At 35.6% G+C, this 144,179-nt stretch overlaps 4 protein-coding genes across 5 annotated transcripts; 2 read left to right on the forward strand and 2 right to left on the reverse strand.

The window, feature by feature from the left end:
• Positions 1 to 13,920: 13,920 nt before the first annotated feature.
• On the forward strand, positions 13,921 to 25,373 carry LOC126818768 (ceroid-lipofuscinosis neuronal protein 6 homolog). The gene is made up of 7 exons (XM_050546328.2): positions 13,921 to 14,052; positions 21,189 to 21,291; positions 22,326 to 22,424; positions 22,850 to 23,038; positions 23,431 to 23,486; positions 23,765 to 23,890; positions 25,100 to 25,373. Exons 1-7 carry the CDS (start codon positions 13,988 to 13,990, stop codon positions 25,371 to 25,373), a joined length of 912 nt encoding a protein of 303 aa, XP_050402285.1. The 5' UTR covers positions 13,921 to 13,987.
• Positions 25,374 to 26,271: 898 nt separating this feature from the next.
• LOC126818763 (cys-loop ligand-gated ion channel) lies at positions 26,272 to 67,131 on the reverse strand. 2 transcript variants are annotated; one of them, XM_050546315.2, is made up of 9 exons: positions 67,005 to 67,131; positions 47,867 to 48,038; positions 38,857 to 38,988; positions 37,894 to 38,085; positions 37,139 to 37,396; positions 35,840 to 35,995; positions 29,531 to 29,716; positions 28,711 to 28,758; positions 26,272 to 28,347 (listed from the first exon to the last, which is right to left on the reverse strand). In XM_050546315.2, the coding sequence occupies exons 2-9, from the start codon at positions 48,035 to 48,037 to the stop codon at positions 28,228 to 28,230; spliced, it is 1,263 nt and encodes a 420-aa protein (XP_050402272.1). In that variant the 5' UTR covers position 48,038; positions 67,005 to 67,131; the 3' UTR covers positions 26,272 to 28,227. The 2 variants fall into 2 exon arrangements, with proteins under 2 accessions (XP_050402272.1, XP_050402273.1); XM_050546316.2 differs by lacking the exons at positions 47,867 to 48,038; positions 67,005 to 67,131 and adding an exon at positions 40,691 to 41,121.
• LOC126818754 (uncharacterized) lies at positions 59,969 to 71,002 on the forward strand. The gene is made up of 6 exons (XM_050546303.1): positions 59,969 to 60,014; positions 61,962 to 63,625; positions 65,374 to 65,787; positions 66,519 to 67,010; positions 68,245 to 68,988; positions 69,916 to 71,002. The coding sequence occupies exons 2-6, from the start codon at positions 61,999 to 62,001 to the stop codon at positions 70,827 to 70,829; spliced, it is 4,191 nt and encodes a 1,396-aa protein (XP_050402260.1). The 5' UTR covers positions 59,969 to 60,014; positions 61,962 to 61,998; the 3' UTR covers positions 70,830 to 71,002.
• Positions 71,003 to 71,943: 941 nt separating this feature from the next.
• LOC126818753 (probable E3 ubiquitin-protein ligase HERC1) lies at positions 71,944 to 108,229 on the reverse strand. The gene is made up of 48 exons (XM_050546302.2): positions 107,983 to 108,229; positions 107,532 to 107,662; positions 107,104 to 107,271; positions 106,539 to 106,645; positions 105,969 to 106,280; positions 105,392 to 105,631; positions 104,871 to 104,954; positions 103,717 to 103,963; positions 103,268 to 103,431; positions 102,698 to 102,861; positions 101,582 to 102,579; positions 100,991 to 101,177; positions 100,697 to 100,890; positions 100,302 to 100,449; positions 99,903 to 100,060; positions 99,603 to 99,778; positions 99,102 to 99,204; positions 98,706 to 98,942; positions 98,323 to 98,514; positions 97,945 to 98,119; positions 97,224 to 97,446; positions 96,748 to 96,919; positions 96,145 to 96,442; positions 94,983 to 95,185; positions 94,479 to 94,682; positions 92,696 to 92,820; positions 90,689 to 90,891; positions 89,925 to 90,183; positions 89,535 to 89,633; positions 88,819 to 88,992; positions 88,426 to 88,561; positions 87,923 to 88,080; positions 87,169 to 87,360; positions 86,823 to 86,961; positions 86,018 to 86,199; positions 85,688 to 85,843; positions 85,332 to 85,557; positions 84,826 to 85,073; positions 83,332 to 83,559; positions 82,263 to 82,435; positions 81,298 to 81,463; positions 80,058 to 80,134; positions 79,619 to 79,799; positions 78,433 to 78,513; positions 76,933 to 77,085; positions 75,954 to 76,087; positions 74,857 to 75,028; positions 71,944 to 73,809 (listed from the first exon to the last, which is right to left on the reverse strand). The coding sequence occupies exons 1-48, from the start codon at positions 108,219 to 108,221 to the stop codon at positions 73,621 to 73,623; spliced, it is 9,375 nt and encodes a 3,124-aa protein (XP_050402259.2). The 5' UTR covers positions 108,222 to 108,229; the 3' UTR covers positions 71,944 to 73,620.
• Between the last annotated feature and the right edge of the window lie 35,950 nt (positions 108,230 to 144,179).

A 144,179-nucleotide genomic window follows, 5' to 3' on the forward strand; every position in this document is an offset into this window, starting at 1 on the left:
CCTCGGTTTTTCGTCTCATCCGAAGGACTAGACAGCTGTCCTTGTCAGGCCCTCCGTCCTGCATCACTGACAAGGGGGAACCACGCCGGGGATATATAATATTCCAAAATTGTGCTGAAAGGATTTCTGTCCAAATAATCTCAAAGGAACACAAAAAATGTTTGCGCAAGCGGATCGTATTATTTAACCAGGATGGTTAAATAATAGCGCTGATAAGGCAATGTGGGGGGGGGGGGGTAGTGGAAGTGAAATTCTATGAGAACGATGTTATAGGTAAAATTGTCTAGGTGTAGTGACACGGACAGTAGTAGTCATAATCCACCGCAGTCTGTGGACTTGTTCTTTTGCAAATTACCAAACAGACTGTTTCCACTGCGGAGAAAAGGTGTTTCATGGTTTTTGATTTACCATAGTTATAGTTATCATTGCAGAACACTATTTCATTGTATTGCAGAGTGAATCTTTCTCATATGAGCTAATTTACTAGAAAATTGTACAAATTAACGAATAGCATCAATAGGCCACAGTACATACCTTACCCCCTAGTAATAATATTCCAAATAATATTCGTAAGCTAAACGTAAACGCCTTAAGAGAGGGGGGGACGTCCACTCGACACAAACTAGGTCATTTCGAGACTAACACATGGTTCAATTTCATTTTAATAATTCGCTTGCGTGTAAGGGGCCAGGTGAAAACCCACGAGGTTGGACAGGCGACCTTACACCTTGTCACGTACAACCGGGGAATCAAAACCATGCCAGTTGACTCAATGACAGACCTTATGATACAGCGCGCACGTGCTACCCATTCGCCCCCCCCCCCCATCTACGCCTCAAACACTGAAGCCACGCTAGTTGGAACTACCAGTAACGTGACTAATGGCTATGTTCTCAAGATCCGTATCGGAGAGTCAAACATTGAATTATCCCAGAATGTGAAATATCTGCGCATTTACCTAAATTCTAATGTATCAATAGAACTACTTTTCACCAACATTGATAACCATGTTGGTCATTTTCAATGGTCTGTTTGGTAATTTGCAAATGGTCAAGTCCACAGACTGCAACGGATTATGGCTACTCTTGTCAGTGTCACTTAAACTAGACTACTGCAGCTATAACTTCGTTTCTTATAGAACTTCGTGTTCACTAGACGCTCATTTGAAATTTAAATTCCTCTCACTGTCTCATCTGTGCTATCATCAAACCATCTTGGTTGAATAATACGATCGGTTGGCCAAAACTTATTTCGTGTTCTGAAAGCTAAACTGGGATTATCTTGACAGAGATCCTTTCAGCACAATTTTGAAATACACCCATGAGATGTTAAAGAATCGCAAACCTAATTTCACGCCAAGTATTAATAACAGATTTATGTAAATAGTGTTTTGAGACATAAAAATTATCAGAGCATATAAACTATTTCATCTTCAATAGAGGTCTTAACTCCGTACATCTTATCAAGGCCTTCACGTAATATCATACATTTTTCGGGACTAATTTCGATTGGTTTTTGACCCAGCTGGGGACCTCGCAGATTCCTCGATAGAAAATACGTGCGCTTTCCAACTGAAATGTCAAGCTGTTCCTGGCCCAGCTGGGAACACCCAGGTCCTTTCAACTGAAATTTCTAGCTGTGATAATCGAGTTGCAAAGTTCAAGGTTCGTTCAATGTAAAGTTGCTGTAATTTTCCGCTTTTCGGCCATAATCCATCTTAGTCCAAACTTTTTTTTCTTCCATTATGCTAGTAAGGTTGCTTTACTTTGGCTGTAAACGAATCTATTGCTTTACATGTTTCTATCACGTGTTTGATGTAAAAGGAGATAACTACCTAAACGTTTTGAAATTCAAACTAAGGTAGCAATGGCTAGATGCTGTAAAACTCGTTTGAGGAACATGAAATTATTGTAGAGAGAGAGAGAGAGAAAATGGGGTTTAACGTCCACTCGACACAAACTAGGTCATTTCGGGACTAACATATGTTTTTAAATTTTGTATTTTAATATAGCAGTGGGAGGAAACCGGGGGAGGTTGGACAGGCCACCCTTTTCCTCGTCACGTACAACCGGGGATTCGAAACCATGCCTCGTATTGTACGTGCAAAACTACATTAGACCTCCCATATGTTTGTCTAAAAATAGAACCGATGTATTATATTGACGATACATAAACTCTAGTTCAATTCTTTATGAATCCCACTAAATGAATTGTCAGAATTGCCATTTTATATAAAAAGATAAAATCGGAATAAAACACAAAGGAAAACAGGGATATTAAACCCACAAACGCTCAAGGCACTTTATAACATCTTTTATGAATAATGTGTCATAATAAAATGACAACCTGGGTATTGGTCGAACCATAAATAATACCGTATAACATAGTTATCTGTCTGATTAAAATGCTGAAAACGTACCGACTTTGAAAGGAGAACGTTAAAACGATAAGAAACCCTTCGAATACCAATTCAAAATGATGATCAACCAACACTGGAAGATGGGTTAACAGAATTATTCTTGGCGATAGATCACAAGGAGTATGTTGAACAAATATATGTATATTTTATCATACGAATTAAAAACACGACAGAGGAGGAATATGTTGTCGACATTTCAATAAGGTAAAATAATGCTACCTGTTCACTTAATTGCCCCTTGGGTCTGTTTAATATGGCGTGTCTGATTTGTTCTGATCGATATTATATTTCTCACTGTACAATGATGGTAAATTAAAAGTATAGTCTTGTCTGGAAACAGTCAGTTGTAAAAGAAATTAAGTGTTAAGATCTGAATAAAGCGGAAGACCAGTGAACTCGTAGCCTAGTCACACAAACGGCTGAAACCGATTGACTACTTTGTGTAAATAGGTATGTTTGAACGAATTTGTTTAATGTAGAAAGTGATATTTAATTGGATTCCTTTTTGCGCAATGCTTGGTATAATTATCTATTATTGTGTTAGCGATGCGTTAAATACACCAGACAAGAAAGTGGGATATAAATGTCTAATAAGTCAGTGACACGTGTTACAAGCTGCGTGTTAATATCCTAGGCCAGGTATTATACTCAGAATCAGTGTTGAGTTAAAAGTTTCAGAAATTATAGCATCCATAAAGAACACGTGTTTGTCTATAGAGCGGTGCGGTAGTACCAGGTTATCCAGCTATCGTTCGTTATACTGAACCCGGAGTGAAACCGATAACAACAGAGGAAGTGACGTATAGTGATCGAATGCGGATACGCTGACTGGAAAACAACACGAGTCAATATTATAAATAACTTGTAATGGTTTGGACACTTTGAGGTGATGTGAGATATCCGAGTATTCACACCAGCAATTACTTTAACACACTGATACGTTATGCTTTACTACGTAAAAACATGAATACTGTAAATGAGAATCGTGAAACCATTAGCACTTCAAACGGGTTGACAGCAAACTCCGTATCATGTGTTAGATACACTACTTACTGTCAGATACCATTCTCGTTTCAGGGGTTGACATAGTTAACACATTTCGCGGGAATATTAATACAACAGAAGTTTACTTTCTTTTAATGCCCATTTTTACCTTATCTTTTCAGACGTTTCAAGGAACCATGGATCCAGAATGGCTAAACCACACCCAAGCCAACATCACAGAAGTCACCAATATCAACAAATTCATTGAAGTCATGGAATATCATGTTCCCTTTGCTATTCGTATTAACAAGTGTCTAACACCTATTTGGTATTTAGTAGGTGGTATTGGGAATGTTGTTTCAGCAAGAATTTGGCTTCATCCCAGGATGAAGGCATGTAATATATCAGCTAATTATCTGGCAGCTCTAGCTATAGCAGATTTTATATATTTATTTCTACATGTGTTTTATGAGTTAGAAAATCCTTGGTTAGTGGGAACATTGGATTTACCTATTTGGTGTGAAGTGTGGAACATGCTTTATATGTCCATTCAATATTTATGTGTGTTACTTGTGTTGGCTTTTACGACCGAGCGATTTTTATCCGTGTGTCATCCGTTTAAATCGGAACGTTTCAGTGGGAAAGCCCGATCGCTTAAAGTAATTATACTGCTTGTGTTTGTTGCCTTTCTTTTCGGACTTCCGCAAACGTATTTTTGGGAAGTTTCGGATGATGAATGTTTCGTAAGAAGCTCTCAATTAGAGCCAGGAGAATACACATTTTATTCCATATACACCTGGACGTCAGAGATGGTTATGTTTGGAGTTGTGCCCCTTGTTGTTCTAGCCCTTAACACTTGTGTTTTAAAGAAAATAAAAACTGTTGGGAAACTAAACATCAACGAGAGTAGAATTAGTTATGTGAGATATAATATGGTGGCAACCACGATAACGTTAATGTGGGTTTCTTTTTATTTAATAGTGACAACATTACCTGTGACGATTACCTTTGCCATTCAGAACAATATGGTGTTAGGACCGCCAATGCCTATATCACAGATGGGAGATAACCCTGTGTGGAGATCGTATTTTACTTATTATACAGCTCGAGTCATTATTCGTGAAATCTGTATGTCACATCATGTGTGTAATATATTTATATACTGTTCGACAAATCGACGATTTTTGAAACATACCAAAGACTCTATATTGGGCCCACTATTGTGCTATTTTAAAGAAGATGACAGTAGTACGAGACAGTACCCCACCCCTTTACTTAAAAACAAAAACCTTTTCATGAATCAAAGTTCACGCTCACAATCGCGATCACAGTCACGTTCATAAGACAACTATGTCAGGTAAACTTTTTATAGAATACGCACGTCATGCCTATTGCAAGATACTAAAAAGTCATTAGCTTCCACATGGGGATGAAATAAGTATTAGTGCTGCTATGGCACTAACCCTTGGTTGTTCAGCAACATAATATATTTGTGGTTAAGAATTTATTTTTATAATCTCGGCTAAGAGTTAAGCCTTCTTAATCGGAAGCTCAATGAATCTTTACCGCTATGATGCCAAATACGTAATTTCTATAATTCTGCATCATTGTGTATGTTTATTGTCCCCTGCCTATCGAAGAAAGCAGGGGACTATTAAAATGGGTTCGTCTGTCTGTCTGTCTGTCTGTCTGTCCGTCACACTTTTTGGGACACAATAACTCTCTTTCTAATTGAGCTAGAATTTTCAAACTTGGTGAAGGTGTTTATTAGGTCAATGCCTTGATGGAGTTCGAAGATGAGCATTTTCTGCTTAGGGTAAGCAGAGATAAGCAATTTGATTGGTTGATGCTTTGGGACACGATAACTTTAGTTCTTATTAAGTGAGTGATGAAATTTGGTGTATAGTTTCATTACATCAATACCTTGACTAAGTTCGATAATGAGCATTTTCTGCTCAGGGTAAGCAGAGCGATAAGCAATTTGATTGATCCATATTTTGGAACACAATAACTCCCATTCTAATTGAGTTAGAATGTTAACACTTGGCGTGGGTGTCTATTAGGTGAATGTCTTGATTGAGTTCGAAGATGAGAATTTTCTGCTTATGGTAAGCAGAGATAAGCAATTTGATTGGTTGATGCTTTGGGACACGATAACTTTAGTTCTAATTAAGTGAGAGTGAGGACACACGGTGTATAGCTTTATTACATCTATACCTTGACTAAGGTCGATAATTGCCATTTTCAGCTGAGGGTAAGCAGAGCGATAAGCAATTTGATTGGTCGAGACTTTGGAACACAAAAATTCTCCTTCTAATTGAGGTAGAATTGTTAAACCTTGGTCAAGACTTTGGAACATAACAACTCTGCTTTTAATTGAGGTAGAATGATTAAACTTGATATAGATGTTCATTAGGTGAATGTCTTGACTGAGTTGAATGATTAACATTTCGTGCTGAAGCTAAGCAGAGATAATCAATTTCATTGGTTGATGCTTTGGGGCAAGATAATCTTGATTCTATCTGATAGAGAGTGATGTAACTTAGTGTATAGTTTGATTGATCGATATTTTTGAAAAAAATAAATGTGCGATTAATTAATATGTGTCATCTATTTATTTTAGGATTTCGGCGGGGAGACATCAACCTCGCTGTTGGCTTGTGTTTCTTACATTTCAAGCGTTGTAGATACACGTCTAGTTTGTTACATTCCATTCAGTGAAATGTATATTGAATATTAAAAGAGGCTAAAATTTGTAGCAAAATCTTCAAAAAGGTTACTCGTTTCAAAACACATAATAGTTCCCTGTTCATCGAAAACCCTTTTTATGCTTCATAACCCTCGAACAGTCCACGTGCAAATACACTAAATTGTCTATTTGTATTTGACGTCTTCGGGGGTGACGACTGCACTTCAGGGTTGACGGTGTATCCCATTCTTTGTAAATAAGACAGTTTACAAGGAATTAAATTATTTTCTGGTAATCGCCCACGTGATAAGTATATATAACTTGTATATGTAATGAAATGGGGTTTAACGTCCTACTGTTCCGTACCGACTTGGCTATGAAAGACGCAATCTGATTCAAATGCAGATCAATATTTCGTTTCGTTTTTTTTTATACTTTAGATGACCTCTACTACATGAAAATCTGACCGGTTGTAGTGGAAGGTCGTGTCAGGGGTCATACGAGCGACTTTTGTCCCTATGACGCCAGACATTTGATTAACCAATCAGCGTTGATGTTTATAGTGGGTTACCCACAGTTCCGTGCACCTGACGCCAAAAACTCGCCGTAACAGACCGTTTCATTGGCCAATCCCTCACGTCATCCAGAACGCGGGTTATATAACAACTCTTCAAGATCCAAGTGTAGTAAAGACAAGTAAAACGAAATTTTGAAGTATAAAAACGAAACGAAATAGGATCTGTGTTTTAATCAAACTGTTGATTACGGAACTTATGACTAGCCGGGAGGTCTCGGGTTCGGTCCCAGTATTGGGCGATAAGGTTCCTCTGATTTTCCCACGTGGTTTCCCCTACCACCAGTGCAGGACAAAGGACTGGGAAGGAACAGCGGCTGGTCGTTTGGATGGGCCGACAAACTGAGGTCCAGTGTCTAATTAGCGTGCGTGTAAAAGAACCCTTGACAGTTGGAAATAAAATCAGGTCGTAGCGCCGCTGCCCGGACACACATTCCCTCGCAGCACATTACATGGCGTATGGCCATCGTCATTAGACCGGTCGGTACAGCAAAATAGGACGTTGAACTCCATTTTATTTCTTTTCATTTCATTATATTCTATTCGTTGTAAATCAGACGTGTTGAGATTCCTTTTTAAATCACAATATTGGTGTCAGCCATTATCATATTTGTGATAGAACTGGTTAAACACGTTCTAAATATGATTTTAAGACAGAGATCATTGCTTCGATAGATGCGTATCACGATGATTTAAAAATAAAATGGAGTGACTTAAACAATGGAAAACAAGAGTTATCCTTCTAAATAACTGACTGAAGGAAAACGGAGAAAATAGAAAAAGTCTGTGCATCACAATGTTTTTATTATGTAGTGAATGTGAGTGATTTTTCTCGTTTTCTATTATCTAGTGACATTCAATTCTTTTTTGAATTGTTAGATATCCCCTCGTAGTCTCGTATAACAATTTTTCGTGTTCGAAGAAATTATCAGTGAGCAGAAATTCGACCGTGTATCTGTTATCGCTCGTTACTTCTGGCAGTTATATAGAAGTACAACTCTTGTTTTCCATCTATTGCGTTACTTCTGGGGTTTTTTTTTCAAATCTTCGTTACGCATCTAGTACGGTAGCAATGATCTGTGTGTGAATGTTTTTATACGTCTACATGAAAATGTGGGCGTAAAAAAATGTGGGCGTATATCGTCGCCAGGCCCGTAACTAGAACTGTCAGACAAAATGACCGCCCCTCGTACGCAAATAGTGTAAAAATATGGTATATCAAGATTGTAGACCCCCCAAAGGTCACAATTTTTATCCGATTTTGATGAAACTTGACATATATGTTTATAACCAAGAGATCTTGACTTCCGACGATATTCGCGCATATCGGATCGTAACTTCCTGAATTATGGCCCTTGATCTTACGAGAAAATCGCGTTTTTAGCTTGTGGTCCCTCTAGAAATTCCAATTTTTCTCCGATTTAAAAAAAACCACTTGCATATATTACCGTTTCAAATTTCATGAAATCGTGTAAATATGTGGTATATCAAGGTTGTGGACCCTTTTGAGGTCACAATTCTTAAATTATGGCCCCTTATTGTTCGAAAAATCGCATTTTGTTGATCGTGGAGCCGCTAAAAGTCTCAATTTGTATTCAATTTTAAAAACGCTTAAATATATCACCGTTACACATCAATGAAGGTTGTACGCAAATAGTGTAAACTTATGTAATACCAAGGTTGTGGACACTCTAGAAGTCAGAATTTTTTTCCGATTTTGATGAAACTTGAAATATATGAATGTAATCCAACGATGTTGGTTCCTGTCGATACTTGCGCATATCGGACCGTAACTTCCTCGATTATGGCCCCTGATTGTACGAAAAATAAGGTTTTTAACTTGTGGACCAGAGGTCACAATTTTTATCCGATTTTAAAAAGCGTTTAAATGTATCACCGTTACACCCTAATAACGGTTGGACCGAAACTGCCTGACAAAATGTCCGCTCCTTGTACGCAAATAGTATAAAAGTATGTAATACTAAGGTTGTGGACTTTCTAGAATATTCTTAATTTTTATCCGATTTTGATGAAACTTAAAATTTATCTTTATATCCAAAATATCTCAGACCATTTCGATAGATGCCCATTTTAAACCATAATTTCCTGCATTATGGCCTCTGATTGTGCGAAAAATCGCTTCTTTTTTTTTAGCTTGTTCTCTATCTATTCTATCTCATGGAAAATGTGGGTGTATCTTCCCTGGCAACCGCTGGCTAACCAGTTCTATCACATATGTGATAATGGCTGAAACCAATATTCATCCCAAAAGCATACGACAGTCCTATCCAGTAATATACCCTTCCGTTTATTTTCCCACTATATTAAAGCGATAATTTCATATTTTTAAGTCATATTTTTAAAATGTATTTAAATAAAGCCTTAAAATAGATGGTATCTATAAATAGTCCTACCTTGTTCAAGAATAATCCTATTAATCCTATAATTCATTATTGCCAGTTGAGAAATTGGCAAAAATATCATTTTCAACTTCAAATTCAGACGTTTGAAGATAGCTATTCCATGGGGGGGGGGGGGTAGAAATCAAGGGAGGCAATTATGTTATTATTTCCGGGGTGAATGATTTTTAAGTGTAGGAATGATACATATGATCGTATAATAGTGAGTTGACAATAATTATGTTTTGACTTTCTTAGAAAATATGAAATTCTCGCTGTAATGCTTTGTTTCATCATTACTAAGACTCGGCCCCTGGTAACTATAATTCTTATAGAGTTTGATACACATTATAATAATTTTTTATATTTCATGGATGTAGTATCGTTTAAATATGTTCTTAATGTGTATGAATGTTTTTTTTTATACAATCTTCTTTAAAAATAGTTTACAATTTCACAATTTCACATTGATACTGGGATTTTTTATTTAATGTACTTTTATGTTTATGTATATCCATTCTTAAAAAAAACCATCTTTTAAATACTTCATTGATTCAATACCGGATAATCTTATGTTATTTTTACATATAGTGCCGCTGTCCGGGCAAAATTTCCCTCATAGCATACTGTATGGCGTATGTCCGTCTTCATTAGCCCAGTTCGGAGCAGAACAGTAGGACGTTAAACCCCATTTCATTTCATTTTGTCTACACTAATCATGGTCTCTTATTGGGTTCCGCCTATGTAAGCATATCCACCGCTCAATCTAGCTGTCTTTATTATCATGTTGTCTTTGTACATAGTTCATTACTACCCAACCCGTATGGCTTCTAAATGATTATCTCTGATTGTATATACATGTTTGTCTTTAATTTGTTCCATAATTTGTATGGTTGTCATTCTTTGCTTGATAAAGACGAGAGAACCCTCGTCGAAACGTCGCTGAAATAAATCCGTCAAGTAACTTGTATTCCATATAATTGTGTCATGTGTTATTCTCATCCAGTTACTAAATACTGCTAAAACAATTTGCCCGTCCGAATTACTTCTGATTTCGTTTTTTTGTGTGTGTGTTCTTCTTGCAGACAGAAATGTATATTTTTTAGCAGTTTAGTTTAGCGGTTTCGGCTAACGAGCATAAAATTATGTCGGTTATAAAGATGACATGCACTCTTCCATGATTTCGAACCAATTTAATTGGTTTATTGTCGTTTTATACGTCCTCATTATGTGGACGTATTGCGTCACCCATGTCTGTGTGTGTGTGTGTGGGTGTGTGTGTGTGTGTGTGTGTATGGGTGTGTGGGTATGTCTCTGTGGGTCGCCTGCCAGGCGCATTTCTTAATGGATTGTCTTGACACTGTGTATACCTATCCTTTATACCCTAAGGATGATTCCCATTGTTTTTGGTGCATGCTTGCTCCCCAGGGTCAGTGCCACACCCATTTTTTGTATTTGTTTGTTGGTCATATATAGGAGGTATTTCTTAACGGATCATCTTTAAACTTTGCATACGTATTCCTTATACTCTAAGAATCACTCCTATTACTTTTTGATGCATGCCCAACCCCAAAAGACATAGCCATGCCCATTTTCTCTTTGTGTATGAAAACTGTTCATACGTATTCCTTATACCCTAAAGATGACCTCTATTAATTTAGATGCATGCCCGACCCCGTGGGGCAGAGCCACGCCAAATTTTGTGTGTGTCTTTGTGTCGGCTATGGACTACAATTATTAACAGATCCTTTTGAAACATTGCATACCTATTCCATATACCCAAAGGATGATCCCTATCGTTTTTGGTAAATACCTGACTACAGGCCACAATTTTTAATGGATCGTTTTGAAAATTGGTATATGTATTCCTTATAGCCTTAGGGACGCCACGACTCCCAGGGGCAGAGCCACACCCAATTTTTGTGTTTAGCGTCTGGAGGCTACAATTCTGAATGGATTATCTTGGAACGTGGTATACTTACTCTTTATACTCTAAGGACGGCAACTATTGATTTTGGTGCATGATCTGCCCCCCTCCACCACACACACACACACACGCACGCACGCACACACACACACACTCACTTTTTTTAAATATTTTGTCTGTAAATATTCTACAGGTTGCAATTATTAACAGACTTGGAACCAATTCAGTATGATCCATCATAGGGTTGTACCTGTTTATATTGGCCCATGTCCAACCCCTAGGGGCAAAGCTAAGCCCAATTGTTTGTGTTTTTTGACTATAAGCTGGAATTCTGAATGGATCAACTGGGAACTTGGCATATCTATTCCTTATACCGTAATTGGCAACTAGTTATTTTGGTGTGTGGTAGAAAATACCATATCAATCAAAACAGGAATGTGGACGTATATTGCAGCGGTTGCGATGCTCTTGTTCTCATAGACTGGACCGCAAGAAACGGAAATCAGACCTGCGTGGTACTAATGGAGGTGAGTGGCATTTCAAACCAGGGAAAAACGAAAGTTTTCCATAGCAACGACTTGCAATAATTACGGTAAAGATTGCCTTCTGTCATTAATTCAAAATCAACTCACGGCATACTTTCGACCAAATAAGGACGATGGATCCCACCACTGCACAAACGGTACAATCATTGCCGTTGTACGATAAAGTTAGACTTGTATACAGTCTATGACACTGGTGAAACATAATTGGATTTGTTTGAAAATAGTAAAGATGTCAATCGTGCCCACTGTATATATAAGACAGGACAAAGTAACCTGATTAATGACGTTATAAGTGCCTAAACTCATTACTACGTGGAAGAAATTCGACTGCGGGTGACAGTAATGAGATTTCTCTTGTTTCCCCACCAGGAGATCGGATAAGTCTTACAGCAATAATTGTCCCCTTTAATGAAAAAGCAATTAAGATGGGTCGAGGTGCTGATGCTGAGAAAATATTGGCTTTATAAAGGCGTGGGGGAGATTGGGGTTCGACGGACCGATTTTTTTTTATTTTACAGATAACTTTAGTTACAAATCAACGTGGTTAACTAATCTTTGCTACTTCATTCGTCAGACACTAACCTATAAACATACAGCGTTTCAATGCTATACCTTAAAGAAAAGTGGAATTATACCTATTTTTCTGATATCAATCAGGATGGCCCATCGGTCCTACTGGTGTGGGTCCGATGGACCCCTCATGGGGACCAATGGACCGTTCAATGGTTACAATAAGATATACAAACATTTAAGAGCTTTCACTTAATTTAATTAAAGAATAAACAAAATATATATTTTTTGTTGAAGTAAGATCATAATAACCGTCCTATTCAATATCATAGTCATCAATGGAAACATCAAAGCGAATAATTCCTTGAGGTCTTTTTGTGGTATTTATTTTTATTGGTTCGGGGGAAGCATGGCCACTATATTTGAGCGTGTTACAGTGTCAGTATCTTCAGCTATTGTCTCGATGAATAATGCATAGATGGTGTGCTTTTTAGCTCTTATGAAAAAAAATTTTCAAAGCCACCATTTTTATCACCATTCTTGATAATAGCAACATAGTCAGGGGATGGGGGGGGGGGGCTAAGGAGGAGAGGTGTGCAAAGGGTAAACATGCGCGTTAGATTCATAAGATCTGTCATTAATTCAAGTACAGTAGCGTGTTTCGATTCCCCACTTAAACGTGACAAGTAGGGTCGTCTGTCCAACCTTGTGGGTACTATGTAGGATTTTGTTCTCTTTCTATTTCTCGACATTATAAAACTCTAGATTATAAATTAGAAACCTATCATATGCACAATTTTCATAAAAAATATGACCAGGTTGTCCATCGGTCCCCACAGCATTTAAATATATATTTAGCTCTATTAACTGTAGAGTCAGTCACTGTGGCATTTGATTTTAAGCGCAAAGGCTATACTAGGCATATGTGTTGGTGTAAAGCACCACTTGATGACACTCAATTACTTTGGGACATGAAGAATATTGCAAAATATGAAAACAATACTTTTACTAAGGTTAAATGTACCTGTGGGGCTGTAAGGCAATGTATTGATAGCATTCTAGGCAAATCAGCAATGTATTCCAGGTTAGGTCAGGGCTAAATAATGAAGGCCGATAGAATTCGATTTTGCCATTCACATGTCTGATACAAGGGGTGGTCCATCAGTCCCATATGCCCATTGGTACCCACTCTCCCCTACTTGTACAATTTGGCTATTCAGATGAATTAGAGTATTATTAGACTCAAGTTGATCTATTAACTATACAATCCGTGTACTATCTATCAAAAACATCCGTACCGATAACCTATAAATAAAACCAAAAAAAATGGTTGACTATGCAATGGCTTATATCAAATCTGCACTGACTTCCATATTCATAGAAAAGTAATCAGTTTGTGTAATATTTTAGTAATAGAATAAATGACGCTATAAATATTTACAAAAACATGGTATACATATAAAACAAATCAAATCTATCTAAACCATGAGTGTAGTGTTTGTTTGTTTTTCTCGTTTCAAATATTGTCGTCTTGTATATACATGTGAAGGTAGTTTTTCAGATAAATATTGAACTTTAAACCTTGTATCAAGACTACCTGTAATCACGTGATGTAATTAGATAACAGCTGTGACATTACCTAATTTACATATTGTCTGGTAACAGAATTGGCACGCGGTTATCAAGTTCATTTGATCAGGGTATAACACAATGCAAGCAGAGGCATTTCACCATACCATATTATCAACGAATGTCCTAACGTACGTGTCTAAAGGTTTTAAATACATGTACCTACTCATGTTTACATATTGATATGATGTTATTAATCTATTATTAGTAGTTACAGATGTGTTATGCTATATACCTCTGATGTACATATGAAAACGAAGGCTAGTTCTATGGTTTCTAGACGGGGCAGCAACACGTAACGCGCAAGCACGATGGAAGCCAGAAAACGTATAAAGCATAAGAAAAATCCAGAGAAAAAGGTAGAAAACTCATCCCAGTAAGTGTACAAATAACAACCATATTTAAAATCAATTGAACTCGTGGATTGTGATACATATATATCATGTCCGTTGAACAGCACGTGTCCGGGTTATTCCGACTAATCAGTTGTTTTTGACACACGACAGCCAGGGAAGCCTAGTTAAAACCAGTTTTTATTCTTCGTATAAAGGTCAGACCGACTAAATTGACAAAATCAAACAAATTATGTTAGATTCGGGCGAGCGTCACATTAACAGGACTACTCACCTAACAAAGATTTGTATTTTAAACTACATTCAGTTCAGGACATGTCTGTAACTTGACATCAAATTTTAATCTTGCCGTTTATCTCTTTGACCAGACTAGATTTAAAATCAAGTCATTTCGAGACTGACATCATATGTTTAATATTTTTTTTTTAAATTATTTTATTTAAATCTAGGATTGGGAAACAGGCAAATCCTATATAACCCCTCACCCCAAAATTGTACATGTACTGAAACAAGATACAGAGATTCACTTATGCACAGGATTATTTAAACATACATTATGCAAGAGCTAAATCTGCCTATTTCAGGTCTTTCTTTAGGCCTGAAATGTTATCTAAATTATTATTAATTAACCTATCCAGGCCGTTATCAACTCTAGATGGCAGCGCTAGCCTGCGATCTTTAGTGGATTGTAAGCCGATTTACTGCATAACTTTCCTTCTCGATTAAACGATTAAATGGATAATCGAGACTATGCTGTTTATCGTACTGACTTTAGTAATGATGACCGAGGCTTATGGGAATTTCAGTCGCTTAGTTCTCGGTTCATAGTGGACCAATTTGAATGAAATTTTCACCAAATTGCCTTTACATTATCTAGTTTTTAACTATTATAGTGAGAACTGCCAACCCGTTACCGATCTCCCATAATGTATCTTTAACAGTTAAGGGGTGATGCGAAGCCGGAATAGTCACGAACTTTAACGAGCGTCTTTAGCCATTGGCATGTGTAGGTGGGGATAGAACTCGTGACTTTGCATAATAGATGTCTGACCTGATTTACAGTTCACACAATGGACCACTGGTTCCTCCCCCCCCCCCAATATTTCAAACTCAGCTCCCCTTGACAAGGAAAGTTTTACTATCGTCAGTATGATAGGATCAACGGAAGCCCTATAAGTACAAGCCATCAAAGAAACGAAAAGTAAATTCCATAAGTTATGGGAGATAAGATAAAGAGATGGCAGTTCTCGCTATAACAGTTAAAAACTAGATAGTGTAAAGGTAATTTGCTGAAAATTTCAGTCAAATTGATCCACTATGAGCCGAGAAAGAAGCGGGTGAAATATTTGCATAGTCTCGGTCATCATTACTAAAATCATTAATATAAACAGCATAGTCTCGATTATCCACTTTTTTGATTTAATTATCAATGGCCGTTAGCGGCATATAGGAATCTAATCCAGCCAACATCGAAGGCCAGCCTTGACATCGAGAGTTTATTATGATCTGGATAAGTTAATTAATGTCTAAATGATAATTTAGATAACATTTCAGGCCTAAAGAAAGACTTGTAATAAGCAGATTTTGCTCTTGCATAATGCATGTTTAAAATGGTCGTTTTTCTTGGAACGTTAAATCATATTCAGTAATTGTGTCAGTGATTGAGGATTTGGTTTACCAGTACCCTGAATGCCCTTGCACGCCTATACTTAATGGAAGTTATTGACCTCAAGCTCATGAATGTATAATATTTTTTGTGATTATCGGTGAAGATTATTACAGGTTACAAAAATTGCATTATAATCTCGTTTCGCTTTGAACTGATCGCTTGATAATTGGGTTGAGGTCCTCATCAATTGGATTCACGTCCTGACCATTCATCACAGGTACAACACATTCAAATATTCAAATATCAAGTTATATTTTCCTCTCCTGTTTAAAATAATGAAGTAAAAAAGGATGTAACCTTTTCTGCTCCAACCCTGCTAATGAAGAAGCACATACGTCATAAAATTTTAATTGTCAGAGGTTGTTCTGCAGGTACGTCAGTTTGTATACGGGGCCTACACTTTCTTAAATTACAACTGTCAAGGATTCTTTTGCGTGCATCCCAAAGTGCATACGGGACCACTTAGTACGACTAACCGACGTTCCGCGTCAGACCGTACAGGACGCACCACAAACATGGGAATACCACGTTGTAATTTCCCGAAAGGGGATTGGGGATGAGTCGTACAATAAGGTCTCTTATTGATTCAAGTTGAGTGGTTTCGATTCCATGCCTTTACATGACAACCCAACGTAATGGGTTTGCTCCTTGTCCTCTCTGGTTTCCCCCTACTGCTAAAGACCCTCACGCGGATGCGAATAATTGAAATAAGATTTACTATTTTTAGCTGACTTAAGCCACCATTTCTAGTATGTCTAAAGCGGACAATCTATCAGAATACAGAACTGGTTACGAGACTGGATAATATTAGTCTTTTGGGATTATTTTTTGTCTTTTTTGCAAGGTTTATTTTGACCGAAATAAAAGGAAACAATGTATTGATAATGTCCCGGTATGCAGTCTATCCAGACCGTAAATCGAATTGGGCGTCAACTATCTGGGCATATTATGTTCATTACCTAGCAAGAAGGCTATGTTTTAACTAGGACGCTTTTACATACATTCTCTTGATATGATCCAGGGAGCCGCGTTGACTCGGTGAGTAACACACAAACTCGCTAAACAGAAGTCCTCGGATATTTTCTCTCGGGGTTGGGGTTGAACATGCCCGTCTTCATATAGCCCAGTCGGTGAAGAACAGTAGAACGTTAAACCCATTTCATTTCGATTCATTTGATATGCTTCACGCTGTCACTCACACATAACAATGTAGTAAAACAGAAAACAACAAATATTAGATCTATTTATGCTTTTTTTAAAACAATATTTTTATTCATTAAATCTGAATTTGGATTGGGGAACAGGCTAAGCCTATGTGTAACCCCTCTCTCTGATTTAGATACATGTACACATTATAAATATATACATACATAATTACATGAATATAGAGCATATGATACATAATGGATAATATAAAGACTTAGATGAATGTACAGTGTTCGGGACTTGAGATAACTTAAGGGTTGTTTTATGGAGATTTAAATCTTTTTGATAAAAGAATAAATTGTTGGACTTCTTGGAAAATGAGTGTGTTTATCTAAGGACTAAATTTTGTTGACCCATGCAAAGATTGTTTTATGATTATGTTGAAGGTTATGGATTGTCTGTTTTCTTGCATCTGAATATAAGTGGCATACGAGTAAATAGTGTTCGGGATCTTCGAAGTTGTGACCGCAGAGGCAAGCAGGGCTATCATCGACGTGTCTGACGAATTTATGACCTTGTCGATTTGAGCAGCATAATCTTAGTTTAGGATGAATTATTTGTAATTTTCTTTTCCCTAGATTTTAATATGATGCCACGATGGTATCTAATGTATTTAGTGAATTTCCAAAGATAGCAAGGGATCGAGAGTTTCTAATTTCGGTTCTGTATCTGGTTTCCTTTAGTTTATCTTTGTTTCTAAGAGTATAATTGAGAGGAGTAGAGGAAAGTTCTAATAGGTCAGAGAGATATGATGGCGCGAGGTTGTTAATAATTTTATACATTAAATTTAATTTATGACGTCGACGTCTTTCCGAGAGTGGAACAAACCCAGTCTCTTTAGAGTAAGGCATGGCTGGTACCTCTAACCGCCCCACAGATAGTGCGTAGTACTAACAAATCCCGTATTGTTTTAACAAATAGATATTTATTTAAACCTTAAACATCAGGGGTAATATCTATAAAACTACACTTCGTATAAACATTACTTTATTTCTGATTGAAAAAAAAAGAAATAAATATACAATATTTATCTTTTGGCAACAGACATAATGATTTTCAGGCCATCATAATTAAACATACATTATGCAAGAGCTAAATCAGCCTATTTCAGGTCTTTTTTTAGGCCTGAAATGTTATCTAAATTATTAATTAGACATTAATTAACCTATCCAGGCCATAATCAACTCTAGATGGCAGCACTAGCCTGCGATCTTTAGTGGATTGTAAGCCGATTTACTGCATAACTTTCCTTCTCGATTAAACGATTAAATGGATAATCGAGACTATGCTGTTTATCCTACTGACTTTAGTAATGATGACCGAGGCTTATGGGAATTTCAGTCGCTTAGTTCTCGGTTCATAGTGGATCAATTTGAATGAAATTTTCACCAAATTGCCTTTACATTATCTAGTTTTTAACTATTATAGTGAGAACTGCCAACTCGTTACCGAATCTCCCATAATGTATCTTTAATCATTTGGGAACCGAATGGACCTTTTTCTGCAAAACAAAAACAGGAAAAAGAAATGGAATCGTATAGAATATATAATGTCATTTTTCATTACAAAACGTAATTTGGTCTGCGTTCTAAAAGGGCAATTGGGAGATCTTTATTTGTCAAATATCGCTTTTATTTTCACTTCTCTGAGGAAATACCGTACCCATGAAAACGAAAATTACAAAGAGGGCTTAAACATGTACAAATCAAGCCTGAAATACAATTTGCTTAAAGCGACAGGTAACAGCCAGCTAGAGCTCGAAGCGCGACACTAGACATCTAGGCCATCATAACTCTCCAGATATATGGAACACTCTAAACATTAATATACATCGGTGTGTAATCATCATTAAGGGCGGGTTGAGTAGTAATAAACTATATAAGAAAACATGAGAGTAATAAAACCTTTTATCAAGTGTTTAATGGATATTGATCTGACATTTACTTGAAATTATAGTGAACAACATAATATGGCTTGTCTTGAATTGACAGCTCCCTGTCAATGTTACAAGATGTCGGAATAAAAGTTAAAGATACATTATGAAAGATTAGATAAAGAGCTGGCAGTTCTCACTATAATAGTTAAAAACTAGATAATGTAAAGGGAGTTTGCTGAAAATTTCAGTCAAATTGATCCACCCTGAACCGAGTATTATGGAAGATTAGATAAAGAGCTGGTAGTTCGCATTATAATAGTTAAAAACTAGATAATGTTAAGGCAATTTGCTGAAAATTTCAGTCAAATTGATCCACCCTGAACCGAGTATTTAGCGATTGAATTTTGGGCCTAGCCTCGATCATCATTACCAAAGTCGGGACGATAAAAACAAAGTCCCGATTATCCATTTTTTGATTTAATCAGAAGCAGCATACCGGTTTCTAATCGAGTAAATATCGCAGGCTAGTGATGCAATCGAGAGTTGATCATGGTCTGGATAAGTTAATTAATGTGTAATTAATAATTTAGATAACATTTCAGGCCTAAATACATACATGTAGCTAAAGACCATACAATCAAACGTACTTAACGTACTATATGGACAAGGAACCGAGCATGAGGTCACCGCAGCAATCTTGGAATTGTGAATTAAAGCATGAAGTCAGTCTATCGATGCGCAACAGTTCGGGGACAACCATACCAAGTTTCATGTCGATCTTACCCAAATTCGCAGATGCTCAGACTTTATTCCAAGAGCGTCGCACCCAAAAGCAGAATACCAACCACAAGATGGGCAGATAGGGCACAGTTTCTGGTTCTAAAACATTTTGGTCTATGTACTATTCAAATTTTAAAATCTAACGTACATTGTGGCCGTTTTAAGTATATATTGTTTCCACTCCGCCATCTTTATCTCTCGAAGAGAAAATATAATGCTGCTACAAGCCAAATGATTCATCACGAAGATGTTGATACACTCAGATGTACGTTTAAGCATTAAAAATAACATAATAACAATTAATGTATTTCTTTTACAGTTGTACACAATTATTTATTTTAATTTTTTTATTTTTGGGATCTATGCGAACGATCTGGCTTGTTCAGCTTTTAACTACTGATATTTCCTGCATAAACATTAACAAAGATTAGAATGGAATATAGATATGAACTTTGATTATCACAAAAAATCATGACATTCTCATAATCCTTTGGTGATTGTTTTCCTATATAACCGTGTAAGTTCTGATATTCTCATAAATAGTAATACGGGAATATTGATTTCCGGACATCTAATGTTTAGTTTTGAAATATCAATATATGTTTAATAATGACATCTCTGTTTTTGTTGTGCATTTAAAAATCATTGAGTGTGTTTTGTCAATAAACCAAACTCCATATGGACATGTCATCGAAGTCATTAGTTTTCACATTAACTCGATTTTCAAAGGTTATGTAAGTAATCCATGTAAACGAATAAATTTTGTTCACTTATTCTCACCTCGCGTCTCAATTAAAGGGACTATCCCGATTTGAACAGAGTCCCAGAAATAAAAGTCTGAGTACGTTTGAAATTTAAGCCCTAAAATATAGAGGAATGGTGTATTTACATTGTATGAAAATTTCAACTCAGAATATTGAGTCGTTTGGACGTGAACGCCAAAACTGCTTATCCGGACACGTTACCCTTTTAAGATTTTAGGTCAGTTTTTTCGTTGGGTGACCTGATAATTGATTCCCGTTCCTTTAGAGGTCTATACAATGAATAACCGATGTGCTGTACTTGATAACGAAAGGTACATTTCACCTACACATTATTGTTATAAAATAAAAGTCTAGTTTTATCAAGACACCGCATAATATAGCTTGGGACACCGGTCTCCATTTCCAGACGAAGATTGGCGGGTTTAAGTTTTTTGAAAACGTATCACATATATTGAGTTAGTTGCTCGGGCCTAGGGTAGAGGATTTTAACACAAAATTAGACAGTTTTATTCTCGAAAATATTATCGGGATTGGCCCTTTAAGTAAGGTGACGTGATTATAGTAAATATTCAAAATAACATTAACAGGGGCGGTGGATCTAGAGGAGAGGTTGGGGCGGGCGTGGGTGGTGGGGGACGGTCTAACAGGGTGTGGATTTTCTCTCTTTATGTATGTATGCCTACGTAATTTGGAGGCGATGATGGCATCATGCATTGTAAACTGTCAAATTTCCTTAACAGGAACCTGGCAAACCCCCTTCTGTAACAATTCCTGGATCCGCCCCTGGTTAAGGTTTTCTTTCTGTGCAGATCTAATGGAAAAGGTAACATTCCAAAATAACACTTATGTTTTCTTTCTTTTCAGATCTAATGGAAAAGGTAATTCAGCAGATAATTTCCATTTTGAGATTTGGTTGTTGTTGGCTTTGGAGAACTGGATATTTGATTTCGGAAGGCCGATAGCAGCAGTGAGTAAGAATGAAATGATCTGTCCATTTTGTGGTCTGGCCTATAGTCCGAAGGTCCCCTAGTTGGAATTTCCGCTTTTCCCAAGGTCCGTTGGTCAGTGATATTGCTAAAAGGCTTCCATAGTATTTGGACTTTTAACAGAATATTGTCGGACCTTACGACAATAGCTATGCACACTTACATTATTTCATAATCAACTAGTTTTCGGGACAAACCTTCGGTTACTATGTGAGTTGATCGTCTGTGTTTAAAACATACGGGGGGTGGATGGCTGAATGGTTAGCGTGCGCGTGCTGTATCATAAAGTCTGCCATTGAGTCGACCGGCGTGGTTTCGAATCCCCGGTGGTACGTGGCAAGGAGTAGGTCACAAACTAGGTCATTTCGGGACTAACATATGGTTTAATTTTATTTACATAATTCGCTTGCGCGCAGGGGTCTTTAGCAGTGGGAGGAAACCGGAGGACCCGGAGAAAACCCACGAGGTTGGACAGGCGAGGTCAGAGAAGATAAAGGAACCAACTGGTTATGGGTAGGGCAAGGGTTGGATTTTTGAAAAAGTCTGTAGCCGAAACATTATACATTCACCTCTTTGTGAGCCGCGGTGGCTCAGTGAGTAAAACGTTGGCTCGCTAACCTGCGACGAGAACGTTCATCGGGGTTTTCCGGCGTGGTTCCCCTTGTCAGTGCAGGACAGATGACTTAGCAAGAGACGAAAAACGGAGGTCCCGAGTACACATTGGCGTGCAAGGACATAATTTCCGTCACAGCACACTGTAACCTATGGTGTATGGTGTATGTCCTCATTAGCTGATTCTGAGCAGAACAGTGGGACGTTAATTAAACCCAATTTCATTTCATTTCATTTACTTTGTTGATATAAGACCTTCCTGTCAAACACACAATGGGGTATCCCTCGTTCCTCTATATTAAACATAACCGGGTTATTGCTGCTTATGACAGTTCATTGATTGGATTTGTAGATTTTTTTATTAGATTATATATAAATATAATATGATGATGGTTATTTTCAGTCATATGTTCCTCTGGAATGGTCTCCCTTGAATCGTATGAGTGTTGGTGATTATTTTCATATGGCGTATAATGTAATAACACCTTTCTGTTTATTAAAGGTAAACTACTTTACACTATTTTATACATTTAACCCTCGAAAATATACTTTTATATAACAGGTCTACGCCCCACCCCGCGTTCCCCGTTTTTTTTTAAATTCTTTTTCTTTTGTGTGCGTTTTATCTTCTATGGCATCCCTTGTCAGTGATGCATGACGGAGGGTCTGGCAAGGAACAACCTACATGTATAGTCGTTCGGATCGTACTAAATGCCGAGGTCCGGTGTACACATTGGCGTGCATGTAAAAGAGACCTTGACAGTTGGAGACCGTAGTGCCGCTGTCCAGATAAAATATCCCTAATAGTACTCTGCATGGCGCATGTCCGTCTTCATTAGCCCATTCGGCTCAGAACAGTCGCACTTTAAACCCCATTTCATCTCTTGCATACATGATTATAATTTTTTAAAATGTATTTTTAAATAGTTATTAGAAAAGAGTCCTAAAAAGATATCTTCAACAGTAACGTATCTAACAGTTATAACATTTGTGATGGGTGCCAGTATTCATTTGGTTGGAGACTCGATTAATCATAGACTAGGTCATGTAGGATACCTGCATCATCTTTCAGTCCGGGATAATCCCATCATGAAAACTCTTCAACCTCCAGGTTTGGTAAGTTTAAGTTTCTGCTATTGTTGGTATTGTTATGGTATAATCTTTTATATTTTCGACATCAAATTCATGTCACAAAAAACATCACGAATAGCAGGTACCTACTCTACACGCTATAAAAGCATTCGGCGCAATCTTTTTTGAAATAACGACGGGGTTATAATGAGAGGCCATATTGCCCATATTTGAATAAATCGGATTGGCCGAGAGCATGTTACTTTTAATTGGATCCAATTTTATCCAAGTATGTCATATAAGTCTAGTTTAACTAAACATATCCGACTACAAGTTGTAACTGTAAAAGATTCCGAAGGAATATTAAACTACTCTAACCCGGTCTGTGTATTGTTTTAATTAAATTTCGGTATAGATATAATTTACATCTGTTACAGGTAAATTGTTTTGAATTACTTTATTCATTTGATGAAGAGATCGGACATCTAATGTGGTAAGTGATGTATTCTGTATTAGGCTTCACATGTACATATATAACATGTAATTAAATCTGTATATGATAAACTTCGATTTAGACAAGAACCACCTACAGGCATAACTACCTGAAAACCATTCTAAACAATAATAATTAAGACCGTAGACATCTAAAGTAGATTGAGTTGGGTGGGTGGAAAATTCACGATTAGGATCATGGGACATAACTCGACATTATGAATTATCAAACTCTATTAAAGTAAATTCGCGAATTTTCTGATTTTGCTTTTCTTGCAGGTACATTCCCTTCTTCTTCAGTTTATTTCTGTATTTCATGGGGTCGTTTTTGCCATCAAGTAAAGCCAGGAGTAGTCTAGGAGTCCGTCATTGGTTATTGTTAATATTTAGTGCTGTATATTATTGGTATGTATACATAGTTTTGTTTTATTTTTTCGATCTATAATCAGCATAGTCCCGTAGGTCGCTTTCACGTTAATGACTATACTTATGCCTTGATATATGGGGAAGGCTCATTGGACCTCGCGTAAAAAAAAGTTGCCCCAGTTGACCGAGTTAACATCCTATATCCTTGCCTAAAGAAATATTTTCTGACGCCATCAAGACTATCAGATTTGTCAATATGTTGTTCCCAGGCTTACAAATTGTGATGTTTTTTAAGACGTTGGTTAAATTTGTATATTTTGTGTTTCAAAATATTCTGTTTCTTCCATTTCTAAATGTCAGTGGTTCCTCTAGTGACGCCACGAACACAATCTTTAATTTATTGGGAAGTTTTTACGGAGGCATATTATAGAAAGTCTCTGAAAGTTAATTATAGTAACTGTCATAGTTGTCTATTTAACTTTAGAATATATAAATAATCAGTTAAAGTAGGTCACACAGTAGACAAAGTAGGTCACCCTAAACATGTATCCTTGGTGAATAAAGCGCTGAATCGCTAACCTAGAGGTTCGATCCCGATGTTGACCAAGAAAGTACTTTCGAAGTTTCCATTGTAGTAAAGTTCGGTGTCTTGTCGTTAGTATGTGACGAGAACCCGAGGTCCCGTGTACATTTTGCTGTGCACATAAAAGAACAATTGGCACTTGGAGATCGAATCAAGAGTAGTCCGCAATGCCGCTGCCCGGGCAAAATTGCCTTCATAGCACTTTGTATGGTGTGTGTCCGTCTTTATTAGCCCCATTGGTGCAGAGCAGTAGAGAGAGAGAGAAATGGGGTTTAACGTCCACTCGACACAAACTAGGTCATTTCGGGACTAACATATGGTTTAATTTTATTTACATAATTCGCTTGCGCGTAGGGGTCTTTAGCAGTGGGAGGAAACCGGAGGACCCGGAGAAAACCCACGAGGTTGGACAGGCAACCCTACTCCTTGTCACGTACAACCGGGGATTCGAAACCACGCCAGTCGACTCAATGACAGACTTTATGATACAGCGCGCGCACGCTAACCATTCAGCCATCCAACCCCCGCAGAGCAGTAGGACATTAAACCTCTATTATGTTTCAATTATATATATAATCCAGAATCCCTCTTGCCCCACCCACTCAACCATAGTTCTATGCATGTAAACAAGACTAATTTGACCTGTTTTCTTTTTATGTTGACAGGTATTTGGTAACCGAAGGACAAATATTTTCAGTTTATATTTTAACGTTTGTTGCTATGGTCATAGCAGTTTTAGTGAATTTTTCACAAGGCAAGAAACCAGATATTAATGGACGATTTTTATTTTACACATTTAGTATGTCTCTTGTACTAATAGCAGTCTGGGTGATGTTTCTCTGGGACGATGAGGTCATGAGAAATAAATACCCAGGCGTAATATATATTCCGGAACCGTGGTCATTTTATACGTATTATTATAAAGACTATATATTTTAACTATTCGTGAATCCAATGTTTTGGGGATGTTTTTATTATAAGTGTAATTTAAATATACTTGTCATCCTTGCTCCATCTTGCGTTAAATTATTGACTTTGAATAGTCACATCCCATATTTGTCATCTTAACGCTACGGATTCAGCCAATTTGCGTTGTACGGTCAATACAGGCTGATATTTGCAATTATTTTCTCCATTCTTCCATTTTGAATGTAAATATACAGGTTATTTGGGTGTACAGAGTTGCTTGATTGATGCTTATTGTCGGAGACGTTGAGACGGCATAAATTTAAACGAAATTGGGTTTAACGTCCCACTGTTGTGCACCAACAGTTGTATAATGAAGACAGGCCGTAGAGTAATTTTTGCCCGGACAGCAGCACTTCGGCCTACTCTTATATCGTATTTCAACTTTCAAGGGTTCTTTTACGTGCAAGCCAATGTGTACACGGGCTTCAGTTTTTCGTACCATCTGAAAGAATATACGTTGTCCCTTGCCAGAACCTCCATTCTACACCACTGACAAAGGGGAACCATACCGGGAAACAACATTCTCGGTAAACACAGGGATCGAACACGGAACCTCCGGGTTAGCGAGTGAAGGTCTAACTCATTGCCCCACCTTGACTCCCCGTAGAGGCGATGGTAGGGGTATTAGATTTGCGTGGAAGTAGTCTTATTTTCTTCTAATAACAGGCATGGTTTCAATTTTGATTTGAGAAATCATATATACATACAATATTAGGGTTCATCCCAGATATATGTTAAACTGGAGGTAAATCGGCGACTTGGTGGTGCTTTATTCTGAACAGTATATTTGTCTATACTTGGATCAATATAATTATTACACACGTCCCTTAAAGATAAAACGCTGCACAACGCAAAACATTTTCGCTCTATTATTTAATACGGTTTTTTTATACAATATGCGCGTAAATTATATAATACAAAACCATAACAGCTAGGATTTAAAATATACGAGATAACTGATAAATACAATTCGAAAAGAAAACAAAATTATAGCATCACATTTTTTTTTAACTACGGGCGAATTGTTAATGTGACAAGATGTGTGTGTTGGGGTGGGGTGGGGGGCAAAAGAGAGTTTAACGTCCATTCCACACAAACAGAATTGAAATGAGATAAATACAAAAGTAAAACAATAACAGATAACATAAATGAAATGAAATAGGGTTTAACGCCCCACTGTTCTGTCCCGGCTGGGCTAGTGAAGACGGTCATCACCATACAGTGTGCTATGAGCGAAATTTTGCTCGGACAGCGGCGCTACGGCCTGTTCTTATACCGAATTCCAGTTGCCAAGGGACCTTTTACGTGCACGACAATGTGTACACGGGACCTCAGTTCTTATGTTCCATACGCACGACTATGTGTTGTTCCTCGGAGAACTATGCCGGAAAATCCCAATGAACTTTCTCGGTCAATACCAGATTGAACACGGGACCGCCAGGTTAGCGAGCCAACGTCTTACTCGCTAAGCCACTGCGGCTGCATCGACACAAAGTAAGTCACCTGAGACTAGTATATTGTTTAATTTTAGGATGGAGAGGCTACCATACAAGCTGGTGACCGAAACCACGCCACTTGATTCGACAGACCTTATAATCTAAAGCGCATTCGTTGCCCCCACCCCTGCTATTTTCTGCTTACCCTCTTCACGCAGACATGACCTGGTACAAAAAAAAATATGAAACTGTTTTCTACCTGACGTTTTCTAGTTTTATCAAATAGAATATAATTACATGTGCATTATGTAATATAATGCAATATTTATGCAAATCAATTGTATAAATGCATAAAATGGCTATAAAATAATGGTAATGTTCACATATATACATTTTAGATAAAATCATATAACATCTGTGTGCATAAAAAACCTGAATATTTAAAAACGCGAATAAGATATTTTAGAATCATTAATTCCATAGCAAAAGAAATTATCTGAAAGCACTTTCTAAAGGTAGTGTATTGGAATATAATATCAACAAAGATTACAATAAATATATATAAACATGTCCAGGGTGTTAGTAAAGGAACATTTTAAAATGCCAAAGCTAAAGTTTTAGCATTATTATTCAAGCTAATCGTAAATTTTCTCATTCAGGTAAAGATATATTATGGGAGATTAGATAAAGAGCCGACAGTTCTCACTATAATAGTTAAAACTAGATATAGTAAAGGCAATTTGCTGAACTTTTAGTCAAATTGATCCACTCTGAACCGAGAATTTAGCCATTCGACCATCATTACTAAACAGACATAGTCTCGATTATCCATTTCATGATTAAATCATGAATGAAAGTTGAGCTTCAAAACGGATCCTAATCCATTAAATATCACAGGCTAGCGATGACATCGATAGTTGATTATTGTCTGGATAAGTTAATTAATGTCTAATTAATAATTTAGATAACATTTCAGGCCTAAAGAAAGACCTGAAATAGGCAGATTTAGCTCTTGCAATAATGTATGTTTAATTTTAAAAATTACTGCAACCTAAATATTGATACGTTCCCAGCTGTCACTGTTAATCTGGGAACATGGAAGATAAAAGTTTCTAGCAAGAGTCCTACTAACTTCAGTAAAGATTTACAGTGAACTTTACTTGGATTATTCTTGTTGTAGACAGAAATTCAAGTTAAAGTTCTGCGCTGACAGATTATTTGGAATTTTTAGTCTGAAGACATAAAGACTAAAGTTTATCACAAATAGATGTCTTATATAGTTTTCCTTTTCATTTGGTGGTCATCACAGAATCACCAATAAAGCGTTCTGCTTCAGTCTGTTGCATATTAAATGGTTCCCACATAGCCCACATTAACTAGATACAGCTCTAAACGGATTCGAAGGATTTCTTTATAATTGAGCTGGTTGGTTTTCTAATGCTTTGTCTCCTCTTTTTCAACATGGAATCTTTCTTACCTATAGCTTGGATAATAGCCTCTAATTTCTCCTGTAAATATATAAACGTATAACTGTATATCCCGATTATTAAGGACGAAACAGATGAAACGGGCGTTAATATGTCTGGTTTGCCAATTAGAGCTATGGGTAACGTTAATGTATGGAACAAGATGTGATGTGCGGGTATATCAAAACAGATTGCGTTGAGAGGAGATATAAACTGGGTTAAGACTGGTAAGTGAAAGACAAAATTATTGTAAATTGAATGAAATTTGTTCAGATGTCTATGTCCATTTTAAAGATGTTTCTCTTAAGTATTTAGGTAGGTTTATCAGGTGAAAATTAAGACGATGTTTAGTAATTTTAGAATTCCTCTCCTTTTTGCGAATTTCAATTAGAATTAATATCAAACCTTAAACATTTCATCCTTTCTCTTCATCAATCTCCTTCTACCCCATGACTACAAAATACAAAACACCACATACTACTACATCATCATATTCTAAAACTTATTCTATGTTATAGGGGCACGTATATTACACGTTTTGAAAATAGTATGATCATGTCTACTTCCTTTACCTATTATTTTAAGTTCCAGTGAGGGTTGGCTGAAACGTTCTAAGCATGAAACGGATAGATCAATTGAGTTGAAACAAACTGAAAAAGTAATTAGTTGGTCGCCATTTTCTTAGTAATGATGACGCCATGTCAACTGTAAACGACGTTTTTAGGATGGCTGAAACAAATGTCTTCCTGACCGGTATCCAGACCTTGCAGCATCGTTGGGATAGCAAAATTATGTACACCTCGAAGGGGACTGTGTGGAAATATAAATGGTAACCACAGACTTTGTACGGGTCTTTCAATGACAGGCTTAGAACTTTTTAGCCAGCCCTCGTACAATTTCTCATTAAATCTTCAACGAGATCTCTCTGAAGAAGAAGGAATTAAGAGTTGTGTTTTAGCTCTGTTGTCTTCCACAATGTGAAGCCAAATTAGATATGGAATTCTATTACGCATGTTGTTTCTGGGTAATTTGTATAACACTATACGTTCACCTGAATTTTAGACAAGCCCTCGATCTTACCTGGAGACGAGTGAGGGACAATGGTTTATACCATGTAACTAATTAAAACCTGGGGCTAACTATTCATTTTAGGGCGCGTTAGCAAATAGTTTGTGAATTAGCGGTTTGGATACGAAAAGTAATGTATTTCGTCGATTCGACTTACCTTTTGGTAAATCCAAGTACCGAATATAAAGTGAGCGAGAACGTAGGTGGTAAGGAAGCACAACAGAGCCTTGAGGTCCAGATCTCGAGCCAATTTGTCCATATGTGCCGCATGTAATCGTCCTATTACTGAATGCCAGATACACACTACACATATGTACACCATAGATGACAAGATATACTTATCCTGAAATTACACATGTAAAAGGTAGATACTAATAGTTGATACATATACAACTTGGTTAATACTATATCTAATGTTAGCAGTTCATGCTTCATACTTTGTGTTGTATGTCATGTTGTTCTATGTTTTGTTTAATAGCTCATGCTTTGAGTTGTATGCCATGTTTGTCTATTTTTGTTGAATATCTCATGTTGTTCTCTACGTCTTGTTTAATATCCCTTTGTGTTCTATGTTGTGTTTAATATATCATGCTGTGCTCTACGTCTTGTTTAATATCCCATTGTGTTCTATGTTTTGTTGAATATCTCATGTCGTTCTCTATGTTTTGTTTAATATCCCATTTATTCTATGTTTTGTTTAATATATCATGCTGTACTCTACGTCTTGTTTAATATCCCATTGTGTTCTATGTTTTGGTTAGTATCTCATTTTCTTTCTCTGTTTCCTTTAATATCTTATTTTGTTTGTTTTAATATGTCATTTTGTTCCCTGTTTTGTTTGATACGTCATTTTGTTCTATGTTTTGTTTGATACGGCATTTTGTTCTCTCTTTTGAATACTATGTCATTTTGCTCTATGTTTTGTTTGATACGTCATTTCGTTCTATGTTTTGTTTGCTGCGTCAGTTCCAAGCTTTTGGAAAGGGAGAAACAGCAAAAACATATTAATACTATCAGGGAAAATGAGCAAAGTATATGCATCTTATCAGGGGCGGATCCCCCTGCTCAGCTACATAAAAGTTTTTGTAAATCAGTACTTTTTATGAGAAAGGTTTCTCGGCCGTGTACTTTATCATTTATCGTCAGATGTGGGACAGCATGGGCACTCAAAGCACGAGATAATGATATAGACATCATGTAGTATCACAATTAATGCTTTGCATCCTTGAAATTGAATGACAAAGTCATTGTATTAATTCATAATAAAAATTTACATCAAACGAGGTGTTGAATTTCTCTGTTTAAAAAGCTCAATGTGTATGTATATACGCCAAAATGACCATAGAGAACATGCGGGAGGGGGGGGGGTACATTGTCTCAGGAACCTGGCAAACCCCCTCCTGCAAAAATTCCTGGATCCGCCCCTGCTTATGTTTGTATACAGATTATATTCAGGAATAGTTTACTTTATAAACCAATACAAAGAATAAAAACGAAATGGGCCTCGGTGAGCTTATTACAAGAAGTTTCATTTCTATTCTACGCAATTTATTTCATTGTATAAGATACGTATTTGATATTTCAAAATATTTAATTTATGTCAGCACAAAAAGCACCAAGATTTTATTAAAAGGCCACTCCCGTTAAGTTATGTCCGAGTAAAGAATTTTCGTTCGGCGCAAGATTCAGCGACGGCCAAATTTACCGCTTCCAAGCGTAATATTTAATTTAATATTTAATTTAATATTTATGTCAGCACAAAAAGCAATGAGATTTTATTAAGAGGCCACTCCCGTTAAGCGGTCAGTTGTGAAAATTCCCTTGGGTGGCTGCTTAATGCAGATTCTACTGTATACAAAAATAGGTCACCGATATTCAATTTATTCCCCTGGTATTTACACTTCTATCATTTACTTGTTAATGGGTCCGCATGTGTAAGAGATGTCATGTGACGGGTTCACGTATAAATATAGACTTTTGGTGGTAAAATAAGGTAACATGTTCCTTGTAAAAGGACAGAAATTCTACCAAAACCACAAAAAAAATTTGAATTCATACAAATATGTTTTGTTACGTATCAAATATTCATGTAATAAGACAGATTTCTTACAGTATAGCTAAAAGTGTTATTCTATTTACCGTCTTGATTAGCCCAGTCGGTGCGGCCCAGGCGGAGTAGAACAGTAGGACAATACACATTTTATTTCATTTCATTTATACTCATACTGGCATGCGGGTAAAATTACCCTTGGCTTACGTTTTGTTTTGTTGTTTGTGTTATCTTGTATTTCTAGTTCATTAGTTAGTTTGGTTGCCCATTGGTACTCGTTTTTGTCCTTCACCATTTTGTTTACATAACAGTGTAATTATTGGAACAATATCACCGCCAATTGTATTGATTGTCGTGGGCTTATTTGCATTCAACTGAGAACTGTTGATCTGGGCGAGTGATGAACCTATTTCTGGCAGACTATTCTAACGGAGAATATATAATTTAATAAATGCGGGCACAAATGGAAAACAACGATATTTCACAATTTGTAAAGCAGTCATCGTCACCTTCTATGAAAACAGACCGTATCTGCGTTCAGTGGATAATGGCAATCAAAAGCTAACATTACGTAACGTTCTCTAATAGTGACCAAAGTCCGAACATAAAACAATGAAATGAAAATGGGATTTAACGTCCTACTGTTCTGATCCGACTGGGCTAATGAAGACGGGCGTACGCCACACAGTTGCCCGGACAGTGGCGCTACGACCTACTATTATATCGAATTGCAACTGTTAAGGGATCTTTTACGTGCACGCCAATGTGTACACGGGACCTCGGTTATTCGTCCCATCCGAACGACTAGACCTTGTCAGGCCCTCCTCCATTCTGCATCACTGACAGGGGAAAACCAGGCTGTAAAATCCCAATGAACTTTCTCGGCCAACACAGGGAGCGAAGTCGTGACATCCAGGCTAGCAAGCCAGCGTCTTACTCACTTAACCACTGTGGTTCCCCAGTCCGAACTTATAGGGTATTCTATTATAGTTGTGTATACTATATAAACTTTAATTCGCTATAGAATAATAACGGTCTCATGACATGAATAACTTATGTAACAATCAATATTATTGTATGAAGTCTGATAGAATTATAGACGTGGGTTTTATCGGTGTATTATTTAGCTGTTATATTATTGATCAAGCTATTAGCGGCTAAACTAACCCCCTATCTAGGGAATTAACACAACTCGTCTTTTTTCACAAAATATCACAAATATTATCCATGGTTCTATTAACCCTATAATTGTCACCGCCGCCATCATTAACGTAGTTTTATGTTCAAATTCACATGAGAAAACACTCAACATTTCGATCGTTTAGAAATTAGATCTTTTTATAACCGTTACTTGGATACGATAGAAATATTTATAGACTTGCAGCATTACGAGGATATTGTTGTGTGGACTTTCAAAATAAATTAAAAGTGTTTCCGTACACTAACCATCAGTTATTCTACTTCAGTATAACAAAATAAAGCAATTACTTAATAAAAGGTAACCTCGGGGCAAACGCTTATCGTCAGATTATTTGCACTGTTGTCGATTCCAGCATTTTAATGTGGGGGGGGGGGCATGAATTTGAGCTAAACAGTTTTCATGACACGCATAACTCAAGACTGGTTAGGCTAGGGACTTTCATATATCTAAAGTCTGTACAATTAACCCAAGTTTTCGACTCTTCCCAATGCCGGGAACGGCTTTCTTTGCCAGTCTCGAGGAACATTTCACTGCCAAGTTAATGTTAGCTGGCTACCTTACCAATACGACGATGTTTACACGTTTTGGTGTCAGCGATCTATGTATAACTCTTAAACAGCTGACGGAGTGCGTAAAGCCTGTTTTCCACAAGGCGAATTTTTTCGCCGCGAAAGATTTCGAGCAATCGCGCTTGTATTTTCCACTACACAAGCGATTGTTTCGATCATTCTTTGTTTCAGAACAGAATTGGCGCGAAAGGTTTCCTTCCTGAACTTCCACAATGGCTACTGCTTTTAATCTGAGATATTTACTCTTGTTAAAGGTAAGATTCCGTGAGAGTTTACGGAATTCTGATTGACTTGCTCCTTTTTTCGCGGTTGGAAAGTAGAAACTGGTCGTACTCACTTTTTCGCAGAGAAAAGAGCCAACGAAAAGTGTGGCGCCGCCTGAAATTATACTGCGCATGCATGTACTCGAAAAAATTCGCTTCGCGCGCAAAAATTCGCCTAGTGAAAAACAGGCTTTAAGGCCGAGGCCAATCAAAATTTTAATTGCACAATAAATGACAGAATCAATCTATAAACTATGAGGTTGTCATCTTATATACTTCTTTTCTGATATCCTTTAAATTGGTAGTCTACGTTTTCAATTTACCCAGTTCCCAGAAGAATGAACAAAACATGCACAATCATAATAAAAACTCCATTATAAGTTTGAAAACAATTTTCAGAAACTACAGACGGATCGATGAACAAATGGATACTTAAATTACTATTGATATCTTGCTGTAATATATTATGTTTTATTGTCACCTTTCTAAGTTGTCACCTCGTCTGTGAAACCAATATTAGTAAGAATAGGTATAACTATGATGACACGTCTATATATAATTGTCAATTTGTTAGGTTTAATCACCATGACGACGACAATATTATATAGTTATTTTTTTAATGGAATTATGATCCCAATATCACAAAGTAATGTTCATAGACACGTCTATATTTGTTTTAAATAAATCATCAAGATTAATATATATGTGGCTTGCACATATTATGGAAATTATGGCACCGATATCACAAAAAATCTTTATGTTGCATTATTTTATATTCCATGTCTAAAGGATTATTGTTTTAAATGAATCAACAAGACGCCGACTGGTAATATATTGACGCCCAAAAGAAAATACGCAAACTCTCTGAGAGACTAATGAATATAAATGTTTAAAAATGTATTTTTGGAAATTTAAGCTTGAACAGAATTTTTAACCAGTGATTGCCAGGCAAGATAGGCCCACATTTTGCAAAAGATGGATAGAGAACAAGCCAAAAACAAAAGCGATTTTTCGTACAATTAGGAGCCATAATCCAGAAAGTTATGGTCTGAAATGCGCAAATATCGAAAGGGGCTGAGATCTTTGGGATATAAAGATATATTTTAAGTTTCATCAAAACCGGATAAACATTGTGACCTATACAGGGTCCACAACCTTCGTACTTTTACACACTTTACGTACAACGAGTCGCCATTTTGTCGGGTAGTTCGTTTCGATTTTCTCCTTCATTATTGTGGAACAGTGATATATTTAAACGTTTTGTTTTCAAATTGGACAAAAAAATTGTGACCTCTAGAGAACCCACAAACTAAAAAGCAGGGGCCGTAATCTTGGAAGTTACAGTCTGATAAGTGCAAATAGCGAAAGAAACCAAGATCTTTTGGGACATAAACATATATTTTAAGTTTCATCAAAATCGGATAACAATTGTGACTTCTAGAGGGTCCACAACCTTGGTATGACATACTTTTTTACTATTTGCGTACAAGGAGCCGCCATTTTGTCAGGCAGTTTTGGTCCGATTTTCATTTTGTTCGGCTGTTTTTGTTCGATTTTCACAAATTCGAACTCAACCATTATCAGGGTGTAACGGTGATATATTCACACGGTTTTTAAAATCGGATCAAAATTGTGACCTCCAGAAGAACCACAAGCTAAAAACGTGATTTTTCGTACAATCAAGTGCCATAATTCAAGAAGTTATGGTACGATTATGCGCGAATATCGAAAGGAACCAAAATGGGACGGTATTTCATTGGCAGCAAGGGTAATAATCCCGTGACAGGTGAAAATCGAAATAAAAGTAGGCACACTTACTGGTGCAAAAAAGCAAGTCGTTAAACCCCATATCATTTCATTTCATTTTACCTCCTAATTTCTAAATTTTAAAGGCTTTTCTTTGTATTTATTTCGGACACGGATATGCGTGCAGTTACAGTTCCGATCTCAGTATAGACTTAAGATCCATTCTAATCATAAATATAAGGCAAGCTAACGAATGTCAGATGATGATTTAGAAATATATAGGCTTAATATTCTCTGATTCCATTACAATTAACATATTTAGGATCTAACATATTTCTAAACTGTTTTCCCCCAGGACCTTTAACTTTGGTATCTTCTGACCAATGGGTGCTTCTAAAATGATTGGTGTTGTACATCAGAGTGTGTTAATTGGGTGTGTCAATTTGTGGTTTACGTAAAATGTAACACGGCTTCATAAGAACAGCGACATTATGCAAAACACATCTTTAAAAAAGCTATGGGATCGGGGAGATTACATGACGCTTCTTTCATGGCTGATCGTGGACCAAAAATAAACCAGCGAATTACATCAGTGATTGTTAATATATATTTAGTGACAAAACATTTTTATACTTACTAAATAGGTGAGATAGGAAATCCTGGGTAAGGATTGGTTGACTACAAATTTAAAAGCGACACCCGTCAACATGAGTGTGAAAGACAACTGCAATCGATTTTGGGTTAAATCAGTACTCACAGCAAACGTTGCAAATGATAACAAAGTGATTAATAACTGAAAAAGTAATTAATGAAAAATAATAAACGTGTGCGATAATTGAATATAACTATTAATCTTTTAGAGGCATTTAGTCACTGGAAGTCCAATTACTGATTTATTCGGGCGACGTTTCAAAGCGTCGCATATCAGTAATTGTTCTTCAATAAGTATGTTATGTTCCACATGGTATAGACACATCATAAAAAAAGACACCAATGGGATGAAATTGCGATTCGAAAGTAAACCCTCCAAATTCTCGTATGAACAGCTTTTGTCCATATTGTGTATGTGAAATATTATATTAATCTTGCTAATGTCAATTGGCGTTTTTTGACCCCAGGCACATATTTATTATTACTAATTGAAAAACATCTCGTTACAAATCCGATATTTTTACACACTATCCCATATATATATTTTCCATCATTATAACTTTACATAGCATAGCTTTTTTTCCGTAACAGGGGGTCTACTAGGATCACATTCTGAATAATTTCAAGCTGAAAGCTGCACGAGTCATCAAGGTGCTTTTAAATAAATTAGTATTCGCCTCTGAAATGACATCAACATACATAGGTGGTAACGCCCTTCCAGCTCGAGTATTGTGCTTTTGGTTCTATCATTATCTCTTCCCCAATCCCATCCTAAAGAGGAGGACTCCTGACGGTTAGAATATCAACACAGCACACTAAACTGCGTATGCTGGTTTTCATTAGCCCGGTTGGTGCTGAAATATAGTTTTACGCTGTGAGTATATAGTTTATGTATATCACTGTAGGACGTTAAACCCCATTTCATTTCATTTCCGTTATGCGGAGCCGGAGGAATCAATACCGGTGTTGGCCGAGAAAGTTCATCGGGATTTTCCGGCGTGGTTTTCCCTTGTCAGTGGTGCAGGGCGGATGTCCTGACAAGGAAAACTGTCTAGTCGTTCGGATGGCACGAGAAACCGAGGTCCTGTGTACACATTGGCGCGCAAGTAAAATATCCCTTGTCAGTTGGAATTAGATATAAGAGTAGGGCATAGCGCACATTGTATGGCGTATGCCCGTCTTCATTATCCCATAGTCGGAGCAGAACAATAGGACGGTAAACCCCATTTCATTTCATTTCCTTATGCGGAAGATCTGTTTTATACATTACTAATGTGTTTCTTACCATAATAAGAAAAATATTCCAGATAAAAAATCCAGGTCTTCTCGCAGCATGACACATAACTAACATGGTAGGATGACGATCTCTAGAACTGGTGTATTCTTTAGTAGACACCTTCGGAAACATCTCGACGTGTTCATATAACCGCCATTCCTGTTCATCGACAAAACTCTGTTTATTAACACTGCTGAGTTCCTCGGTTTCCTCCACTAAATCTACTTCTAGTTCTGATAACTCCGAGGATATCGTCAGTGATAGCTCCTGCAAGAGAAGTAATATGAATGAAGATATTGTTTTAAATGTCATTCACCATTTTACTTTTGAAATTGTACCCGAGAGACAGAAGGTACAATAGACATTGTACACCAAGAGACACGAAGTTATCCAAGCGACCGAAAGTACAATAGATACTGTTCACCAAGAGACAGATGTACAACATAATCTGTTCACCAAGCGACCGAACGTACAGCAGAGACTGTTCATCAAGAGACAGAACAACATAATCTGTTCACCAAGAGACCGAAAGCACAACAGAGTCTGTTCACCAAGAGACTGATGTACAACAGAATCTCTTCACCAAGACAGGGAGTACAACATAGTATATTCACCAAGCGACGTGGGGGTACAATAGAGTATGTTCACCAAGCGACGTGGGGTACAACAGAATCTGTTCACCAAGAGACGGGTAGTACAACAGAGTCTGTTCACCAAGAGGCAGATGTACAACAGAATCACACTAGATTGCCTAGATGACTTACCTGTGTATCGAATGGAAAATGTTGTAATTCCAGATTTTCTATAAAAACGCCTTTAACTCTCCGACATTCAAACACTGATATTTTACCATCTGAGTTAGTTTCAGCATATCTCCACACATCTTCCTTAGCATCACCTAATACATTCTCTATATACAACTGTGGATGCCAGACTGAATCTTTATTGTAATCAGCCTGAAACGAGAACGCATGGGGAAAAATAAAACAATCAGTTCTTTAGACACCAGTTGTTTACTACTCTATCTAGATTAAATGTTATTTTTAAAAAATATTATGCGGAATGCGTTGACCTTTGATTGTTCCCGACAAAAAGTATAGTTGAAATCCGCAACATTCACGACTTGAAAATGCTTTATCTGTTTAAAGATGCCTTCCCGCGTACAAACTGCGTGATTTCATGATATATTTGGACTAAAAACATATTCAAACTAATTAATGTATGAAACAATTTGCCTTAAATTTCCCTCTCTAAACATTGTATTCGCGATGAAATACCCAAGATATAAGATAGAAGCCATATTTATCATGTAACTGGATTGAGGGAGAGCCCACTTTCAGAATGTATCTGTCTTCACTTACTGTCCATTTGCCATACATATTGAAGTCTAAGTAAACTGTTGGATTATCTTGTGCCAACGGCTTTTTCAGCCGTTTGATTTAATTTTGTATAACAAGAGCACCCTAAGTCAAGCTGGCAGACAACAATAAGCCGTCGGGTTGCCAGTTAGTGATACCCTGATATTTTTGCCCAGTGTTTGCCTCATGGGTGTTTTGCAGGGAATCCGATATTTTTCTAGTAAAATTGGGCGTCTCTACTTTTCATTTATATCAAATTTGTCATACTCTTATTGGAAATAACTACCCTATAAATACTGTCTTTAAATGTGTGGGTAATATAAACAACGTATTTTGTTATAAAATAATTCAAAACAAAAGTAATATTACTATTCGTGAAATCTTTTGATGGCCAGGTGGTAGTTGCCATCTTGCTTGATAAAATATATCTGCTGCATATTTCTCCTTTAATGTGTTAATTTCACCGATTTTTAAGAATACTAGCCGTATATAAACTTTCACCTGGAAGTAAACATATATATATCTAAACATATAAAAATGTACTCATCACCCTGGGTTCCTCGTAGCAATCCATTCTTTATTCTTTTATTAGACAGAACAAGGTCACCAACTGCTCAACAGAAAATTAAAAATGCAATGTTAATGGCAAAGCCATGTAACACAATATAATGAACCAAATGTGTAAGTGTTATCAGGTGTTCTATAAAGCTTAAACATATCCCGCCTCAAACAGGGTATTAAATAGTTTGCAGGGCTATTAGACCTGTAATATCAAGTTTACCATTACATCCACAGTTAATATTTAATTAATGTTACTTGGAGAAAACCAAGCAGAAGCATTCATAATTGGGTTTGAGTTTTTATCACTGTCCCTAGATAATATGTTATTGTTATTCAATTGTTGCCGGATTTCGTATAACGTAATAAAATAATTTTCGTTTCCTAATCTGTTTGTCAGTTGTCGGTGTAACCAGGCATTGTATATTTTAAAGCCCTTTTAAGGCTGTCGTTGTCAATATTTAATAAACAACACTTGGACAATGTCCAGATGAAGTCTGCATGTCATCATCTATACAATACAGTTGTTGTTATTGTAACTACTCTAGCTCGCTAGCCTGAAGGTCGCGGGTTCACTCCCGATGTTGGCCGAGAAAGTTCATCGGGTTTTTCGGCATGGTTTCCCCTTGCCAGTAGTGCGGAACGGAGGGTCTGACAAGGACAGCTGTCTAGTCGTTCGGATGATCCGAATACCCGAGGTCCCGTGTACACATTGGCGTGCACGTAAAAGATTCTATGGCAGTTGGAATTCGATATAAGAGTAGGACCATAGCGCCGCTGTCCGGGCACAATTTCCCTTATAGCACACTGTATGGCGTATCCTCGTCTTCATTAGCCCAGTCGGAGCAAAACAGTAGGGCGTTAAACCCCATGTCATTTCATTTCTTGTTGTTACTGATGTTGGATATTGTAATGTCATTTTGACCAGGTCAGACCTGTTCACAAAGATCGTCAATATTTAATTTATAACACATTTGATTAAGCGGATGATTACAGAGTACGGAGATGGTTATCATTACTAAAACTGTTAATTGATCTTTATCATACATCCATTTGTCCATCGGCAATAATGATATTTGATATTAATGACATTTTATCACTACACATGTATAATGAATATATTGTTCTTTTGTACAAACAACGCCAACTCTACATCTGACAAACACATGGTGACTTTTAACGAACACGGGATCCCAGTCGGATACATTATCGATCACTGATAAATATATCTATCAATAATAATATTAAATGTTGTTGAAATCCTTCATCTCATTTAGGGGACAATATCTACATTTTTCCTTCCTGTGTGTTTCTGTGTCACCCAAAAGCGGCCGACTGAATTTGAATAACCAACGGAGTCGTCGACGAAGCAGTCCACATAATGATGTAATTTCACCTCGTATGGCGCTATACGGGGCAGAGAAAATTCAGTTGAACAAATCTGAATGGTTTAAAAGAACAAAAAAGCATTTATAAATTGCCCCTCATGCTGTGAATTGCGTTGAAAAGGTGTTGATATATTTCGATTTTGATAACTTACTTCCAAGTGGTTTAAGTATAATTAAAATGTTAGCGTAAGACCTGAGTTAAGTGCCGCTCCACACATGTTATGTTGTAATAAAATTGTTTGAATGTTGACACTTACCACATCTTCTTTGGGGTTAAAACATCTCTCCATTTTCACCACCAATGTTAATAATTACACAACTTTAATAAGTAAGCTATTCTAAGGCTACATAGGACAGGCTATTAGGTCCATTAAGAAACTATTGTAGTCAACAAAGACACGTCCAAATTAAAATTCAACAACTTTAGTGGGCTATTACGTACAGAAAGGAGAAATTCGTTTCAAATCTCCAATATGAAAACTTTCAATATTTACACGAAAATATCAAGCGTATCAATTGCGTAATAAAGTAACAGAATCGGTATTCCTTCTCGGAAACCTCAATAAGGGTGCTCTAACACATAATGACATTCATCCGCATCAGTGAAGATGTCGCACTTCCTGGGTTAGAAATTTCTCAACCAATACATGTTGCCCAAATGGTGCCGAAATAAAACAGGCACTCCAGCCACAGAATGAACCAGTGGTGTGTTTGATCAATATTCGTTTTAATAAACTCCCTCCCCCGATAAATATAGCACACTGATTGATAGTGATTTAAAGGGACATACAATTGAGTGAAATATAGACACACATAACAACAATTGGGTATAGAGGGTTGTAAGGCTGTTGCCATGGCTATTGTTCGCAGAAACTTTCTGTCATAGAGATCTTTAATTTTAATTAGAGATCATGCATGAAATTTTGGTATTTGATGACTTGGTGTCGTTTTGTATTAAACTGCATCAATCGTTCAGCTGGAGTATTTGATATCTGTATCAAAATTTCTAAAGCAATGTTTAAGAGGAACTGACATTGGATACGCCCAGGCTCAACCATTTTGGGAAAAGACTTGGCCGCAGTAATAGCAGTATACTTAGATATAATTATTTCTTTTTTTTCCATTTAAAAAAAAAATAAAAAGAGTTTTGTTTCTTTGTTTATTTGTCGGTTTGGTATAAGAAACCAAACGGTTAAATTATACACATGTAAATAACTTCTGAAAACCAGTCTTGCCAGGAATTAAATGGTTTAATTATTACGCTTTTTATTTTTATTTATTTTTTTTAAATATTATTTATTTACGTATAGAATTACGTTAAGTGCATTCATATTCAAATTTAAATAACATGCATTTCTGTATAAAGTTTTCGTAAAAGAGGTTCCTACAGTACACAGATCTATAAATGAAGGGTAGTATTAAATGTAAAACCATCAACGTCCACTCGGAGCGAACTAGGTCATTTCGCGACTAACGTATGGTTCAATTCTATTTCAATAATTCGATTACGCGTAGGGATCTTAGTGGGAGGAAACGGAGGATCCGGAAAAGACCCACGCGGTTGTACAGGCGATCCTAATCCTTGTCACGTACAAGCGGGGATTCAAAACCACGCCACTTTCTCAGTGACAGAACTCATGATGCAACAGAAAAAAAACTGTTTTAAAAGGACCTCATAATAACCAGTTTTACAAGAAATCTAACGATAATATTTATTTTGTCTGGCATTTTGAATTTAATGACGAAATTGACAATTATTGCGTGACTTTGCGTTATTATGGATGTTACAAAAATGTTTAAAACATACACATTTTTAAAAGAAAAAAACCCAAAAAACTTGACAGACGAAAAACACATTCCACAAATTTTAGGACTAACCCATCTCGATTAGCCTTTTCAAAGCAGTGACGATCCCATAGAAAATTTTCACCATAGAACACTATGTGGCGTACTCATTAGTTCAGTCGGAGAAGAGCAGTAGTACGTTAAACCCCATTTCATTTCATGTTATTTCATATATGGCATATGCCTTTAGAAGGTAATTTAAAACAATCTGAACAGAATGTCTCTTTAATGCTAAATGCTATTATCGAGTACATACGAGCTGCTACAATATATGAGTAAAAACTTGTTAGCTGTATAATATGAATAATATAATAGATAACTAGATAATATACATGTATACTAATATACCCGACATTATTACAGCTTTCCAATAAACAGCTAACAAAATAATTTTTACAAAAAAATCGATTCTAATAATCGGTCTAAATTCTAATTCCTGTTTTCTCTGTAAGTTTGAATAATATTTTATTAACTTGCCAGAAAAGAAAAGAAAACAATAAATGATAACGGTGAAATTCGTACATTAACCAGATATTTGTTCAGAATGAAAGTATTGCGAGAATATATTTCAACTAAGTTCAACCGGAAATCAGCGTGACCCATAACAACGCAACGTGTCTTTGTGATAAAAAAAATGACCAGATAATGGACAATTATAATAAATTAATTCGCATAGCGTGTAGTATCTAAAACTTTTGAAACTTAAAAATAACTGACTAAAACAGGTAAAAATATTTTGCAAATATTATCATAAGAAATGGGAGATCAATAGGCAAGAGTAATAATGTTCAGGAAAAGCCGTTATACTCTTTATATTGAAGAAAGAGAAGAAGAACGGAACGTGGTACATTATTGTCTCACTTCTTTCTAATAATTATTTTAATATAAGTATTAGAAACGGTTGGTTTTATCATCAGTTTCAAAGAATATCGTCAACAGTATAATGCCGCGTTAAGGCTCTAGTAAATAATGTTCAAAATAAATCTAGAATCGCCTAAAAAAAATATCGAAAATTAAACCACAGCGGCACTGGTCTACCCCTTACACGAGTTCGATAAACTCATCCAATAAAGCACAACGGAACTTGTACAGTTCGTAAATTGGAAGTCAAAATCGCTAATGTTATTGTATAGTTTAATCGCGTCAAATCGAAAATTAGTTCCAACAGGTGATAGCATCCAAAGCACTAAAATGCTTTAACTTAAAGAAGCTAAATCGCTAATATGTGGAAACTAGAAATTGGCACAAATGGGACGTAACACATATAATAATGTAATATGAATGTATATAAACTGATTTACATTCAATCGTTTCTGTCTTTACTGTAATTTGTAATCAGTTTAGAAGTTTAAAATCATATAAAAATTGTATGATAAATCTTAGTTATATAAAGGAGGAAAATAAACGATATCCAGATGACGAAGTGCAAGTTAGTATGCAAATGTCGATTACAATATTACGAATTTATTCTGATGTGAATATTCAAATACAACACAAGATTTTACCACGGTAATATATTTAAAACGACCGATCTGTTTTGCTTCAAGGAAACAAATCTCTTTGATTTAGGGGGATGGGGGGTGCGAATGTATCACAAGGTCTGTCATTGAGTCAACTGGCGTGGTTTCGATTCCCCGGTTGTGCGTGACGAGGCGTGGGGTCGCCTGTTCAACCTCGTGGGTTTTCTCACCATGTGTTAGTTCCGAAATGACCTAGTTTGTGTGTGTGTGTGTCTGTCTCTCTCTCTCCCTCTCTCTCTCTCTAGCTTATTATGTTGTGAAACACACAAAATGAACTCTGGTTTTTATATAGGCACACCAACATATAACAGTATATGAATAAACACTTTATTTTAAACCAGAGCAAAAAGGGGGATAGTAATTTTAAATCGTGGAAGCCCGATTAGGAAGTTAAACCCCATTTCATTCCCTTTTCATTTCGAGAATATCGAAAACAGGCTAGATAATAGGTTGAAAACGATACAATCTTACAATAATGGATGATTTTATCTACGTACTTTTTTATTACTTTAACAGCCTAATCATGGTTTTATTTGCCTGACATAGGGCTGTTTGAGTGATCAGTATTTAGATGCGATCGGGTTGGCGTCAATCCAACATTCCCACGTTATCGGCTGCTCAGGGTGAAGATACACCGAGAAAAATAAGTTGGTCAAAACTGAGTAAAACTTACCCATTTGGGTGAATTATGAGGATATACTCAGCTAGACGAGTCTTTTGACTCCTATTGGGGGTAAATAGGTCAGCTACGACTTAGTTAATTGAATCTGTGCGGACTCTTCTGAGTCGCCAACTAGTCACTTCCTAGTTATTAAATAATGTGCGAAGAATTTTTCCTAAGTGAGTCAAGAGTGAGTCCTTCCGGTTAAATGAATTGCGGGTGGAAGTTTTTGGCAGCCGTTTGACGAAGACTGGAAGCTTATTGACCTCAAAGAAAAGCATTGCATCTACAGGTATCTACTGTAAAAAAAGGTGAATCATTTGTATGTTTTGTTAAGAATAAAGCTTTATACAATATTGTGTTTACTGTTGTACAGATTAAGCCACAAATATGGAATAGGCCACTGATTTTGATATTCATTAAAAATTCAAATTCAAATTTATTAAATCGTTCCTGACGTTTAAGAAATCATTATTACCCAGTTAGTGATTTATCTGGAAACCTTTAACTGCATGGCAGTAGAACAAATTACAAAAGAAATGTCACTTTAGGCGTAGAGTTCAAGCGCATTGGTGTAGGCTTGGCTACTAGGTTGATATGATTGAGTCAATAACGAGTCGCCATGTAGTTCACAAATGAGTCAAAGCAACTTTACAAAAAGAGTAGGAAAATAAGTAAACAGTAAATCACAACTGCGTCAATAATAGATCACTATTGTATTTTATTATACTTTGCCAATAATATGATAGTATTTTCGTACGTCTAACAGCCTTATGACTAAACACTGAAGATGCATATTTAAGACTAAGAACTAAATCTACCTATTTTAGGTCTTCATTTTGGCTTCAAATCTTATATAAACTATAATTTAGATGTTTATTTACATGACAAACCCATAATCAGCTCTCTAGAACATCGAATGACAGTTTGTGTAGTACCGTTGCTACGACAATAAAAAAAACTACGCTACATCCCCCAGCACTCATAACTTCGCAGAATGAAGTAATTTGATTGAAATTTTTAATATTTTCATTTTTCATTATCTATTTTTGAACTACTATAGCAAGAGCGCACATCTCTTTATCTAAATCCTACATAATGCATCTTAAATGGGCTGTCGGGGTTTTGCTAGTTTTTATTGTATGTTAACTGATACCAAATCTCACAAGCCATTGGGAAATTCACTTGTAAGTTGTGTTGGGTTTTTTTCAAAGCTAGCTGGATATCCTACTGTTAAAAGAAGACATAACGAAAATGTATTGTTCCACTGAAATGGTAAGTAAACTAGACTTTTAAGTTTCACTTAATTCTAAGAGATGGGTGTAATGTTATTTGACATTTAAAGTAAACCATCAGCTTAAACATCAGCTGCAACTTAAAAATATGATTAAAACACTGAACTGTTTATGTTAGTCTGGGAAATTTGTTTTTGTATTATTGTAAAAACCAGAGAAAGTGATGTCATGGATAAAGAAAAAACTTATGGAATTGGAAATGCAAACGATTTCCTAGACTTGTTAATGTGTTTTGGGAACATTAAAGTGATTCTTAGTGACCATTTACTATGTCTGTATAAATTAAGTACAAATGTATTTTATTTATAATATTGTAAGTTGCCAGAATAAAATACCTTTATGGACCACCTCATTTTTAAAAAAGAAATGTTTTGATATTATTCACCTTTTAAACTGACCCAATAATGATCATACAGGCTTAAAAATATAATACTGGTTACGCTCCTGCCTGTCTAATACCGAGTGTTTTCGACATCCGCCCACATTTTCAAAGACTGACAGAGAACAAGTTAAAAAAAAAATTTTTTCGTACAACCTGGGGCCATAATCAAGAAAATATCGAAAGAAACCGGGATCTTTGGGATATAAGCACATATTTTAAGTTCCGTCAAATTTGTGACCTCTAGCTAGAGGCACACTAATCAGAAGTGAATATTCGCTAGGCTGCTACAATCACTGAGATGGATAATATCGGTGCGGCTTAATGAGCTCTAAAATTAAATTCTAAAACATTTTTTGAAGGTATTTAAAAAATATATAAAGGTGTTTAAATTATATTAAGATAAAAAAATATTTCTTATTTAGTGTAAATGGGTATACAAAATGAGTAAAAGACACCATTCTGCCCGGACCAGTTAACACAGCAACGCGCCATAGAACCAATGGTGTGACGTCACCCGTAGAAGGCTTACTTGAGCTGATAAAGATCAGTCATCTAATACAGAGGCACCTCGGTGAAACAGATTGCTCTAGAGGGTCCCCAACCTTGGTATTACATACGTTAACACTATTTGCGTACAAGGAGCGGCCATTTTGTCGGACAGTTTCGGTCTTATTTTCACGAAATTCGAACTCAACCCCCAATAGGGTGTAACGATATATTTAAACAGTTTTTAAAATCGGATAAAAATTGTGACCTCTAGAGGGACCACAAGCTAACCTCCAGGAGATCACGGTCCGATATGCGCGAATATCGAAAGGAACCGAGATCTTTGGGTTATAAACAAACCTTTCAAGTTTCATCAAACTCGGATAAAAATGTGACCTCTAGAGTATCCTCAAGCTAAATACGTGATTTGTCGTACACTCAGGGGCCATAATTCACGAGGTTATTGTCCGATACATACCAATATCGAAAGGAACCGATGTCTTTTGGATATAAATCTATATTTCAAGTTTCACCAATTCGAATAAAAATTGTGACCTGTATAGTGTCCACAAACAAATGTGGGCGTATAAAAAGGTTCGCGTTTAATGCATGAGACAGGGTATGCACACTCTTTCTAAAACACCTGATACCACTTTTTATTTGAGTAGTATGTAGTACACATAGCTAATGTACTTTGCATGTCCAGAATTTCAACTGAAGAGCGATGTCTAGCTAGATATTTTTAAATCATCGAATCGATATTCAATATTTTCATTGGTAGCATCATCAGAGCACCAGATATTATTTTCGTATCGCAAACGTAAATTTGAAATCAGAATAGTTCTGGGCTCAGTGGCGTATCTGCGGAAAATAGCGCCCATGGCAAGCACAGGATTTGCGTCCTGTCTAAATATCTGACACCCATTATTTTAATAACTTTACCATAAAACAAGCTCAAAATACAAGTCAGTTTCGTAATCTTTAAACTAACAAATTATGGCATTACTGCAATTGTACCTTCCTGACTTTCACTGATGCAAATTGGTCTATGATGTGATACAAGTCAGTTCTTTTTAGTTTCTGCTCTTTCTATACAGTTTCTGTTATTAAGGCGAATAAAATACGTGTCTTTGGGGTATCGATAGGTTAAAATTCTGTTTTCGAGATATACAATTTAAATAAATTATTACTACAAAAAATTATTGAAATTATATATTTTAAAAATAGAAAGAGACCATAATTACCTTTTCTGTGGGACTCGTCTGAAATTTTATAGTCCGTTCCATTCTGATTCGGTTGCTAAGCGAACGTACAAACACAAAATTAGCTTCTAGGATGGTAGCGTCGCAAATTCCATTGTTATTATCGTCGTTGTAATCCGACTCAGACGAAGACTGTGGCACCAAAATATTCATGCTAAATTTGTAGAATTAATATATAAGACATTAATAATGGTATTACTGGTTTATTTCTCCGTGGAATTGATCAGTTTTAACATGATATAATAGCCGAACTGACATTCTCCCTCTCCTGTATAATACATGTACTGTATATTTGAGAAAGGCTTTTTTATGAAACAACCACAGCAATATATTACTAAATATTGGCCATATTATCCAAAGTGTCATCTTGTTTATCAAAACTGTCCACTAATTGAAGTGCATGTGGGAATTTAATTAATCGCGATATTGATGATCACGATATGTAAGTAGCCGCTTGCAGCGATCGTGTCACTCTTACAGTTTTTGCGTGGAGGGAAATGAAATGAAATGGGGTTTAACGTCCTACTGTTCTGCTCCTATACTGGGTTAATGAAGACGGGCATACGCCATACAGTGTGCTATGAGGGAAATTTTGCCCGGGCAGCGGCACTATCGCCTACTCTTATATCGAATTCCAACTGCCAAGGGATCTTTTACGTGCATTCCAATGTATACACGGGATCTCGGTTTTTCGTCTCATCCGAAAGACTAGACAGCAGTCCTTGTTAGGGATGGGGCGGGGACAATCGAATGGCACACTATGTCCTCACCTCGAATCAAATATCGCCAGGGGGTAAATAATACATGACGTCACATTGTTTATTGAGGTCAGTGTGAGGTAGCATTATCTTGTCAAGGAAGGGACTGTCGTTGAATGGATCTCCCTCTTCATTTAAAGTTACAATTTCATATTTTCTAAGAAAGTCAAAACATAATTATTTCTATGTCTTTTGCTCAATAGGTTGTCAACACACTATTATACGATCATAGGTTATCTTTCTCGCACTTAAAAATCTTCACACCGGAAATAATAACACAATTACTTCCCCTGTATTCCTAATCCCCACCATGGAATAGCTATCTTCAAACATTTGAATTTGAAGTTGAAAATGATATTTTTGCCAATTTCTCAACTGGCAATAGTGAATTATAGGATTAATAGGATTATTCTTTAACAAGGTAGGACTGTTTTTAGATACCATCTATTTTAGGGCTTTATTTTAATACATTTTAAAAATATAACTTAAAAATATGAAATTGTAACTTTAAGGCTTTATCAACTGCTACACTGCTAACCTTCCAGAAATAAAAGAGGCTCAAATAATGTGAAAACTGGTGATACGTGGGCTACGATAAATCAAAGATATTATCGCCTTTTTTAAAGTCCATGGTGGGAGGATTTTAATGCGTTTTTTTATACACTTTTCCAGCTAAATAAACAAAAAAAAAGAAAAAAGAAAAGAAACGCGGATTCTAGTCGAAGGTACAACCCGGGATCGCCGAATTACATCGAATTTAAGTATGTCAACAGCCACACGGGTCCACCATGGATTGAAGGGGTCCCAATGTCCAGGACTTTGAAAATCCGATGGAGGGCCACGGGGGTGGGGCTGGGGTCAGCACTGGAACTAGCAGATGTAGTCTTCCTCGGGCCGACCATGCTCGTATCGCTATAGTTGCGTAACTGAGTCCCCCCCCCGCATGATATGGTGTGGGGGGGGGGGCTGGGGCCTGGACCCCACCGTGCCCCTTGGTTAATTCGGCGCTGCATGATATAACGAATAGAAAATACTGTGCGATTATTATTCGGTACAATGCAAATTTTAGTCTCATGCAAAGCACAATGGACATTATCTGCTCGACATTATTACATTTGTTTCTCCCATTAGCGTGTGTTTGTTACCAGTTCAACGAAGGTCGACGGTGTTTCTCATCCTCAACCTTCCCCTGGGTCTGTTACTACTGTATAATTGCAAACGCGATCAAGGTCGGAGGCAAATGATCAAGATTGGAGTAGTCGGACTAACCCTATATTTTATTATATATACGCCATTCCGCATTTCTTGTTCAATGACGTTAAACATCCGGGCGATTTAGCATTAAGAGGAATTCAGGGAGCCCTGCGAAAAATCATGAGATGTAGCACATTCAAGTGGGGAATCGAAACCACACTACTAGACTCAATGACAGACCTTAACTATAGGCCTACACTCCAAAGTTTTCGTCTGTTCTGTCTATGCAGTCGCGAGACGTGGCAAGTTTGATTTCTCCCAAACCAGGAAGTTTGAGCGGTGTAAAATACATGTTTGCGTGTAAGTAAAAAGGAAACACAACGATCATATTAGTTGATGGGTTCGACTGATCAAACTTGGCGTGTCCTGTGGGTCTCGTTACAACCAGACAATAAGTAAACAAATTCATGACTTCATAGCACAGCTTAGCATTTATATACTTGTATACGTTCTATATGTATTGTAACTTTACTGGTCACCGACTCACTATAACGATACCTATCTCGACACTCGTTTATTAAAACTACAAATTAATTTAATTATTTTCTGAGTTATCGTAGTTAGTGTTGGACTAAGCTATACCCCCAGAATACAGCAATAAGGTAGATATAGGGATTTTTGAAGCTAGCAAGTGCAATATTTTCTAAATGTGAAATAATTTTGTGCTCTCTCGTCCAATGTTTTGAAAGTTAATATAGATTATGCACTATGATTTGACCTAGTCAAACGTACGTGCTATTAAAGATGCGTCTATTGCAGATATTTCTTTTGACTTCAAATTTTATATATAAAATATTAATTAGACATTTATTTACATGGAAATCCCCTAACGAGCCCTCTAGACTGTCGGATGGTTGTGATTTTAAACGAATTGAAACACGATCCCCGTTTAATAATTTAATTTAATAATAATATATTTATTTCATACACAAAGGTATACATACAGAAGTACAGATGCGATAATAATGATACTACTAATAAAATTTACAATAATTTTACAATTATTTGCAGTTTCATAAATACATATTATGTTTAATTAAACTAAATTGAGTTATTTTGTACATAAATACTCTATAATCTCGTTTATTTGTTCTTTATCACAGACTTCATTAGAATGTTTCATAAATAACATGTCATTTATAGCGGCAGCAGTTTGCAGGTCATTAATTTTATATTTGTTAGTGGCAACATTTAACATCCTACTTATTATTTCAGTTTTTGTCATTGAACAGAAGACATTCTTACACATTTCATGTTTATCACAAATATTATTAATATTATCACTTGCATTTGATAGACTACCATTTAGTGCAAGTAGTTCACATATGTGGGTGCATTTGTTTTTACTGTTTAAAACAGATACAATAAATTTTACAAACCGTTTATGAATTTGGGCATCAATAGGTAGATCATTACAAATCAAATGTAATAGGACATTATGAGTTCTATATGGAATGTTAAATATGCGTCTTACACTTTTGCGAAGGCACAGTAAAATTTCTCAGTAGATTTGTTAGTTTGGTTCCACAGTTGACATCCATATAATGGCATACAAAAAGTTTTAAATAGTTTATACATAATCCATGGCGAGACACACTTTAATACATTTGAAGTTACATTGAATCTTACAATAAAATTATTTATACAGTTGTCTATATTATTTTTGGTTTGATCACTAAAGACTGGATTACCTAAATGTGGAGATATTAATAATTTTATCACCAAACTTAATTGGACAAGTACTAGTACCGGGTTTATTATTATGTATAAATATAAGAAGCTTACTTTTTTCGGGGTTAAATTTGACATCGTATTCATTAGAGTAAGACTCTGCAATGTTAAGTAATTCTTGCAGGGCCTTTCTTGTTGGCTTAATTAAGGTGACGTCATCTGTATATGCCAGGGCTCCTATATAAACATGTCCAATGTGACAACCAAATTTACTTTTTTTCAGCCGCACTAATAACTCATCTAGATATAAACAAAATAATATGGGAGATAGAACCTCGCCCTGTTTCACTCCATTCGAAACAGAGAATGGTTCATCTGTGAAATTACCCCATCTGGTCCTTATTTTTTGATTAATATACAAATGTAAGAGAAATCTAGCAATTACACAACATATATTTTTCGTAATAATAATCGAAACAGCTTTATGTAGTTCAACCGATCAAATGCCTGACTGGCATCAAGCAGACCAACAAATACGTCAGACTTCCGGTTATGATAATACTTAATAGTTTCATTCAATACAAAGGTACAATGAGTGGTCGAGTGTTCACTCTTAAAACCATATTGTAATTGCGAGGAGTTAAATATATGAGGATAACTATCTAATAATATCAAATCAATTAATTTACCTATAATACTACTCAGTGATATTGTTGTTTGTTAGTTGTATTTTACGTCCGATTCCACCGAGGTGATATCGCAGACAAAAACATGTTATGTATACAAGGTGCAATAATTTACAATGTGATTAGTGAAAAAGAGGATAATTAGGTTTTTATATATATGTACAGAAGACAATAGATAACAGATGGAGACATGGTATAACAGGTGCAGAGAATAAAAAGGTGCCAGTGGACGTTTACAAAACAGACGAATTTGTAACAAAACAGACATGAATGTGGACGAACATTTGGACAGAGACAGACATTTAGACATAGTATATATATATATAAATATATATATTTAGGTCGTTTGTTCGGTTGAATGGCAGGGCGGTGCAACTCTTCCTTGGGGCTTGTTGGTGAGTAAGGCCTGGACCATTCTTCCTTCCATTTGGTTTTGTTGTCCGGCACTCAGTGATATTCCACTGTAGTTACTTGAGCTATTCAAGGAGTGTCTACGATTTTTAGGTATGGATGTAATAGTTGACAAACAAAATGATTCTGGACAATAACCATATTTAATCATGGCAGTTATTAACATTGATAAATGTACATGATATGTATTTGAGGAGTGAACATACTCTAAAAGCATGTCAAGTGTCCATAACTATTTATCATATCACAACCTGCATAGGTATTTGCATTTCAATATCCCCCACCTTTTTTTAAGAGTAGGCCTATATAAAGAAGGATATCTGAGAAATTTCGAATAAGCTGGTGGGGTACTCTTTTAAAACGTTTACACAATTTATTACACGCATCCGTTATCGCGTTGATCTTACTCTTGCTGGTTCAAACTCTATCGACATTAACATGCAGGGTGACAAAAATATATTTGATAAAGTTAATGATAAATATTTGATGAGAACTGGCTGCTGCCTAATGGTATTGATCTAATTGGTTTAATCTCTGAATTGTAATACATCACTATACATTTATCAGTCAAGCCAACACATTAATAGCTTGACATTATGAATATATTATATACTGGGGAACAATCAATAATAGCTGTTTATTATCCAATATCGCGCATTATATATGGGCACTCATTTTTTAAATTAATTATTTTGTGTCTTTTCTAAATTTAATAACATGACTAATATATTATGAATAAATAGACAATAAATAATTTAATATTTGGTAATTCTAAATTGTGTGCGTAAATTGAATTATAAAGGACAGATGTATTAAATTTCATAGTCATAGCGATGTAGGAACAGACGTTCCCAATTGCAAGGGGTGTACCCGCAATCATGTCCAAATATCCTGTTCTCACCTATAGCCTACTGTGATACGAAAGAACCACCATATGTTTGGCGCAATATAGCCCGGTTGGAGCTGATGTGCCATAAAACCATATTTCATTTCATTTCATTTCTATAGCCTAATATATATATTAGAATAGATTGTACGTGTTGTTTTGTGTGTTTGTGAGTTTTGTTATTGACGAGTGGAGCCAAACCAGTTTTTTATTTAAAAAGATTTAAACCAACATTTTCGTGAATTTCAGTATCATAAATGTCGACCGCCTACACTGGAATCTGATGCCCGTATTCCAGCGCCTGGATTCGAAATGAAGTTAGCAAACATATTCCTAGCGCCAATAAAAACACATATTAAGACATGCATGTATTAATGCAAGGGATGAATAAACTTCTAGACTGCAAAATTCCAGTACATTTTTAATATGTTTAAGGTAATATATATCTCGAAAATGCAACATATGAGGCTTTGGGAATTTAGCAGTCTAGTAGTTTATTCAACCCTCGATTCTGTGAAATAAAAACATTTTTCCACCAAAGCTGGTTTGGGTGCTTTTTGATGCAGCGTGTGCGTACCCTTTGTTTATTAAACCCATGAACCTCGCCTCGAATCCGGGAAGTTTGCGATATTATAACTCGATAAGTCAACATAATAAGTTAATGAAATTTGGCATGTTCATACTTTATGCATCTCGATTTGGTGAAATAAAGATCTTCGAGCCACCAAAGCTAGTTTAGAAGTTAATCTGTGCTCAGTGAACCTACCTTAACCCGATTCCGCTATATTTTATTATGTTTAAGGTAATATATCTCAAAATGCCACCAAAGCTGCATGATTTGAATACTTTTTGATGCAAAGTGGACGTACCATTTTCTGCGTGCCCAGTTAGCATAGGGTGTGATATTTTACTATGTTTACGGCAATATTTTTGCTTCTATTATAATACTTTGCATTAAATAGCTAAGTCTCTAACTCAGTATCATCCAAAGTCTTTGACATTGAAAACACGAATTATTTGTCTATTTAAATCAGTATTGATGTTGTGATCTTACTAGGGAAAGATGGACTACTGATATCCAATATCTAAGATCAAATAAACCTTTTACCAATTGGTACACGAATCGTGTATCACAATGCGTTTCAGTGCCATCTGTAACAAGGGACTCGAAGACATATTCCACAAGTCATGTCAAACGGTGACGCCATATTCTTATCTGGAGAGCATGCGCAATAAATACTATCGGTGCAGACTCGAATAACCAGACGCTAGAGATTGCCATTCGATTGGGACTTCTGGCGTATTTCGAGGAACACAACTGATTAGAAATTACAGTAAAAACAGAAAGGATTGAATGTTAATCAGTTTATATACATTTATATCATATTATTATATGCGTTACGTCCCATTTGTGTCAATTTCTAGGTCCCAAATATTAGCGAGTTAGCTCTTTTAATATGACTTAAAATGTTATTTTTTAATATAGAGGTAACAATTATTTTCGTGATATATATATATATATATATATATACTCTTCAAAAAATGTAGGGGATATTCAGAAACAATACAAAACTGCGTAAATGCACTGCTGTTTTATTAGAGGTAACCAGTGTATGTTAAACATACTTTATGCAAGAGCTAAATCTGCCTATTGCAAGTCTTTATTTAGGCTTCAGATGTTATAGAAATTATTAATTAGCCCTTTATTTACACGACAAGCTTAAAATCAACTCTGTAGACCCATGGATGGCTTGGATACAGTTTGGATTTAAACAGCCTCGTCCATTTAAAATTAAATCAATAAATGGCGGACCAAGCTAACGTTTACCGTTACTCGCAGATGTCAAAATCGGAAACTGGTGATGAAAAGCCTGCCAAGCGAGGCTACCATAGCCATTGAGCAATGAGCATGTTACTTGATAATCGAGAATATGTGGGTGGAGTTATTGTTTGTCAATCAAATGATCGCCAATTCTCATAGACGGTGAAGACACAATTGATGCCTATTTCTAGTCCAAACTTCTAACAGTGACAATTCCGTTCAGAACAAAGTAATTTGACTGAAATTTTCAACATTTTCTTTTTTTATCATCTATTTTTGAATTATTATAGAAAGAATGGTCAACTCTTTATAAAACTCTTAACTAATGTATCTTTAATATAATAGGCCAATTGCCTACACATGAACATAAATAGTTCATATGGGCGGCTTATCTGACGGCGTCATCTCCCGATCAAATTAAACGTAACACACTAAAGCAAAGATACGCTAAACAGTAAATCTTATGCAAGAATCGATAGGAAAGCAAACATGGATAGGATAAACCATCAAGCGGCAGTTTTCATCAACCCTTCCTTGAAGTGTCAAATTTGACAATGAACCCCTCCCACGTGTACGGCGCTATTGTGTGTCGCACATTCAACTCAGTGGTTCTGTTGGGGCGATAAGTTCTTCATCCGTGAACATACTCTCAAAGCATGTCAAGTGTCCATGACTATTCATCATATCACAACCTGCATATGTATTTGCATTTCAATATCCCCTACTTTTTTTGAAGAGTATAATCTAATGGCGCTAAGAATATGTTTGCTAACTTTATTTCGAATCCGGGTGCTGTGGTGGAATACGGGTTAGATCTCAATATTAAGGCCACCTGCAGATTTCGTTAAGATGACGAGTTGTAAATAGCGCTAACCCTAACCACGCCCCAATACCTAGCCTTAACCCTAACCCACAATCAGGGGCATGCATAAAGATTTCGTGGGGGGTGTTTAGCAAACATGCGACCGACTGAAGCACATGTCCCTAATATTACGCAGTCAGGGGCTGAGCACCATGATGATAGTTTTCTAGGGGCCAGTAGCTGATCTGGAATCTGGGAATAGGGGTGGGGTGGGGCGGTTGCAAATCCCACCCACACTGAATGTCAAGAAAATACTGGCTATAACACTGGGCGTCCCGGTAGAACATAGATCGTATTGCCAATAGTATTCGCCGATCGTTATCTCGTCGGAAAGCAGCTTTATTCAAGTTGACATAAATGATGATTGTTATTGATTTTGTAATTAAATTTATGTGAACATTAGGGGCAGTGGCTATAACACTGAGCAACCTGAGAATATTTTAAAAATTGAACCAATATCCTGGCACTTGAGGTCATTGCTAGGAGCAAATTCTTGTGAACAAGAGAACCAGAAATAGGAGTCAATGGGACAGAATCTCGAAATCTGCCCCGGTCAATTCCGCCTGATTTGCCAGAGTTGTCAGAACATATGTACAGTCTGACGACCCACGACCCACGCACTAGCGGTACTACTGGACAGTTCACTATAACCGTGAATATGACAGTGCTGGGGCAGTATATAAGTCCACAGAGGAGTGGAAAATGATGCCATAATGGAATCTATTGACGCAGGCGCGAAAAAATTACAAATATGTAACTGACCTTTTAATTTTGGGGGACTGGGCCTGAAAAATTATAGTCAATGGCATGACAAATGGGATCAAATTCTTTAACGATAGGATAAGAAATGGGACAGAATTTTGAGGCCCCTACGTCAATTTCGCCTGTTTTGTGAGAGTAGAAATAACAATTCTACAGTCTGTCGCCCCACTCACTAGTGGTACTGCTAACTGGGCGATTCACTGTAACTGTGAATATGATAGTGATGAGATTGTATAAGACTGAGCAGTTGAGGAATAATGACACCATAGAATTGAGCGCGGAGACGCGAAAACAATAGATTATGGAACTGGGCTTTTAGTTTTTTGGGACTGGGCTTGAGGGGACTTTGTCTTACTTGGTCTCTGAAATGCCATTTATGGACTTTGGGATATGGGGAAAGGTTTTGCGCTGATTTTGAGACCGACTATTTTTCTCCCCGGGGTAAAAACATTTTTTCAAACATAAGTTGACAAGGTTTTTTTTATACTAAAGTTTTGGGTGAGTAACGTGACGTATGTCATTTAGGTGCACGGATTCACGCAAATACATAAAATTTGGGATATTTTTTTCTATTTTGGCATTTACGCCCCTGCCCACAATCCTCGGCAACATCCAGGTGCCCTACTGTTTACATCTCGTGACCTTCCTTAACGAAATCTGCAAATGGCCTTAATATTGTGATCTGACCCTGGAATACGGCTGAAAGATTCCCCTCGGGGGAGAGAGAAATGGGGATCAACACATGGTTCAATTTTATTTCAATAATTCGCTTGGGAGGAAACCTGAGGACCCGGAGAAAACCCACGGGGTTGGACAGGCGACCCTACCCCTTGTCACCTAAAACCGGGGATTCGAAACCACGCCATCAATGGCATCAATGACAGACTTTAAAGTTTCTGATATAATAATAATGACAATGATACAGACGCACGCACATAACCACTCGGCTATTAATTAACCCTCCCCCCTGATTCCGCTCGGTCTTGGAGTACGAAGTTTTTCCAGGCGAGATCAACAAATTCTCGGTTGTTATCACATGGGTCCGTATGTGAAAATCTTCTTTCTTTTTTAATTATTCTTCTCCTTCTCGTTCATTTTTATACGTCCACATTCATAATGTGAACGTATTATGCCGTCGCCCCTGTCTGTGTGTGTGTGTGTGTGTATGTATGTATGTGTGTGTGTGTGTGTGTGTGTGTGTGTGTGTGTGTCTGTGGTTCGCCTACAGGGCGCAATTCTTCATGGATTTTCTTCAAACTTGGTATACTTATTCCTTATACCCCAAGGAAGATCCCTATTGTTTTTGGTGCATGCCCGACCCCCCGGGGCAGAGCCACGCCCATTTCTAGTATTTGTTTGTTTGTCGTCTACAGGCCACATTTCTTAACTAATAATCTTGAAACTTTGCATACACATTTTTTGTACCCTAAGGAACATCCCTATCGTTTGGGGTGCATGCCCAACCCCCAGGGGCAGAGCCACGCCCATTTTCTTTTCGTGTGTCTTTGTGTCGCCTACAGGGCGCAATTCTTACTGGATTTTCTTCAAACTTGGTATACTTATTCCTTATACCCCAAGGAAGATCCCTATTGTTTTTGGTGCATGCCCGACCCCCAGGGGCAGAGCCACGCCCATTTCTAGTATTTGTTTGTTTGTCGTCTACAGGCCACATTTCTTAACTTATAATCTTGCATACACATTCTTTGTACCCTAAGGAACATCCCTATCGTTTGGGGTACATGCCCAACCCCCAGGGGCAGAGCCACGCCCATTTCCCATTTTCTTTTCGTGTGTCTTTGTGTCGCCTACAGGGCGCAATTCTTACTGGATTTTCTTCAAACTTGGTATACTTATTCCTTATACCCCAAGGATGACTTTATTTTGTTTGGTGGATACCCGACCCCCTGGGACAGAGCCACGCCCAATTTTTGTGTGTGTCTTTTGTCGTCTATAGGCCGCAATTCCTTACTGATCCTTTTGAAACTTTGTATACCTATTCCTTATACCTTAAGGATGAACCTATTGTTTTTGCTGAGCCACACCCATTTTCCTTTGTGTGTGTGTGTGTGTGTGTGTGCGTGTTGCCTACGGCCACAATTCGTCTTGGAACTTGATATAACTATTCCTTATAGCCTAAAGATAGCAACTACTGATTTTAGTGCATGCCCCGATTCCTAGGGACAGAGCCACGCCCAATTTTTGTGTTTATCGTATACTGGCCACAATTATGAATGACTCAACTTCAAATTTGGCATATGTATTCCTTATAGTCTAAAGGCGGCCATGCCCAGTTTTTGTGTTTAGCGTCTAAAGGTCACAGTTGTGAATGGATTATCTTGGAATTTAGTATAGCCTACTTATTCCTTATACCCCAAGTACGGCAACTATTGATTTTGGTACATGGTCCGCCCGCTTGGCCCAAGGACGGTTACTATTGATTTTGTTACATGGTACATGCCCCCACCCCCACCGGGCGGTGCCACACCCACGTTCTGTTCATATTTGGTCTGTAAATAATCTACAGGTTGCAATTATTAACATATTTGGATCCAATTCAGTATGATCCATCATAGGGTTGTGTCCATTTATATTGGTCCATATTCAACTCCCAGGGGCAGAGCCACGCCCAATTTTAGCGTTTTTTGTCTATAGGCTGGAATTCTGAATATGAATGGATCATCTTGGAACATATTTATTCCTTATACCGTAAGAATAGCAACCATTTATTTTGGTGCATGTCTCGACCCCCAGGGGCTGTGTCACACTGACGTTTTGTTAAATTAGGTCTGTAAATTTGGCAAAACAAATCCAACGCCTAGCCTTTTATTTTAAAAAGTACCATATGAATCAAAGCAGGAATGTGGACGTATATTGCAGCGATAGCGATGCTCTCGTATCATTCAGTAACGGCAACATTGATTTCGTTCCAGTTGTTGACGTGGGGTTTAAAATTTTGTTAAACCCAATCAGTGTGACGCACAATGGTGTTATAAAAAGAAGATCTCAGAGCTGCGCTTGGTAATTTTTCAATGATTCTATAAAATTTCTTGACTGTAAAATATTAAATGTCATGGCTATGGGTTGAAAATAGGTACTAGTTAAACTTTGTGCTAGTTGGAAATTCACCCATCTTTTTAAAAGCATCCTTTATACTTGAATTTGTTAGGTGTGCAGCCAACAATCTGTAAATAGATTGCTCAAGCTGTTCCTTAGCGCATGCGTTAAAAGCCTGCTGAGACCTAGATCGATAATTCGGATAAAATAAATTGTATTACATATTGATATTAAAGTGCCTACTGAGACCAAACTACACAGAATGGTACAAACTATAACCCTAAAAAATAAATACAAGACAGTACTAGAATATGATAATAATCGCCAAGGCGTACTACGGCGTAGCCATCCTCGGTTAGTCGGTAGATCTACCGTGGTACTGGTGGTAGGGTTAGTGCTAAATGATAAGGCTAGCTCAATTTTCTTTTCATCATAGGTCATGAGGTGTAAACAGGGCTAGTGCAAATCCTAACCCTGGGCCTAGCCCCAATACTTCCTAACCTACAATCTCTCCAACAATCATTTGCCCTAACCTTTTTTATTTCAGAGCGACACAGACAAAATTGAACTGGCCTTAACAAATAGATTTAGTCTCCTCGGTAGACCTGTCTCCCTAACGACCCTAGTCCAGCTCTCTCTCTCTGAGCATAAGTCTCGTACAGGGCGAGTATAACAAGCATTACCTTTAGAGCTGAACTATAACGACCCCAGCATTCATAAAGCGCCTTATTGTATTGAAGATATTATCAAAATATGTCATACCCAAATTGACGTGTTTGTGACAGAGCATCGTTTAACATGGTGACTAGACGGCGGTGCCGCCGCGCACTGGCCAAACTATGCCACCTACTGAGCCCAAAAGTTGAAGACTGGGCGGCAACATACATACGTGTCGAAAATCGCTGACAAGGTTTTTCCCATGTGCCAATACTATATCATGGTGCAAAGGTTTACAAAATCGTCTTTCTGGGTATATTTCTGTCAGCTGGTCAGCCGCAGCAGTGTTTTGATCTCGATTTTACAGGGTATTAATTAATCTATGGTTTAACAAGATGCCAAAACTAATAGTGTATATATCAAATCTCCGAAACTATTTTTTAAGTGCTTAGAGGGAGTCAATTTTCAAAATTTTCTGGGGGAGGGCCCCACAGACCCCCAGCGCGAACTCTCACCTGTGGTGTTCGCACGGCTCGCAACTACGGTGCTCACGGGCCGACTTCGAGTCTACCGACATTGCTGCACACGACCAAATCCTTAGACGAGGCTCTGTGTGGATGTTAATCCACATCTCGGTAATATTAAGGTTATTGTTTATAAAGGCTAAAAAAACTTTGGTGATCTCAATGTTTTGATGCAGTAATTAAGTGGCACACTTATTGACTAAGCAGCATTATGTAAGATTAGATAAAGAGCTGACAGTTCTTGTTAATTTAATATTTAAAAAATAGATAATGTAACAGGAATATGCTGAAAATAATTTCAGTCAAATTACTCCACTTTAAGCCAGAAAATACTCATTTTAATAACACTCTAGCCTCGATTGTCATTGTTACTGTTGTTATGATAAAAGTCTTGATTATCCATTTTTACGGTTAATCATCAACAACAGTTGAACAGCAAATCGGATTCAAATCTAATAAAAATCGAACCCATCAGATGGCATCGAGAGTGGATTATGGTCTTGTCATGTTAATAAATGTCTAATTAATAGTTTGTATAACATTTCAGGCCTACAGAAAGACCTGCAATAGGCATATTTAGCTCTTGCCTCATATGTTTAACTGTTACTCTCTATAAAATTATTTAGGTATTGGGTTCAAAGGCCCGAAAAGCTTTGTGCCTTCCAATGTTATCTGTACCGGTATGCAATATGTTACAAACTTTAATGTATTTAAAAAATTTTATTTGTAGATTATTGCAATTGACAGTAAACTTGAGAGCTGGAAAAATGCCTAGGAAAGGAAAAAACATTTCTTCAAACAAGAAAATAAAGATGATAAACAGCTCATTAACTGATATTTTAGAAAAGGACATTACCTCTGGCAACAAAAATAATAAACCTACTGATGCTAAAAATACAAACAATGATCAGGATCTGACTCAGAACATTCAACAATCAGGATTAAACAGTGTTCAACAATTAACTAATAAAAATGTCCCAATTTTACGAATTGGTAACAAAAGTATTTCAAACATTCAATCAATTTTTAAAGTCAAAAAAGTTGCAACAACTAACCCTGAAATTCTCAGTGGGAATGCAGAGAAAGATAACCGAATTGCAAGCAGTCAAAGCACTTTTGGAAGCATTGAAACGAAATCCTGTAAGGATGGACCTCAACCCTCCAATGATGGCTGTGAGATAAACAATGTCTCAGAGCATACCATTGAAGTCACACCACAACACACTGAGGATGTCCATGCCAAAGACATCCATCCAACGAACACTATAAACCAAAACTTGAAACCTGCAATAGCACCTTTAGAAGATTCGATAAACTATGAAAAGATCTTAACTACAGGTGTTTCAAAAACTATCATGTCCCTTTCAGATCCAGCACAAAAAGGATTGGAAACTAAAACATTACAAATGCCAGATGGAACTTCATTACAAGTTAATTTAAAAGATGCATCTAAAGACCTGCAAAAACAAACTTCAGAACTTAGTAATAGTATTCAAAAAGATATCCAGACTGAAGATGATCAAAGTACGAACACATCTCTGCCAAACTACATGAACCAGAAGATTCTTATGCCAGATGTCTTAAATACCATTAATTCTGTAGCAAAACCTGGACAGGCAGCTGCGGAGCAACTGACACTGAAGAGACAAGATGGAACTCAGATTCAGGTTGATGTAAGAGGTACATCTGAATGTCAAACCACTGAAGGTGAAACTCAGAATAGGAAGTGTACAGCTGGTCAAAGTACCAAATCTGGAGTCGAAAAAAGACAAAACAAGAGAAAACATTCTGAAGATGATAACAGGACCAACCAAGTGGATGAACAAAGTTCCGAAATTGGCTGTGTTAGCAACCAGGTTCCAAGCAATGGCAATAACCAAGATGTTGAGGAAATTTCCAAGGAAGATGGCAACAGTCAAAACAAAGTTTCCACCATTAAACAGAAACAGCAATCCACAGTTAAGGACGTTACAAAATATCAAAAGATTTTGACGCCAGATGTTTTAAAAACAATCATGTCGCTCAATAACCCAGTGCAGCAGGGAACAGAAGCTCACATGTTGCAGTTACCAGATGGCACTCTTATTAAAATTGATTTTCAAACGGTTAAAAAAAGAATGTTAAAAAAGGGCCCTAAACGAAAAAGGAAAAAACAGGGCTATCCAAAAGGTTTTGTTTGTCTATTCGAGCCACCAGTAGGGGAACGAATATCTATGTATCAAGACAGAAGTGAACTTGATGCTTTTATTGTCAAGTGTACAAATTGTACAGGTTATCACTGTCCATTGTGTCCTTGGACACGGTATCAAGCTGCCAGATCAATACCTAAACTAAATAATCATATAGATATTGTCCATTGGAATAAATCTGTTCCAGTTATTATTGATGATGCAGGTCAGTACAATCTATAGTATTTTCACAAGTTGATTCATTCAACAATGATCAACGAATATGAAAATTACTGTAATGAATTTAAATCATGAGAATGAATGTGCAATGGAAGGGTTTGTTTTGGCATGCCAAAGCACTGATGCCAACATGTATCCCTACAGCACACACCAGAGCAATTGTTACAAATAGTTATTGATCAAGGGCCTTAAGCAGTGGACACACCATCTTCAATAGAAGGCTTGATCTCGCTTTAACTACGTACATGTACATCTTATCAAGGCCTTTACGTAATACCCTGCATATTGCGGCACTAATTTCGATTGGGTACAATCCCAACTTCTGAGTCTTATCAGATTCCTCGATCGTCGCGAATACCATGTCTAGCGCTTTCAAGCTAAAATGTCTACCTGTGATAATTGAGTTGCAAAGTTCAAGGTTCATTCAATGTCAAGGTTTCCGTGGAGGTCGCGATGTCACAACCTCTGATTGGACGCTACTGCTCACATGTCCGTAGATAATATAGCTATAAGTTCGGGAATTGTGAAGTAAACAAGCAACTGTGAAGCTCGCAGTTGTTGCTTCAGAAACATGTGGACACACTAGTCGAATACAAATTCGGCATTGAGACACTAGTCAAATCGTTTGGCCAAATCAATAGCCGCCGAAATTCGCCAAGTGTTCCAGTGTCTTGATGCCAAATTTGTATTCATCGGAATGATTTGTTCGAATCAGACATGCTTCATTAGCCAATCTCCACTGATGTAAAGAAAGTCACATGATTTTTTGAAGACAAAATGATTATCACTACAATTTATTCATAAAAGCTAGAATCCAAATAATCTAACAAAACTGCCTCTTCATTGGCTAAGAGTCAACCTCCTGGCCTTGATTTTAAATCTCAACCATCAAAAAAGGAAGTTTCTTTATAGTAATTAGCTTAAAGTGTTGTGATTAAGTCCTGGGCAGTACCTTGAGATAATCATATTTAAAGATACATAAGATTTAGATAAAGAACTCACCGTTCTTACTATAATTGTTTAAAAATAGATAAATGCAAAATGAATACATGTTCCGTATATTGAAAATTTCATTCAAATTACTTTATTCTGAGATAAGTTATCAATGTTTGTAGTTTATTGTCGTAACCATGATGTAGGTTATTCGAGGCTTAGCTTCGCTTCTCCATTTTTAAATTAAATTAAATTTTTGAACCGTTATAATCTACTTAAAATCGGAGCCATCCGATGCCATCGAGAGTTGATTTTGGTATTATCATGTTAATAATTGTCTAATTAATAATTTATATAACATTTAAGGCCTAAAGACTTGCAATAGGAAGATGCATGTCTTTGAATAATGCCCCTTTAATGTATTATGAGATTTATTAGCTTTACATTTAACACATCAGGTCATATTTACCTTTTTGGGGGATTGGATGGCCGAATGGTTACCATGTGCGCGCTGCGCTGTATCATACAGTCTGTCATTGAGTCAACTGGCTGGGTTTCGATTCCCCCGATTGTACGTGACAAGGAGTAGGGTCGCCTGTCCAACTTCATGGGTTTTCTCCGGGTCCTCCGGTTTCATCCCACTGCTAAAGACCCCTATGCGCAAGCGAATTATTGAAATAAAATTGAACCATGTGTTAGTCCCGAAATGACCTAGTTTGTGTCGAGTGGACATTAAACCCCATTTCTCTCTCTCTCTCTCTCTCTCTCTCTCATATTTACTTTTTGATTTTTTTGTTTCAGAATACAGAACCCTCAACTGTAATTTACACCATGGTACTGTTAAAAGTAAACATCTTCATTGTCCATGTGGTGCCATTTTTAAGACAAACAGCACACGGGAAAGATTTCTACGTCATCGACGCTTTAGATGTCCACTTACAGAACACATTCGAAAACAGAGAGGGACCCAAGAGCTTCGTAAAGAAATGAAGCGGTTTGAGGCCTGTAGGAAACCAACTTATCCGCGAGAAATACACAAGAGCATTTTTGATTCATGGGAAGATTTCCAAGAGAGTGTAACATTTTGTGAAAGTTGTAAGCGTTATCATTGCTTGGTTTGTCCGACAACACATTTTAGACAGTCAAGTCATGGCCGTCTGTTAATACACTTAAGAATGCACTTCCGCTCAAGAGTTATACTATTAAATGGCTTAGGTTTGTAATTTACATATTTTTTAATTCATAACATTGGTGTTCTTTTGTCAAGCCCTTGTTTCATCTCAGTCACTCATTTATATACCTTCGAATCCCCGGTTGTACGTGGCAAGGAGTAGGGTCCCCTGTCCAACCTCGTGGGTTTTCTGCGGGTCCTCCGGTTTCCTCCCTCTGCTAAAGACCCCTACGCGCAAGCGAATTATGTAAATAAAATTAAACCATATGTTAGTCCCGAAATGACCTAGTTTGTGTCGAGTGGACGTTAAACCCCATTTCTCTCTCTCTCATTTATATACCAGTATTTTGTCAAACTTTTACCAACACTCTATATGTGGTACCTTGTTTACCTTATTTTTAACTCTTTGGTACATGTTTACCTTATTAACTCTTTGGTACATCCGAAGAATTAACGCTGAGGAAGATTTGTTTTTACATTGTAGCTCGTTTTCGAAACTGCACAAAACTGTTCCCCAAATCGTCAAAATTGCCTCGAACTGCCCAGTTCATAGAAGTAGTATACATGTACAATGTACAGTTCTTAAAAAAGTTCACAGTTATTCGGGTGGTTTGAGGCAGTAGAATCAGTATTAGTTTCGGACACTCCAAGTTGCAAAGGGTTAAACATGTTCTTTTAACTTATTTTAGTCCCAAAATAACCTAGTTTACATCAGGGGATGTTAATCTCCATTTCTCTCTCTTTTAACTTTTTTATATTATTTCTTACTTTTCAGACGGTGAGGAGGGTCCATTTTTTCTTGGCTGTCTAATTCATCATGGAGAATTTCAGAAGCGCCATTTTCATTGTTTATGTAATCGAATCTTTAAATCCAACAAAAAGCTGTTTAAAAAACACCTAGAGATCTGTCCTTACATAAAAAAAGGAGAATATACCAAAGACGACTACACTCGGTTAAAGTTGTATAATGACGCCCCCACAGATACCGAAGCATTTTTAACAGTTGGTCAAGTTAAAGGGATGATTTCTCGGAATTCTATGCCTGCATATAGTCGTCTTGGTGAAAAGATCCCCCCTCCTGCGCTATTGGCCAGTATATTTAGTAGTATACAAGAATTGTGCTCCGTTAGCAAGCGATGTTATATATGTTGTACAAGGTATCACTGTCCTCTATGCCCTAACAACAACTACAGGCCATCTGATAGAACTCAACTAGCCAAACATTTACTTCAGTATCATCACAAATATAAATTATTATTACCTTCAGGTTAGTACAAATGTTGATTTTTCTAATCCTTTCTTTAATTCTCCATGGGTCTCTGTGACTGAGGCCACAATGACTAAAAGCAAATCGTCATATAGTAACCAGTAATGAAAAGAGTAAAACTATGATTTAATGGCAAAATATGGATAGCTTTTGCTTCTCATTATCTTTCAGTTACATGTATGAGGATGGTGGATTTCATGATTAATGAATTAGGTTAATGAAAATTTAATGAACAAACATGTACATATTACTACCTTGAAAATGTTTTGTATTGATTATTTGATGTATAGAATATAATAATAATGTGCATATTTATAATGCGCTATATCCACAAACTAAGTTTATGCTCAAAGCCTGACACACTTGGGAGAAGTTTGAATTAGTTATTATTAGATAATGAATTACATGCATGTACATGTAGGTTATGACACATATTGTATGGTGGCTGAAATCTGACGAGATCCAATGCAATTTTTCTATTATGTTTAATGGAGGATGAAGGTTGGGTTGTTACATAAAGCAGTGGACACACTAGCTGAATCATTCAGCCAAATCAATTGGCACCGAATTCATTCGGTCGAATAAGTGGAAAGCCATTCACGTCACATGATTAAATATGGTCACGATCATGTCTTCAAAGAATCGTATGACGTCTCGAAATCAGTGATGATGGGCTTATAAATTCTACAGTCGGGCGAATTTTTCAGCAAAGCTGGCACCCTACATGTAGGCGAATATAATTTGGTTGAATGAAAATTGGTTCGAATATATCAAACATGTTTGATTCTGGTAAATGACACTGGTCACACTAGGTGAATTTTGGCACTGATTGATTCGGCTAGTGTGTCCACAACTTTATGTCGATCAAAAGGCCTGGCCCTGAGTTCACAAAGCATTCTCAGGCTCAAGTTAAGAATTTACTCAACTTTCAATCACTGTTTATGAGAAATATCTTTGATCCAGAAACGCAAAACTTTGCACATTGTTTCTTATTGATGTATTTGATACATTAAAACAACAAAAGTTTTCTAAAGGGCTATATTTTAGTTAAAATAGGGCGAACAATTGGTGGGCAGTGGATGTTAAAACCCATATCTCTATGATGTTTCATTTCTGCACTCAGTTAAAAAGTTTTTTTTTCTTTTTTGGACTATCCTCTTCATAGCAAGATCAAGTAAATACAAGCAAGTTTATGTCTCTTGAGTCTTATTTTTATATTTTATTATTTTTCTAGGACTGTTCTCCTACCCATGTAATTTACCACATAATACTGACTCACAAGTTCGACATTATCACTGTGTCTGTGGTTACTCACCCATGGTCAGGAAGCGATTTCTCAAGCACTCCAAGGTGTGTGCCCAAGCGAGGCAAATTATCCCCTGTCCTGTCATTGCAGAACAATATCAATACAACATACCAGACGCTAGTCTGATTGACCTGGCAGGATTTCAAGGATCTGGTAGTATGAGGGACATTGACTTTAATCAACCTTTACAAGAAATTTTTCAAGGGTCATCAAGTGAAGATGAAACTGCCATTGACGAACCTCTGTTTCAGGTGAAGCATGTGGAAACAAATTTGAAGCTAGACCATGCGTATGGTCAGACAAAGAAATTTTTCGAAGAAAGTTTACAAGACCATCTTAAAGCCAAGGCAGCATATGAAGCACAAAATAGTTTGGCTGATAATGAAGGTGATGAGGAATGTCATCAGTTTGATGTTCCTGTTGAGACTGAGAATAAACATGATCATCGAGTAGCCATTAATCATGAAATAACAAATATGGCTTTGTCAGATCCAATGTATGGTATATTTAATCCGTTTGATATGTTGGTAGCTCAAGTGAAGAAATGTGAAACGTGTTGTAAATTCTATCACTGCCCATATTGCCCTCCTATGTATTTTAAACCTGTTGCACGTAGACTCACCATCAAGCATTTAAAAACTCATTGGTCTAAACGCGTCATTATGATTGATGGTAAGTGACATTATTTGATTTCTACTTTCATTTTCATCTCCTGCCGTTCAGAGAAAATAGGGAACTATTGATATGGGTTTGTCCGTCGGTCACATCTTTTGGGGTAGATGTTCATTGGGAGAATGTCTTGGTTAAGTTTTATGATGAGCATTTTCTGCTTAGACTTTAGACTAAGAAGATAAGCAATTTGATTTTTCAAGATATGGGTTAATTAAACAACTATTTTGTGTATTTCTTTTAAGGAAAAAACACAATTCACATAGTATGTTATTTTTAAAAAACTATTATAACTAGCTAAATCAGTGGGTGTATATTTTTATGTTCATATATCGTGGGTAAAGTGTCAAAAGGGTGTATCTAAGAATTTCCAAAGATTAAGAAATAGGACCTTTTGCATTTCAAAATTTCCACAAATCAAGATACAACATTTGGACACATGATACCCAGAACAGTTCTACATGTAATTGGTGTAGAGATACGCAGCTTAGACAGAAATGTGCATATTAATTGGGAGATTTTAAAAATGCAAAAAAGTGTATTTGACTAATTTCCCGAGATACACCCTTTTGACACTTCACCGACGATATGAACTTCATAAGCATGAATCCCATCTGGTTCAGATTGTATAATCTGTGTCACTGAAGAAAACAAATGAGTGAAATAAAATTGTACCATGAATTAGTGTCCCCAAAAAACCTAGTTGGTGTGAAGTGGGTGTTTAACGTCGTTTCTCTCACTCTCTCTAAATTACAACCTCAAAGAGCATTGGCTCATCTCAGGAATAATAGCGAGTCATTTCACCATGCAAATTTTGAGGCCAATTTCTACTCTTGACAAGAGATGCATCAAGAAAAATGGCATGCCCTGTATGCTTGTGATTATACATGCATATTATACTCCAGTATTTTTTGTCCTTTCTCATTTTAGGAACATTTGCTTTGCCTTGCTTTCAAAACCATGGTGTGCAGCTTACCAAACACTACCATTGTATGTGTGGTTCAATTGTAGAAGCCAGTGCAACATTCTTTTACAACCATGTTCATTCTTGCCTTTATATGGAGGGTCTTGTTGAAGAGTGTCAGAAAGGACGTCAGGAAGTTAATGCTCCTTTGAAAGAGACCTATTCATCAGACCCTTCACAAAAAGGTCTTGATAAGGTTGTTACAGAATTAACAAATCATCTTCAATCACCTATAAAATTAGATCATATGGAAGAAGTTGTAGATATCAGTCCAAGAAAACACCACAGAAAACGCAATGTAATTCATGGCAGAGCAGCAAGAACTGAAATGTTTAATCCACATTCATGTACCGCTTCTCAACCAAAGAAACAGAAACTTAATGAACAAGAATTAATGGTGGAAGCTGTTAACAATATAGACTCAGATTTCCAAATATTGGATTCAAAAGACAGCAAAACAAATACTTCTAATGTTATAAACATGGAGGACTATGAAGCAAACGTTCGTCAGTGGACATTAAGTTCTATGTTTACATCTATAGCCAACACTGTTACATGTTCTACCATTGTAGACACAACTGCTACTGAACAGACGGTGTATGCCAGTGGAGAGCAGGATACGTTGTCTGAATTTAATGACAATGATGCAAACTGTAACCAAGATGGTGATCATCATAATCAGTGTTCTGTTGTTGAAGAAGTCATCTCCATGTGTGAAAACGGACAGCAGAATCAGAGTTCAAGATTAGCCTACGAGGGATGTAATTATGAGATAGTCCTGCCATCAACTGGTAATATTGATATAAATCAGATACAAGGACTTTTATCAGAGGGGAATTACAATTATGTTGTTGTCAATAATACTGATCTGATAGACTAGAGTAAAACACTTGCTGTGTGTAGTTTAGACAGAACTTGGGACAATGGGTTTATGAGTTTAGTATATAGACTTAGTTGTGTTCATGTAAATCTATTCTTATCCTACAGTTTGTATATATTGTATTGTTAATGTAATTAAACAGTGAAGAGGGTATGATGTTAACGGTAAAAATACATCTTGTTTTGTCTCAACCAGACCGGGGGTTGGGGGGTCATGGACTGAATGGTCAATGCGTGCACGTTTTGATTCTCTGGTTTTATGCAAGGAGTAGCTGGTCCTCCGCTTTGCTAAAGACCCTTAATGAATTAATGAAATTAAATTAAACCATTTGTTAGTCCCAAAATGACCTAGTTTGTGTCGGGTGGACGTTAAACCCCATTTCTCTCTCTCTATCGATGACCTTCACTACATGAAGATCTGACCGGTTGTAGCAATAGGTCGTGTCAGAGGTCATACGAGCATCTTTTGACCCTATGACATCAGACATTTGATTAACCAATCAGCATTGATGTTACTAGTGGATTACCAACAGTTCCGTGCAAAACACTTCTAAAGCTTGCCGTAACAGACCATTTCACTGGCTAATCCCTCACACCATTCATAACACGTCAATGATAATAATTCTTCCAAATCCTAGTGTAGTAAAGACAAGTAAAACTAAATTTTGAACTATAAAAATGAAACGAAATAGGATCTATGTTTTAATCAGATTGTCCAAACACTATGTAGGTGACACTGTCTATTTACGTTGTAGAGAGAATTACAAATGTTGCTTACTTTTCAATTCAGCATAACTTTGTAAATACTAAATGGAATTACACCATTTTTGTATTTAAGGTCTTTTTTGACATTCAGCTTTTGAAATATTGTTGTTCGCAAAGGATTCAATATGCCGGTACCTCAAATGATGATCAGCAACTTTTAAGACAAATTTTTCGGCGATGTTATTTTGTCACTGACATTGATACAATCTGATTAAAATACAGATCTATATTTTTCGTTGATGTTATTTTGACACTATAACATTGATATGATAGACAATTATCCATAATTGTTGTCCAATAATTATGTTTTATTTGAAAGACAGGGTAAAGATAAGAGAACATTCAATGAATGATGTTTGTATATGTTTTAATTTATATTTTTATACACAATAAATAAACACAATGTACACATGCAGGGAAAAAAGAAAAGTGAAAGACTTTGCTGACATTGTAGATACTGTTATAAGTTTAACATAGACATTACATATTAAAAACATTCATTTACTCTTTTATCAATACATACTCCAGAATTTATACTATTCATAAAGCCATCTCATATCCACATAAAAATATACAAAAAATAGGATTATTCATCACACATACATACATGTATATAAATACAATGTTATCAATATACCAAATTAACACCTTCATATAGCTTCACTGAAATCCAAATGTTGAAGTCATGCCAGCACATTTACAATTATAAGTCTCAGATGGTCAAACGTTTGCTCACTTCTGTGCATAACCCCAGATTTATTTTCAACTTGCCGAAATATTTTAAGTACAGTGCAAGTAGATCTGTGTTTCTAAATGTTTTGCCCAGGGATTATATAGGAAATCATATGGGTAAAGTTTGACACTTCTTTGCTAATTCACAAGTAGTTTGGTGTATTATCTAATTTACTGTATACAATATAGTTTAATAAAGTAGCAAAATAAATATTAAAGATACATTATGGGAGATTCGGTAACGAGTTGGCAGTTCTCACTATAATAGTTGAAAACTAGATAATGTAAAGGCAATTTGGTGAAAATTTCATTCAAATTGATCCACTATGAACCGAGAACTAAGCGACTGAAATTCCCATAAGCCTCGGTCATCATTACTAAAGTCAGTACGATAAATAGGATAGTCTCGATTATCCATTTAATCGTTTAATCGAGAAGGAAAGTTATGCAGTAAATCGGCTTACAATCCACTAAAGATCGCAGGCTAGCGCTGCCATCTAGAGTTGATTATGGCCTGGATAGGTTAATTAATGTCTAATTAATAATTTAGATAACATTTCAGGCCTAAAGAAAGACCTGAAATAGGCAAATTTAGCTCTTGCATAATGTATGTTTAATCAAGTGTTAATGTACATATGAATTTGTATCCATTCAAAGGCCTACAATATTTTTACTGGTATTTCATAAAGCAGAAACATTTCACTATTTGAAAAATAAACTTTTGCTAAATGTTAAAGCTTTCAATCCACAAAATTATATACACTAGCAATTTGGAATGAATAAGGGTTTGAATTATCACACAAGAATGAATTTAATACAATTATTGCTGCACAATACTATTATTTGGCAACTTAAAAATTGGATACACAATATATCACCATTATAAGAAATAATATTCATGTATAAGCTAACTTGGGACTCTTATTACACAACATGACAACTGTTTTAACATCCCCAGTACAAACATCAGCTAAAATGCAGTCATATTGTTCTATTATTCACACAATATTTGTGTTGTGGTCACTTTGACCAGACATAACTTTAACTGCTTTAAACATAACATTCTCAGTACAAACATTATCAAGATACAGACTATCATATTGTTCTAATATTTACACACTATTCTTGTTGTGGTCACTTTGACCAGACATAACGTTTCAAACAGTAGTTGTTGTACAATTGTAAATATTCACACCTAAAAGCTCAAATATAACGCTATAAATAACCTTGTAATGTATTATTATCTATAATTACCATAAATAATTGTCTGTATTTTTCTATGGTTATCACTTATCTCAGGGAAGATCATCATCTGATCCAATTCCATTCTCTGCGTTTCTTGTTAACATATAGTTATCCATGTCTATAGAACGACAATGATTTATAGCATATCGTAATTTCTCTGCTAAAATATCACGACTACTGTACATCGGTAAACGTAGTTGAAAGAAACAGGTCTGAGATGTTGGTAGGCTGTTTAAACCCTGCATATAAAATACATCAAATAAAATATATATATTTTGAAGCTTATGGCAAATGACTATTTTTAAGCTGACAAATGGGGATCAATAACTGTTAATTATGTGTAAGAAAGGTCTGACTGAATGCTGTATAAAATTCTTGACTAGAAAAAGAAACCTAAACCTCTCCACTCTTATCATTTTGGGGGCAAAATCTATTTTTGTCCCAAAAGATTTGTGATTTCGGACAACACAACAAGTGGCTGCCATGCAAGATAAGCCCACATTTTGCAAGAAATGCATAAAGAACAAGCTCAAAAAAAGAAGCGATTTTTCATACAATCAGGTCACAATCCAGGAAGTTATGGTCCGATATGCGCGAATATCAAAAGGAACAAGATCTTTAGGATATAAACATAATATATTTAAGTTTCATCAAAATTGTAACCTCTAGAGAGCCCACAATCTTGATACTACATACTTTAATATTACGTACAAGGAACAGCCATTTTGTCTGGCAGTTTTGGTCCGATTTTCACAAAATTCAAACACAACCATCATTATGGTGTGATGGTGATATATTTGAACGTTTTTTTTTTAAATCGAATAAAAATTGTGACCTCTAGAGGGACCACAAGCTAAATGCGATTTTTTGTACTATTAGGGGCCACAATCCAGGAAGTTGTGGTCCAATATGCACGAATATTGAAAGGTACCAAGATCTTTGGGTTACAAACATGCATTTCAAGTTTCATCTAAATCGAATAAAAATTGTGACCTCTAGAGTGACGCTGATTGATTAATCAATGTCTGACGTCATATGGTCAAAAGCCACTCGTACGACCCCTGACACTACCTTATAGTACAACTTGTTAGATCTTTATGTAGTGTAGGTCATCGAAAGTATAAAAAAAAAACGAAACGAAATACAGATCTGTATTTTAATCAGATTGCATGAAAATGTGGATGTATAAAAATGGCATCATGTTCTTAGGAATAAGATAGATGTTTTTTTTGGGTTTCATATTGTCAACTTGAACTACATGCTAAAACTTGAGAAAGTATAATTACCCGATCTGATGTCATAATTTGGAATCGTTGAGAAATATCAGCAGGGTTACTAGGTAGTCTTGTTCTTCCAGAGATAAATCGTAAAAATTGAATTCTCTCATCGTTACTGAAGCTTTCAAGTACTTCCCAGAACCAGCGAACTAGTGTATGTGTCTCTTCTATACCACGGTATCTAATAATAATTAAAAAGCAAATCATTTAAAATAAAATTATCTGTTATGTAATAAATAATTTAAAAAGGCAATCTCAGATTTCACAGGACATGCATTAATAAACAAAGGGGGTGGGGGGATATAAATCAAATGCCAACATGTAGAGTTATAGCCGAAATTTTCAGTAACACATATAAGACACTGACCTCCATTAATTATATATGTGACTATTTATGCTCATAGACCATTATCGGTATCCCCAGTGGTATCGTTCCGTTCTACTCCACTAACCTCTAGGTCAATCCACAGGGGAGACAGTCAAATTATCCTCCGTTGATACTTCGGCTATTTTTATCGACCAATTGAGTGGGCGGAAGAAAGTAACTCACATTTTATTGCAACTAAGATTATTGTGGTGAATGTTAACAATGACGATAAGTACGCAAACCGTTTTTTGATTGGTTCGTAAAATTTGAATTTGTGAAAACCCTGTGGATGGACCCAGAGTTGGGAAGAGCGGGATGATGCTGCGGGGGATACCAAGATTGGCTCATAGACATGTCTATTCAGAAATAAATATAGCAAGTAGTAAGGCAACTTCTTTTCACCAAGCAAGACTTATTAAAAAAAAAGACAATCATAGATCTACATATATTATTTAAATAGGATTAGTAGGATAAATATTAAAAAGACATAACCAGTTTTATTCAAAAGAAAATATCTAGGAGGAGCCTTAAGATGTGTTGTGAGTAGAATCGTGATTCGGCTGGCATGATTGATTGGGATATTTTCTTATGCAGTCAAACTTTGACTGTCAAAGCATGCGCTATAGTCTGAAATTTCCCTTTTCACTCGATTGTCACTATTTTTTGGACTGAGAGAATTCAAATCCGAAATGTTCAATCGAGTATTCCCTTAGCTATTATTTAAATGTTTAGAACTAACCTGACAACTTTACGAAGGACATCAATAGAAACCTCTGACGTACCACACACAAGCTGCTCTAGAGACTGACCTGATAGTAGAGATAATAAAGGTACTGGTACAATCCATGACATACCTTCTCGTACTAACTCAGCCTACAAAATAATATTATTCAGTACAAATAACATAACATAGTCAACATGAAATGGATATAGTTTTTAGATAAGCATAAACTTTTATTTCCATACTGGAAGGAAATTTATTTACACAGCAAAGAATTTGATCTAAAACTCAAGGTTTTGAAGCTTACCATTTGTAAATGTCAAATTTCTCACAGCCTAGTCCACACTAATATGTACTCGAATTCATTATTAAACATTTATTTTAAGAAAACGAAATCAAATTATCGACGCTAGATAATCTCCCCAAGGCTGTGTCCAGGAATATGAGTGTAGGGGATGGGGAGATGGAGACAAAGGAAACTACCCGCGAATTTGATATAAAAATCAGAAGCTTTGAGACAATATTTCTGCTCATTTAGGTGAATATACATGTATAGGATTACAGCAGTTTAGTGTGCGCCAAAATGGCGGCAATGCTTCACACAAGTTTTTTCAACGTTATTTCCTTGGACGCTTATCTGGACGCACCTGAGGCCCCATCAATTAGATTTTGCAAAATGAGCAGCATAGATTGAGTGAAGTTCAGTTGTTCTTTGTAAATACAGAATTGACCCATTTTTGGACTAATTTTCCAATATTGAACAAATTGAGCTCAAGGGAGTTGAAATAAAAGAATAATGACATTATTCAAGTTTGGTCAAAACAACAAACTACTGTACATTATAAAGCAGATTAGTTATTAATTATAAAGCTTGCGTTATCAACACAGGGAGAATTTTGAATGCAACCATGGCAGAACCACAAGGCTACAGTTATCTATACTTTAATTCTGCCTTGCATTAGAGGTATTTTGCTTATGAAGTCCCAAAGTTTAATACCTGTCTGTCCATTTCATGTAACCTGTACTGGAAAACACTCTGTACATATTCTTTACGATTGTTAAAATGAAGCGGAATCTTTAAACCACCAGGAATTATGGGAACCATTTCACCTGATGAACTTTGACCCTCAAAACTATCAATTGGAATAAACTGAAAATAAAACACATTTACATTCAGAATTTAGTTTTCTTTGAAGTTTTTCAGTTGCAGACCATATTTTCAAGACAGAGTTTGGTAGGTATATATACTTTCAACCCTCATGTATGAGTCTAGCCAGATGACACACTTTCTTTGATGTGATAAATACATGATCTGAACATGATCACAGTAAGTTAATCATAATAACAGGAACTTGCTGAAATAATGTGGTGCAGCATAAGTAGACTAGCCAACAAGATACCCAGATCCTTTAAAACTACGCTTACAGATACTTGCTGTTACAGCGAGAGGATTGGATTATCTAGATTCTTTAAGTTATCATTTAGAGAAATTGACTAGTGTAACAAAATCCTGAAGATGTGATATATTGCCCCTTTATATTGACCTTGTTTACTGTCATAGATTGTTTGTTTACTAATTACAAATGTACATTTGTAGAGTGACAAATGATGTCTTGAAGACATTAATAATAATAATAATAATAATGTACATTTGTAGAGCACCAAATCTATCAAAGCGCAATGAGACAAAAGTTATATACACAGTGAACAGAAAGTCTAATTCTCATAGCATTCCACAATTTAGGAGCAACTACACTAAAACTTCTATCACCAAAATGTTTCAGCTTTGATTGTGGAATGACAAGAGTTTTCTGATTATAAGATCTCAAGGATCGTTTTGGTTGATATAGTGTTAGTAGTTCTGATAAATAGCTGGGTGCAAGATTTCGTAGACACTGGTGTGCGGCACAGGACCAAAAGTTGATGGGAGCTGGAATTGGGAGACAATGTAAGGATTTTACATAAGGTGTTATGTGAGATGATGTATTGTTTCGTGATATGATTCTGACGGTTGTTCTAATGTTCTAATAAATGTAGTGCCTATATGATCACGACAAAGTAAAACAGAAGCTGTATCAAGCTTGTTTTGTGTAGCATTTGTGTTATTCACTTCACCAGAAATCAAGTAGTGTTTTGTTGTGTAGTGTTAAAGAGTATTTAAATTTGACTTTAAATTTATACACATTGTCTAAGGTCATGAAACGAAGAAGCCCATTGATTTCCGATAATTACTGCCAGAGTTATGGCCCTTGAGCACTTTGAAAATCTTGTGGATGCTCCAGACGCTAAAGTTAATATCTGACTGACTTTAAATTTAAACACAGTGTTTTGTTTTGTGATAGGAAAATATGTGGCTATAGAGTTGGCCGTTCGTCCGTCTTGTGGCTATAGAGATGGCTGTCTGTCCGTCTTGTAACAACTAGTTCAACTTAGATATATCAACCTATCCTATTAATATAATAATCAGCTACTGAAAAAAGACATTCTGTTAAAGTACCTCATGAAAGTTGGTTTCATTAACACCATTTTCTTGAATATTTTGAATTCCACGTAAACTCTGGATATATAAATAATCTACCTGAAATTACAAATAACATTATTCTTAATTTATATTAATTGATTTTGATCATTTAAAATTCATTGAAACAGGTTTAACACAAGCAAGCATCCAAATAAGTAAAGAAATCTATGATTTCATGCCTTCAGCAGTATTCCACTACATGGTGCATCGACATTTCCCTGTGCATGAACACCTGATACTGCATTTCACCCTAAACCTCTTTCTATTTAGTTTTTGGTGTCATAATCCTGCCAATATATCATAAATGTTGTATAAAAATATTGAATAGTTAGCAACTTGGAAATGAATATATATATATATACTAATTATAAAGAGAGAGAAGTGGGGTTTAACATCTACTCTGTACTCAACACAAAGTAGGTCATTTTGGGTGTACCATATGGTTCAATTTTATTTCAAAAATTTTATTGGAAGTAGTAGTCTTAGCTGTGGGAGGAAACCGGAGAACCCAGAGAAAACCCATTAGGCTGGACAGGCGACCCTACTCCTTGTCACGTACAAGCTGGGGATCGAAACCACGCTAGTTGACTCAATGACAGATCTTATGATTTCACGCATGCGTTAAACCACTAGACCAGTGGTTCTCAACCTTTTTTTGCCAACGGCACACCTTGGAACACATGAAAAATTAGCGGCACACCTGGCTAAATATATATGAAAAATATTTGAAGTTTGCAAAAGTCATAGACTGCATACAACGGTAGACACGGACTAGTCATAGACACATCGAATGGCTCAAACTAAATGAAGAAAAACACAGCTATGAACTGACCAGTAGACACCAGTGAATACTCAATTAAGATCATGTGGTTTTTCGCATTTTCTTAGTGTGCCGTTCAAAAATTCGCGGCACACATAGGAAGGTTTTGCGGCACACTGGTTGAGAACCACTGCACTAGACCATCCAACTCCCCTATACATAGTACAGAATATATAATAGCCAACTATATGCACATAAATAACCAGTTTAAAAATAAGACATTCTATCCCACAAGACAGTTTAATAAGATGATTTAATGAGATGTTAATCAGATCAAATAAAAGCAGATGTGTTATAAATGTATTTTATTTTGTGCTGTCAAATCTGTAACACAAATAATACCTCTTCAATATCTTCAAGCTGTAATGTAATTCCTGCTAATAGTTTCCACACACATGGAGCAAGATGTAAATCTAGGGGTTTCTTTGTTCGTATAGCAACACCAAATAAAATCCCCAAAAACTTAAACAATACATCAGAATCCTCGGATTCAGCATTCTGATACTGAGCATTGAGTAAAAATCTACAAGAAAAACAAAAATATAATCATTAATGCTATATGATATCATCTAAAAATATTTGAGGTTTACTCAGAACTTGTTAAATATCTTCAATGCTAACACAATGGCATTAAATCATTTGTGCCATCATTTAGGGGCAATCACTCCGATCATGGGTGTGGACTTTACAATACCATATTAGTTACTATGGTCAGAAGACACTAAAGTTTTGTAGAATCTGATTTTGTTTTAATTTCAATTTGTAAATATACATTACTAACCTGTCTCTATTGTTGCCTGTTTCACTTTTACAGTTTGGTGTAGGTATCAGTAATGGAACTATTCCAGATTCTAATTCCTACAATATACATTATATAATTACCGTTACTTGTGCTAATTGCTCGGATTATGAAACACATGGCCGATTCTATAAGGTATGACTGTTATTTTAGCCGACAAGTTGACTGACTACTTAATTAGCAAGTAATAATCAACCCATTGTAATTTGGCCGAAAGTAGATTGATTTATGATACTTTAAGCGGCTAAAGCCGACAAAAAACAGCCGATTAAGATCCCTGCATTATGCATTTTATATGAGGGTTCTCTGAAAACATTTTAAAGGTATAACACAAGTCACATCATTTACTTTCTACATCATTATTTATAAACCATCCCAGGAAAAATGATCTCATTAAATATGGCCGATTACTGATTACTACAGGGTGTGTAACAATTATCTTTGTGGTTGTCAGACTTTATTTTATCAGGGATCTCTAGATTTTTGTAACAGTTTGCATGTTAGAAGACATGAACCTAAACAAAGTACTAAAAGCCAATTAATTATTTCATACTCTCACAAGTGGTCACTTCTTTTAAGCACAAATTTCACTATGGAAAGTCTAACTCTGAGACTTGCTATTTTCATGTCAATTACATATAATGTTGGATTTGGTATTGGATTTTAATTCTTTTTTAAACTACTTTTAAAAGTCTGACTAGCTGAATTATGCATGAAACTTCATGCATAGCTCAGTGAATAGTGTCTTGGTGTAATTGCTCTTTACGAAATGGAATCAAATAAAATGGGGTTTAACAACCTACTTTTTTCTGCTCCGACTGAGCTAATGAAGATGGGCATATGCTTATTGTGTGCTGTAAGTGAAATTTTGTCCACACAGCAGCGCTAACGCCTACTCTTATATCAAATTAAACTGTCACAGGTTCTTTTACATGCATGCCGTGTACACAAGAGCCCGTTTTTTTACCCCATTCATACAACTAGACATTGTGCTTGCCAGGCCCCCATCCTACTCCACTGACAAGAGCAAAATCACACTGGCAAATCCTGGGGAGCTTTCTAGGCCAACACTGAGATCAAACTCTTGACCTCCTTGTTACTGATCCGGCTCCCTTGCTCTTTACAGTATATATGTAAGATCACAACAAAAATTATCAGCAGTGAAGTAAAATATAAAGTATGGAATATAATAAAACAAATAATCTTGGCATAATTAACCTACCAGACACATTTCTGTAATTGTATCATCAAATACTCCACCAGCATCATCAGCACCTTCACCTATTAATTTAACTTTCCATGCTCGAGCTGGCAGACGTAGCTCTTCTGCTTTTAATTTAACAACTTGATGCGCTGTCTGTATGTACACAGGTCGACACTTTTTACCTCTACAATAAAAGAATAGAAAATAGGTTTCTAGGCAACAAAACATATATACATCAACTATAATATAATGAAAGGTTGTCAAAATTTAACTTGTTTGTAAACATAACAGAAATAAATATTGGACTGTTGCTCCGTGCTGGTAAATATCAATAAATGTGCATGTTTAACCCTTTAGACATGAAGCTATAAAAGGTCTTGAAACCCAGACAGATTGTGAAAATTGCTTAAAGTAATTGCTTTCAAGCCAGAAATAGTTTGTGTTTATTTGAATGTGTTCTATTATAATTACTAAATGCTGATTGAACAGTACATTGTGAAAATTCTTAATGATAATCCACACATTTTTGCACAATGACAGAGGAAACAGTGTCATTTTATTCATCTTCAAATATTTCTTGATCGATGTAATTCACGAAACTTGTCACCGAGTATAATACCAGACAAATTTTTGATTGACTGAAACACCAAATGTAATTGGCAGAATGGCAAGTTAAATATTCTTGTTACTCAGTAATGGAGTGATTTTTTAGTTCTGTGATTATTATTATGGTTCAAGACAGTAATCATGTTGCATACATTCAAAAACTGGAATGTCATTCAATTATAAGGTTTAATGACTTAATAAAAAATATCTTTATCCGGTTCTGCAGAATGAATTCATAGCTCTCGCAAAACTTTTCAGAGTTTGTTTGAAAACATGCTTGCAAAGTTTACGCTGAGTGCTTTTATTCACTCTCACACTTTTTATAAGTATGAAGCCCTGAAATATTCTACAATGATAAAATCAGTAGAATTTCATACCTTGTTGACAACCGTTTAACTGTAATCTGTGGTCCACAATTTTTACCTTGCACCATTGTACGACCAATTGATCTCACCATTGGCAGCGTATAAACTCGTGGAGATAAAATATTCCTCAGTCTACCATCAATTATACCTGTAGCTCCACATTCAAAACTAGAGTATTCTTTCTGCTAAAATAGTATTGATATTAAAATTGGAATATAAGAAATAAAACTTTTACGTTGAGGGTCTGATAAACTTTCAATCAAGCAACAAGCATAGTTATTTCGCACTAAATTCTGTCTAGCAACAGACATACTCCAATGCCAGTCATTTAATCACAAATGAATCCATAATGAACCTGCTTGATGGACACCTATGTGATTAAATATTTTTTTAAAGATACATTCCCTTGTACAAACTGGGTGATTTAATGGTATATATGGACTAAAAACATATTCAAACTAATTAATTTGTCATAATTTTGCTTCAAATCCTTCTCAAACATTGTAATTGCCAAGGAATGCCCTGCTATAAAAATTTGATCAAACCAGGTCATGTTTACGTCACGTGACTTACCTCTCTCAGAAGTCAGAGGAGAATTCATTGCATACATAAGACGATGTTGTCTTTAATCGCTTACTATTTATGACAAATATCGAATCCTAATTAAATTCTCGGATTATCCACTACCCGCGTCTTTTTCTGTCATTTTTTATCTCAGAAAGTGTTGTATGTGTAACTCTTCATAAAGTTTATCAACTTGTACATCAAGCGCTCAATCTTCGCGTGTGACCTTTGACATCACACATGCAGAAATTCCTAATCGTCAGGCTGTCGATTAGGGGAACCCTTACATTTTTGTACTGTATACGCTCCATGAGTGTTCGGGGAATCCAGTATTTTTCTAGTAAGATTGGATATCTCTACTTTCCATATATACCAAAATTGCCATACTTTTATTGGAAATAACCACCTGATAAATACTTTTCTGGGAACCCATCTTTAAAATGAAACCACAGGCCTATTAAAAACTGATTTTTAAAAAAGAGGCATATATTTACTGATATTTAAGGAAAAAACTTACTATTTGAGGTAGGTTAAGTAATCTCCATGTACTGTAAATAAGATCAGAGAAATGATGAAGAAGAGCTAGACGTCCTCGTATTTTATATGGATTACAGCACTTTAAACTCCCATACTGTGGGGGTATATCTTCTGGTACACCAAGTAATAACGGGCGAGGTGAACCTGGGGTTCGTCGTGGTGGTGGAGGTGCTGTCCAGGCAGCACTGTGAGTTTTACCAGCACTAATCTGTAAAAACAATAAAACAGCTGAACTAACATAATATAAGATAGGTTGCCAGGCAACGAAACAGCAGCTATATCGTCCGCGCAGTCAACAAGAGTTGTCGCATATTTTGAGTTTTTTCGGTAATGAAACATTTATAATACATTAAAATCTGATTAAGAGTAACAACTCATTAAGTAATTATCAGAAAACCATTAGAATTTGTTTGATTTTATAAAGTTCTGTCCCATGCTAACGTTTAGTATACGAAACTTTTAACATCATGGATTTAGCTGTTTCAAGTCATAAAGATTCATTGAAAATCAATATACTTGTTCGTCTCAAGACCTTAAACTCTGTGTATCAATCTGAAGTCAATCGGATGATAACTTTAGCCTCTAGAGCGTCACAAGATTTTTCAAAGTGATCAAGGGCCATAATTCAGGCAGTAATTATCCGAAATCGTTGAAAATCATCGTTCATCTCATGGTCTCAAACACTGTGTATAAATTTAAAGTCAATCGGATATTAACTTTGGCCTCTAGAGCGTCCACAAGATTTTTTTAAGTGATCAAGGGCCATAACTCTGGCAGTAATTATCAGAAATCGCTGAAAATCAATAGGCTTCTTCGTCTCATGACCTTAAACACTGTGTATAAATTTAAAGTCAATCGGATATTAACTTTGGCCTCTAGAGCGTCCACAAGATTTTTTGAAGTGATCAAGGGCCATAACTCTGGCAGTAATTATCGGAAATCGCTGAAAATCAATAGGCTTCTTCGTCTCATGGCCTTAAACACTGTATATAAATTTAAAGTCAATCGGATATTAACTTTAGCCTCTTGAGCGTCCACAAGCAATTGTGGACGCCGGACCAACGGACGGACGGGGGCGACGACAATATACGACCACATTTCAATGTGGGCATATAAAAAACTGGTATTTATTCTTTTTGAAAGTTGACTTAGAGCTTAACTACTGGTGATGCTTGGACAGCACTCTATATTTAAAATCTTCTTAAACTTAAACCCGGTTAATATTTTAAACCCTAGCCTCTAGTGGAAGGAAAGAAACAGCATCTCATGCCTGTATGTTATGCTTATTCACAATTGATTGATGTTTAAATCTGGATTCTTGGAAAGCATTTGTTGAATGGTCAATGGTGGTCTAAAATAGCACATGCCTGTTATATTATACATCCTGGAAAAAAATTAGGGTTATAGGTTCAAGAAAACAACTACTCTAAATATATTTGGGTAAATGCAATAAAAGTTAATTTATAAATCAAACCTGTGAAATATGGATTCCTTCAAGATTTGGCACTTTAACAGGTTCTTTTACAGGTGAGTTTAGGTGTCTGATACCGAGTTGTCCATCAGAATTACTGCCCCAAGCCCATACTTCACCAGTGGAAGTTAAAGCTAGAGTATGCTCTGCTCCTACTGCAATATCTTCAATAAAATATTCCTTCAATGCAGCAATGACTTGTGGTACTGTTGGGTTTCGAGGCTGCACATTACCATGACCAATCAAACGATCTGTGAAAGAACGGATAACCCCCCCCAAAAAATTAAACACTATGCTAAAATTAGACAAACGATGTACACGATCTACAAGCTAGTATAATTTTAGAAATGTCATAAAAATATCAATAAATAAACATTTGTACAAAGGTTTAGCTTTTAAGAAACAATTAATCTTTAAAGAAAGCGTGAATACACAATATTTATAATAATATATGTCAATTTGTTAAAAAAAAACCATACAAAAGACATAATGTTATTAACATAAATTACCTTGACCCCAAGTCAAAACATTTCCACATTTGGTCAATGCCACAGAGAATTGGTTACCACATGCAACCTTTTTCACTTTGTATCCTTGCAAAGCTTCTATTTTAGTTGGTACTGAGGTTGCAGTCATGTTGCCGTGCCCCAATTTACCATAATCTCCATCCCCAAAGGACCAGGCACTACTTCCGTCAACAGAGATACATAGTGTATGGTTCAGACCACAAGATACCTGAAAAAAGTGTGGTAATTCAAGCACAGAAACCCTAATTAACTGGTTGATGAAAAATACAATTTGATTTGCTTTCTTTAAAAACTTCAAATCTAAAACTATATGTGCCCGATAATAAAATAAAACTTACATATCCAATCTGATATCCTTCTAATTCAGCAACTCTTTCTGGTGTTTTCTTATTGGCTGTTGATCCATGTCCTAGACGACCGTAATCACCATTACCAAATGTATAAAGTTTACCATCTGCTGTTACTACAGCACTGTGTTTATAGCCAGCTGATAACTACAATTAATGGCCATAACAATTTTTATACAAATAATTCAGCATACTCACTCTCATTCCAGATGGCAACAAAAAAATGAATCAAAGGCAATTTAATTCAAAAAGTAAAATGTTTCTATGGATTTCTTTTATTTCTCAGCAAATCTAAAACATGTAATGAAATCTAAACGGTACCTGAACAACTTCCTCTCCTTGTAGAGGTTCGATCTGTCTTGGACGTTTCTGGCGATCACTGTTACCATGACCAAGTTTACCATAATCGCCATCACCCCAACTAAAGACTTCTCCACTCTCGGTCACAGCCAAACTATGACCATCTGAACCAACAGATGTTGCTACTTGTGTGACTACAAATCCTAAAGATTTAAATTCAAGATGTAAGATCAAGATGTAATCATCATACGTTGAATACCGGGGCTTGTCAGGCCCCCTAATAACCCCATCAGAAGATGTTCATGTTGGATCAAAAATGAATGTAAACAAATCCTGACGTAATCTTCTAAACAATTAAAGTACGTTTTTTTTATTTTAAATTCCATAGAGAACTCTATCCTATGTCGAGATCTTAAGCTATCACTGAGAGCTTTCTCATGTTCGCAAGCTTTCAAATTCAAAATGAGAATGGACAGACAAATTTTGTTCTTACAAATTTTAGAAATCCACTAGTGTTCGTATCTATTCCCCAATGAACAATCACACTGAGTTTTAAAATATCCCATCTGTATTGTGTTTACAAAATTTCATAAATTTGAAAATAAAAAGGTTGAGGACTCCAAAATTTATGATCAGAAATGTCTGAATCTCATTAGGGTCCCTCCTTTAGTTCCAATGAACAACCCCCCTGTGGAGAACTTTGGAATAGATAATAATAATTGTAAACATAGTAGGTCTTATCAATATTTTTCAGTGTAGAATAATTCTGTGCAGTACATTATGCTATGCTCTTATAAACTACATGTATCACACATATCCAACTCACCTTGTAGAGTACATATAGCTGTCAGAGTATGAAGGTCATCTGAATTACCTTGACCTAATCTACCGTAACTACCTTCACCACATGCCATAATACTTCCATTAACTTGTATAACAAATGTACAATTCTGACCGCACACAATCTGTAATAGTGACAATTATTATTAAGCCAGGATCAACATATCATGATTCCATATAGAAATCATCAAGTCAGTTTTTCAAAAAATATCTGAAAGAGCACATCCATGAATCATTAAAGGTTTTCTACTTTGAATCCAGTAAATATTATGGTGAACACTTAACATCGCAGATTCCGAAGACAAACAATCAAATTGCTGATATACATATACCTGTTGAGCACAAGAAAAAGATGGAACTTTGACAGGTCTTGTTGCTGATTGACCACCTTCACACATCTGACCATGACGTCCATATCCCCATAGAAACGCTTCATACAGACCACCAATCTGCCAATCTTCAGGTCGTTGTATTGCCCATGACATCATCTGACTATCCATAGTTAAATCCCATTTACTATTATCCTATAGTTAATATATTTAAACAATGAACAAAACATATTCTAATAGTTAATTCTCATACGAAGAAAGGCTTTTTATGTATCTTCAAACTACAAGACTGTTCAAAATTAAATTTGCTGATAGCGCGAAATCTACTTGGTGCAAAATCTACCAGATTTTCATGTTAATAAAAAACCCACATAATTGTAAAAAAAAAAGGATCAATTCAATGATCAATTATAGGAGAGAGAGAGAAATGGGGTTTAACGCCCACTTGACACAAACTAGATCATTTCGTCGGGACCAACACATGGTTTAATTTTATTTCAATAATTCGCTTGCGCATAGTGATCTTTAGCAGTGGGAGGAAACCGGAGGACCCGGAGAAAACCCACGAGGTTGGACAGGCGACCCTACTCCTTGCCACGCACAAATGGGGATTCGAAACCACGCCAGTTGACTCAATGACAGACTTTATGGTACAGCGCGCACGTGCTAACCATTCAGCCACCCAACCCCCTCAATTATAGGAAATTTTGTAGTTAAATTATAAGCTGCCAAAGAAAGTACAGTGATATTAGCTCACCATAATTTCTTCTTTATTGTCAGTAAAAACCTCAATTTCATGATCAAGATTGGTGAAAGATTTGGGAAATGGTGAACGTTTAGACAAAGCTTCACATGATTTAATAGCAGTAGCATAAGTCAGTAACCACTGCCACTCGGATACAATACCGTCTTGAACTGAAAATACAAAACAAACAGTTAAATAAACAAACAAACAATAAGGCTGTGGTCCCCCACCTTCATTCTAAAATAAATTTATGATACTTGCACATTCATTTATAGAACAAACAAATTGCTTATTACTCTGCTTAAAATGTGTTAACATATGGGCAGACAGGGGCATGGGACAAATAGACATCAAATCTCACGGACTCATTCACCTGTAACATATATCTGTAAACGTAAAATTATTGCACTGTGACATTATGGCACGTCATCAAAAATTAAAATATGTACTAAGAATTGATATATTGTTTCAGACTAAATGTTTCTTTGAAAGCAACATAAATTGTATGTACTTACTAGTTTCTTCTGTAATATGATGTAATGGTTGAGGTGTATAACATAGTGCTGCATCTAATGACAATCCTACTACCATAGAAACTAGACATTGTAAATACTGACTATACATTAACTGATCCCCACTCATTACAATTGGCTAAAAAGAAAACCATTAATAACTATTAAATGTCAAATATCAGGGTATTGTAAATCAATATAGTTTAACAAAATTTGATCCAAATGTCAGGAATAATATGAAGATTGAGATTTTAAAACAAAATTCACACTGCAAATACTCAACATAACCTTGTCAGGAAATCTCAAAAACTGTAGAGTTTTTTCAAGGTTTCGGGGACAGGGCCAAAAACTCTGCAATAAATCATTTGACTGTTGATGATCTAATTACTTTATTACCTTCTCATATAAATACTGTTCTTGTAGCATATTGGGTAAACGTTGTAGTAACCCACGGAAACAAGGTGCTTGATGTAATCCAACAAGACCTCTTGATTTCAGTGACTTTCTGGCTACACTAACAACACGATTCTTGTTACAAGACTCCGGTGAATAATGAATAATTGTCATGTCCTGTTGAAAAAAACAAAATATATTGTTTTAAATATTTCATTTACAAAGAAAGTTTTCAAATCCCTCTTTGTCACAAAACATGCTGAAGTATAACGACTTTAGTTGAAAAAATTTGGAAATTGCAAGAGGATACTTGTCGAAACGTTGTGCTATATGTGTACAAACCAGTGATTGTTTACCATATAAATTTTGTTGTGTTTTTAAAGTGTACAATATTATATACAGTTTGATTAATAATAATTTATTTAGTAACCATAATGAATGAAAATTTACTATCTAAATGTTGTAATTCATTGTTCAAACAATATTCAAAATTATTGATTACATGTACATGATCAATTGTTGTGTTCTTTATTGTGCATTTTCATATTTACGCAATTTGTTTATCATCTAAATCAACATAATTTCCTTATCTGTTTATATATTTTGGAACATCGATTGATTTAACAGACATCCAGCAACAAATACCAAAAACTGATTCTAATAGTCATGAAATATTATCTGAGTGCAAAAATTTGTATGAGCATGCAGTATTATTTTACCTTAGACCTGCTACAACTTAGTGCAATCATCCTCTCTGAGAACCATGAAATACTACGAACAATTCCATTTCCAGTATGAGTTTGGCTCAAACAACCATCCTAAAATTTATAATAAAAGTTACTCAAATCTTATTAAAATGCAGCCTGTGGTTAATAATAAGTTATTACAGAACCCTACAGAAAACAACCCAACCAAATTAAACAATCTGTTTAAAAAAAACAGTCATATCTATCTAAAATACAAAATAATTTAACTCTAAAAATTACTAGACCTCTTTAATTTGGGTTAAACATAATGGTCATAGGCTTCATTTTAAAGTTTGATTCCACTACTCAATATTGAAACATAACGTAGGTCTAAAAGGTAAAGAGTTAGATGAAATGACTTACCTGTAATGACCAGATATTAACAAGGCCCTTCACACATCCTGATACAAGCATTAAAGCGTTAGGACTAAATGCTAGACATGATACTGATGTTATATGTCCTAGTAAGATTCTAACAGGTTTTATAGTAGGGACTTCCTCCTGTCCTACACTAGATGTAGTAGTAAATTGTTGACTTGATGTTTTACTGATAGATGGAGTCAAGTTTTTAGGACTCGGTTGGGGATAACACCACAGATATATAGTACCATCTTCACACCCACTGTAATAATATCATAAACTGTTATACATAGAAATAAATGGTGCATTCATTATTAAATAACATCAACAAATTCTTCAAAGTCAGATAATGAATTCCAAACAAAATGTTCTGAGGGTTTTAATTTATTATTAACTTTTGATACATGTTGATAATAATCAGCCATGACTAAATGTACATTAATTAAAATGATATTTTTTTTTTTTTGTAAGTCTACACAGTTATTTTGTCTGTTTGCTTGACTTCAGATTTCAGACATTAACACTGGCTGAAGCCATTATTTCTCAATCACTAGCTAGATCAGCTGTTAGATTAGGTTATTTAAGCACAAACTTATCAACAAACTTGTAAATTGTAACATCAAAAAATAAAACAGTTTCAAAGAAATTATTTCAAAACTATTATACCTTTAATCTAAGTAAAAGTCATTTGGAGATTATTTTTGCAGTTTACGAGAGTTTATTTGTTCCTACATTGTAATATAAACTAATATTTTTCATAAACCAACCTTGCTAATAGAAGTTTTTTGTCATCTCTCTGTCCTAACAATGGACACCATTCTATATAAGTGACATTAGACTGATGTGGTAATATTTTATCTGCTACTAAACCCTCATCACCTACAGACCACACTTTGACTGTTACATCATTAGATGCCATAGAAACAAGCAGATGACCAGTAGGATCCCAGATTAACATTCCTATAGAATTCTGAAAAATAAAAATAAAACAGGATACATTATATATATAAGACACAGATTCTTTAGTTCAACAGCAGCAATGTCATTAGTGCTAATCTCAAAGTTGAAAAAAGTGATGATAACTCTTCGAAATGTAATGAAAGTTTAAGATCTAACAATTTGTCATCAAATTCAATTCACCAATTTGTTCTCGATCTTATTGGCACAAAATTCAATTTCCTCTGAAGATCCTTTTCAGATAACATTTTTTTTTTTCATATATACTATTCAAAAAAAGTAGGGGATATTTGATTTTTAAGTGTTATTAAAGTCACCTAATGAAACTGACGAAGAAACAAATGACAAAATGAAATGAAGTTCACATTCATCGATTTATTCCAAATGATCGTTAGACTAAGTAAGGCACAGACTGACCATTATAAGGGTAAAATGATACCCGGGGTCAAACAGCAAAGTTACCACAGCATCACAACCAAGTCAGTAACGGGTAAATCCTCCTCTGTTTGCCAAACAAGCATTGATCCGACGTGGCATACTCCTAATGAGACGTCTAAGGTCATTTTGGTCCAGATTGTCCCATTCCTGTTGCAACGCAGCAGCAAGTTCTTGGACATTGGCAGGACGTTGTTGACGTTGACGTAACCTCTGTCCAAGCATGTCCCAGACATGCTCGATGGGGGAGAGGTCGGGACTCAGTGCTGGCCAAGGTAATGTGGTGATGTTCTGTTGTTGGAGGTAACCTGTAACGATCCTGGCCCTGTGACATCTTGCGTTGTCATCCTGGAAGATGAAACGGTGGCCATGACGTCGTGCGAACGGCACAACATGGACTGCCAAGATGTTGTCCCGGTAGTACTGGCCTGTAACACGCCCTGCAACAACATGTAAAGCCGTTCTTCCAGCAACAGTGATGCCTCCCCACACCATAACAGAACCACCCCCAAATCGATCATGTCTGATGACGTTAACGTCTTGGAAGCGCTCGTTTCGACGACGCCACACCCTCCTACGTCTGTCCAAAAAATCAACAGTGAACCTTGACTCATCTGAAAACATCACATTGCTCCAGCGTCGATTATCCCAGTGTTGACGATCCCTACACCAACGACGTCTTGCCTGAATGTGATGATCTCTCAAACAAGGGATCACGCGAGGACGTCGGGCGCGAAGGTGACCCCTATGCAGTCGATTCCGAATTGTCTGGCCACTCACTCTCACACCAGTGTCTGTTTGAAGACGAGCGCTGATCTGATTTGCTGTGATGACACGATTTCTCAAGGCCAAGGTACGGATAAATCGATCCTGGGCTTGAGTTGTCGCCCTTGGTCGACCTGAGCGTGGTCTGTCCTGTACAGATTGTGTATCACGGTATCTGGACCATAGCCTGCTTATGACAGACTGAGAAACATTCATTGTCCGCGCCACAACCGCCTGTGTTGTGCCGATTTGTAGCATGCCAAGGGCACGTAACCTTTCATTTTGGGTAAGCTGACGCATATCAAAATTTGTTTTCTGGTCACTAAAACAATTAAACTGATGTTTCCACCCTGGAATTCAATGCCACAATGACTGTAACATTCAAAGTCAGAGTCGTGCAAATCTTGGGTTGGACCCCCATGATGATCCCAAGCATCACCTGCATTCCATGCGGTAGCTATTGGTGCGTTTGGGCGTCACATGTAACTGGAAATGTTTCTTCTGTTAGGTTCTATAGTGACTTTTTTCGTAGTCATTTGCATATTTTAGTATTATGCCCCCAAAATCAAATATCCCCTACTTTTTTTGAATAGTATAAATAATATACATATATTTACCTGGTGAGCCTCTGTGTTAACTGGTTGTTCAAAGTCAGATTTACTACAAACAGATATAGTACCATCACTATACCCCACCATAAATCTTTTATCTTCATTATACCATGCTATCTGAGTCACAGATACTGTTCAAATATACAAAAACAGGTAACATGAAGACAACTTCTTCATAATGAGCATTCATTGTAAAGCTAATAATGGGTATTTCAAATAGAATGTTACTAGAGTACTAGAAAGTGTAATCATACATTCCCATGGAGAAGATTATAGGCAACATAAAACATTATACAGGTTGTCAGATACTGCTGTATTTTTATCTTTAGAATTTAAAACATTTTCACTGAATACCATGTGTTCACATTCCCCAAGCTAATGAGGGTTAACTATTAAACATATCTATTGAATTTAGAAGTGTCTAGTAAGCTCAATAATCGATACTTCCCTACAAGATCGGGTCTTGGTTTCACAAGCATTTTCAGACTTAAAGATACATTATAGGAGATTTTTATAAGGAGTTAGCCATTCTTGCTATAACAGTTCAAAAATAGATGATGAAAGAAGAATATATTGAAAATTTCAGTCAAATTACTTTATTCTGAACATAGTTATCACCAGTGTAATTTTTGACGAGAATGGGATTGAATTCCATCTTCACCGATTCTTAGTATGGCCGATCGTTTGATTGACAGGCGTTAACTCCACCTACATAATCTCTGCTGTCTTTTGTCTGCTGTCATCATATCCGAATTTGTGTTTTACCTTTTTGGATTTTTATAACAATTGGACAAAATGAGTGAGAGGGTAAATTTTCATCTCACTTGTATTTTGGGCATGCATTAAATCAATTGAATACAGGACATAATATTATAATACAATTATGATAAATCTATAGGTATACACCAGTGGCGTCGTGCCTATTGGGGAAATAAAAATATTTTTGTTGATATTATTAAGACAGAGGCCTGTCCGTCTGTATTAGTCATCACACGGTCTCCAGGAATTGTCATTATCTGTGTTTAGTTTATTGCACTTTAAGTAGTTTAGATGTCATTTGTTAAGGCATCGCTCAACAGCGGTCTCGCTTCGTACACTCTATCATTAAGCCTCGATCCGGGAGTATGGCGTCGATAACGGTTAATCTCCGCTCACGACGCCATTTAAAATTAAATCAGTCAACGAAATCCCGTTTAAATCCAAGCTGAATCCAAGCCATCCGTGGGTCTACAGAGTTGATTTTGTGCTTGTTGTGTAAATAAAGATCTAATTTATAATTTCTATGACATCTGAAGCCTAAATATAGACTTGCAATAATCAGATTTAGCTCTTGCATAATGCAATGTTTAAATTAAGAAGTTACTGAACTTTCAATCACTGTTTAAGAGAAATATCTTTGATCCAGAAACACAAAAATTTGCACATAGTTTCTTATTGATACATCAAAACAATAAAAAATTTATAGCCCTTTATAAAACTTTTGTTATTTTAATGTATCATATGAATCAAAAAAAACCAAACAACTATTTACATAGTTTTGTGTTTCTGGGTTAAAGATATTTCTAATAAACAGTGATTGAAAGTTGAGTAAATTCTTAACTTAAGTCTGCGAATGTTTTGTGAAACTGGGCAAGACCTTTTTGAAAGATTTTCTACAAAGAAGAATAATATTTTTGTGCGGCCTTGTGATGCCACAAGAACAAGTCAAATTTATTTATTCAGGAACTAAGCCAATTAGCATCAAACTAAAGTTAACTCAAATTGCTAAATGAAAAATAATATAGTTTACCATCTCTACGATAACAATGTTGTAATTCTTTACGGTGAAAACTGGAACTATCATATACTTCTATAACAGAAATTCGTCCATCAATTGAACCAACTAATATACAATCTACAGTTAAACCTGATCTTCCTTCAAATAATCCACGAGTCTGAGGCCATGCAAGGGCAGTAACCCACTGCGGCTGTAGATCCAGATGACCTTTACTACCTGCAAATAAAGAACAGAATAAAATATGGACTAATTAGAATGAATCCAACTCTATTGAAGGAATTTCCTGGAAGAATATCTCATTTGAACCAACAAATAACCTCCTGAGGATATTTTTGTGGCAGCCTTGAGGGACACTCATCCTTTTAAGCCCTGATGGCTTTATACTCTTAACAACTGTGAACCAAGTTTGAAAAAATGGAGATATTTTTTAAAATATTAAAATCGAGGCACTAGTGTATCCAAACGACAAACCTTTAAGTCAAAGAAATCTAGTTTTAAAGTAATAAATATACAAACCTCCAACAATCCAAATATTGATCATATTATCAAGTGAGGCTGCCAATAATTTTCCTGTACTGTTCCAGCAGACATTAGCGAGAGGACAGCTATCAAGATCAACTGTCTCCTGATCATCTCCACGATTAAATACACATGTCTGCTGTAAAAACTGATGTGTTTTATTTGGTATATTCCATATCCTAACAGTACCATCATAACCACTGAAAATACAAAGATAATCAATTATGAGTCCCGTGAATTCTAACTGTGGGAAATTTCAATGTTAGGGTGTTCTTAGTGTGAACACATGCATAATAATAATACGTACATTTATACAATGCACAGTTCCATGCTAGTGTGCATGATGAAGGCACTACAAAGTTTAGGTACCATAACTGTCAGTGGTACATGACGAAGGGCCAGGCAAGAGACAATGTATAGTCATATGGATGGGATGAAAAACCAAGATCCAGTGTACAAATTGGCATGCATGTAAAAAAAACATTGGTAGTTTGAATTCTATATAAGAATAGATCGTAGAATTGCTGCATGGCGTATGACCATCTTCATTAGCCCAGTCGGAGCAGAACAGTAGGACCCAATTTCATTTTATTATATACTTTAGTTAAAGAACTGACTCAGTGTGAACAGATAATTTGTATACAAATGATTTGAGTTAATATATTGGAACTAGAAGGTGGTCTTGTTTTGAATGGGAGAGAGCGAGAAATGGGGTTTAACGTCCACTCGACACAAACTAGGTCATTTCTGGACTAACATATGGTTTAATTTTATTTCAATAATTCGTGTGCGCGTAGGGGTCTTTAGCACTGGGAGGAAACCTGAGGACCCGGAGAAAACCCACGAGGTTGGACAGGCGACCCTACTCCTTGTCACGTACAACCGAGGAATCGAAACCCCGCCAGTTGACTCAATGACAGACCATATGATACAGCGCACACGTGCTAACCATTCGGCCATCCAACCCCCTTGTTTAGAATGGAGTACACATCCAAAAAAATATGGTGATAAAAGATCTGCTAGATAAAGAGACCCATTTCCATATAAACAATTAAACCCAAGGCACAAGAACTTAAAATCTATTAATGGGTAAACAATGAAGTTCTGATTTTATACATGGGGTTTAATTTAGTGGGAAGCATTTCATTACAATACTTACCATGAGGCTAAAAGATTTTTTTTGGCATTCCAGATACAATTAGACAAACGATTTTGATGAGCTTCTAAATGTGTTGTGATACAAACAGGTAAATCTCCACTTAAATCAACTTGAGTTTCTACAGAAGTTTGTACACGTTGACCTTGAGCTGATAAAGCTTGGACTAGTTGCTGTGCGGACCAACATCGATGTGTAGCAGACATCTTGGCCGAGATAACACATGCAGATAATGCATCAATCAACTGCAAAGGAGAGAATCTAGTTTCTGGAGCTGGATTTTCAGTCGAAGTTGGAGAAGCTGGAATGTAAAATGTAAGTGATTTGCATGGATTGTCAACAAAGGAGTAGAAATCTGAACCATAGGGACTTTTTTTTTCAATTCTAGTCGATATTTGTATGTGTTTACTGGTACAAAGAGAATGTAAAGTTGTTTCTGGAACCTAGTGTTTCCACCTATTCTTATCTGCACAGAATTGTTGTCATCAATAATATGTAAACAGGTTCTTGCTTTCTTATACCACCAGCATTACCAATTGATCATTGTTACCCGAGAAGAGGTATCCAACAATTAAAAAATTCTGATGGTTTATCAGATTCACCCACCTTTTTCAGCTGCTAGCTGACATTGGATGAGTTTTTGACTCCAACCCTTTTTAGCAAGCAGAGATACAAGAGCTTGAGTAACAGCAAATGTTGAGGTTCGTGTTGGTATTTGAGATGATCGGTGAGAACTAGGTACAGATGGATTCAGACCCATTGCAGCTAACATCAACTCCTAGGAAAGACAAAATTGAATTAAGACATACACAAATTTATTGTCTATTAGCAGTAATACAGTGGGGTAATAGGCATGCAATATGCATCAGGCTACACATATTAAATGGTCAGCAGTGCAAATTTGTAATAGTTATATTTCAACATTGGCTGTTTGAAAAAACTTGAAATTTGGAACAGAATGAGGAAAATTTATTAGATCTAAACACCTGATTTTTTCAAATTTAGAACCCCCAAATAATGTGCCAAATAAAATATTTACAAAAAGAATGGGAAAAACAGTAAGTTGTGTCAAAATTACATACCTCTGTGCAGAAATTCATGAGTTGACGTAAAGCTTGTGAATTGTCCTGTACAAGACTGCCTATTGATATTGTCAGGTGATGAAGATGATCTGATTGTTCCCCCTGTGGTTTCTTTGATATATTCATTTTACCGGCTGCACACAGTGACATCAGTTGTACAATTAACATAATATCAGATAAACCAATATCATTCAATGCTTCTGATAAATTACATGAACTATAACTAGAAAGAAATAGAAGAGATTGTTAATTAAATAATCATTACACACATCTTTTTGAGTACAACAAACACTGAAACTTGAGGTTGGATGATGGGAGAGCAAAAATAATTTATTATTATAAAATGTGCAATGCTGGGAAAATAGAAACTACCCAGACCAAGTACTATATTCCATATTAGAAATTCTCTTCTTTTTTTTTTTCCATAACTATAACCCACAAGTTACTTTCACTACGACCACATTTGACAGGCGTCATATAAGGCTAAACAACAGAGGACCATTCCTGTAGAATTGTAATCATACAAGTGAAACCGATGTAATTAATTTAAAAAAAAGAAATAAAAGTAATCATATAACCCAAACTGACTGAAATATTGATATATTCAAAACATTCCTTTTAGATTGGATCGTCAACTGACACACCACCAACAGCCAACTAATGATCCTACGATCATCGTGAGTACCGTATCAGCATCAATAATAAACGTTTTAATACATACCTTTGAGCTAATAATTTAAGGACATTCATGACAACTGTTCTGGCAAGTAGGACATGCATCCCTGCTGCTGTTCTTCGTAATGCTAACATCCGATCAGGTCCTGTAGTAAGATGATTGGCTTGTTCAGCCAGACTCTTCCCTCGACTCTCAGATCTAGATACTCTTGGTACACTACCTGAAAAACAATCATTAATTTATTATATTACAATACTAAAACAATATGACTATCTTCTGTCTTAGAATGCATTATGCATGTCAAATACGACTTATAGTTACAACAGACGCAAAGTTTGAACTAAACACAGCTAAGCGTTTTCCCTTAATTAAGTGGCCTAAAGTGATATGAAGAATTATTTCATACCCACAACCTAAACTTACCACCAAGAGAATCAGTTATAAGTTCAGCTGATTTATCCTGTAAAAATCTGGCTCCAAGCGGATCATTTTCCATAAACCTCACTGGATCCGGATTATTCTTTCGCTCTGTAAGTCCCAGACGTGGTAGTAGTTTATCAAAGTTTTCTGTCATGACATTACGTGATGGATCATCCATTATCAGTGAAAGCTCATCTGAAATACAGTAATAGCATATAATTCAACAACTTTCTATTAAGATATTGTAATATTCTGACATTTATAATGTCCTTTGAAATAGATTTGCTTTTACTTTTACCCTGATATATGATACACATGTTCCAACACTTCTCTATAAAAACCATGTGTTAGCTACAAAGTTTATAACAAAACATTGAAGTACTTACCGTCCAACATACCATCAGAATTACCAAGTAAATCTGGAGCAACCGAACCAGTATGACTTAGACTCTTGCTGGTACTAATTGAGCTTGTATCACTGACACTCTCTCTAATCTGATGTAAATATCGTTCTCGACATTCACTACACAGTAGATAGAATGGATGACCTGATCCACACACACCTCCAAACCATCCATCATCATAGAGACCATCACTACGGTAACCATGACTTCCACAACTTCCTAAAATATACAAATATTCACAAACATAAACATAGTTTTACATTTCATGAAATCTAAAAGCACTGTGACATGTATATGTTTATTATGGTCGAAGAAATAATTCTTTTACAGAGTTACAAAATTATGTGCAATTAACATTGATAATAATCAATTGCTTACCTCCACATCCAGGATGATGACGCCTCATATGACGATTAAAATTCAGTGTTTCATGTCCACACAATTCACATCTAATATGATCAGGCACATGTAAATCACGGCGCTGAAAAGAAAGTTCAAAAACCATAATCAAGGTACAAACAATGAATACTACAGAATAATAACAATTATTCACATTGACTAATGGCTAATGTCCACCAAGCACAACAACCATTACCATAAATAATCAATTGTTAATTATTTGATCATTTGAGTAATTCATATTCTGTATGTAATCAAAACAATGTCTCAATTACCATTCACCATTCGGTCCTTTCACATTTCATCTCCCGTTCTTTTGAAATAAAATTTATTATATTAAAACTACAGTCTCTAATTATACCCTGCTTGACATTGGCCTAAATTTCAAGCAAAAATACCACTGTTCAATCTTAAATATTGCATTGTAAAAAGAAAATTTATCCAAAACTACAGTCCATTCAATTCAAAATGGATACCTACCAGTATTGAGAATGGTTGTGGTCTTTCTGTTGATGGAGTAAATGTAAACATATCCTCTAATCCCTCCTCACTATATAACTCTTCTTGAAGATCAAAATCATCATAGGGGTCAAATAAAGGTCGTGCTTCACCTACTTCATGACGCCTTTCGGGTCGCTCTTCTCGACGATCCCGTCCTTTAAAACCAAATATAATTTTCAGATATGTAATTTAAACATAAATCAATTGAAAGTGGCTTTTTACATTTCATGTCACACATTATACCATAAAGCCCTAAATACATTCAATATGTATATATACCTGAGAAAAAACTTCTAATGTCAACATGTCGACCTCTGGAAAGTCTTCTTGGTCTTCGAGGCAACCTTGGTCGCAATCTTTCATCATATTCATCAGCATCATCAGAAGTATCATCATTAAAAGAGAAAGCTTCTGTTGGAGATCCTAATCTTGTTTCACTTAAAAACACATGTATATTAATAATATATTTTTTAAAATAACTGAAGAGGAAAAATGCTACCATTTTCCATAGAACTAAAAAGGATCGAGCAATCATTTAGATGACTTATTCTATTGGGTTCTGATATTGATTTTTCTGTGTTAAATTGCATATGTAGAGTTACTGGTAATGTGTTTACATAATTACTCATTGGCTACTTCTCTAATTGAAAAATAATATTACTTCAGCTAGACACATACCTGGAAGTATTATTCTCTATATCTTCAACAATTAAACTCATTGGAGTGGACTGGGAGGCTGAGTCTGCAGGTACAGTTAGAGGATGCTCTATCATCCAGGTTGCTAGTGTATTTATAGAACGTACAGTTATTTCACGTCCACTTATACCTAAAGGTTAAATAACAAAATCAATTGAAAAACTCTTTGACACTCTCATTCAATATTGTCAATCTGAGATTAACAAGGTTATTTTTATTTTATTAGTGAAACAATTTACTTGTTAGTCCCAAACTTATCTAAAGCGTTGTCAAAATGTTAAACATTATTCGTTTTATTTTTAGCACTAATGTCAACAAGCCAGAAATATATATAACACTAAAAAAAAATCAACAAAAAAACCAACTATAAATCTCACCTGTAGCAATAAGAGCCTGTTTACACTGGTTCAGGTTAAAGCCCATCTCAAGCAGTGGAGGGATAATAGGGGGAGGAGGAGGGGATGGAGAACGAGATCTTAATGGACGTCTGATACTGTTTGATAAAGTTATCAAATTCTTCGCATGAACAGAACTAAATATTCTACGAGTCATTCCACCAACATCTTCAGCACTGCAAAAATAATAATAATTTAATCAAAATACAGTAAAACACGAAACTATTTTGATTTGAACCAGTGCAAAATCCAACATGATTTAGGCCTATGGCTTACCTTGTGCTAGGACGCATGAATTTCAAGATGGACGTCTGTTGATTGGAGGAGTTGGCAATTCCCTGACTTGATGCAGCAGTAGCACCAGAATCTTGTGTTTCAGGTTTAGCTGACCACGGTCGGGGTTTGGTTACACTCGGAGGTCCTTGTACAACACCCTTTCTCGTCATGGCTTCCTCAAGTTCTTCTAAATAATAAAACATTGAATAATAATAAGTGAACACTATCTCAGACTGTTCTTCTTGAAAATCACAGCAGATTCTATCCCCTTTCACATTGTTCTAACATCAATAATGAAGTCAAATCAAACATTTGCCCCAAAATTTGAACAACCATTCTTGAAGTTACTAAAATTTTGTATGTGTCTTTTATTGTTGTTTTCTTATGTCCATTGTATGCACAGTATATATGAGTCTGATTTTTTTATGAAACATATAATGCTCCCGATGGACAGTAAATTGTGCTGGATTTCAGGTGCTCTATAAATATATTATTATTATTATCATAAATTATTATTGAACTAAAAATCAAGTAAATATTTTCACATCTTAATAATTTGGGGGATATAAAATAAAAATGTTAAAAACTAACCTTCTAGTTCAGCAATATCAAGACTGGATTCTGACTGTAAACTTAACATAGATTTTTGTAAAACATTTAAGGTACGATGTAACTCTGTTAAGCAAACAATACGTCGGAATGGTGATGGCATCAATGCTCTCTTTACCATTTGCTTCATCATGTTTTGTAGAGATTTCTTCATTTGCTCGTCTCTATCTCCCATCATTCCATCTAATAATGTCTTATTAGCATCTTCATCTGTTTGGCTAGTCTTGGGAACCAATAACATTTCTGTAAACTTATTACAACTGATAACAACAAGAAGGGATTTCATGGCTGCTAATTGAATGACTGATTGTTTTAGATAATGATTCTCTTTTGATTGCTTTTGATATCTTATAGATCTGGGTGACACAGATTCTACAGGATGCTGATCAATGTTTGGTAGTTCTACTGATACATCTTGTGATGATGAAACTGATTGGTCAGTTTTGCTGTCTGTTCCACCAACAGCCTGATTTGTATCTGTTACTGATTGAGATTTAGGTGTATCCTCTGGATCCATTAATTCTCTTTTTAAATGTGCATCTAAAACTTCTTCCGGTGGAATAAAAGTTTCAAAGCTTGTCAATGGTCGCTCAGTTGAATCATGATCTAAATCCAGATTTAATTCTTCCTCCAATTCTCTGTGTTCTTCATCTTCGCTGTCAATAGGGTCAACTGATTCACCCTGATGTTTCTTATCAGCATTATGGTCAGTTTCAGGACCTCCGAAATCTGTGGATAGAATCCTTGCAATATCTCTCTCTAGCTCCATCATCAGATTAAATGTCACCTTTTCCACAGTTTCCCGACATTTTGCCGTAACTTTTTGTGCTGGTTGGTGTGGTACTTCGTGTACACCTTTCTCCTCCACCATACTTGCCAGTTTTACTAGAGCGTCAAGATGTGCTGATGTGAATCCTGATAACTGATCAATCTCAAAATCAGGAGATTCCAAAGGTTCAATATTACACACAGGAGTATCACTAGAACACAAAGAGAAATTTATTAGTACAAAATTGCATAAAAGAACAGATGTATTAATGTCCTTGTATCTTTTTTCTAATTCATCTGGCCTCACAATTTTGAAAATCAATTACTTACCTTATCGTAGTTTCAGCATCATCCCATTGTACTTTAACTGTGGTAGTTCCCTCCCTTGATAATCCCATCACAATCCCTTGTTTAGCAGTTGTTTTATGAATACATCGTCCTCCAATTCTTAATCCAGGATCTACCCCTGATATCACAGATAAACATGGCCAAACCTAAAAATAATAATTAAACAATTTAATATCATAGCCCTAACTAGGGCTCCTTAGACTGCCCCAATCCACCCTAACTTGGGATCCTTAGACTGTCCCAAACCACCCTAACTAGGGATCCTTAGACTGCCCCAAACCACCCTAACTAGGGATCCTTAGACTGCCACAAACCGCGCCGTCATGTGGACAGTTATGGTGCACGCAAAATGGTTCGATCTGAAAAGCTATTCACATATCTTGGGCAGTTTGTATCAATATATCACTTTTCTCTAATTTCCTTCAAGGAACTAGAATAGTCAATATTGTCATGTAGCAAGTGGGAATCGTTAAACTATAGAATTTTGTATAGAACAAAATTATTAAAAACAACAGATATTTCTCTATAATCTTAGATACAATATAACTATACCTGTTTACACAGCCAATCAAGTTTCTTATCTTCTATTTTAAATTTACATCCTGTTGTTGTATTGGTTGAGGTATGAACATCATGTGGCTTATTGTCATCATTTGATTGGCTAGTAGATGGTAGTTGACTACTAGACTTCTCACTCCCACCTCTCATCACATCATCTAAATAATTTAAAACAGATTCCTCGTACATTGCCAAAACTTTGTTTTAAGATTTTAACTTTTGAATATTATGTTAAACATACTGTATCCTTCACAAACTCAAACTATGTACTCTAAAAACAAGTACTGCAATGACTACATCATATTTCTTAATCACTTATTTCCCAACAGGAAATGTATTGGAACAGAATGGACTCAAAATTGCATTATATAATGCAATCAAAACAACATGTATAGTGAATCACGTTAAACTGAAAATAGAACTAAAATGTTTAATCAAATTACCTGCTTGATATTCTGTGTGACTATCATCCAGACATGCAGATTTCTCTTCATCTTGCCACTGGTCAATCTTGTCCAACATTGAACACATCTTAGTTTTGATTTGATTAGACCAGGCAGGTCTACTAAACAGATTTTTTATCAGTGAAATGTTTGATTCAACTATCACAGACACAGCATTGGCACAGTGTGGATCACCTGGTAACAAATCTCTGGGGTTATCTCGTAACTGCATATCAGTTATTTTCACCTAAAATATAAATAAGTATATATTACTACTGACATTCAATATAAATGAAAATGAATTCACAAAGGGCAATTGGTATTTATCCTACTTCAGCTATGACAAGGGGCCAAACTTGGCTTTGGACCAGATGACCCAGGTTCTAAATCATCCATGGGTCCAGAAGAATCACATTCCCATATGTCAAATGTAGCGTCTGCTGGACTGACAGTAAATTGATGTATTAGCATTCGCTGGGGACAAATAAAAAAAGGTCCATCCATGTACACCATGGTTTCAGAACCTCAGGGTCGCGACCCCACTGGCAGACGGCTCTGATACTTTTGAGAAAAATGCTATGTTTTCATGAAAAGCATATAAATCTCTGATCTGTACACCTCTTGCCTCATTGCCAATCATCTTTCATCAATCTTTATAAAGTTGTAAAAATGTAAACAATAAGTTGTCAAATAAGTAAAACAAAAAGAAATGTAAATACTGATGATATTTCATAGTAAAAGTGAGTTTGTTCTTAGAGGGGTCATGATCATATGCTGGTTTCTAGAGAGAGAGAGAGAGAGAGAGAGAGAGATGGGGCTTAACTCCACTCAATACAAACTAGGTCATTACAAGACCAACACATGGTTACATACAACCGGGCAATTGAAACCATGCCAGTTGACTCAATGACAGATCTTGTGATACAGCGCGCACACGCTAATCATTCAGCCATCCAACCCCCGTTGGTTTCTGGAATGGTATCACAATCAACAAAAGATTGAGAACCACTGATGTACACATATTGGTGTGCATTGAAATTCAATGAAGAGTAGACAGAAGTACTGCTATCTGAAAATGTCTCAGGGCTCTTGCATTGCCATTGACCAGGTCTTCAAAGAATCTGTGTTATTTGAATGATTAAAAATATACCAACCTTTTCTCCTGGGTTACTACTGTAAAATGTAACACAAGGGTATAATTCTGTTGCGTCTACATCTTCAAATGCTACTCGTGGTTCCTGAAATTATTAATAAGACATTATTAATTAATGAAAGTATTAAATATCTGAATTAGCAATTACTATAACTCAAAAACTTTCTTCTATAAAACATACTGCAAAATATTCATTACAAAAATACATTCCTACACTGTGACATCATCACTATTGATTACAGAATCTTTTATATATACAGCCTCTATGTGAGATAGTTTTAAACTTTGAAATATCCGCTTCAAAAAGTACTGAAGTGCAGTTAGAAATCAATAACTCATTGACAATATATAATTGTTCATACCATAAGCCATGCTCAAATGTACACTACTGGATTATTTAGCACTTAATATCACTAGTAGATAATCTCCCGGTTCTGAATGCAATTGAACCATTTTTGGATTGATATTCATTTTAGAGATTCAACTTTAACAATCATTTGTTCTGTAAGCGACTCGTCTTACCTCTCCGTTTTTAGCGAATGCAAGTGTTCTGGAATCCATGTCAAGTAAAACAGTAATATAATCGCCTTGTGTATATGATGATAATATCAGTGACTGTTCTCCATTATGATACAGATTACCGCTATAGGCTCTATATAACCACATATCACTAGTTGTACGATGTCCATGATCCCTTAGAGGCCATTTTGATACTCCAACACATGTTCCTTCATTTCCCCTATTCTCTTTTACAATCAAAAACTATAAGCATATAAAAAGAAATAACAATTATTTCCTAGTTATTACCTACTGTATTCAATTTTTCAGACAATTGTTGTTTTTCAAAATATGGTTAAAAATAATGAAGCTATAATAATTGTATGAGACTGAAGTGATAATGCAATAATATTAAGTAATTTACAATGCACATAATTGTGAATTACAAAGTTTGAGTTACTGTCTGCTGGACATAAAAAACACATGATTTTCTATGCAAACTCAAGTCAAAGCAGAATAACAGACAATCAATTATAGAATGACACAGTATTCAGAGAAGTGAAAAGTGATTGGACCTCTTTAACATATAGTCATAGTATACCTTCCACTGATAACATCCAGTTTTAATGGCAGTGGTACCTAATCCGTACCCACGACCACCAGCTCCGTGAACCAATGTGTGATCAGATTCAATCGTACAGGAATTAGATTTCTCTAAATCAAATGCTGCACCCTGCATATTTATAGAATCTGTGGAAGCTTCTGGTGTAGGCGTTGTTTCTCTTGAAGATGCTGACAAAACTTCTAATTTTTGCAAGAGATCCTCTTTTTTCTTTTTGGCATCCATGTCTGCTATGGCAACTGGAACCTTCCACATGTTGATATATAAACTTTCAAACAATTTTTCTGTTACCTAAAAATGACAAAAAAGAAGTTTATTGAAATTTTAGTGAAATATTGAAATGCATGATTAATATTAGTCTATGACTTATCAGTAGGATAGTTTTACTATCTTACTTTCAATAATTACAATTGGTTTGTCACAGTATTAGAAAGTGTCAGCAAAAAATCTGATGCTAGGAAATTGTTTTATGGGTAACCAGGCCATTTGTACCATTTTGTACGAAGTCAAAAAAAGGTAATTAAAATAATGTTCATAAAGTGTTTTTACCTCATTTCTAAACTCAGCTAACCCTTCATCAACACAGGAAGGCAAAAGATTATCCAGTAACATAAGAGCTAAAAGTCGTGTTCTCAAATTGTTCACATACGGTACACCTGAATATAAACATAGACAATATTTTAAGTCAGCTAGTTTCATAAACAAGACATCTTGCCTTTCAACATGCACAAGCCAAATTGGAATTAAACGTCCACTCAACACAAACTAGGTGATTTTGGGACTAACATATGGTTCAATTTCATTTCAATAATTCACTTGCGTGTAAAAGTCTTTGGCCGTGGGAGGAAACCAGAGGACTTGGAGAAAACCCACAAGGTTGGACAGGCAACCCTACTGCTTGTCACATACAAACGGGGAATGGTAACCATACCAGTTGACTCAATGACAGACCTTATGATAAAAGCGCACATGCTAACCATTCGGCCATCCCCCAGGCCCTGAAGAAAAGTAATTCAAATTGGTGTGACCTTAGATGCAAATTGTTGGAAATTTCTTCCCATGAAATCCTAAAAAATAAAATCTGATTGATTACAGAGATAAAGTTTTATCTTACCATCATCATCAGTACCACTAGCTATGTTTAATAATGTTTCAACCCAGCGTGATGTACACATCTGTTGTTGTATTGTACTAGATGCTGCAACACGACGCAAAAACACCAGAAAATCACCAACACCAGTTTGAGCTGATATTAAATCTCTTTGATCAAGAATAGTTTTCTCTGAAAAATAAAATACCACTAAAAATATGTGTATTCTTTAATTTTAAAGTACAAATTCTCCATCTTATATTTACTGTAATAAATGGATTTGGTTTTAATTCTTGTCACCAGTGATATTATCACTATTATTTCATAAGAACAAGTACCGCTATATTCCAGTGTCAATTTCTGCAGTAAATGGGCTTTATGAAAAGAGGTTTTATTCCTAAATATGGTGTCTAATTTGTTGAAGTCATAGAGATTGTATCCAATCATGTTACCTGTTATATTGGAACAAACAGAATTAAAAACCAGATCCGGATTGGCTGTCTGTAATATATTCTGTAGTTGTTTCCATAGTAACTCTAATATTACTTGTGTTACACTGGTACTCAGTTTATCAGCATATGTTCTGTAAAATAATGCACAGATTGAAAAAATAACTATGGAAATGAAATGAAACTGATAAAACCACAAAAAAACGAAGACAGTTTGTAACTGAAGGCAATTTGTTCTCTAATTCTGATTTCATTCTCTTACTTAAACTATCTACAGATATAAGCAAAACTGATTATATATCTCAACACTCGCTTAATCTACAGACATTAAATACTGTGCATTGAAAAATATCCATCAGATTTAATCAAAACTTTTATTTTATACAAATCAAAGCGGTCATGTACTATTGTTATTATCTAATATTTAAAAGAATTATTAAAATATATTTCTCACCCTGTTGTTACGGCAATTATCTGCAACAGACGTAAACTAGACACCTGTAATATTGCTGTAAGATGATTGGTCGATAGACAGCCTTGGATAGGTGATAGGGTATTAGGAAGATTATTGGCAGATTCTGATAGTGAATAAAGGAGTGGAATTAAACCACATGAAACAGCTAGCGATACATCTACTGGTTTATATTTGACACTCAAAGCTAAAACAGTTGATAATAACAAATGCTTCTTCATATCTACAAAAAAAATAAAATCAATTTAATTCTTCAGTGGTTTGTGAAAAATTAAAAAAAAAAAAATTGACCAGATATTTATTAAACACTTGGGGAATCCTTAATTGACAGCAAAGTCATGTATCCTCAATCATAAAGACATTATTATTACTTCATGGCTGCAAGTAGATATAATGTATCATTCAAGTAGGGAATGATTACTCTTCGCAGAATATCAGCACATGATCATTTCATATTCAACAATGTTTTCTACCTTTATATTTGACAACCTATATTTGAGACTAACATGGTCATGATATATAGCTAAGAGTGCCAAGAAATCAAACTATGATAGTAGCTATTCCATCATTAAATAATTTTAATCTTAAGAAAAATGTGTGAAAACCAAATTTAATACCACTAATAAAGGGGCTATTTACCAGCAGAAAGAAGATATGAGTTGTAAATATCACATAAAGATTTGACTAGTAATTCATAAATACGATGTACAGCCAGTTGAACTTCTTGTTGTGTCTGGGAACTCGCAGTTCTTATACCATCCTACAAAATAAAACAAATGTCTTCCAAAAAAACATATTCCTAAAACTAATTAGATTAAATGCCACTGCAGCACAGTTTTGTATCAGCGTTAAATATACTATTTATACCTGATAGTGATAAAGGTGTGTGCTAGTATTGAATGTACTATCTGATAGTGATAAAGGTATGTGCTAGTATTAAATATACTATTTATACCTGATAATGATAAAGTTGTGTGCTAGTATTAAGATATTCAACAGGTAATCCTATAAAACCAAAACATCCCGCTAGAAGTTGAAGATGACAAGTGTTAAGTAACGTTGTTGTTGTAGAACTGTTTGTCATTTCACCATCTTTATCACCAACATCTTTCCCCGTAGATAATAACTCTACTATCTGGTTTAATGCATACAGACGGCGCTAAAAAAATAAACAACATTCACATACTGTAATTTCTACAACCAGAAATAAATAAGATTGTTCTTTGTGTATTTTAAAATAAAAACGAAAACAGTGAAAACATGTGTTGCCATGCAAAATAAACGCACATTTTACTAGAGATGGGCAATGACGAAAATTGACAGGACTCATACTAAAAACAACAAATTTATCAAATTGTACATGTAGGTTCTTATCTGATCAGTCAACTGAGTCAGTCCTAAGTTAATAAGCTCTATACAAAGCTGTACACTTACGAATGGACTATTTTGTGTAAAGATAGCCAAGCAAAGTGTGGAATATGCCCATACAGCAGCTTTGTCTCAACTGAAGCTGTAACAAAAAGTCATGAAATGCTGAAAATCAATAGGGTTGCTGTACCTCAGCTCTGTTTTGTTGAATATCAAGACACTGGCTAATCTCCTGAACTGTACAAACACCCTCACTATATTCTACACTAGAACTAGGATGGTCACTACAAACAAACTTTCCAATCTCTAACTGAAGCTGGGTGAAATTTTGTGGGGTACTGTAAGCGTCCCCTCTCATGACATTTATATCTTCGATACGATCTCGTCGCCACCGCAATCTTCGTAAAGATTCTTTCACTTTTTGAAGAGATCCTATAATAGCTGGAAAAACAAGAGATGAAAAACATGCACTTCTGGAAAAAGTTTCTAAAAGATATATTAGATATATAAATGATATCACTAGGAGGTATATGGTTACCATCTAGAATTGAAGGGAAAGCGTGAAGATCTCTTCTTATCATCTAGATTGTTCAGTCAATAAATTACTGTGTAACAAGTCATAAAAGCATCCAGAATCGACAAAAACATCTGGTTTGTGCTATTGTAACCGCTTAGATTTGATACTTACAGTCCAGTTCATAAGCCTTTAATTTTTTTAATCATTGAAAAATCTGTTTGATTGATGAGTTTAATATTTGCACAGACAATGCAACTCAATTATGTGGTTCAATTTTTTGAAGTTGAAATGAGGTTTTGCGATCCTAGCAATGAAATACATCCTTCACAACCAGGATTATAATTATAATACATTCCACTAATGAATATATAATTTAATTATGTTACAAAAATAAGCTCAAAAAATGTGCTGAGCACAAATTGAACCAACAGATATAGGATCATTTGAATCTCTACCTATCAAACCTCATATCAAACTGTTCACAAAACAAGACACTTTCCATAGCCATTTAAATATAGATGTTAATTCTGGGAAGAGTGAAATAATCAACCTACCTGATTGAGAGTTATCTGTTGTAGTAGGAGTTGCTGCACCTTCTCTTTCTCTTATAGATCTACTCTGACCACTCTACAACAAAAAACAGAGTTTTTGACAAAAGATTTTAAAAGATATATTATGTAGGATTTAGATAAAGAGGTGCCCATTTTTCTATTAATAAAATAGGCAATGAAAAATGAATAAGCTTCTACTGAAAATTTCAGCAAAATTACTTGCTCCTGACTGAGGCATCTTTAAGGCTTGATGAGACTTGTGAATGCAATGTAAAGCAAACTTCTAAAACATGGCAGGATTGTTCATCTGGACGATCGCCATTAAATACAAAAAGCTTTTTGATTGGAAGTCAAAAAAGAGAGAGAGAAATGAGGTTTAACATCCACTCAACACAAACCAGGTCATTGTAGGTTGAGTACATTATTCATCTGTATTTCAATAATTCACGTGTTTGCACAGGTTTTTGCTAGTGGGAGGTTAATCAAGACACAAATGTCGAACACTCGATCCCCTAGCCCCTACTCAATCAATCAATCATCATCTCGTTTTCAAAATCTAATAATATAATATTGTACAAGAAACTAACAGGGTGTAATTCTAATATGAATATGACACATACCTGTTGTAAAGACTGGGTTATATCTGGTAAACTACCCCGTCTACTTGGTCGACTTTCTCCTGCATCTAAACACCAAAATACTACAGTTAAAACTAGACTTCATACAAATGATTAACTGATTGTAACTATAGTCATTAGTCATTTACACTCTATACTAAATGGTAGTTTAATTCAGAAAATTCTCTGATTTTACTAACAAAATTGAAATATATTGTAATTAAGCACTGGGATGACATTACAACTGTCATTCGACAAACTATTAGTTGTGTTTATTATTTCTATAACAAACCCACAAATTTGTATGAATATATAAAATATCAACTCACCTGTATTATTTTCCTGTACACTTGTTGATTGGCTTTTACCAGGTGATAAAGGTACATCTTCAGGTACAGCTGTTTCAAATAAATAATATATATAGTTCAAATATGTGTAGCAAAGTTAAAGATGCATTATGTAACAGCTAAATCTGCCTATTGCAGGTCTATTTTCTGGCTTTAAATCATATACAAATTATCATTTAGACATTAATTCACATGAAAAGCCTAAAATCAATTTGAACATTCGTGAGATTTAATAATTTAACAATAAAATGGTTAATCAAGGTTTACTCTTGGTTGTCAAGTACCATTGCTCTGATAATAAATGAACTGCACTACATCTTCAAACAGTAATAACTTTGCCCAGAATAAAGTCATTTTAATTTCATTATCTATTTTCAAACAATTATATCAAGAACAGCTGCTTTTTATCTAAATCTTACACTATTCTTTATACTGTGCTCAAAAGATTTAAAGATACATTATGCAAGATTTAGAGAAAAAAAGCTGGCAGATAATTGGTCCTAAAGCAATGATAGAATTTTGTTTGAAAACACATAAGTCAGCACTTACCAGCAAGTGGTGATTTAATACCAACTAGTAAAAATATACATCTTTTAATGGTAGATTTACATTGTTCTTCATATGACATTAATGGTGGTGGTGGGCGTCTTCTACTGTTCTGATTCATATCTTCATCCTCACCTTTAATAAATGCAAATATTATATCAAACCATTTTTATATTTCATACATTCAATTTACTTGTAATGGAAGAAGAAATTTTGTTTTCAAATAACTAAAATTATTATTAAATTTTATCATTCGACTTTTTTTTAAATTTTCACTGCCTGTTTTCCCCCTACATTTGACAAGATGTTTATCATGTTTTGAAAAGGGCTCTGTGAATTGTAATAAAGTTATTATTATGATCATTAGAAGAATTTGATTGTTTTACAAATATTAAAAAACTCTAACCATCTGAAACTAATTCCTCTAAATCGTTTTCTTCTCGACTGTCTCTCTCTTCTTCAAGATCACGGATTGTATCTGTGGAATCAACTGCAGCATCCCAGATCATACCACATTTCTTCGGGGAAGGTTTCGGTGTTGTGGAATCATTATCTCTGTGTTTAGATTCTGATCCTGATCTTTGCTTGCTGGCATATATCTTACTACGTAATTCATACACCAGTCGATAAACTTGTACTAAACTCTTTGGGGGTCTGAAATAATAAATAAACTTCTTTTTACCATTATAATATACGATTTCAAGGAAGAAGATGTTCTGTCTTATGTTCTAAACAGCAGCTTTTTCTATTCCAAATCCAAAATCTCATGCACTGTCAATCTGTACAGATCATGTTTATTACCACTCAGGAGTTTGTTATTGATTGCTTTTTATCTCTTTTTGTGGCAAGTTAGATCTGTAAGGGCATGCTCGATTGTCAGTCTGGAACATCACGAATTGACAAACTTGCAATCAAGTCCAGTAACAGTTTTGTCAACTCAGACAACAAAGGTGGTGTGCATGGAATAATGACGTAATTAAACAAAATAAATATGTTTCGATTGTCATAGTTGGTTGAGACGTTTTCTTATGCATTAGACGTGTGCATTGCTGCTCGAAATCTCCCTTTTCACTCGATGTCTCACTATTTTTTAATCAAGTATCCTCTCAGTAATCATTGAAAGAGAAGATTTAGTACAATGTTCTTAATCGGCTTTAGCTGATTGATGTTTAATCTATCTGATTGGTAAAACAATGAACTGGCCACTATAGGATCATTACAACGGGTTAATTATAACTTGTTAATTAAGAAGTCAATCAACTTGCTAGGCGGCTACAACAACAGTTATACCTTAGTGAGAATCAGCCATGTGGTTCACAATCTGAGTAATAAGCACATCTAACGGTAATTTTGATAATCCGGTAAAAAAAAATTAAAAAAATTGCTGATTATTCATAACAGGTTCAGTAAGCTGCCTTTGTGAAAATAAGCCATGTGATGAAAGATGATCTCATTATAATACTGACGTGAACTTCAAGCCGGTACGTGAATTAAATATGGAAAATTTTCAAAAGGTGTACCCATTTGTCGTTTTTTTTGGTTGTAATTACATATGTTAGAATATGACATTCTCCATAACAAATTACCAAGAATTATTAAAGGGAATGGCAGTTTATAATTAACCTATTTCCTACCGGGACCCTTATTTGACCCAATTCTGGCCGGTTCGTTTCAAAATGGATTAAGAACCATGATTTACTCTAAATGATTTTAAAACTTTACCACTGCCTCTGTACTTATACCAACACATATATACTCACATATAGCCTTTTGACTCTACAGCTGTTTTAATCAAGTTACAATGTTTGAGTAATGTAGCTAGGTAGACTCGTGTTACCAGGTCTAACAATGGCTCATCATCTTCCATGTATTCACATGTATCCAGATCTACATCAAACATAAATAAAAATTACTAGTACATGCTGATAAGCACAATTTTGGATGAGATTTGATTTGATTTGACTTGAATAAAAAAACAATGCAAGTGTAGTTAAAACAGGCATGATAAAAATCTGAGAAATACTAGTCTAGGCATTATTTTGCCATTAAGTTTCCGTTTAGCAAATACCCATGCCATATTGAAATAGGTCATTTTGAATATGATATATATATACAATTAGTGAACTTTATAACATCTTTTTAAGTTGTTAATAATGTACTACCTTGATGACTAACATAATCCTGCATACAATTCCAGATGTGTCGTGCTTGACTTGTAGAACGATTAAACACAAGGTCAAGTAGGCATTTCATTTGGGGTTCAAAATTAAAATCTAGACTTCTTGTAGTTGTTTCCTCATTACCCTCCTCATAACAATTCCATAATGATGTCATCATTTTCTCTACAACAAAATATAACAAAACCATTAAACAAAATGTAATGGAGTTTAACATCCTACTTTTCTACAGTGTGGTTTTTTTGGATCGGCAGTCGTGACAACTAGCTAAGTCGAAGTGACTGGAGACTTAAAAACTACTTGGGCTTTGTGAATATTTAGGATCGACATTTGATTCGACTTTCGCTCGAGGTGCAACAACTTGGGACGCGTCTCTGACTTGCGGTGTGCCAACTCGAGGTGCCATGACTTATTCCTACCTCTGAATGTAGTTTATAAATTAATATCATAAGAAATCTTTGATCTCACCTAAAGCTGGTAGTGGCAGCTCTAGACCTGTACTAAATAAATGACTATCCAACCAATGACTACATTTAGTTTCTGTTACAGTGATTGGTGGACCAAGTAACATGCCACCAATAGCATGACCTACAACTAATGAACATGTTCTCTCTATAACAACCAACCAATTCCATGTTGTACATTCACCATCTACAAAAATTAAATACACCATACATTAACAGTTTTACAGGAACATACTTTATTGTTTTATTAGGGAAGCAGTATATCTGAGCAAATATAAACCACAATTTTGACCAAAAATATATCTTCTGAAAACATTTCTTTTGAATTGATGAGTTGATAAGTTTTGCAAAGGGTATTTCTCTACATATAGAATTTTACTTTTTTAAAAGAAATCCAATAGGAAGATTGACACTTAAATTGTGCAAAATAGGCCTGATGAAGCTTGGTGCTGCAACTGTGACTGGACGCAATTTCCATTACAAATTTTATAACAATAACTTTTAAAATTTATATCAGCTTTATTTTATTAATAAAATTTAATATTTTACAGTGTTTATGCTTGAAAATAAGAAAGGAGCTTACCAACATGTATATCAAGTTCTTTATTTTCAAGTTGAGTTATATGTGGTAGAGTTTTCGAGAGTTTATCTAATGCTGGTAATAATGCTAGAACATCAGGTAGAACACTAACTGTTAGGTTAGGTGGTAATACAAGTAGTGCATGTAAAACATGAGATAACATTCCCCCTACAGGACTCTCCAATAAAATACCTGGAAATATACAATATATTATACACAACATAACCTTACCCATACAGGACTCTCTAATAATATAATATATTTTACATATAAATAAAACAGTTGGCAGCTGAAACAATTTTCAATTTGTTGGCCTACGAAATGAAATGGTGTTAATCAACTTGTTGCTTTTCTTAAATAACCTGGCTAATGAACACAGGGCCTACTATACGACAATAATCACTACCAATTAGAAGGATTGGTTTGGGTTTTTTTTATGTAATACCTAATTTACTATTATTTATCGTTAAATACTGTGGTTTCTTGTTGCAATATGTTCTTGTAATACTTACATAATTTCTATTCTATGTGTTTTAATACTGTTGGTTGTTCTTGTAATACTTATACATTCTATATGTTTTAATACTGTTGGTTGTTGTTGTATAATACTTACATTCTATATGTTTTAATACTGTTGGTTGTTATTGTATAATACTTACATTCTATATGTTTTAATACTGTTGGTTGTTGTTATAATACTTACATTCTATAGGTTATAATACTGTTGGTTGTTCTTATAATACTTACATTCTATATGTTTTAATACTGTTGTTTTTGTTATAATACTTACATTCTATATGTTATAATACTTACATTCTATATGTTATAATACTGTTGGTTGTTCTTATAATACTTACATTCTATATGTTTTAATACTGTTGGTTGTTGTTGTGTAATATTTATATTCTATATGTATTAATACTGTTGGTTGTTGTTGTGTAATACTTACATTCTATATGTTTTAATACTGTTGGTTGTTCTTTGTAATACTTACATTCTATGTGTTTTAATACTGTTGGTTGTTGCTGTAATACTGTTGAAGCTATATTGAGTAATCCTCCACAGACAGGTAGAAGTAGAGACAGATGATTTAATAAAGTTACAACTGGTGGCGATTTCTCATAATTCTGTAATAAAATATTGGAGACAGATATTATTAGTTCCAGTTGATATTAGTATGACACTCACACCAGCTAACAACCTGTATATGTAAGACTAACTAGCCTACAGGTACTTGGTTATAATTTTCACAGAATTAAAGCTAACACTTGTGATACAATTCAATTGAATTACAATTGAAATACGGGAACTAATTTGTGTCTGTTGTTTTGGATCAATCAATAATTATATACCAAAAATAGTTATGTCAATAGGGTTTCTATAATTCCAATTAGATTTCTAGAAGGAGTTCAGCTTTAAAACTACATTTCTAATTATTGTATAAAATAAGAGATTGAGAACTACATGAATTATTGTACCTACCATTTTAGTTGATTGAGAGTAAGTAAAACAATGTGCTAGTAAATGTTTTTGTAATGATGAAAGAAGTAAACCAAGATTAACTGGTGGAATTGATTCAGGATATAATACACTCTCTCCTTTATCACTATTCTTCTCTATCTCATTTAATATACGTTCCTATAATATAATAATAGTTATTTGGCAATAAATAAAATGTCAAAACATTTGTGTTTAAGTAGGTACATTTTATTATTGTAATCAGCATTTTTTTCGGATTAAACAAGAAACTGTCATTTCATCATTTACAGTACTAAAATAGCTTAGTTTCAGCAGTTAAAAATATAATAGTATTGATTGCCTCAAACAGTTTATATCTAGTAACATAGTATAATAATGTGAAATAAAATAGTAATAACTTATAATTACCGCATGTGATGCTATATTATGTAAAATAGTTTTCATCAGAACCTCAGCTAGATGTAAATCACGAGTACTGTCATCTGAGTCAGTTTGATTAGAATTTAATGGATGTGTAAAACCTAGTACTGTTGCTATTTGTTGATTATCTTGTAGACTGGTTAATATTATTGATACCTGCATTCTCTGTAATCATCAAATAAATAGATAAAGAATACAAAAAGCATGCCATAGAGAAATGAAATGAAATGGTGTTAAGTCCTACTTTTCTACACCAACAGAACTTGTGAAGACAGGCTTACCAAAAGCAGTGTGCTATCAGAGAAATCCTACAATGAATTCCAAATGGATACATAATACTCTAACTCTAAAACAAACAAAGGCATGCAAGAGAGAAATGAAATGGGGTTTAACATCCTAAAACTGTTCGACACCAACAGAAGTAATGAAGCTATGGACATACCAAATGCTTCCACGTACTCTGCATTGAATTCCAAATGTCAAGGGTTACTTAGTGAGCCAGCTTAATACTCACTGATCTACTATGTGAGAAAAAATTTTGTACAAACATAAACAAAATTCAAACTGTCCAGCTAAAGTCTTTACATAATGATCTTTGAAAAAAAAAAGAATTGGGGAGTGAATGGGGTACCACGCACAAGATTAATCTATGAGTAAATAATTATATGTTTTAGTTCAATCAATTTATGTCTGTTTCACTAATTGAATCAAAAATATAATATTATTATTAAATATTTACAAACCTGTCCTTTAGTTAGAGCATGCCAACCAGTACCTTTAGGTAACAGGGAGTGTAATAACTCCATTCTTTCTTTTAGAGGAGGTAACAACAAGGATGCACCAATAGACAGAGTATCTGAAACAGCCTAGAAAACAAACAAAATATGTCGATCAACTATAATATGTGATGTGAGAGAGAAAGCTCAAATCAAAGGTTATGTTGTGGACAGATACACTTGAGGAATGAAACATGAGGTAAAAAGCCAGGCATTCTTGCACATTTCAGTAGAGCTTCTTTCCCAAAGTCCATATAACTGATGAAGGATAACCATTCGACATTAAAAACTTCTTAGTGAAAGATTGCACTATACCAAAGTTTTAATAATAATAATATATACCATTTATAAAGATTAAAATTCAAATCTCAAACCTACCTCTTGAATTGAATCAGTTGTTTTTGTGTCCATCAAATGAAACAATAGGTTACGTAATAATTTAGTTTGATTTCCTAGCATGTCACTACCCAAACCTCCTGCTAAAGCTAATGACAGATGTGATGTTAAAATCTTTAAACATAATAACACAAACTGTTGATGTTCCCTGGAACAAAAAAAATCACTCACAAAATAAAATTGAATTGTTTCAATGGCATTTAGTAAATGAACTGGAATGCACAATATCTTAATTAACCCCTTAACTGTGTAGTTTTTAAAAGTTAACTAACCCTTATTGATTAAATAATTTGACGAAAAACGTCATTTTTGGACCTTTGTATTCCTGAATACAAACTATAGTAGTCTGAAACCATATTAAAACTAACGGTAAATAGAGTTGTCACCCTTCAAATAGATTTCCTCGACCAGACGTAATATAACGTCCTACACATGCTGCGATCGTATGTTCTACACACGGTGAGTGGCAGTTGTCCAGGACGTTATATAACGCCCTACGCAGTTAACAGGTTAAGGTTCTGATAGTAACAGGGAAGTAAATATAGAAATAAATGTATATAATACCTGTAGATCTGTTCTAGATATTTAGCCTATCCTAAGAAAACTTACCCATTATAAGCAATAATTAATCAGGGCCCTTATTCACGAAAACTTAAACTAAGATAAAATCGAAATTTTAAGAAATACTGCAATTCGATTGGCTGACCAGTAAAATCAATTCGCATATATCCAATGAAGTTGCAGTATTTCTTAAAATTTCGATTTTATCTTAGTTTAAGTTTTCGTGAATAAGGGCCCATAAGGGGATTCCATGTTTCTAAAAAGTTTGTGTACACCACTACGCTACAGATAGCTGTAAAGAATATATATGGAAATTTTTTTCACTTACTCTTTAGATAAAAACGGTGGTGGTGATTCGGAATTATCAAAACCTGTACAATATCTCTCCAGAAACTTCTGCAAATACATAAATGTAGCTTCCTGGAGATCCACACAAAATGGACGATGCCATGCCACCACATTCCTGAAGAGTATATAAATAAGTTAGAAACATGTCAACAACCCCTCAATCCAAAAATAACTTGATAACACACTACTTTCATACTGATCTTTTTATAAAGCTTTAAGCAAATATTGGGGGGTTGGGTGGCCTAATGGTTAATGCATGTGCATTGGATCATAAGGTCTGAGTGGTTTCGATTCCCAGTGTAGGGTTGCCTATCCAACCTTGTGGGTTTTCTCTGGGTCCTCTGGTTTCCTCCTAGTGCTAAAGAACCTTATGTGCAAGCGAATTATTGAAATAAAATTGTTAGTCCCGAAATGACCTAGTTTGTGTCAAGTGGACGTTAAACCACGTATCTCTCTCTTTTTAAGCAAAAAAACTACTTATCACTCTGCTTAACCTGAGGCTCATTATCCAACTTAGTTAAGGTATTGCCATAATGAAACTGTACACCAGGTTTAACCAATCTCATTCAATCAGAACCAAAGTTATCATGTTTCAAAACATCAACCAATCAGGTTAATGCCTATCATCATATTCAGTTAAGACATTCACATAATGAACATCTACACCAAGTTTGAACATTCTAAGTCAATTAGAAGCAGCATTCTTGTGTCCAGTCGACCAATCAAATTGCTAAAAAATGCTCAGACGGACAAACCCCTTTTAATAGTCCCCTGCTTTTTGAATTTACTCAAAATTGTTCACCTTATTTTTAAAATATAACCCTTTATAAAACTTCTGTTGTTTTAATGTATCAAATACATCAATATGAAACTATGTGCAAAGTTTCGTATTTCTGGATCAAAGATATTTCTCATAAGCAGTGATAGAAAGTTGAGTAAATTCTTAACTTAAGTCTGAGAATGCTTTGTGAACTCTGAAGCAGGACTTCAGATTAATCTATTTCATTATTTTATAATATCATACCTATCTAAAGGAAGAGCTGTCCATGCAATACTGTGAGATGTTCCAGCTGATACTTGTTGTACAGGTACTCCCTCTAGACCAATCACCTTTCTCGGTCGTGTTACAGGACTCTGTGAATGGCCTTGACCACACTGACCCATAGCATTGTTTCCCCAAGCAAATATTTTGTTATCTAAAATATGTCAAGATAAATATATAACAATTAATAACTCCATGTATGGAAGCATATATATACAATAATCCAAATAAAAATTTGTGTCGGCTATTCTTAACAACTTTTCAATTTCTAGAGACAACTTAATTCAAGTTACACATTATATTATGATTATCTACAGCATTATACACTTGTTACAATCAGCACTGGCTAGCATGTAAATGTAAGAGCTGATAAATTTATTAATTTGTTGGTGCAAAAACATTTCAAAATGATGATTTATAAAATGAAAGGCTCCTGACCCACCCTTTAGGTCAAAATTACTTTACTTAAAAAATCTGAACAAGCATCATCCAGTCAACATGCCTATATAAATCATCAAGCAGGTTATGAAAAGAAGACGAAAATAAATAAATTTGCCCAATGAAGGTACCCTGTCATGCCCCTATATGGTTGAGAAACTTCATTTGAACAAAACTAAAACAACACTTGTCAGTTGTGATCAAAATAAGTCAAGCTCTTTTATTTTAGAGGGGTGCGCTTGTCCTGGTCCAGCACTTTTATTTTTACAAACTTTTATCATGATTTTAAAGAATAAAAAATGGGGGCGGTGGCGGGGGAGGGGGTGGAGAGGTTAAATTTTCCCCTTAAGGAGGCAAGCATCTTCATTTGAACAAATCTGGCACAGTATCTACCAAATTGCATTGAAATCTATGAAGTGGTTATGGAGAGCAAGAGAAATGGGGTTTAAAGTCCACTCGACACAAACTAGGTCATTTCGGGACTAAGATATGGATCAGTTTTATTTCAATAATTCACTTGCGCGCAGGGGTGTTTAGCAGTGGCAGGAAACGGGAGGACCCGGAGAAAACCCACGAGGCTGGATAGGCGACCCTACTTGGTTTAGAAGAAGTTGAGTCAAAAAGCAACTTCTTTTGGCTGGATTGACAGATGGACAGAAATCACAATGTATATGCTTAATATAACTCCAGCTGCTTAAAAGACAATGGATAAGACCTTATGTGATGATGGAAGAAAAAAATATTGCCTACAAAATCAATTTATATGCAGATCATTAACTGTAGACTATGGAATACTATAAGCATTGTTCCGAAAAATTATCATGGGGGATAACTCTATGTTATGTCGTTTCTGAGACCAAACACAATAAGTCAATATAACACTTCTACCTCAATTAAAAGCAGAGTTGTCATGTTCCAAAGTCTTGACCAATCAGATTGCTTATCGATCCTTAGAAAATTCTCATCATCAAACTTAGTCAAGTTAATGATATTATGTATCTACACTCAGAGTTTCATCACTCTCACTTAAAGCTATGTTCACAGAATAGTATTTATCGGCTGGTTATTTCCAATAAAAGTATGGCAATTTTGGTATATATGGAAAGTAGAAATATCCAATCTTACTAGAAAAATACTGGATTTCCTGAAAAACACTCATTGAGTGCATATTAGGAGTGTCTGCAAGTGTGACGTCGAAGTTTGCACGCGGAGATTGAGCGCTTGATGTACATGTTGATAAACTTTATGAAGAGTTAGATGTACAACACTTTCTGATATAAAAATCACGGAAAAAGACGCGGGCAGTGGATAATTCGATAATTTAATGACCTCTTTTGATCCAGTTTTTATAGCCGGGTATTTCCTGACAATTGCAATGTTTTGAGAGGGATTTGAAGCAAAATTATGATAAATTAATTAGTTTGAATATGTTTTTAGCCCAAATATATCATCAAATCACCCAGTTGTACCCAGGAATGTATTTTTAATTAAAACTAAAGTTATTGGCCCCAAAGCATCAACCAATCAGATTGCTTATCTCTGCTTACCGTAAGCAGACGATGTTTATCATCAAACTCCATAAGCAGACGATGTTTATCATCAAACTCCATCAAGGCATTCACCTTATGAACGCCTGGGGGGTTGGATGGCTGAATGGTTAGCACATGCGTGCTGTATCATAAAGTCTGTCATTGAGTCAACTGGCGTGGTTTTGAATCCCCGGTTGTACGTGACAAGGAGTAGGGTCGCCTGTCCAACCTCGTGGGTTTTCTCCAGGTCCTCCAGTTTCCTCCCACTGCTAAAGACCCCAACGCACAAGCAAATTATGGAAATAAAATTGAACCATGTTAGTAACGAAGTAGTTTGTGTCGAGTGGAGGTTAAACCCCATATATCTCTCTCTCTCTCTCTCTCTCTCTCTCTCTCTTATGAACGCCTACACCAAGTTTGAACATTCTACCTCAACTACAAGGAAAGTCTTGACCAATCAAATTGCTTATCGCTCTGCTTACCCTCATCAGAAAATGCTTATTATGGAACTTAGTCAAGATATTGATGTGATAAAACTATACACCAAGTGTTCTCACTCTCACTTAATTAGAACTAAAGTTATCGTGTCCCAAAGCATCAACCAATCAAATTGCTTATCCCAGCTTACCCTAAGCAGAAAATTCTCACCTTCTAACTCCGAACTTCATCAAGGCATTCATCTAATAAACACCGAACACAATTAGAATGAGAGTTATTGTGTTCCAAAGTCTTGACCAATTGTCAAATTGCTTATCGCTCTGCTTACTCTTAGCAGATAATGATCATTATCAAACTTAGTCAAGGTATTGATGTAATAAAACTAACACCAAATTTCATCACTCTCACTTAATTAGAACTAAATTATCGTGTCCCAAAGCATCGACCAATCAAATTGCTTATCTAAGCAGAAAATGTTCATCTTCGAATTCACCTAATAAACACCTATGCCAAGTGTGAACATTCTAGCTCAATTAGAATGAGAGTTATTGTGGTCCAAAGTCTCGACCAATCAAACTGCTTATGGCTCTGCTTACCCTGAGCAGAAAAAATTCATTATCGAACTTAGTCAAGGTATTGATGTAATAAAACTATACACCAAATTTCATCACTCTCACTTAATTAGAACTAAAGTTATCGTGTCCCAAAGCATCAGCCAATCAAATTGCTTATCTCTGCTTACCCTAAGCAGAAAATGCTTATCTTCGAACTCCATCAAGGCATTCACCTAATAAACACCTACATCAAGTTTGAACGTTCTAGAGCTAGCTCAATTAGAAGGAGAGTTATTCTGTTCCAAAGTCTCTGCCAATCAAATCGCTTATGACTCTGCTTACCCTGAGCAGAAAATGCTCATTATCGAACTTAGTCAAGGTAAGGATGTTTCATCACTCTCAATTAATTAGAACTCGAAAGGCGGGGGGGGGGGGGGCAAAAACAAATTCATTTACATGTAACATAAAGCAAAATCAAGAGAGCAAGGGGAGCAACTCCATTTTATCAAATACTACTGAAAATTGAAAAAAATGACTTTTGTCCTTAAAATTTCAGAATATTGAGTCAAAGAACATACCAAAATCTTCTATAGAGTAGGCACATTAATATTATTTACTCTACAATCCCCAAATTGTAACATTAACATTTATAAAGTCTTCAATATTGATCCACTTTAAAGGAAAGACAACCATTATAACTATACTGATTAAATTTGATGCAGTTGCTTTTGACACTGTAAAAATCAACCAGAACCATTTGCCCAGCCTCCATGCGCTCTACTTCATAGTTGAGCAGTGCCACGACTGGGACAGAGGAATGCACAGCAAATCTTCATCACACTCACTAAGAGTGCTACTTCTATAGTACATTCTATGCTGTGAAGAAGACACAACTATCTTGAAACAAAATGTTCTGCTGTCATATTGAAATCTGAGTTAACCCCAGAAATAAAACTGAAAACCGACTGCAGAACAGAAGTTCCGGCCCAAAAAAAATAGTAACACTAGATGCTTCAGGGACTAACCCAAAATTAGTGACACCTGATGCTTCAGGGACTAACCCAAAATTAGTGACACCTGATGCTTCAGGGACTAAACCAAAATTAATGACACTCAATGTTCTATGAATATTCTGTTAACAAGGAGTATTTATTTTAAACCATAAACCTTACCGTGTGATAGAGCCATACAATGGCTGTCTCCCATCGTTATATCTACGATATGTACATTCTGTAAATCTTTAACTACTTGTGGTTTTAAAGCTGTATATTCAGATAAACCGCATCCTAATCCTGAACCACTTCCCCAAACATAAACCTAAAATTAATATCATTTATAATGTATAAAATATGGCATCCATTTCATACATACCAGTGTTGGGATTTTGCCCATATATTCTGGACATGTCCTACACTATTTTCCAAACGTCCAAAAACATCTGATCAAGAATATGCTCAATCGGACATCAAGATATCGTGAATATTCAAAATTAAAAAATCAATATAGTGCACTGAGTGTATATCTACCACTCAACCCGATTATTGTTAATAATGGGCTGGATTAATTAGGTAATTAAGTAGTGCTCCTACGACTAGTCGGATAGCCGTAAACGATTAGAACTGGTCGGTTAAACGGTTCGAATTCAAAGGTACGGTTATTCGGAGATGTCCCCCATTACATAGAGTTGTGTCTGATTATATTCCTCTTTATAACAAAACTTGCCCGTTGTCATTTTGTATTTGATGTTTGAAAATCTTAGAATGTCACAGTCGTCCTACGATGTCGACTGCTAAACAATGATACTATTAATAGCACTCATCGTAGTCATACGGCAAAGTCAACAGACCTTGTTCTGACTAGCTAATGTTAATCCAATCTAAATACTTCTCGGCATTTCTAACTATATTCTCTACCTTGTTTATTATTTACTTAAAACGTAACCACCATTCAAAATATAATCATAAAGGATAAAAAATGACATTATACTAGATTCGTAACGACATTCAACACGTTTCATATCTCGTAATTTCTCGCAAGAATTCTACTTTGGTTTTTAGTTAAATTAACCAATCATAAAAATTCTACTTGCAAGCGAGGAATTAATTCTTTATTGTCCAATCAATAGACGTCTTCCAATTTACTTTATTCTATTCTTAGTAACATTGTGTAATCGTAATATTATCGCCATCTGTCACGTACGAAGGGAAACAGAGTATTGTTTTGTATATTATCGACATTATCGTAGATATATATTAAATTAAAAAATGTTTCAAATGAACCAAGTTAACCAGGTAAATAAATAACTACGGCCTTAGATAGTTTAAATTTTCATTAAAGAATTCCTGAAATTTTTGCGCGTGTAATGCCTTTTTAGGCGAGTATAGTGTGCGCACGAGTAATGACTCGTACCTCCTGACAAGCTCTGTTTTATGTTTAAAATTGATACCATACGGTTAACGGTTACTAACCGGTTAATAGCTACGGCTATTCGAATAACAAAAAGTCCTAACCGTAGGAGCACTATAATTAAGTGGTCAATGTAGTTATCGGTTTTACCATCTATACACCCACAAGGATTAACTACTTAATCTGCCTTGATTGGCGGACTTAATCCTTTGTCGGACAATTCGTCAATCCAATCCTGAACAGAAGTCATTGCTTCTCCTTTGTCAGACTACCTATAAATCCAATAAGAGTGATTATACTTAATCTACGTGATTACCTCATGGTTTCTCCATTGTCGGACAATTCAATCTCCTTGATGTCACCCCACATGTATTTAGTATATAACACCCCAATTTAATATATCCTATAAATTGTCTGCAATAACACTTCGGTGGAAGTGGACTTTTTAAATAAAGCTATTTCTCACACAAACACACACACAAATCCCCGATAAGTACTTGACAATGTTTCTAAAAACACATGGTTATAATACAAAACAATAACTAAAAACTGAAGTATTCTATTTTGATGGCATATTCTCAGGTTTATGATACTACATGTATTGTGAATGGGGGATATGTTTTTACCTAAAGAAATAAAAAAGCTAAAAAATGTAGACAAATATTTCGATGGGAATAGTGTGAGTAGTTAATTGTTTGAGACGATATCGCGTGTGAGAGTCTTTTTTTTTTACCTTATAAGTCGAAACAGAGAATACATGAAGCCCTGACTACTGCTGGAAAAAGTATTGATTTATTCCCCGAAAAATACGGTAATTTTAGAGGATTATTACTGGCGGCATGATTTTATTCTATCATATTAGGATAACACATAATTTTATAGGATATTACTGACATAAATTTGAATACCATACGGGAATTAAATACGAAAAATAACGAGGTTCACCAATTTTTTTATTACATACGAATTTGAATAATTTCTTGACACATGATTTATAACTGTGGTCTGTACCCGTCTACTTAAATAACGATGAGAGTTATGCTCCTTTATTTTTGGTAAAATTAAGCAATAAAACTGACCTGGCCAGTAGAAGTCAATGCCAGTGATGTTTGACTGCCACAGGCTACTTTACGTATACACATGCCATTAAATGCTTCAATAACCTTAGGTTTATATTGACGATTCATATCTCCATGGCCAAGTTTACCTGTAAAATATATAACACAGAAACAGTTTCAAAATATATATAACTGATGTTGATGTGATTTTTTTTAAAAAAAACCCTAAAATATACGTTTTTTCTCTTTAAATTAAATTATAAAACACACATTTTGCTTTTCATACAAATTCTTTCCTTTCTTTTCTATTCAATAAACAAGTCTATAACTCATACTCCCGAAAAATTGGTGGGTGGGGGGGCAAAAGACTCTTTTTTATGTCTTGTGATTGTGATTATCAGTTTACTTTTTGGAAAATATATAAATATATATCAATAAATTAATTCTTTGAATCAAGGTGTAATAATAATAATAACAATATTTACCGTTATCTCCACTACCGAATGACCATACTGTTTTACCATCTTGTGAAACAGCTATAGTATTGGAGTTACCACATGCTACCTGACCTACATTACTAATATCTTTAACTAACTTAGGTAGACTTCTACTGGTACTGTCGCCATGTCCTAAAAATATATTTGATTTAATGTCCTGTCAACATTAATATTATTTATTTTGAATGTAAATCCACAAATAATGCATATAATTTTCATACAGATCGGATGATAACTTTTGTCGTTCGAACGTTCACAAAGTTCAACAAAGTAAATCAAGGGCCATAACTCTAGATGTAATTAACGGAAATTTGCTGAAACTCAATAGGCTTGTTCGTTTTACTAATTTAAATGATACATATAAATTTCATACAGATCGGATAATAACTTTTGTCGTTAGAGCATTTGCAAGGTACAACAAAGTAAAACAAGGGCCATAACTCATGGTGTAATTAACCGAAATTGCTGAAATTCAATAGGCTTCTTCGTTTCACTAATTTAAATGATGCATATCAATTTCAAACAGATCGGATGATAACTGTTTCATAAGAGCATTCACAAGATTCAACAAAGTGAAACAAGGCCCATAACTCTAGATGTAATTAACGGAAATTGCTGAAATTCAATAGGCTTCTTCGTTTCACTAATTTAAATGATGCATATAAATTTCATACAGATCGATTGATAACTTTTGTCGTTAGAGCGTTCACAAGGTGCAACAAAGTGTCCTTGAATTTTTCTGTTACGTTTTGGGGATGTTTTGTACTTAACAATTTAACAACTATCATGTTGACCACAAAATATTTTCACAAAACATGCAGCAGAGAATCTAAGATTTCTTTTACTAATTTTTCAATTCAAAACAAGTGGTAAGTAACCTCAATAGGAGGATTTTCAATCACGTCCCACAACATAAACTTTCCATGTGGAATTTTCATAATACTGATTTACAAGTAGTTCATATGGATTGTTACAGTCAAACAAACTTCAACAATTTTGTAAAATCTTAACTTTATTAAAAACCTATAGAGACTTTTTCGTTGGTATTGAGAATTTGGAAATATCCGTGTAATCAACATTAGCTGGCGAGCTGTTGGCACAAACATACACTATTTCTGCTTAGGCTTCTAATGAAATGGGGTTTAACGTCCTACTGTTCTTCTCCTAACCTGGGCTAATGAAGACGGGCATACGCCATACAGTGTGCTATGAGGGAAATTTTGCCCGGGCAGCGGCGCTACGGCCTACTCTTATATCGAATTCCAACTGCCAAAGGATCTTTTACGTGCACACCAATGTGTACACAGGACCTTGGTTTTTCGTCCCATCCGAATGACTAGACTAGACTAGACACTGACAAGGGGAAACCACGCCGGAAAATCTGAATGAACTTTCTCTGCCAATGCAGGGATCGAACACCCGACCTCCAGGCTAGCGAGCCAGCATCTTACCCACTTAGCCACGTGATCCCCACGGCTTCTAATGCACAGAAATTTAGCATTGAAGGTCTAATTTGGTGTCCCTTTACATTAGAAATCTGTACGTAACCTATCATGTAAATCAGTCATTTCTTTTCTTTGGAACTCGACAATGGGAAATCACTAACTGTTCTTCAAATGGCATACATTACTCGTATTATTGGTATAATTTTATCAGTGATTGAGATTACTTAAAATTTTAATATCTATGTCATACACTGGACCCCACATAAATTGAATCACCCATGCTCATGTACTTACCTAATCGTCCATAATCACCTTCACCCCAGGTATATAATTCACCATCTTCTGTAACAGCAGCTGTATGTCTGTAGCCAGCAGATATACACTTTATTATCTATAATAATACAATATATAATAAAATAGTTGATTTCAGTGAATTTTATATGTTGATCTGTAATGTTAGGTGATAAACTGGCAAAAAAAAATTATAGCTATAGATCAAGCTATTGTTCCCCTATCGAAACTGAAATTACTAAACAAGCTGATTTCTGGCTAATCTTTAAAAACAAAAATTTCATCTCATGTAGCTATTCCCATGAATCCAATTCAACACTTTAATTTTAAATAAATCAAAGAAGTTTAGCTTAAAAGGCAGCTACCTAATATTATTACTAGGATAACTTCTTTTACCTTTCCGACTAAAGCTTGAACCAATTTGGGTGTTTTTTGTGTTGTATTATTTCCATGTCCTAATCTACCATAATCACCTAATAAAATAAAACAGAATATCATTAATCTAGGAGCCGATCTTTAAATCTAGAGGGATGAACTTCCTACAATAACTGAAATTTAATGTGGATGAACGTCCTACTTTTGTGCACCAATAGCAACTGTCAAGGGTTCTTTAACGTGCGCGCAAACATGTACACAAGACTCAGTTTTTCATCCCATCAACACTACTAGATGCTGTTCCTTGCCACGCCCTCCCTCCCATACCACTAACAAGGGGAAACCATGCTGGAAAATCCTGTTTAACTTTCTCGGCTAACACCAGGGTCGAACCCCAGTTTAATAAGACGCTGTGGGTCCCTTCTACAATAGCACTGCTAGTAGAGAACTATTTTATAATTAAAATTTCATAATAAACAATCATATCCTACCATCTCCCCATGTAAATATTTCACCGGTTACAGTCAGTGCTACAGTATGACCATCAGAACCCTTTGATGATGATATCTTCTTTATCAAGCGTTCTGGTTCAAAGTTTATCTGTTTTGGTATAGACTGGTTATTAGAGTCTCCAAGACCAAGTCTACCGTAACTTCCCTTACCACAAGCACTCACTCTTCCATCTCGCATTAAAATAAATGTACAGAACTGACCAGCTTCAATCTATAAAAGAGAATAAAAAAACCACCAAATCTTAAAAAGGAATTATTAGTGAGCAGAAATTCGGCCGTGTATCAGTTATCACTCATCACATCAGTCAGTTATATAGAGGTATGACTCGTGTTTTCCTTTGGCGTTAGTCACTTCTGATTCAGGAAACCTGTATTACTCAGCTATCGTAGCAATGATCTCTGTGTTAAAATTATATTTGGAATGTGCTTAACCAGTTCTATCACATATGTGATAATGACTGGCACCAATATTGTCCTTTAATACACACAGCAAGCATTATCCACGAGAAACAGGAACAAGACACACATTCTAGAAAAAAACTTGATTAAAAAAATACCTTGCCCTTGCACCATAAAAATTTAAGAAGCAATATTTTTATTAATTTATAAAAAAAACCAATCACCTGCAACATTTGCACAGAGTTAAAACATGTTATATTATGGTCATCTGCAAACTTATTGACTCTTACAAATCTCCACATTTCTGGAGTACAACGTTTGAAAACTCTTAATTCTTAAATTTGTATGCTACCAAAAAAAGGTTTGTTTGTGGTCCTATGGGAGTCTGTTGTGGCCATTTTTTAATCCCGACTTCTGTGAAAAGTAGAGGAGACAGGAGCAAAAAGTAGAGAGGCAAGAGGTCAAATTGCAAGAAGTCGTGAAGGCAAGGATTTTCAAACGCAAGAAGTCGTGAAATCAAGGATGAAGGATCGAGAATTTAAGATTGTAAAAAAGGCTGCATAAGGTTTCCATAATTACAAAAAGCATCATTTTAGAGAGATAAATAATATATATATTATTCAAGAAGATTGTAAGTACCAGAGCTTAAACTGTTAGAATTTCTAAATTAATATGCATATTCAACAATTATTACGATTTTAAAGCTGACTTATGACGACAAATTATTCTGGCTTATGGATTTATTACCGCTTTAATGTATTACCTGTTGACAATCTGTAAATGATGAAGCTAATTTAGGTGTGTGTATTTTTTCCTGGCTGCCCTCAGCTAGTTGATGACTACTGTTACTACCCCAGACAAACACATCACTGGGCACAGACTGACTAGCTGGTGATATGATAGTAACACCCATATCTATACAACTATTCTTATTCTCATCAGGTCCAGCACAACTATTTACATATTTATCAGCTAATATCTCCAGCTAAAAGAAAAGTCGGTGATCAAATTATAATTATATACTGCTACATAAACAATTTAAAATTAAAACAGTTATCATATGCTAATCTCAAACTTTACTCTAAACATTTGTAAAAAAGGATGGACATACTGTTTAGTTCACTTAAAGCAAGGTAGCTGTTTTCAGACTTATTTAGTATGTATTTTATATTCCAGTAAAATCACTTTAACAAATGACTATGGGGTGAAACCCAAGAACCTGGAGAAAACTCACAAGGTTAGGCATGTGATCCTAGTCAATGTCTTATTGGATCCTTATATTGAAACTAGAAGCAATGAAAACTAGGCTATCCCCTGCTCTACCAAACAAAGGTACCAAGTCTGTCAGTATGATAATATATACAAACCATATGTAATAAATAAAGAGCAGCTTTATACAAGTTACACATTCCATTTTCATCTTTTTCTACTGTCAATTCATTAATACTTAATTCTACATTACCCTGAAAATAAGATAGTAAAATATTATGAAAAACATAATCTTATAAAACCTTCTTACCGGGGTATGATATCCCCTTTTCAGACAGACCAACGTAATTATGTTCTCTTTGCAGAAGCCTGAGACATCAAGGATCCATCTTAAATTTTCAACTAAAAGTCTGTTAAAATTATCAAATCTTTTGATGGGTTTAATAACTTTCAATCTGATTAAAACACAGATACTATTTCATTTCGTTTGTTATAGTTCAAAATTTCCTTTTAATTGACTTTACTACACTAGGATCTAGAAAGAGTTGTTATATAACCCGCATTCTCGTTGATGTGAGGGAGTAGCCAATGAAAGGGTCTGTTACGGCGAGTTCTTGGTGTGCGGTGCACGGAACTGTCAATGCTGATTGATTAATAAATATCTGATGTAATTGGACAAAAGCCTCCCGCATAACCCCTGATGTGACCTCCCACTACAACCGGTCAGATCTTCATGTAGTGTAAGCCATCTCAAGTATAAAAAACAAAACAAAATATAGATCTGTATTTTAATTAGACTGAATAACTTTAACACTTCCTCTTGACTATCTTCAAAGAAGTCATGTGCCAGATTTTTTTTTTATATTAAACCGTGACTGCAATAGAGCTGTTTGAATTTTGATAGGATGCAGCAAGCTAAAATGTGCATGTAAATGATTTTGAGAAGTATTGCTGTATAAATCCTAGATAAACAGCTCTATATAGCAGTCAAGTCAATACCTAGAGGTACTCCCATGATAATGTTCAGATGATTCTTAACAAAAATTGCTCTTTTTATAAGTCTATACATGTTTTGAGATAAAATGTGCAAGGTCGTAGAAAGATTAAGTTTTGAAGAACTTACAGTAGACTTTATCATTTGTTGAACTATTCCATTAAAAAAATCATAACTTATCAACCCCTGCTTTTTATTTCCAGTTTTTCTCTCTTCTGCTTGTGCTACAGTTGATACCTGAAACAAAAATCATAACATTCCAAATAAAAAAAATTACCACAAAAAAAATTCAATTAACAATTTATAGTTCCTTGTGGTTATCTGTAGTGCCAAATTTAGAAAAATAGTAAAGAGCCTCAAAGAAGAATAATGTAAATAACTACCTCCATAGCTAGATCCATCCATTCTAATAAATACGAAAGCGAACCTCGGTGTGAAGCTATCGCTAACATCAGCTCAACAGCAAGTTGCTGTCCTTTTAAATCTGCTCCAGAGTCAGGCATCGCTGTTGTCTTTAAAAATGTTGTCACTTGATTTAGTGAATCTACTCCTAGAGGAGTCAACTTGTTCTCATTGGCTAAAGAAAGACTTGGCAGTGAAGAAATAACTTGAACTGCTGTTTGAAAAATATTGTTAGTGAATGACAATCGACCTGCTTCATTTGCTAACTGCCAATTCTGCCGTAACAGACAAAATAGCATACTAAGACCAGTTTTTACTCCAATTTCTATTAAAGCATCGTTTCCTAATACAGATTTTGCAGAGCTGTTTTTAGCATCTTTAATGACTTGTCCACTACCTATTCCTGTTTTTTCCAAGTTGTGTTTTGTTTTTTCATGATATTTTGTTGCTATACCATGATATATACGCTGCAACAAAACCAGACGCTTCTGTAGGGATAAAGAATAGGGAGTGTTACTAGATGCTGTGGCAGCTAAAAATAGTTGATTCGAAAGTAACGAGTTTAATAGATGTTCTTGCTCTTCAAAAGAATGGCAATCTTTCTCAAAATCTGGTAAAATTGGTCCACGGAGATGAATGGCTTGTTGTGGTACAGGAATTAATTCTTTATTTATCACCAATCGTTCATACAGCTGATTTAATGTTTCATTGTCTAACAGCGACTCACAATCTTCTCCAACCCAACTGGCATTAAAATGTTCTGCCCATTTCATCTTTACTTGAGGAACTGATGATGTCATGTTTTTGGTCGTTACTTGCTGTTATTATAGTAAGTCAAAGATTTTAAATCAAACCATCTGAAATAAATAATGATAAAATATATTACCCATACACAGAATAAATGTTATAATAATCACACTATAATATATCCAACTAACAGTAACACAGGTTATTTTTGGGACTGACATTATTTTTCATACCCAATTTTCGGTTTTGTCCAAAATTAGAGACAGATTTCTAGACAGTGATGATTTTTAGACTACATGTACATGTATATTAATCAAATCAAACCAAAATAAACTTTATTATAATCTGGATTTTATAACTATGAATGTAAATGTATAAAGTTGTATTACATTTATTACACTCTAGCTATCACTAAGGGGGGCTTATGTTGACTTTGCACCTCAAAACAACTAGTTGCAGTCAGTTACAAGTGTGCTTATATCGATCATATCAGCAATTGAGGACAACTGAGAGCAACTGAATTCGGAGCACTGATGTTGACTCGGAACTGATAATGATTACACTGTTAATTTATTCATCACATGATCAACAAAATGGCAAATACATGTAGGCCTACCTTAGAAGAAGCACACCAAAGGCATGATCAGTCATGAGACAATTCTAATTTAAATATTGAAAAGTGGGTGTCTTCGTTCGCTTCCATTTTGCTTATTTATTAAGTCACATGACACATGTCGATCATGTGACGTTATTTCCATGGAAACAAGTCGACGCCAGTTTTAAGTACGCTCATTCATGCTGACCGCAACTAGTTGCCGCTAGTTGCAGAAAGTTAAACATGTGCAACTATATATAGTTGCTCTGAGCTGTTTAGCTTGACTTTTTTCAGTTGCTTTCAGTTGCTCCCAGATGCCAAAATGCCAGTTGCTTTCAGTTGCAAGGTCGACATAAGCCCCCCCATTAGACAAAATTGTTGCAGTGCTTTTTAATTTGCAGCATGCCAAACTTTACATTAACATTCAAACACAAAAGAACCAAGTACTGGTGTAGGATTTCTGTAGCACTAGCCGGCCTAGCTGTGCTCCAATTTTTTCTTAGTTCGAAATTAACATTGCTTTTCACTGTTCCATACTGGATCTTGACCGATCTCGAAAATATCTTTCCATGTTTAGGCCTATATACCTGCAATTCTAACCCTAACCGAACCGGCTAACCCTTCGGAATAGTTTTACCCACCATCCACCGTTTTTACAGCTCCAATTTGTACGTTTGACATGTAAATTACAAACCTAGCCCTAACCCTAACCCTAGAAAGCTATTTTCCAGATCGGTCAAGATCTAGTATTGTGCCCTGTTTGTTGTCCTATTTCAGTGTTTGGTTGACTTTTTAAGATTTTTCAGTTCTTGCAATAAGCAACGTCAACCATTCTCTATCTTAGTGAATCTTACACTATTATTTTACGTTGGAAAAGCATTTTACAAGTTTACCTCCATTTATTAGCAAGGTTCTCTTTTGTGCATTTTCATTGTGAAATTCTATAAAAATGACCAAGTATAACTTCTCTAAAACTGGTTTCAAAATATGTAAACAAATTATTATTTCAGTCTGCTGTTATCCTTTAAATGCGCAGGACAGGAAGTAATAGTGTTTCCTGTGGGATGTTTCATCCCAAATTTATAAGAGTCGTTTCATCCTACTAATATGGAGTTGTTTCATCCCAGAAATTAAAAAAACGAGTAATAAAAATATTTAAATAATTTAATAAAAGTAACTCACCTTCACATTCATTGTTTATCCTGAATGTCATCATGTAAATACTGGTGTTGTTTAGAGATCATACTGATGACCCGAACCAGGTCTGTCGGATATAGGCAACCAGCAGGGCCGGTTGTGGAAAATACGGGGCCCAATTTGGGAAGCCCGAAATTACAGGATGAATACATTGCAGCATGTTCTGAAATAGCCACAAATAGCCAAACAATAGGTTGGGATGAAACAGTCTGTAGAGTAAAGCGGTTTTGGGATGAAACGACTCGCTCGCACCCGATGACCCGACGGAAGTAGTCAACTTAATAACCGGAAACGATCTGAGAAATTAAAAGTAGAATCTTTCGGGTAACTTCAGAAATTTAACGTTTCTTACGAAATTAATAATGTGGCTAGTAAGGTAATAAGCTAGGTGGGGTTTTTTTCTCTCCGAAAAGTGAGCGACGGTGGGCAGGCATACGCATAGAGGATTTTGCTTCAGGTGGAGAGGATGACTATGAGGCAGGCCCGGCGGGGTGGGGGCCCTGGGGGGGGGGGGGGGGGGTCTTTAGCCCCCCCCCCCAATAATTTGGCCGCAAGTACTCTTTTCTCCAGGTTATTGCGGCCCCGGGACCCACGCCTATAAGGACCTATGATGGAAGCCCCCCCCCCCCCCAATCAAGAATTGCTTCCGCCGACCCTGTGAGGTGAAGCACCCCCACCCGACTACCTTTCAAATTTAGTAAAAAGTCAACCGGGCAGAGCGAGTAAATAATTCCGGCTTCTTTGAAGTTTAATAAACAACCCAAAACATATTCTTAAATCTGCCCCAACAACCTGGAACGTTGAGTACAGATATATCGTCAGTGATAAACAATACATCCCCGTCCGTGTATAATTATGTATTTAGCACCAAGTAAGTTTCACCAGTAGGCCTACTTGTTAGTAGAAATTTTTGTTACGCTCGGTAGTAATGCGACAAGGAAGGTATTAATTTGTTCCAACAAAGATATCTATTGAGAAGTGCTAATTCATTGATTTAGTTCCTCTATTGGTACATAAAATTGTGACGATGAATAGCAAAAGGACCCATTACCTTACATTGTTACAAGTCAGATATAATGAAAAGGTATTGTAGGCCCGTAATAAGTGTTCCCAGGTGTGCGCTTAACGAGCGCAGCGACTAGAAAGAAACATAGTAGTCCTTGTGGAAATAAAACGCTATTATAAGTCTACAAATTGCAAGTAGACCTATTTGGTAGCATACTTAAAGGGACAATAACACTCTTGCTGGCTTGAAAGCTCCAGAAAATAAATAATATTTCTATCTAAGTACTAGATGTTTAAGTGTCCTACCTGTTGTGTAAATTATCCATTACATCCTATTTTACTTGTCCAGAGGGTTCGAAAATATTTTTAAATCGAAGTTTCATTTGAAAAGGTTTACGTTAGACGTTTCAAACCATTATGTTGAATTTTTCAAATTTTTTAAATAAGGTGTGTTAAGATGAAATTTGTATCATCAATTAATTGAAATATTCTAAAATAGTACAATTTGTTGACCAGAATAAAGATTGGGACATATTATTCAGTTACAACAAGAGTGGTATTGAGCCTTTAAGTATTGTATGTATGTAGATTGTCGGCCTGTTGAACTTATAAGTATCTTGAGGTACCCTACCGATAGTTATCGACATGGCTTTGAAGATAAAAACTTGAAAGTAATTTAAAATGGTTCTGACAAAAACAGATTTATTTTTGACGAAAAATCAACATGCCTAATTACGTGCATCTTCAATATAAGCCTAGGCTTGATCTCGCTTTAACTACTTGTGAAACTCGCAGTCGTTGCTTCAGGAACATGAATTACGTGGGGTTGGGGTAGATGTATGTCTGGAATACTACCTTAATAACGAGACTTCTTGAAAATGAACCCAGAAAGATTTATTTCCCTGTGATCTAGAAATATCAATTTGTAAAACTTTCTCTCGACTTTCGAGATCGCAAAAGAAGAAATATTTTCTCATATCACGTTTAGTTCACTTGTGTGTATTTCGCTTTTAGGAATTTTAAAGGACAAAATATTTCCATGTTGTTTTCTATTATTATTTTCAGGTCCTATGCCATTCTTACACATATAACTCGACGCCCTACAACTCTATCAAACACCTCTTATCTTCACAGTCAAAGGGGACGGTTACCGACTATTACCCTGTTTACTAAATATCCTTGTCCTCTATGTGATGAAGCTAAAGAAAAACTAAAACCATTTGAACACAGGGTAAAAAAAATCAACGTATATCTATTTCGATTGTTTTGAAAATCTTGTAAAATATGGTAAATCTTTGTCAGATTACTTTTCAAATTCGGATTGATGGTTCAGTTGGTGAAGAACCCTATCAACATTCCACTTTTTTCGGTAGGATATTCTTGTGAACACGACAGGGGTATTAATAACGGTTATACAGTGAATAAAGAAGATCCCATCCGAATTTCAAATTTTGGGATTATAAATTTCGAACGGGTTTTGCGAAATTATTTTCACGGCTATGTTTTGACTTGTAAAGCCAGTGAACGCAATGCAGGTCACAATCCGTGATGGAATTATTTAAGACTTGATGAGATGACTGGGCAATGGTGATAATGGGGAATCATCGAAATTCAGTATCCATCGATCGCAAATCGTGGAATTATCCCTCAATTTACGTTCAAATTTATGAAATCTTGTGAACTATAGAATTCCGAATAGATTTTTATAGAAAAAAAACGGCGGGGTTGTTCAGTTTGTACACAATGTATTTTGGCTTATCCTTTTCTTATTTCAGTATCATTTAGAGCAAGTGGACATAAGTTTACCAGATAATAAGAAATATTTTGATAAATATAAATACGATATACCCGTCTTTCATTTTAATGGTGAATTCTTGATGAAACATAGAGCTGATTTAGAACTTGTTGAAAAAACTTTAATAAATTATGAAAAGCAGAGTTGATGTCTTTTAGTGATTGTGTAAAAGTGAGTACACGTAATATTGAGCGCAATCGGTGCACTGGGATTAATTCTGAAGATTAAAGTTAATTGATAGTCGAGGCTGAACAGTGATTATTGTGAATAGATGTTTAATTTAGCAACAGAATGTTGACAAAATATTGTAGCATGCTGCATAGGTATTTATCAGTATAGCGTAACAAGGCTTCTCAGATCCCGGTGTCAAAAACCATTTGTAGCCCAAGCACGGGTAGTCAAAATTTCGACCCATTTTATTCAATTGTGTTAAATTGTATAATAAAAGTAGAAAAAAAACCTGAAATATATTTAATAATTGTAACGAATAAATATTATAACAAGCATAAATTTATTTTTGTCACTTATATTTGAGAAGAAATGTATGCCTGAAAACGGGGGGGGGGGGCATAATAATTAATGAAGGGGTATTATAGGCCAGGGCCCAGAGGACAATTTGCGCCCCTTCACGCATATCTTCACGGTATTTCTTTGCCAATATGCAGAGATCTACAAAGCGCTTGTACCTATTTAAAAGTGGGCGATAAAGATTAGATCGTGAGTTTGTCCCGCGATTGTAGTTTCATATAAATGGGGGGTCGAGCAAGTGAGTAGTATGGATATATGATGACACATGAGTTGATCGTTTTAACAACACTTGAAAAACAACTCCTTATTTCATAGTCTGACACAAGCCCGGTGGATTTCAAAGAGTAGGTGCATAGAAGGGATATATTATGTAAGGAGGAAGGCTTGCATATACTATTTGAATAACGCTATTTTTCGTCCCAGAGTTATAGTCTATCCCTTTGGTTAAAAACTGTAATATATATTAGGTTTTATTTTAGTTCTATGAAAGGTGCTCTGTTTAATATATTGAAGTGATTAAACAAATGGGTGACAACGAGAACTGGGCCAAGTGGGTATTTTGCAAGATTCAACTTTTTTAGACTAACTCACAGACAGTTCCTGACACCATCAATTGCTGAAAGCAGGACACTATCGCCCATACGAAACATTTACCCGAAAATGATAATTGTCTCGCCCAAATAACTGACGTATCTATACTTTCTATATAAGAAAGAGTGAGGTTAAATTTCCCTTAAGACATCATTTGGAGTTTGTAGCGAGACATCATTCCGGCTTCATAGAGCGGTGCTAGCGGGACGTTTTGCCGCCACGGTTTAGAGCCAAGATTTTAGACACAGCGTCAAGTCCTACCCAGACACAGCATAGTGTCACATGTGAATGCGGCAGAGGCCATAGTTTTTAATACATATTTTCAAATTTGGTGTGAAGCATTGGGTTCATGAGAGCATGAACCCTATCGATCTTCAGCATTCAGCAACCTTCCGTTCAGAGTTACACCCCCCCCCCCCCCTTTGCCGAAAAGCACTGCAGTCGGTCTCCAAATTATGTATCGGCGAAGGGAAAAATCATATATCTGTGTATACGTCTAATGGCTTTGATTGCACATCACAATAACGGAGGTTTTAAGACGTTGCGATTAAAATTTAATTAGGCGATATAGAGGCCAATTAGGCCATTTGCGGATGATATTCTCGTACCTGCGGCGATCGGCTTATGGCTGTGTCATTCATATTGAGGGCCTGTGCATCAGTCGGTTTCATTTTTGCTACCAAACACACACACACACACACACCCACCCAAACAAAATCGATATGTAGTATTGGGCCAATTAGAGAATGAGACCTACTGATTTGATTGTTAGCTGTTCATCTACTGCAAAATGTGGTCGTGTCTTTCATTATGATTCAATATAGTTACAACCGCTTGTGGTCGGCATAGTGACTGGTTATAATTTTCTGGACAGGTTTATAGAATCATCTGACGCCGGCAAAACTAAATTGATGATGTGAATATGATTTACTCTTTAGATATTGTATATAATAGATTGATCTCGAAAATAGGTCTCAACAAATGAATACATCCGTGGTGGATTAACGATGATCTGGACCAGAAAATGTGATTCACACAGACAAATGTCATTGACATCGTTTATGCAAGGAATTTCGATTAGCGTCTAATTACGGGCTTTGATCTAAAAAGAGCTCTCTTAGTATGGAAGTGAATAATGGTACTCTAGACAGTGTGGGTCTTCAGTATAGTAACGGAACTAGGTTCAGGTTGTTTCGGAAATGGCGTACAGAATTTCTACTATGCTAGATGAGTGGGCAACCGTGCCAGATACTCTGAACCTTGATTCTTAAGTTGCGGGTCCCCTTCCCATGGGAGTGGGGGGTCCGAAAATTTCGAGTTTAATTTGACTTTTGCGTAAACAATCAACTTTCATGCAAGAGTCTACCAACTTCAGATGTCGCTAAAAGCAATGCTTAAGAAGACCCCCAACCCCTCCTCCCCTTCTATCCCGGATAAAAACGACAAAACGGGGGGTGGGGTGGGGTGCTTCTTGGGTGAAATGACCAAAATGACGATTTAAATTTACTTTTGCGAACAACGATCAACTTTCGTGCATACGTCAACCAACCTCAGGTGTCACCAAAAACACTGCTTAAAAAGACCCACGACCCGTCCTTCTTCCCTTAAGCAATATAATGTTTCACTATTGATTCACCAGAACATAACACTAATTATCTCCGGGTGGGGGGGGGCAACTTCAACTTCAATGGCCAAGTCAACTTCAGCCTACAAATATCATCCTTCCTGCCTATGTAAACTTACCTCAGATACCATCAAAAACTGGGCTTAAGTAGATCCCGGACCCATTCTTCATCCCTTAAGAACGTCCCCTTTCCCCATCAGAGATGAGTTAATTCCACTTCCGCGTAGTACAACATTATTTTTTTAGTTTTTCGGGGAAGGGAGCTGATTTATTTGAAGACCACAAAAGCTCCTGGCGTCCATTCTGTTTCACCAAAATACAATCAGTAGGATTCCTCAAACTCATGATATGCCAAGATCTTCCAGACGGAGTGATATTTTCATTAAGGACTCCAATGAATTACTCCCGTGCGATGTTGTCGACCTACTCACTAATGTGCCAAGAGAAGAAACCTTGATTTCAGGGTTCTTGAAGCCCATATTCAACAACTTTCTACACCATTGGATACATCACTACAAATTGATACCATCATTGCTTTGATCAAGCAATGTTTTTGGCGACAGCTGAAGTTGGTCGACTTATGCACGGAAGTTGATTGTTGTACGCAAAAGTCGAATTAAGCTCGAGATTTCGACGTTTTGTCGGACCCCTCATCCCCATGGAAAGGGGATCCTCAACTTAAGAATCAAGGTTGAGAGTATCGGGCACCGCTGTCCACTCATCTAGCATAGTAGAAATTTTGTACTCGATTTTCGAAACAACCTGAACCTAGCTCCCTTACTGTAATGTGGGTACTCGATACGTTTCGAATCATAATAACTATTCCGGTGATTTTCTGGATCACCAGACACTTGTGATTTCATACATTTAATTATATAAGATAGGCAGGAGTGTTTATCCAATTTGTGTCAACTCTATTCTTGCGAAAGCTATAAATATAAATTGAAGTCAGAAATGAATTAATTAAAACAAAAGAAATACTTTTCTGAATTTAATAATTTTAATTTCAAATTGTACACAATAACAAAATCTTTTACCCACAGAAGGGTACCTATATAAATCACATGACATTCTGCTCCATTTAGCCTTTGGCACTGCAAAAAAGCGCTTCGGCGAAACTCCTCAATATTGTAACTGTTAAGCACATAACTTCTTACCTTCCAACACAAGTTAAGAGATAGTTAAAAAATGTTTATCATAAAAAGTTGGCTCAACAATAAATATTCATATGTACATCCCTTTCTAATTATAAAAGCTGCTCTATTGTTATGCTATATATACAGAGTAAGATCCATTGTGGTCCAGTTTCCCGTCTTCATTAGCCCAGTCGGCGTAGAACAGTAGAACGTTAAACCCCATTTCATTTGTTGGACCTGTTTCGATTTCTATCATTGATCTATATAGCTATTAGCTGTGACTTACGCGGCGGTAATGCAAAAGGCAAAGGAACAAGTTTGGTCTACAATACACGAAACCATTTTTCGTTTGAGGAGATAAGTCTACCATAGCTAACAAATTTTATCTGTACATTTGTATTATATCAAGGATGATGTCCCGTCTTCATTAACCTGGTCGGTACAGCCAAGTGGGACGTTTAACACCATTTTATATTTATGACACATTATAAAGAACATTACGATGTAAAAAAAACCGCTGTAATATATAGGCCTACAATTTATAGGCTACAATGTTATAAGAACATTATAACTTCTATAAAATTGTGTAATCCAGAGAGTCATCGCCGCAAGGCCAGATTTATTCCCGGAGTGGTATAAACGTTGATGAAAATGTATAAAGGCTGGAGATTTGGCGATAATTTCGCAAATAATCCGTGTTTGCGCTGCGTGTGGTACAAAAATGGAGCAAAATATCACTGGTAGGCTGATACTATTGACTTATGAACCTGGGCCTTTTAGTAAAGAAATTTCTTGTCATTAATTCATACAAGTGATCATTATGTATTGTTTAATGGTCGAGAGCGAGACATTAAGTAATATATTGTAACAACAAGAGGACCGTCAGGTCCGAGTGTTTTTACAATAGGCGTTTTTGTGAACCGATTAGATTAGACTGATTAGCTATTATACGCATTTGTGAACCAAGTTGATTATGCTAATCGTTACATTTGTGAGACGATTTAACTCAACTGATTAGGCAAATCGACCTAATCGTCCCAGGAGGTGTTTAGGCGATTAGATTTGACGTTTTCAAAATGGCGGAATGTTCGACATCGTAAGTAATTTTTAATGCTTATTGTTGTTTTTCTCCATAAAAAATGTTTTTTTAAAACGCATTTGATGTGTTTAAAGTAGCTAAGTCTCTAACTCAATATCATCCAAAATCTTCAACATTGAAAACACGATTTATTTGTCAAATTATATCAATATTCATGTTGTGATCTTAACGGGAAAAGATGGGCTTTTGATATCCAATATTTAAGACAAAATAAACATTTTACCATTGGTACACCAATCGTGTACCATAATGCGCTTCAGCCCCAGTTGTATCAAGAGACTCGAGGGACGAGGCTAGACACATTGCACCAAATCAAACGGCGTATGTAAACTGGAATAACCAGACGTGACGCTAGAAATTTGCACTCGCTTGAGACTGCTGGCTTATTTCGCCGAACATAACGGATTTGAAATTGGAGTAAAAACGGAAACCATTGAATGTAAATCAGTTTATATACATTCATATTACAGTATTATATGCATTGCGACCCACTTTTGTCAATTTCTAGGTCCCAAATGTTAGCGATTTAGCTCCTTTAATGTTAACTTTATAGTCCACAAGAATGTTAGATCACCTCTGGCTCTAAGCAAATTTAGGCCCTCTGGGTGCCAGCAGTGTCACTGTAATCTGTAGGTAACTTGGACTACACGTGAAACACACGCCCCCCTCGTCATGTTAGCAGAGACAATTTTTTTTCTGATCGGTGTCCGTGATGGCAGCCATCTTACCAAATCGTAATTATCAAATTTCACATTTGTGGACCATAGCTAATCAAATCGAAATCATACCAAATCGTACTAGCAAATCAAAACCTAATCTAATCGACTCACAAAAACGCCTATTTACGCAATGTCTCAGCTCGAGACCATTAAACATCTTAAAATACAGACACTCCGCACGTGCGTCTACAGTGAAATACGTCACTCGAGTCTAATATTTGACAAGGTACGATTGGCAAGTTGCCCGTACGATTATTTGAAATAATGGTACTCCAACATCAAAGGGTGACGTCATATCTGTATTTTAATCTAAACTAATGTTTCATATATATAGACAGTGGTTAGAAATTATACAATAGTCATCAATTAGCAGGTGTGTAACTAGCTGTAAAAGATGACACTACTGG

This window comes from Patella vulgata, chromosome 4 (genome assembly GCF_932274485.2).
Source record: "Patella vulgata chromosome 4, xgPatVulg1.2, whole genome shotgun sequence".
NCBI lineage: Eukaryota > Metazoa > Mollusca > Gastropoda > Patellidae > Patella > Patella vulgata.

Bases quoted from the DNA above. Each gene is read 5' to 3' on its own strand.
- LOC126818763 (XM_050546315.2), bottom strand. From the start codon at position 48,037: ATGAATATTTTGGTGCCACAGTCTTCGTCTGAGTCGGATTACAACGAC. The intron at 29,717-35,839 runs GTAAGTATAAAA...GTGTAATTTCAG, and splicing joins TTTCCTATCTCACCTATTTA to GATAAGTATATCTTGTCATC. The intron at 28,348-28,710 runs GTTTGATATTAA...ATATATTTACAG, and splicing joins GAAAGGATGAAATGTTTAAG to GAGAAATTAGAGGCTATTAT.
- LOC126818754 (XM_050546303.1), top strand. From the start codon at position 61,999: ATGCCTAGGAAAGGAAAAAACATTTCTTCAAACAAGAAAATAAAGATG. The intron at 63,626-65,373 runs GTCAGTACAATC...TTTTTGTTTCAG, and splicing joins AGTTATTATTGATGATGCAG to AATACAGAACCCTCAACTGT. The intron at 65,788-66,518 runs GTTTGTAATTTA...CTTACTTTTCAG, and splicing joins TATACTATTAAATGGCTTAG to ACGGTGAGGAGGGTCCATTT.
- LOC126818753 (XM_050546302.2), bottom strand. From the start codon at position 108,221: ATGAAGAAGCATTTGTTATTATCAACTGTTTTAGCTTTGAGTGTCAAA. The intron at 106,646-107,103 runs GTAAGATAAAAC...GTTTATATTCAG, and splicing joins TAGTGGTACTGATGATGATG to GTGTACCGTATGTGAACAAT. The intron at 78,514-79,618 runs GTATTATTTGTG...TTGTAATTTCAG, and splicing joins AGCTTGAAGATATTGAAGAG to GTAGATTATTTATATATCCA.
- LOC126818768 (XM_050546328.2), top strand. From the start codon at position 13,988: ATGGAAGCCAGAAAACGTATAAAGCATAAGAAAAATCCAGAGAAAAAG. The intron at 21,292-22,325 runs GTGAGTAAGAAT...GGTTATTTTCAG, and splicing joins TCGGAAGGCCGATAGCAGCA to TCATATGTTCCTCTGGAATG. The intron at 23,891-25,099 runs GTATGTATACAT...TTATGTTGACAG, and splicing joins TTTAGTGCTGTATATTATTG to GTATTTGGTAACCGAAGGAC.